Source organism: Falco peregrinus, chromosome 13 (assembly GCF_023634155.1).
Source record: "Falco peregrinus isolate bFalPer1 chromosome 13, bFalPer1.pri, whole genome shotgun sequence".
Lineage (NCBI taxonomy): Eukaryota > Metazoa > Chordata > Aves > Falconiformes > Falconidae > Falco > Falco peregrinus.
This window is the reverse complement of record NC_073733.1, coordinates 2,120,793-2,247,802: the sequence shown is the minus strand read 5'-3', so window position 1 is coordinate 2,247,802 and position 127,010 is coordinate 2,120,793. Positions and strand designations below refer to the sequence as shown.

At 49.5% G+C, this 127,010-nt stretch overlaps 5 protein-coding genes and 1 pseudogene across 12 annotated transcripts in view; 3 read left to right on the top strand and 3 right to left on the bottom strand.

Annotated features, from left to right (window-relative positions):
- Positions 1-11,186: 11,186 nt before the first annotated feature.
- Positions 11,187-15,088, bottom strand: LOC129785578 (BTB/POZ domain-containing protein KCTD12-like). The gene is made up of 2 exons (XM_055818179.1): positions 14,936-15,088; positions 11,187-13,213 (listed from the first exon to the last, which is right to left on the bottom strand). The coding sequence occupies exon 2, from the start codon at positions 13,188-13,190 to the stop codon at positions 12,300-12,302; it is 891 nt and encodes a 296-aa protein (XP_055674154.1). The 5' UTR covers positions 13,191-13,213; positions 14,936-15,088; the 3' UTR covers positions 11,187-12,299.
- A 24,900-nt stretch (positions 15,089-39,988) lies between these two features.
- LOC101922350 (exocyst complex component 1-like) lies at positions 39,989-72,011 on the top strand. 7 transcript variants are annotated; one of them, XM_055818101.1, is made up of 20 exons: positions 39,994-40,146; positions 41,842-41,993; positions 42,859-43,000; positions 43,559-43,690; positions 45,056-45,183; positions 49,321-49,456; positions 50,231-50,424; positions 54,850-55,077; positions 56,635-56,767; positions 57,880-57,989; positions 59,027-59,176; positions 59,461-59,554; positions 65,467-65,585; positions 65,813-65,926; positions 66,284-66,354; positions 66,936-67,176; positions 67,271-67,454; positions 68,674-68,873; positions 70,620-70,814; positions 70,927-72,011. In XM_055818101.1, the coding sequence occupies exons 3-20, from the start codon at positions 42,955-42,957 to the stop codon at positions 71,080-71,082; spliced, it is 2,631 nt and encodes an 876-aa protein (XP_055674076.1). In that variant the 5' UTR covers positions 39,994-40,146; positions 41,842-41,993; positions 42,859-42,954; the 3' UTR covers positions 71,083-72,011. The 7 variants fall into 7 exon arrangements, with proteins under 7 accessions (XP_055674077.1, XP_055674078.1, XP_055674076.1 ...); XM_055818100.1 differs by having other exon boundaries at positions 49,297-49,456; positions 65,816-65,926; XM_055818098.1 differs by having other exon boundaries at positions 49,297-49,456.
- A 135-nt stretch (positions 72,012-72,146) lies between these two features.
- GLOD5 (glyoxalase domain containing 5) lies at positions 72,147-79,226 on the top strand. 2 transcript variants are annotated; one of them, XM_055818106.1, is made up of 5 exons: positions 72,147-72,939; positions 73,477-73,555; positions 75,702-75,851; positions 76,846-77,001; positions 77,213-79,226. In XM_055818106.1, the coding sequence occupies exons 3-5, from the start codon at positions 75,711-75,713 to the stop codon at positions 77,363-77,365; spliced, it is 450 nt and encodes a 149-aa protein (XP_055674081.1). In that variant the 5' UTR covers positions 72,147-72,939; positions 73,477-73,555; positions 75,702-75,710; the 3' UTR covers positions 77,366-79,226. The 2 variants fall into 2 exon arrangements, with proteins under 2 accessions (XP_055674081.1, XP_055674080.1); XM_055818105.1 differs by having other exon boundaries at positions 72,147-73,555.
- A 3,071-nt stretch (positions 79,227-82,297) lies between these two features.
- On the bottom strand, positions 82,298-85,734 carry LOC101922011 (cis-aconitate decarboxylase-like; annotated as a pseudogene).
- Positions 85,735-110,744: 25,010 nt separating this feature from the next.
- On the bottom strand, positions 110,745-122,940 carry LOC101924440 (uncharacterized). The gene is made up of 9 exons (XM_055818384.1): positions 122,834-122,940; positions 121,971-122,084; positions 118,645-120,330; positions 117,974-118,073; positions 117,143-117,291; positions 116,868-116,980; positions 113,687-113,776; positions 112,661-112,783; positions 110,745-112,193 (listed from the first exon to the last, which is right to left on the bottom strand). The coding sequence occupies exons 1-9, from the start codon at positions 122,892-122,894 to the stop codon at positions 111,999-112,001; spliced, it is 2,631 nt and encodes an 876-aa protein (XP_055674359.1). The 5' UTR covers positions 122,895-122,940; the 3' UTR covers positions 110,745-111,998.
- A 3,223-nt stretch (positions 122,941-126,163) lies between these two features.
- The window catches only part of LOC101921841 (glutamine amidotransferase-like class 1 domain-containing protein 3, mitochondrial), a 5,747-nt gene continuing 4,900 nt past the window's right edge, over positions 126,164-127,010 (top strand). Inside the window, exon 1 of the mRNA XM_005235242.4 lies at positions 126,164-126,327. Within this exon, the coding sequence (XP_005235299.1) occupies positions 126,220-126,327 (108 nt within the window). The 5' untranslated portion in view covers positions 126,164-126,219. The remainder of the gene's footprint in view (positions 126,328-127,010) is intronic.

Sequence of the window (127,010 nt, the reverse complement as noted above, 5' to 3'; positions counted from 1 at the left end):
AAAAGGCATCCTTAGGGAAAGAAGGAGCTTAGGTGTCTCTGGGGGCTCCTGTTGGAGCCTGTGGAGACACGTCTACATCTCCAATGCCCTCCAATCCCGCCTGTGTTAGACATCTAGCTGTCATCTCCAGACAGGCACCTGACCGTCCAGCCTGCCTTACTTATCTTGCTGGACTATCAAAGGTGCTGGGGACAACCAGGCTGTGACATCCAAATTGAGGATGGTGAAATCAGAGAAGATCAATCTACTTGATTACATGAATTGCCAGCTTCAAGCGAGTAAATAATCACTTTTGGCAACGGGTCTATTTTGAAGCTGCAACCACAGCTGCAGCCAGCCCCACTACCGACGCTGGCCCTGCATCCATGGTCCGTTTCCTGCTGGGCTGTTGATGTATGGAGAAGGGAGTGACCAAGCTCCTGGGTGACACTGTCTCCTGCTGCTTTCCCACCTCTCCAGGCCAGCTGCTGACTTCCAAGGATGTGGTCCATGCTTTGGTGTCGCAGGACCAGAGCTCAACTTGAGTACACGTTATGATCCAAGTCTTTTATCCAAGACCTTGCCAGTTATCTGAGGGTACACAGACCTGCTGATCTTATCATTGGTGGGATGCACACCTGTGCAGAAGGTCGCAGTGACCACTGCTGGTGGGGGGATATCTGTAATTTTGGCCGTGGGCACACAGGGAAGCCTCCTTTGCCCTGGGTGGGCTGGGCAGCAGCGTGCATCCCTCCTCCAGGAAACCTGCAGCCCCTTCTTGGTGGCTTGCACAAAAAGCCCTCCCTTCTTCATGTTATGTTCCCTCCTGCCTTTTTTATTCAAAGATAATTTGTGGGGAAAAAACTGCTTTTGGTGGAATTTTTAGTGGATTTGAAATAGTTAAGCACACAAAGAAACCCACACAGTTTCTGTAACAAAAAAGTGGGTTGGTTTGAAAAGGGCAGGGCAGGGCAGGGCAGAGCAGGGCAGGGCAGGGCAGGGCAGGGCAGGGCAGGGAAGGGAAGGGAAGGGAAGGGAAGGGAAGGGAAGGGCAGGGAAGGGCAGGGAAGGGAAGGGAAGGGAAGGGAAGGGAAGGGAAGGGAAGGGAAGGGAAGGGAAGGGAAGGGAAGGGAAGGGAAGGGCAGGGAAGGGAAGGGAAGGGAAGGGAAGGGAAGGGAAGGGAAGGGAAGGGAAGGGAAGGGCAGGGAAGGGCAGGGAAGGGAAGGGAAGGGAAGGGCAGGGAAGGGCAGGGAAGGGCAGGGAAGGGAAGGGAAGGGAAGGGAAGGGAAGGGAAGGGAAGGGAAGGGAAGGGAAGGGCAGGGAAGGGAAGGGAAGGGCAGGGAAGGGAAGGGAAGGGAAGGGAAGGGAAGGGAAGGGAAGGGAAGGGAAGGGAAGGGAAGGGAAGGGAAGGGAAGGGAAGGGAAGGGAAGGGAAATCCCAGCTAGAACTGATGGCAAGCATATCAAAGCTTTTCAGTTCACGGAGACTTCCAGTGTCCCTGCATCTCCTGCAGGCTCTGCCTGTTTCCTTAAGTCACCTGAAGCCTCCTTATAGCCTTGGTTCCAGCAAGACCCAGCATTACAGGGGGCCAGGGCTGGGATTTCTGGACCCCAGTAGTGACTGATTAACCTGTGAAACAGGACGGCAGATGTTGGTTAGAGGGTGAGCGTGCCCACGCACCACGGGAGCCTTTGGGGAACTTCTGAAGCAGCTTCAAAGCAGAAGATGCTGCCACAGGACTCAGTGGCCATGGGGAGCACGGCCAGGAAGAGCAGGGGAGGTGCAGGTCAGCCCTAACGGCAGCATCAGACCCCAGGAGGAACCAGCACCGCTGGGGTGTCGGCCAACAAACCTGTGAGCAAGGGGAGGTTTCCCGAGCCCTGCCAAGCCTCTGCTTGACAGGAGACAGGATGGGTTGTCCTTCACTGACATGACACTGACGGATGACCTCAGAGAGAGGGAGGGAGGAGAACTGCCTGCGGTGAAGATCCGTGGTGCCGATACCTCACCGCTCCTGGCAAATACAGATACATCCCGTCACAAGGAAACATCTTTGCTTTCCAGAGTCTGCAAACATACGGTTTGCTGGGAGGTAGAGTCAGCAGCAACACTAAACTGAGGGGGGGAGCGGGGCGAGAGGGACGTGAGCATGGAGGTACTTGGCATAAGGCAACAAGGCTTATCATAACCCCGATGTGCTTGGTACATATTCAGCTTTCCAGCGTGCTGAGAAGTACTTTCCTGGCCTGTTTTGCTAGTGTGACTTCTAGAAGACTGGGAATCCTTCCAAAGTAGGACCTGGGGACTTCAGTTCCCCTGGAGCAAAATGATAGTTAAAAGGCTGCAGCACGGGGCGTTTTGTTGATTTATTTTTTTTGCTCCCCTGGGGTTTTGTGTTAAATTCTCTCCAGGCACGCAAAGAACAATAATATTTTGGGAACGCCCATTGGGAAACACTGGCTGTACCCTCGTTTTCTTCAGGTTTGGAGCTGCTCCATTAAAGTGACTGAAGTCAAACGACACGCTTGCACTTACACAGATGAGAAGCTGGAAACCCAGCTGCGCTGTATGCAAATTTAAAAATGCAACTTCCACAGGGAAAAAGAGAAGTTACAAATGTCAGGACAGCTGTGTCTCTCCGCCTGCTACAAAACCATTGGTAAAGGCAGGAGCTCCTGGGTCGCATGGGAAGCCCTTTGCTGTGCAAAGCTTGCTGTGAAATACCGGGGAGCAAGCTGGCCCCCCCTCATCAGCCCGCAGCCAGCCGAGGTATAGCCCTGCTTTTGGGGGTGCCAGACCGGCTGCCGCAAGGTCCGTGTGAACAGCACATGCAAACCAGTGACCGAGGCAGCCCGGGAGCCAGCCCATCCCTGGGGAGAGCCAGGCAGGGGCAAGCTTTGGTGACGGGAGACTTGCAAAACGGTTTCCTGTTTACTTGCCTCGTACTTTTTTCTCGGTTAAGTGCGGACTCTGCCTACTGAACTGTTGCTTTTACCAGCAATGCAGGGAAAGCCCTGTCCCTGCTGCCCCCATTCCTCCTCCCTCGAACCAGCCCAGCCCCGAGAGGACATGGCTGCACGCACATGCCCGTGCCCTCAGCATCCAGGCACTGTCCGCTCACAGCTGGAAAAGACCATCCTCCTGGGTCCTTAATGGCATTTAATCCTTTGAGTTGATTAAAATAGTATATTAACCAGAAGACTCGGGCATAATGGGAATAATAGAAATATTCAGGGCATAATTGCATGGTGAGTGGGACTTCACTAAACAAGCTGTAATCCGTTGTTCTGCTGTAGAGGGGAAGGATTACAGCTTTATTCTTTTTTGTTGTTGTTGTTGAAAGCCTCAGCTCTGAGGAAGTGATCCCCAGCTGGGGCAAAACTGTAACTTGGTGGGTTTCTTATTTATCCTGCGGGGACTGAAGGCTATTTTAAAACAGGTTGGCGTACAAGGGCCAAGTGCCTTCTCTGCACTTGATAACTTCAGGGTCCTCGGTGGAAAGCAGATATGGACAGGCTGTGCCCTGCATTGCATGGACCAGGCATTTTGTGACAGCAAAGTGCTGGGGTGTCCATTTCATCATCCCCAGGAGAGCCTGGCTTTGCAGACGTTCCCCATAGGGGCCTCAAAGGACTGGTTTGCCTTATGCTGCAGGCTGGGGAAACTGAGGCAGGGCGAGCTGATGGAGCTGTCTGCCCAGGGCCTGTGCCCACCCCTGCAGCATCCCTGTTCCACATAGCGCTGAGCCTCCAGCACTCGCCATGCTGCTGCTCCCGGCACTGGAAGGGAACCATTGCCACCACGGGCGGAGCAGAGCCTGGGGTGGCCGGCAAACACAGACCCACCTGGCTGTGCCGGGACATGAGGATCCTTGCTCCTTCCCCTTGCTCCTGCCACATCTTCCTCTGCGATATGTCCGGTGGATCAGTGAAGAGGCAGAAGCAGGCAGAAGCCCTGCTTTGGGTTCGATAGACCTTGTCTCTTCAGGTGCTCAAGGGCCATGAAAGCCATCACCTTCTCTGGCTGCAAGTATCTGCTAATCTGGTACTGACAAACACTGTCTGGCCAGCCCAGCAGCACAAGGCTGGGTTAAGGAAAACCTGACATATTTTTTTTACGGTTTCCTTTATTTACTTTTTTTGTCTTTGAGCCTTAAACATTCCTGCCTTTGTTTGGTTTTGGGTTCTGCTCCCTCCCTTATCAAGGAAAAGGGCCCCAAACGAAAAGCCAAACAACCTCACAAGCTGAATTGCTAGTGAAATCACAGCTTCCAGCAGAGCCAGGAGGGCTGGGGCAGCCCTGCTGTGGCTAGCAGAGGTCCACGAGCGTGGCCTGCAGAGCGGGCAGTGCTCCGGCTCTAGCAGACCAGTGTTTTTGGGGTTGGTGGGACAGGATCACTTGCTTGTACCAGCACAGAGGCATCCCAAGCTGGGGCACAGCAGCAGCATGGTCTCTGCAGGTGCTGGATAGCAGACCCCTGCCAGCCGGGAGACTGAGCTGCACCCCTGAGCACTGTCCCCTGTTTTGGAGAGTCTCTGTCTTTTGGAACACTGTCAGGGAAAGAGGATCCTGGCTATGCCACCTCTCCTTGTCCCTGCTTCTCAGGGAGAGCTTTGGGGGGGCAGCCACCCCTCCTCAGGGGCCTTGGCAGCAGGAAAAATGAGGGTGCAGGCTGTACAGCTGGGGGAAAAGCTAGCTGCAAGGGGCATTTTGGAGAGGCAATGGTTCCCCTGCTCTCAGTGCCCATTCATGGGATGCAGTAAGGGGAAGGAGGTGGTAGTCCCTGCTAGTACCAACAGGCATCTCTCCCCAGGCACAAGGATGTTCCCTCCTGCCCCTGAAGGGTATAAGCAGCCCTGCAGCACCCAAAAATGCTCCTTCTCAGGTGCCCAGCCTTGATTTTGAGTGGGGATGGAGAATTTTTAAAATGCTGGGGGGTGAAAGAGTGGTGTGGCAGAGATGTCCACCAGCCCCTCCAGGGGAAGGACACCAGCCATGTCCCAGCCACGCTGAGCCCCCCGTGGTCCTGCTCTGGGGCTGCAGCCAGGAGCTGATGCAGGGGAGTGCAGAGGGGGAACAGCAAAGCCTCAAGCCAGTTGCTTTTATTGCTTCTTTATATGGCAATGTTCCCTCATCCTCTGCTGGGAGCTCTGGGGGCTGTTCCTGCCCGTCCCTCCTTCATGTCCTGCTCAGCTAAGAGCACCGAGGCTTTACAGCTTCCTCCACCGAGCACGGAGCACGAGGGCTCCTCCGAAAGCCCCAGATGGGGGCTGACCCCCACTCCCAGGCTCTGGTGGGCTCCAGCATGGTGGCTCTGCGGCTGCGTGCATGGAGCTGAGGCTTTGGGATGGCTCTGCAGCAATGGGATGTGCAGAAATCCCTGGGGCTGCTTGCAAGGCTCCCATGCCCTCCCATTGAGCTTTACTCTGGATTTTATGTTCCCTTTCCTTAAATAAAGAAAAAGCTCTTGTTTTTAGAAACCCACGCATTTGTCCCAGTAACTCTCCTGCTGCCTCTCCATTAGGGATTTTTTCCGTCTGCCAAAGGTACCCCAGCCTCCCTCCAGAGCCAAGTGAAAGGCAGAGACTTGCTGCAGTTTTGGAGATGGAGCAGCTCTTTGCGGTCTCTGGCCAGTTATCCTCCACTAACAACACCCTGTGTTCACGTCTGCCGGTCTGCTGCCTGTCTCAAGGTGCTTCTCTGGCTCAGATGCCCTGCCAAGCTCTAGGGATTAACTTCTCTAATCTCGGGGGCTATTTGACCACACATCTTGGTCAAACTATGCTGGGATGAAGGAAGAGCTGGTACAGGCAAGCTGCCACCCAAGGCAGGGGGGCAATGAATGCCTTGAGCATATGAGCATCCTTGATCTTCCAGCTCTGCTCAGTACCTCGATCTGCCTCCCCAGGGGACCTGTGAATTAAACAGGAACCTGACTCTGGTGCACTCCAGGGCTCAGCAGCTTCTGCACAGGCTCAGCAGGCTGCTCGCCTGTGGAACTTGCAGAGGGCAGGGAGCCCACAAAGTCTTTTTTCTGGTGTGATTTTGCTGCTTTAGGGCTGAGCTCATGCTCTGGGCAGGGGGAGGGGGATCTGAGGAGGTCTGCTCTACCCCAAAACCCATTTTCACACAACTGGCAGGCTCCTGGTAGTTGAAACACCACCAGGTTGGACTGAAATTGACCCCCAGATTCATGTCCTTTAAGAAAAGGGAAGGAACATGCTGTGTGGGGTTACGCAAACCTTTCTCCTTAAGAAATTGAGCTAAAACCATCTAGGCGCTGGGGGCAACTTCCTCAGCGTTGAAGGGACCTGCACTTTTAGAAAGGGCTGAGCACCCTGCCAGCTGGGCTCACTGAAGGCTGGGAAGTGGAGGCTGTGCATCCCAAGTTGCGTCTGACCTTGGTTTCCACTTGCGAAATGGCTCCAAAATCTAAAGCACCCTCCTGCATGCTTCTGGTGGGATGGGGCTGCTCTCCCCACCATGTTCCCTGGGATGGGCACCAAGCTGTCCACCATCAAGCTTTCCAAAAGGCCTTGGGCAGCTGAGCTGCTGTGGTCCAGGCAGGCTGCGCCAGCCTCTGCCCTCTGCTTTGATATGGTTCCTCGCACCACGCACGGGTGGCCTGGCCTCAGCTGTGGCATCGGCTGGGGAGAATGTGCCAAGGACCTCAGGTCCAGAGAAAGAAGATGCAATGTGCTCCTTCTCCCAGCCTTCCCATAAAGGTCCTCTAAACGATGATGGGAGAGCATCACGATGAGGCCAGGCTCCATCTCACCCACTCCAGCGCTCAGGAAGATCGGGTCATCCCTACCTGCTAGCCCCAGTCAGCCTTTGCCAGAGCTCCTAAATTAATCCAGGAAGGCTGGGCTTGTGTAGCTCCTCTGTAACAGCAGCCAGGTAATTTGTGCTTTCCATACCAATGCTTTTCTTCAGGCTGCTGGCAGGAGAGGCTTTTTGTGTCCCTGATTAGAATTATCAGGCAGGATGGCCCTTGACAGCACGCAGGGAAGAGCTGTGTTTATCCTCTATAATTGCTGCATGCTTCTCTGTCTCCTGCTGAAAGCATCATCTCATTTTGGGCTGAGTCTAGGAAACCACAGGGCTGAGCTAAGTTTTCTGTGCTTTAGAGTAGTCTGTGAACAGGAAGAAAATTTATTTCTGATGGCAGATTTGTCCTGCTGCCCTGGGGTGTTGGGGGCTGATGTGCCCTTTGGGGTCACTCTGAAGATGCTGCTGGCAAAGCAGACCCTGCATCACAGGGTAGCTAGCCTGGAGAAGGGTAAGGAGGGAGAGGGAACAGACATCAGGGATGCAGGGGTTGTGCTGTGGACTCAAATATGGTTTAGATGAAATCTGGTTTAGTCTATTTGCAAGAACATATTTCAGTCAGATACTGTACGGCTCTCCTGAAGGGGTGGGGTGCGTGTGATAATTCCCAGCCATCCATCACCTAGAGCTGATCAAAACTTTTTTAACTGTGAGAGCCTTTTAATAAAACCATCTGCACATCACAAAGTCACAAAGTCACAAAGTCTAACCTGCTTTAGCTCAGAACAAGCTGTCAGCACAGGTTGAACAGACTTCATCTGGGAAAGTGCTCCTGCAGCTCTCTGCCAGCTGCCGGAACAGCTGACCCAACCCAAAGCATCTTCTGGCTCTCAGAACTTCCAGCAAATGCAAACACCGGGTGCTCAGCTGCATTTCCTTTCCTGCTCCTCCGGCGGCCCAGAGGCGGGAGGAGGCCCAGAGGTCTCTCCGTGGCTGGCCAGAGCAGAGCAATGCTCTGCGTGTTGTCTCACCTCCTGCACATTGCAGCCAACTTGTGTCAGCTGCTAAACTCAGCCTAAAAGCTTGGGGTTTTTTAAACCCCTTCCTACAGAAAAGCATCCAGGCTGCAGTTTCTGCACCAAGAATTGCAGAATCCCCATCTCTCTGACAGTGTTTCTCAGTGGTGAACACCGGTGCTGTTAAAGGTAGTTCTTTGGGGGTTTTATTTTTTTGAATTAGAAGAGGTTGGTTCCAGCTTCCAGCCACTGCTGCCGCCACCCTTCCTGTGCTTCTTAAGTCCTTCACTACTGCGACACTGCCGTCGCGTCAGTCTCAGTCTTTGTGGTACGCTGTGCAGCCTGGGCTTCTCAGGTCTCCCATGGCAGCACAGCACTTCTAGGCTGGGGACAGGGTTTTCTGTGTCTCCCCTCTAGTCTCTTTAATCTTCTGGACCCCACAGGACCATTTGTCCTCTTCCCAGCCCCCCTGTATTGATCTGCTCTATCCTTATGGTCTCCTGGCTGTGGGCAGGGCGGGGAGAGCCCAGCTTCTCCCACCAAAGGGGGTCTGCTAGGGAGGGGCTGAAGGCAGACCTAGGAGATAAAGTGTTTTCAGATGTTCTCTCCGGGTGGCAGAAGATCCTGATGGGGACGGACGGGGTTTGGCTTTTCTTTCTAGGGAGAGCTCAGTTCCTGCCATTTTTGCGCAGAATGAGACGCCGAGTGAGGAACCAGCAATTTGTGGGCAGGGCGCTCGCCTGGGAACGCAGACCCGGCCCGAGTTCGTGTTCTGCCTCGTTTGGAGGAGGGGTATTATTTTGGGATGGATGATTTTCTGGGGATCTCCAAATGAAAGGGTGAGTTACATTACCCCTCAGAGGGAAAACAAGCGTTGAAAGCTTAAAGCCCTTTATGAAAGCATTCCTTGGTGTCTGGTGAGCACAGCAGCTGCTGAACTTTGCAGTGAGCCCAGATGCCTTCCCAAAGGACGTTCTCCCACACCGTGGTCCACGCTCTTCCATAAGGGATCTGCTGCCACGTGGAGACCCCCTGGGAGCTTGTGGGCTTCCTCTGCTATCCTAAAAACCATCCTCAAGGCCTAGGTGGTAGGTGGCCTGGCATCTGGGAATGGGCCAGCTCTGGCTTAGACACAGTCCCCGCTTCTCACCCGGAGCAGGGCTTCCTTCGGAAAAGCTGACAGCTGCTCAGTGCGGGTCAGATTAAAATAATCACAGGGATCCCTCCTGGCCATGGGCTTTTGCAGGCAACGTGACTAATCCCCCAAGGCACATGCCACCCATTCTTACCACAGGTGTGCCCTGCAGCCTGCCTGCCCACGCACAGCCCACGTGCCATCCTCAGACGTGCCAGCCCCCCTGTGCTGAAGCAAAGCCACCCACGGCTGAGCTGGGGCAGCCAGATCCTCTCCAGAGCTCTGGACCTGCAACGTAAGTGGAAGATCTTTGCTTGTACCTCCTAGATAGGAGCAGGCTGCTGCCAGCAGCACCTCTAACAGGATTTGGTGCTATGCTTCCGTGCTCTCTGCGAAGCACCAGCTTAATCCAGTTGTGCACTGGCAGAAATCAGTGCCTGAAAGGCAGGGTCACGCCACCTTCTTGGGAAGAAAAAATTAATCTCCAAGTCCATCATCCACAAAGGAAGGAAACTGAACAAGACTTGATTTGTCCCTTTAGTCCCTATGGGCATCCTGGGTGGCGGGAGATGCTGAGGGGAGATCACAAGCCCAAGGACAAGCTAAGTAGGTCTAGGTGCTTTGAACAAGCCCGACCCAGGGTCAGACCACTGTGGTCAGCAGTCGGGTTGAGATCTGGAAACACACAGAACTGCAGGTGGATTCCCAGGAAAAGCCAGCAAAACAGGCGACTTCAGGAAAGTGCCCTCTGCACCATCTTGAAGCCCTGGCGACTGAGAGAGCTTCTCAACCTACTCCTGCCATCCCCTGCTTTTTTTTTTTTTTTTTTTTTTTTTCCCCAAGCTCAAGTGACTTGCCATGAGAGGACTTCTTTTCCATGCCTCCAAGCCACCATTTCCCTGCAAATGGACCCATCTAAGGATCGATTAACCACGTTCTCCCCGCCACAGGCAGCAGCAAAAGGACACTCTTTCCATTACTAGATATATGCAAAGAAAAGCAACAACCTCAAATTTGGTGTATTTTTGTTGAGATAGATCTCAACAAAAGTATTTTCTCATGAAGTATCAGTTTTCATGAAAACTGTCAGACTCTAAAGTGATTCAACAGCAAATTCCTCTGCTCCGATCGTATTTCACTGGGGGTATTGGGTTTACCAGCCCAGATCACATAACCTGGCAGATGAAAACCGCCTAAATGTTGACTTTGCCATTATGGTTTCTCCCTCAGGAAAAATGCTTCCCCCTGTGAGATCAATTTTTCAGTCCCGTTCCAGAGGGGAGAAGCAAACATCAAAACACCAGCATTTCTCACAAGGCAGCTTTTTCCAATCAGTTCTAATAATGATCAGAAAAATCTTTAGTTAAAAAAAACCCAAAATACAAGCAAACATGAAGTGTGTATCCCCTCCCCCTTTATGTAAAAGGTTTTAACTTTTTTAGCCTCTCTCTCCACACAGAGCTCCAGTTCCTTTTTTTTTTTTTTTTTTTTTTTTTAAAAGCTGGTTGTCATTTCCTCTTCAAAATGCCGTTGCAACGGGGAACGGGTCCTTATAAAAATGCCATTTTCAGCTTCCCCTTGCTCAGGAGAGAGGTGCTGTCTCCCTGTAAAGTTCTTGGTCACCCTGCATGCCCAAAGACTGCAGCCCACCCGCCTCTTCGGAAACCAGCTGCCAACCTCCTTCCCCAGCCAGCAATGCCCCTTTGGTGGCACCCATCCTTCAGCTCCTGCACCAAGAGCTTCACAGGGGCTGCTGGAGGGCCAGGGATCGGCGGTGGGTGTAAGGGAGCTGGGACCAGGCAGAGCAACAGAGAGGGAGCAGGCAGGCACACGCAGCAGTTGGGTATGTCAGGGCAGCGGGGCCACCTGCGACTGCTCCTGCAGGCTTTGGCACCGAGATCTGCAGGCTGAGCCTTTTGTGCCGGAGCTTGCAAAGCCCTGCTTGAGAGCTGGGGATAAATGCATCACCCAGGGCTGCTCTGCAGGCAGGTGGGGAATTCTGGACCCAACCGCTTGCATCAGCATCCCTGCAGGGATGCACTGCATTGCAATTCAGCCCAGCTGGGATGGGAGTGAGGGCTCAAAGAAGGGGCGTTAGAGCAGGGCAGGAGGTCTCCAGTAAGTTTGCCTTCCTTCTCCTCTTTATTTGAATCCCTATACTAAAGCACATTGCTCCCTGCCCATGTGCCAGAGCTGCCGTCCTGCTCAAGCAGCACCTCTGGGTGCACATAGCACAGAGCCAGCACTACTGCCTTTGCACCTCAGCACACGAAGACGAAGGCGAGTCGCTTTTGTTCCTTTATTACACATTGCCCAGGCGTGGTAAAGCAGCAGCAGCCAGCCCCAGGCCCAAAAAGCAGGCCGTGGAGAGCTGTGATTGGAGAGACCTTCACAAGAGATTGCCAAAATGGCAACGATTTTCATGTTGGGCAAAGATTCCCTTTAATCTGTGAAGTCATGGCTGTGGCTGAGCCCGACTGCCGCTTGCCCGAGCATCCCCACCCCATCCCTCTGAAGCCCACATCGCTATTGTACTCTGAAGGAAAGATGAAGGTACTTTTTTCTGACAGACCAACTAGTCTGAGAGATGCATAAGCATTTTACACCCTACAGCGTGTAAAGCCTTCCCCACTCCCCCCCACCTCCCTCCACATATGCATGAACAGAGCATGTCTATCCACCCCCCCCCCAAAAAAAATAAACCACCCGCCAACCCCAAGGCATCCCAGAGCAGCAGCGATGCTTCGAATCAGAACTGCAAACACAGGGTGCATCTTTATCTAACCTTCCCAAGCACTGACAGTCTAAATGCTAAGCTGCTTACACGGGCTAATGGCAATATATCCGTGCTGCGAGGCTTCATCTTTCCACGCACACCCCCCCCTCCCTCCACTTCCCACCTTTCTCCATGTCCTTAAACCAATGCTTTCTCACTCGAACCCCTTGGCAGATCAAATACAGTGTATGCAGCATGTTCCCAGGGAGCTGCATGGCGCAGAGGGCACGAGAGCGGAGTTCAGTGTCCAACACAGACAAGCTGCTCCAGCTGTAGGAATCCCAGCCCAGAGCAGAGTCCGGTGTGTGTGTCCCTCCCACCCAAAACACGTACATGACAATGTTCAAGTCCACACATCCAGGGAGGGTTGGGAGCTACAGGCGGCTACTGTAGAAGTCGGAGAGAGGGAAGAAGGTTGGTGGTCAGCAGCTGCTACAAGGAAATGCTGAACAGGTTCAACGTGGAAGAAGGAAAAAAATAAACCAGGAACAAACTCAAGAGGAGGCAAAAGGGGGGGTGCTTGGATCTGGGGGTCGGATGTCTACCTTTGAGGCAACAGCCAGCAGAGGAGAGGAAAGGGAGAGTTGGTGCTTGGTTTGTGGGTTTGGGGGTTTTTTTGGTGTCACTCACGATAGAAAACATATTCGGTGTAAGAGGTCCAGATCCTGTCATCTGTCTGGTCATGGGCGAAGGCACAGGTGCCTGTGGAGTTGCAAGCCACCATGTGGAAGCCAGCATCGGCCAGTTTGTCAAAGGCTTGCTCCAGGAAGGTGAATTTGAGGTAGTACCTGGAGGTGTACCTCTCCGGAGGCCTGTCCGGGTCCCTGCTCTCATTCAAGGTATCCCCAAAGACCTCCTTGGCCAGCGATGTCTTGCCGCAGACCATGATCCGTGCCACCCTGCGGAACTTGGCATCCGTCTGGCTGTCCCTGCCTAGGGTGTAGGAGCCCCGGTAGCCAATGGTGATGAAACCTGCCCTGCGGACATCGGTGCTGGCAGCACCTGTACTGGTGGTGACGGGAGCTCCAGGGCCACCAGACACGGTGCTGGGGAGCGTGGCACTGGCAGAGGTCAGGTTGCGGGTGGCATCCGCGTTGGGGGAGAGCTCCTCTGGGTCGCTTTGGCATGGGTCATCTCCCAGCGAGTTCTGCTTGCTGAGCTTGGGGGCCAGCATCTTCACCAGCTCTGGCAGCATGAAGTACTCAGCCTCTCGCTGCAGACGGCTCCTCTCTGGGAAGTGGTCGGGCAGCACCAGCTGCTGGTCCCTCATGTAATCCAAGATGTAGCGGAAGAGGAAGCCATCCCGATCCACAAAGAACCGTCCCTTGCTGTCGCGGGCCAGGGAGCGGACATTCTTCTGGGTGAACATCTCCCAGAGGAGCGAGCCAGGCACACTGACCAGGGTGGGGTGGCGGGTGATGTAGACTTGTCCACCCACGTTAAGTTCAATGATCTCAGGGAAGGGGAAATCCTCGCTGGGTTTGGCACAGCCCGCGTTGTCTGCCAGGGCCATAGTGAGCTACCGCTGCTTCCCACCTGCAACAAAAAGCAGCAATTGCCAACGTTAAGCCTGCCAGCAAACACAGCCCATTGTCCCACTGATCCCAAACCAGAGCTCGCTTGCTTTGGGTCAGCAAGCAGGCAGGATTGGGCCCCTGTCTCTGGGAGTCTGGAAGCCAGCTCTCTTCCCCAATTCCTGGCTCTTGGAATAAGTAGCATTATCTAATGCTGCCTTCCCTTCCATAGCCCGTGGTCTGAACATGCCGTCTCCACCCACAGCCCTCCTGACAGCCAGCTCCCGGGGCTGGGGCTCAGCCCCTCAGCCGAGGAAGGCACAGTGATGCCATACTGATGCTAACAACAGGAAAGGCAGGCCTGTCACACCCTGGGTCTGACCGGCGCCCCGCCTGGCCCAGCATCCTGCCAGGCAGGAGGAGGTGCTGAGCATGCCAAGGCAGGACTGCATTACGGCGCAGCATCTCCTGCCGAGCCGGTGTGCGGGCAGGGAGTTTATGGTCCCACACAAGGAGCACCCACCGCTCTGCCAGAAAAGCAATGCTAGATAACACTGTAAAGGACAGAGTGACGGTGCCTTTTGGCACTCCTGCTCCGTCCTTGCCCCTGGAATGTACTCGATGGAGGCTCGAGGCCAAGCTGGGAGCAGGTGAGAGATCGCAGAGCCTCTCCAAGGCTCTGGGACCAGGACAAACACCAGGCTATTGGCACAGCCTCGGGCCACATGCCATGTATTTATACATTTCCCAGCGGCAAGCTGGTTCTTAGGCATCTCTTGACACTGCAAATCAGCGCTTACATAAACCTGGCTCAGCAGATGGACTCGGGATCCAGCCTGGCCAAGCCACGCTCCCCTGTGCAGGGATTCGGGACACCTCGGGGAGCGGGGGGTTCCCTGCGCAGCCCCTGACTGCCCGGCAGCCTTGGTCCCAGGCTCTGCCCGCGCCCTGCGGGATGGTAGTGCAGCTCTGGGACTGCTCTGAACTTGGCAGGAGCTGCCCGCACCCCCCCCCCCCCCCCGGGATGGTCCCCGCACCCCCCCGGGGACGGGTCCCGCAGCCCCGCAGCAGCACCAGGGCTCGCCCCGTCCCTGCGCCCCACCGGGCGGCGCCGCCGGAGCGGCACGGGGGGAGCCCAGCGCAAACTAACGGGCGAAGAGCAAACTCTGCGGGCACCCCTGGGCGCCGGGGGGCGCCGAGCCTGCGTTCCGCACGCCCCCTCCCAGCTCGCAGGGATGGCTTTCGGGGTTTGACCAAGGAGGGACTTGGGCATGCCTCCGCCAAGGACCAGGCTGCAAGGATCGGGATGAGGATCAGCGCGGTCCACCTGGCTCCCAGCCCCCCCCACCCCCCGCAGCGCCTCGCAGCCCCTTTCCCCGATGATGTGCCCACGCCGCTGTCCCCCCGCCACAGAAGCCCAGGCAGCAGCCTGTGCCCAGCCGGCGGGACCCAGCCCCCTTTGTCACGGGCGGCGGGGGCTGAGGGCTGCGGCTGGGCTGCACACGGCGGGGCTCGGGGCTTCCAGCGCTGGGGGCACGGGGAAAGCCGACCCCCTGCCCGCCCGACGCAGGGAGCGCGGCTGCTGGCAGCTGCGACCCCCCGCCCCGCCCCAGGACCCGGCAAAACCCCAGGGGGACCCCGCCGGGGCCGCTCCGGCTGGGGCTGCGGGAGCCCGAGCCCCCCTCCCCGGCCAGGGGACCCCTGCCCCATCCCGGCGGGGCTGGAACCCCGCCGCTCCCGTTACCTCCGCAGGGCGGCCCGGCCGTGCCGTGCCGTGCCGTGCCGTGCCGTGCCGTGCCGTGCCGTGCCGTGCCGTGCCGCCGCTCCGCTCTGCCCGCTCGGCCCTGGCCCTGCAGTTTTATGGTCGGGAAGGCGGCGAGCGCCATCCCCCGCCGGCCCCGGGCCCGCCTCGCCCCCGCCCTCCCTCCCCGCCTCCCCCACCGCCCGCTCAGCCCCCCTCAATCCCTGCATCCCATCGGGAAGCTCCGTGCCGGGGCCAGGCGAGGCCAGGGTATTCCGGCGGGGCCCCTTTCCATGCCCGGCAAAGCAAGATTTGGATGCCATCCCTCACCCAGCCGGGCAAAAGCACTCCAGCATCCCGTGCCTCCACCGCGGCAGGTCCCGGGGGATACCCGGGGAGCTGCCTGCCCTGCACCCCCAGCCCCGGGCTGGCGATGAGAAGGGGACGGTAGCTCTTCAGATGCTGCACTGCTGTGCACGGGTGCTTTGCCCGCTTGTGGTGGGTGGTGGGACTGGGTGCTGGCCCCCAGTGCCCCGGTGGCAGGCAGCAGGTGTCTGGCAGGGCGGTGTGGCCAGCCGGCAGCCCCCCCTGCAGCTGAGTGGCCGGCTGTGGGGCTATGGGGCTCAGCACGAACCACAGACACGATGGGCTCGGCATGTTTAGGGAACCACGGGCAGATGCAAGACCCTGGGTGCGAGGTGGAAGCGGTCCCCCAAACCAGCTGGTTGCCAGGGCATCCCTCACACCTCTAACCTGGCCTGGCCGGAGCCATCCTCCCACTGTCCCAGCTCGTGCCCCAAATCCCACATCTCCATTGCCACGGGGAGGTGCATTGCCACAGCGCTCGGAGGGGAGAGTGCAGCTCCAACAAGCACATATCCCCTTCTCATTTGGCTGGTGCAGCTCCCTGGGGTGGTAACGACACAGAGCAGGATGCTCAAGGACTGCACACCCTTGTCCAAAGGACCACTGCTTGTTGGAGTCCTTTCTGTTCTGTCTTTACTGAGATTAGCACCTACGCCAGGGTCAGCTTGGGGACACCTTGAGGTCCACATGGCAATGTGTCCCCCAGAGCCCCACAGCTGGCCGGGGCTGTGCAGAGATGGGGAATTAGGGATGGAAAGAAGGATACTTTTCTGTCCCAGACAATTTGCTCAGGGTCTGTTGAAAACATCCACTTGTTTGGTCCATACTGCTGTTCCTGGGATAATTTTCTATTCTTGAGCTGTAGGGACTGAAGTCCCCTTTCCGGAGGTATGAATAACACCCGTGGGATCATACAGAGCTTAGCCTGTTGTGTTTGTTAGTGCTAGTAAAGTGAGGCATGAGAAGAGAGAAAACATCTCTTTTTTGTTTGTTAAAAAGGCAGGTTTTTTATAAAGACAGGAAAATACGACTCCAAACAACATCTCAGTATTTGCCCATTTCCTAAAAGTCAGATTAAGGCAGCCCAAACCCCAGCCTTCTGTGATGGCGCCGCTGACCTGAGTTTGTCGACGAGTTTATTTATGTGTACCTGTCAGATTTTGTAAGGGCAGAAGATATAATTTCTACCCCACCTAAACATCAGATCCCACACTGAATCTGGGAACTTGGGTTCAAGGAACTTTTCTCATTGGATTTCTCACTGCTTTTTTCTTGTACCCCAGAAGTATCACACACAGACATGTGATCCCATCACCAAAAGTACAGTTAGAGATGGGATGTCTCCCAGAATCAACAAGCTGGGATGCTGTTCCCTGGGTCTATCAGTGTTTTGAAAAAATAAATCCGTAGGTACCAGCCTTGCTATAGCGAGCCAAAGGCTACCTGAAGAATGCCCTGACATGGAGAAGCCATCGCAGCATGGCTATGCAAAGAGCAGCCAGCGGAGAGGACAAACTCTGCATGAAAATGAGCTTGTGGATTGGCTTTTGCATATGTCCCGTCAGGGCTGTTTGCCGTTTTTTCTGTAAATTGCAGGGCTGTCTGCCAGCAGCTCTGTTTGCAGGTTAGCAGGTGAGAGCAGTCCCTAAAAAATCCCACATCAGGGGAGGTGTCTTGAATTCAGCAGCATCCTGTGAATTCAGAATTTGTCATTACTAGTGGTGTGGATCAGGGCTGCAAAGGCAAACGTTTCACACATTGAAACCAGAACTTTCCCATGTGCATGTTTTGTGGAATACATTTATAGATGGGGAAAATCAGAAATGGGATAAACTCTTTTGAGATTGTAGAAATGAACAACTAAAAATGTTCCAAACTGAAAAACAGATTTTTTTAAAAAAAAAAGTAAGATGAAATAGGGAACATTTTTAGCATCATAACTTTTTTACCTCTAAATTTTGTTTCACCTGCAAATGCTATAACTTAAGAGAAAAAGACTTGAATTTCCAAATTCCTCCTCACCAGACTGTAAAGTGATTACAGGCTGGGTACTGGACCTAACCAAAATTCTGGTTGGGATGGATGGATGGATGGATGGATGGATGGATGGATGGATGGATGGATGGATGGATGGATGGATGATGGAGATTGCTTTGCTCAACAGGTAGTTGAAGCATCTTCTTTGAAAATGGCCTATGGGCAGATGGAGTCACCATGAGCCTGTCTGATTGTTTGGGTTGGGTCAGGACACAATCCAGTGTATTTCTGTCTTACTTCTGGAGGCCTGATCTAATGTGACTGCAAGTTCACTGCAAAATTCCCATTGAATTTTCAGCTCTGTTGGGCCATGTGACCCCAACCATAATCAAAGTGAATGGCTCAGCACTTCAGACCATCCTCCCTTTCACCCATCCTGGCCCACAAGGGACTTGCAGAGAAGCAAAGGACACAGAAAAAAAGACTCTGTACCAATTTCTGTGCTTCTCCTCAGCCAAAATCCCGGTGGCAGTCTTACAAAACCTTATCAGATGCCAGCACGGACAGATGTGGGATAACAAGCCCTGTTAAAAAGGCTTTTGGACATGAGCAGATGTGAGCAGCCAGCTGAAAAAAGCAGGCTGGCTGTGTGCAGGCAGTTGTGCTTTCCATTAAAACTTCCACTCTGGGCTGTAACTCCATAAAACACCCTGGTGTGCCCAGTGGGAAGGGCTGCCCACTCAACAACCCCCAAGCTTCAAGGACTGGGGGCTGGGGGCTTTGGTTGAAGGATCCCCCGTGGCTTGTGTTTTCCTCCCAGCACCGGTGCAACAAGGGCAAAGGCTCTGAATGCGCAGGAAGGAAAAGCTGGAGGGGGTTGGTCTGGTGCTTATATTAGACTTTATTTGCTGGATGTTATTACATTAAGTTTCTCTCTTCAGTCCACTGTTTTCTCTGAACCCTGTTGGAAAGCAATCTCTTCGAGTCCTTACAGTGCTCCATCAAACTCAGTTGAAATTGCCCAAAGAATTCAAAATATATGGGGGAGGGCAGATGCAGAGGCACACTGTCTCACACTCAGCATGCACACATGTGTGCCTGCGCTGCAATCGTATTAATCTTGTTTCCTTAGGAAATGAACCTAAAAATAACCTGAATTTGATAATGCATTTGGAAGGCTGCAAAAGCAAGGCTGCCCCAGGGGAGTTGGTTGGAGGTTCCCCACAGAAAATGTTCTGCTCAGTGCCGTTGGCAAGGTGGCATCCCTGCCTGGAACGAGAGCTGCGAGGCTGGAGGGATGGGGACCTCATCTGGGGTCAGCAGAGTTATCCTGGAGGCTGTGCACCATCGGGGGCAGGACGTCAGAGTCAAATTCAGTCGCTCTCCTCTGGCATCCCTTTGGACCGTAGTGATGAACATCAGACAGCACTTTCCTCTCCTGTTGGCCTTCAAATGGATCAGACCCGTTCTGCCTGCAAATTCCTGTTCACCACCACCAGAACAACAGGTCAGCCCTCTGCAATTCTCATGCCAATGCCTGTGCTTGTCTTGCCTGAAGTAATTCTGCTGCTTTCCACAGCCCTTCCTGTCTAAGTGAAAATGCACTGAGCTGCTTTGGTGCTTTGTCCTCCACATTACCCAGGCTCAAACTGGGGCAATTACATGAGCTGAGATGGCAAGCATCCAGGCCACTGCTGACATGTCTTGAGGCAACTTGAAGCACGATCTCCAGAGAAGGGGAAGATGTTTGGCACCATGGAAGTGATGAGGGGGTCTGGAAACTCAGAAGAAGATGCCAAGAGGTTTTATAAATGAAACTAGCCTTTCCAACTTCTTCCAAAAAAGAACGAAATAAGAAGTTGGGTCTCACTGTGACTTCTGAAGACTTTTATCAACCGCAACAGTGGAATATGATTCATCCATGTCCCAAGAGAAGGAAGGAATGGGCTTAATGTGCGTATGTTTGTGTCCACTCTGTTATTACACAGAATGTGGTCTGGTGATTGCAAGGAAGGCGCTGGCATAGCTTCCTGGCTGCTATTTCCAGCTTTTTATGTTTTCTGAGCTTGGACACAATTCATTTCACCTCGCGGTGCCTCGACCTCCTCATCCACAGACTGGGGGGTCCTGTCTGCTCTCCAGTCACCATAAGCAATGCTAAAAACCTCTTCATGATGCTCCAAAACTCTTTGATAGGTCTTTAAATAGGTAGTTTTAAGGGCTGAAAGGACTATAAACTGAAAATAAGACAAATTTTTCCATTGCCTCATTTTTTTCTCAGCTAAAAAAGAAAAAAAAAATCAGTTATGTGCCCTGCTCTGATGATGATCTTGTGATACATCACTTTGTAAGGATGTTGTCACAGAGAACTGATGCTGCTACATCTGCCTGATCAGTTTCTTATCTAGAGATAACAAGGAGAAATGCGTGTTGAGGGAGGAATATTTATTAGAGGAAAAAATCTTGTATTTTATGTACATCAGAATGGTACAGCACACAGAAGTTCACATTCCACTCTTCCACAGTTATGATTCACAAATGAGGGCTAAATGCAAGAATCTTCCATCCTTAAACAAAGTGCAGCTAGTCCTAAAAAAGCAGCAGAAGCCCTGAGTGCAAGATGTTACGGGGCACTGCATTATTTTTAATACGTTCAGGGTCTTACAGCTCTATGGCCGCCAGTCAGCGGGAAAATTACCCTTTACAGCACCTCTGTTCCTCCCCCGTACTTCCAGCTCTGCCTGCCTCTTCCCCATCTGCATTTCCTTTTCTTCCTCTGTGCAGTGTTTCTTTCAGCCTTCCTCTTGCCTTTCCCTCTCAATGAGCTAATTAAAAACCCACCCTGGGGTTTTTGAGTGTCTTGAGAAAGGCGAAAAGAGAAAGGGTCAAAGGGGCTCTCCCCCCTGCATCACTGATCCCGCACAGGCCCCGAGGTGCCCATAAATCAGCAGCAAACCCCCACTGGCATCACTGAGACATCTCTTTGGCTCTCTTCCTTCACCTCCCTGCTCCAGGAGCTGTACAGGTCCGCCGGTAGGCACAGAGCACATGCACACGTGAAGTTAAATAGAAGTGACGATGCTTTCGTGGCTTTGCCTGCAACACCCCTCTGCTCTGCCTGCTAAGGACTTGCTGTGTCTGAGTGAGTAGCCTGGAAACTTCAGCCATCACCAGCTTCTATAAAAAGTGGTTAATCTACTTCTGCTGGGTGAGGAGCTCAGGTGGCTTTGCAGCTCTAGGAGCGGGGCGGGTGGGCGGCCACATACATCTGATCCCAGCTGTCGTGGTCCTGTTTGAGACTTCAGGCTGGTATGTCAGTAATTTACTTATGCATCTTATCTTTCCCATTTTTAGCAGCATCTGCCAACTTGCGCTACAGTCGTCGTGTCCTTTCTGTGACAGATAGGTTTGGACAAGGAAAGAAAAAGCTGTGCTTAATGGTGCGCTTTAATTGGCTTTTCGTTCGGAAAGCTTAGATGTCTCTGCAGCGAAGTGCAGTTAGAAATCAGGAGCAGGATGAGGACTGGGCTGCATACTCCTCCCAAAACATGGCTGTTGCTGAGGATCAAGTTTTTGGTTCAGTGTCATCACTACAGGAGGATCCTCTCGGGCAGTGATGAAAAAGGCATCACCCCCACTGACTTCAGGGATGATGGAAATACTGTATCAGAGATCCATCTCCATCCTGTGCAGTATTTGCTAACAGCAACAAGAACACACGTATCCACTGATCTCATTTCACCATCTGGAGTCAGGAACTGGATGGCCACTTTGAAACTACTCATCCCTAAAGCGGATATGTCTCGCGCAGCCTTGCCTTAATAACTTCTTTCAAGCTGATAAATTAAAATCATGACAAAGAACCGCAAAGGCCACTGCATTTCAGGCAAAGCTCAGCAGGGAAGGGTGCTGGAGCAGGCCTGGGAGTCTTTCACCATGTCTTTAGTCCTCAGAGGTTAGGGGGGTTAGGAATGGCCTTAAAAGAAGCATCTTCTGAAAAGCAGCAGAGCACCTCTGAGCAAGTGGGACGTGGGGACCCTAAGCATTCCCAGTGCTTCTCTGCCTTCCATTTGCTGCGGTCACCCTTCGGGACTTTTTCCTCCCGAGTGAATTCCCCAGACTGAATTCTGCCCTCAGTACAAGCTGGTAACCCAGCCAGTTTGACCTTTTGCTGAAGCAACTACCATGGCCTTTGCCTCCTCACTGTGTCACTCTCCTGTAGGTACTTGGGTACTCGCTGCAAAAGCAAACATCCTGCCCGCTGTGTTTCTAGGATGTGGATAATACAGCCAGTGAACTGGAAACAAACTGGGCTGTAAAACTTTCCATGTACACTTAGATTTTCATTCACAGAGGATACAATTAGGTGCTATCCAGTAAGACCCAGGCCTGCATCATACAATAGAGAGATATGATAAGAAGGAGAAGACCTGAAGTCTAAAACCTAGGTGGATGGCAGGCAGGTTGCAGGAGAAACCTATGTCAGCCTGGTTGCAGACAGCCTGTTCCTTGGGCTCTGCCAACGCGGTGCCCCAGGGTGAAGATGCCATCTGGCTCGGCAGAGCAGCCAGCCTGAGGATGGTGCTGGTGCAAGCAGAGGGGAATAGGAGGATCTGCTTCAGCACATGCCTGTTTTAAAGCCAGCATTTCTGCACACCCGACTGGCAGACCACTCATTGCATCCCAGCTGGGGGTTGGGGCTGAATCAGGGTGGGGGAACACGCGGTAGAACAGAAATGCCAGCCCATTTGCTCTTTGAAACCTTGGATCTGCAAACACCACAGCGTTGCCCTTGAAGGGAGTGAGCTGTTGTAAATCTCTCTGGACCATCGAAGAAGCCTGCTGGCCCTCTGCGCTGAGCAGCAAGTCACAGCAGTAAATCCAGGTACCCCAAAGCAAGCTCTTGTGTCTGCCCTCCCCACACTCTCCTGCAAATAGGAAGGCTTTTGACCTCAGAGATTTGCACATTTCCCAGTTCAGACAAGTTTCTACTACTGTATTAATGCTGCAGATGAGAAAAAAACCACCTATACACTCAACTTGATATGAGGACACCCTGCAAATCACAAAAGGATGAAATGAGCATTTTCAGAAGACCAGAAAGCTTGCTTTCAACCTGAAGTACAAGGGAAATGGCTCAAACGCTCCTGACTCAGGAGAAGGGAGGATCAAGCTGTTTCTGAGGTATGCATGGGAGTGCCTGAAGAACTCTTCATCTATGTGCTACAGCCCCTTGCAAACGGGGCTGTAGCATCAGACTCCATAGCTCTGGTTTGTCTCTGCTAGAAACACCACCTCTCACATGCTAACAGCAATGTAGTGTTGTAGATCTGCCAGGACTCTAGAGGAGTCCTCCAAGGTCACCTAGTCCCAACTTGTGCTATCACACCAGCCTCATCCCACAAACAAGCTCTGAATGTATCAAATTCCACTTAGAAAGCAGCCAAGATTTTTACCACCACAACTCTTACTAGAAGAGATCATGCTGAGAGCCTTTTCATCTCCAGCCTAAATGGGCCCATGGCTTGTTTCCACTTCTCATGCCACCATCATCCTCTGGCTTAGACAAGTCTTGTCCCTTCTGCCCCTTCTGCCCCTTCACAAGCAGCCCAAAACCCATGTGCCTGATTCACCACTGCCACAGCAGGTCACAGACAAACCTGAGAGCCCACAGCAACCTACCAGCCATGGGCTAGCACAAACAAGAGCTCAAGGTGTGTTAGAAACATCAGAGGGCTGGATTCCAGCCTCCTCGGCAATGCAGAGGGGATTTAAAGCCCCTTTGTTGCAGATGGAGAGACTGAGGCACAACAGCACCAATGTGACTCTGCCAGCCGTGGGAGCCAAGGATCAGTTTTGGAAAGCACGGTCTTATTCAAGCACTAGGCTGAGGAAACTTGTTGGCCTATTTTTCTGGCGAAGTGCCCGTGTGCCTCATGGCTCTGACTGCACCGGTACTCCAGCGCTCGGCAGAGACAGACAGACTCAGAAAAGAGATTTCCTTGTATTCAAAAGGGTGTTTGCAGCAGCACTGGCTACTGCAGCTCAGCTGCTCAGATCTGACTCCAGTTCGGGAAAGCTCTTCACAGGGGCTGGCTTTGAAGATCAGAGCCTTGCTGAGGACTTGGAGGCTGCCATGCAGGACTCCCAAGCACTCTTCAAGGGGCTGCAGCATGGCATCATCATCTGGAAACCATCAGGAGAAGCAGGGGAGCTTCTGAATAGACAATTTATCTTTTAAAAGTTGCCAGGACAGAGGAAAGATACATAGGTGACAGTGAACAACGTGCGGGGCTGTGCTCAGGTAGCTCAAAGTGCCAGGAGAAGCCCGTGCATTCAGACCCTGCCCTGAGTGACAAAGAGGCATTTTACATGTGCTCGACATTTCCAAGCATGTTTATCTACTGCCAATCGATTGTGAGGGGCAGGAACTGATTAGTCTCTCAAGGAATTGCTTTTACACAGAAAATCTGTCTCTGGCTGATTCCCCTCCAGCTTCTTCCAGGTTCAGCCTGCCCTTCAGCTGTCTGACCCAGACCTGTCCGGCTCCCCCAGCTCCTGTCAGGAGACTTTCAGAGTGGGGAAAGGAATCGTTTTCTCGCGGGGATGCCTTGCAACATCACTCCCTCCTCTTTTCTCCTGTCCCAGGAGGAATCTTGGACAACTGCAGCACAGGGAGCATGGATGTGGGCAGTTGTCTTGGCCGTGGTGGACATGAAGACCTGTGGCTTTCATTCTCTGACAGACATGGGCTTGGGCTTGTCTCTGGATGAGCGTTGTCTGGGGGATCTGCAGCATCTCCCCCAGGCAGACTGTGCTCGCTTCATGCCCCAAGTGATACCTGCCTCTGCTGTTTGCTCTGGTCTCAGCACAGGGGCTTGTCCCACAGCCCACGGGGTGATGGGCAACAGGCAGGAGGAATTCCCGGGAGGGACTGGGGTCCCCACAGCTGGGATCAGGCACCAGCAATGGCCGTGGGCACAGGTAACCAAAGGCACTTGGCTATGGACAACAGCAGCAGCCACAGAGGAGAGTTGGTAAATGGATTCACGTGAATGGAGATGAAACCACTGCGTCCCCAAAGCAGGAGCAAAGCAGATGCTGCCATAATCACTTTTTGCCAGAGTAATTTCTCTTTTCTTCCCTGTTGCAGTAAACTTGTGAAAGGCACCTACTTCCCAAGCAGCCAAAGAGCCACTGCATTCACTGGGGCCGTATTTCCCATTGCTCAGCAACATCAAATGGAGTCAAATTTTCAGCCTGGCTTTTACTTGGGTCCCAGAATAGGAACCTCATTCCCCAAAGTTTCCACAGATCAACATTTCCTTTGATGGCCCAGGCGGCCAGATGGAGATCACCATGCTTGGTGAGAACCCAGATCTCTCTATCATGGGCATTTTAGACTCTGTTTTTTTTGGTTTTGGTGTTTTTTTTTTTTTTGTGGGAGTTAATGCTAGTCCCCTCTGATTTAAAAATCTGCTTATCTCAGTCTCTGAACACCGCGGGTGTGCATGAACAAGTGTGGAGGTAGCTGTAGTCGGGTGCCGGTGTGTTTACATGAGTATGGTGAGCCTCAGCTCTTTGTGGTGGTAGTCTCACAGTGTTTTATCAGGGAGATTAGATGAATAACCCCCATTTTATACAGTGGGAAACTGAGGCATGCAACAGAGACATGACTTGCAACGGGAGCAGATCACACAACAGAACAGGCTGCTGGTAGTGTTTGTGACCCATTAGACCACACAATTTTAAATATGAAAGTCTATAATAAGGCACCTTTTCACCAGTATAATTACAGCAGGGTGTATCTTGTATTCACAGAAGTAGTTTGATTTTTAAGGTAGTCAGAGTGGCACAAAAAATGGATATGCTGCTATTTTCCCAGAAGTTTTTACTGGATGTGATGCTGGGTTTGCTGCAGGAGGCTCTCTTGACCATGCAGTACAGCTTACTGACCTTCCACTTCTGATCCGACTATTTCTGGATGTACACATCCAAGTGGCAGCTGAGATTTTGGTGTTATTTGCAGCAGATGAAGGCTTTGAAAAATCCTAGCCCTGGGTTTCCCATGGTGGTTTGTTTTAAGCAAGGTTTAGGTGAGGTGTGCATTTCAGGAACACATGCACAAGCTTTTCTTAAGCTGGCCCAAGATCTACTTAGCACTGCTTCAGTTACTGCGGGGTTTCCAGGAGGATGCAGAGGAAGAGGATAACAGAGGGTTGGTCCCAGCTCCAGCAGGCTGAGGCTGATGGAGCAGTCATACCAGTCTATCTATACACAGTGGCAGGGAGCAAAACCAGCTGAATTAAAGTGGGCCAGTTCCTGTGTGGTTCCTAGCTGACAGAAAAACTCAAATTTGTATATTCTCAGTTCAGCCTATGTTGAAAATCTATCCCTCTCTCTCCACCCTCCTAGATATCATTTCATCTAATTAATCTGATTATCTGTACAATCTATCAGAAAATGAAATCTTAATAGCTAGTTCAATGTGCTGAATTACTAGATATTTATTAGTATACATATTATTTATCACCATCTCACTGCGCTGGAACTATGAAAGCACATAGGGGAAAAGAGTGAAACCCCTCTTCCCAGTTTATAACTCATGTTGGATCAAACCTTTATCCCATCTCTGCATCTATCATACAAAGTTCCAACTGTTGTGAAATCCAGGTTGGGATGCACACACACACAAAGACCATCAACGGCTGGAGAGAGGCTTTCAGACTGGTGCTGTATGAGCACCGGAGCCAGGGGGACCACGAGCACCCAGCCTGTTTGCACGGCGCTGGCTCTTTGGCAGAAGCGTTAAAAGGAAGAGCTTTTACAAACGTGTTTTGTTGTTGGGTTTGATTTTGACTTTGAATCAGAAAAGAGGGTCGATTTAGATTAGATATTGGGCAGAAATTCCTCACTGTGAGGGTGGTTAGACAACTGGCCCAGGCTGCCCAGAGCAGCTGTGGGTGCCCCATCCCTGGCAGTGTCCAGGGCCAGGCTGGACGGGGCTGGGAGCAGCCTGGGCTGGGGGGAGGGGTCCCTGGCCACGGCAGGGGGCTGGAACTAGATGGGCTTTCAGTCCCTCCCAACCCAAACCATTCTGTGATTCTCTGATAACTGAGATCACTTGTTATGCATTAAACACCGAACTGCAGGTCAAAAACCCAAACCCCTGCAATACATTAGGTGAGCATCTGGTTGGGTCTTTTTCTGTGTTTTCTTCTTTAACACCCTTTTAAAATTATTCTCCCAGTACCATACAGCCAAAGACAGAAGAAAACCCCAAATGTCCCAGCCAATCCAGTCCTGTGCTTCAACCCCTGGACAATGCTTCCTCCTATAGGCTGTTGTGTTAATTTTCAGCATTAGAGATAACGGTGCTGCTTGCAGCATGGCACAGCACAGGCTACTGCAGTCGCAGCCTATTTATATAATGCCCTAAAGGTCAAGGAAAAGGATAAACTTAATGCAATTTTAACAACACAGTCCATCACGGCACAGTTGTACGAGTGCTGTGGTTATGAGGAAATAAATAATGATGGACAGAGCTTGGCTAAATACTCCCTGAGGTGGCCTCAGAAGAGGTTGAGCCCTGCCCTGCGCTCTCCAGGCTTCAGAACCAGGCTAGAGGGTAACTGTGTCACCTGGGACCAGCTGCTCATTTTGCAGCATTTTGCATTTAGACAGCTCCTGGTTTTGGCAGCTGGGGGCGAGCAGGGAACAGGGTCTGGGTGTGATGGGGACATTTCATTCACCGTCTTCTTTGGGAGTGTTCATTATCTCTGTACTGACTATCTACTGAAACAACCCAAGGAGTGAGGTGGGGTTTATTGCCTTTTTTCATCTAGTGGCAGCTCTTTCTCATTGATACGGGTGTCCAAGACAGCAGGGCTCACCTGCAGGACACCCCTCTGTCCCCACTGATGGCAGATGTTTCAGCCACCAGCCCATGCCCACAGGCTCTGCCGTCCAAGCAAGACGTGTTGTCCCCTATGAATCCTCCAGATGTGCAGTTCTCCACCAACAAAGCTCTGAATTGAACCAGGATGGGGCCAAAACATCAGCTTCCCTCCCCTGAGGGACCACGGAGGAACTGTGGTTGCTCTCCTGCCCTCCCACCCCGAGCACAAGCAGAGAGCAAAGGGGGATGCGAGGGTCACAGCTCTGTCCCAGGTGTGGTTTCCACCTGGAAACCTCACAGCATGCTTCAGTGGATGAATCCAAGCGCCTTGTTTTCCACAGAGCAGGTCCTCTCTGCAAGTCTGGGTACAGGAAATGGTAAAGAACATAGAGCCTCACCCACCCAAGCCTGACCTCTGTTTTAATTCACCCTTTTCCCATCCAAACATTAGCTTACCCCTCTTAGTAAAATGCCACTTAAGAGCTGTTTAACAAGTGGATTTAACTATAACTGGGAAAAAGCCAAAGTGATCCACTGGAAGCGTGACAGCATGTGTTCCCTGGCACCTCCTGGCTGCTTGCCGTTGTGTTTCCATAGAGAGCACAGTGACAGCAGCAGTCATGCTACTGCTCGAATAGGTGACTCAGGCTTTGCCCTCACATTACCTGCTTGAAATGCTCACCTGTCATCCCTGCCACATGTTGAGCTGGCGTTATCACCAGGAATGATGCCATGGCAGTGCTAGGCAACCTGCACACTAACAATGCTGGAAAAATCCACTGCAAATAATGACAATATTTAACATCTTCCATCCAAAAAAAAATCCAAAGAGTTTTCCAAGCACAGGTCAGTGATCTCTTTTTCCCTTGCAAACAAGAAAGTGTGGTCACTGTTTACAGACCAAGCAACTCCTCAAAGCCCCCAGAGGCAATCTGCCGGACAGGTGAGAGAGGTCTCAGGAGATGGACACCAAAGCTACCGGCATCTCTCCTGCATCTGCAATGTCCCTGCTCCACGGCTCTGGCCAGAAATAGTATTTTGTCTTTTTCTTTTTACTTCCTTCCTTCTGAGCATCAGAAGTGTCATTCAGGCAGAAGCAAGTTGACACTGGCAATATTTAAGGGAGTTTGAGGAGAAACACACTCGATCTCATCCTCCTCCAGAGGAATGCGTCAGGCACCAGGCCAAAAGCACAACAGCTGTTAAGGCCACAAAACTGAGGAAGCATGAAAAAGTGCTGAATGGACATAAAATCGGAGGCAGGAATGTAGAGAAGCTCACTGTAATTACCCTGCGACACATCTGGCTGTAACATATGGCTTTCCCCTGCATCGTCATTTTGCTAGTGGTCTAACTCCTGACATACCTTCTCTCTGTCCCCGTTCTGTGAACTTTCGTCTGCTCACACCCATCTCAAAGGGGTCTCACCTCCCTCACAAACGCTCATCTCCACTATGGAGTGACTACAGCCCGACTGGACAATCAGGGTCACTGTCTTCATGCTACAAATGGGGACCCAGGTGACGGAGAGATGAGCGCTTTCCCCATGGTCACGCAAGCAGTGGCAATGACAGGAAGGAAATGTCTTGCAAAAGACATAATTCAGGATTCAGAAATATTGCAGTTTGGCACTGAGCAGAAGCCAAGATGTTTTGGAGTTTTTCCACGCACAAAACATAAGACCTTCCCAGCCTGCGTGTTTCAGTCTTTGATGTGAACCAGGCTTGGTGAGGACGTGGACCTGGCTCTTCTACAGGTACGTGAGTCTTTGTCACGTCCAAACTGCTGAGGGACCAGCTGCATACGGGTGGCAGCTGCTGCTCTTGAGCAGTTCTTCCACTCCGAGCCTAAGGCAGCTTCACTGAGGAGATGTCTCTCAAAACTGCTGCTCTAGCAAAAAAGTTTTGGTGTCCATGACTCAGTATTTCCACTTCCTTGTAAAACTCCCCACCACCTCAGAAAATGGACTGGGGCCACCACCTGCACCGCAGGACTGTCCTCCCCCCCTCACCCTTTACCCTTCATTACCTCTCCTCTCACAAAGCTCATCCCTTGCTGCCAATAAAGCCTTGGCATCACATCTGACCCACAGCAATGCCGGTGGCAGCAACTGGATTTGGAAAGCAAGGACAGAGGGGCCATCCCGCTGCAGTGACACAGTTTATTGCCCTCTGGCATCACACAGACCTACTGTCAGCAACTGGCAAGCCAGCTTCTGTCAAAGCTTAATGCTGGCTTAGTGAGCAGAAGAAAAACTCTTTGGATGAAATGCTGAATATTTCTTGTAAATGTTAAGCAATGAAACTCATTTTCCCATTAAGTAGTTTTAAGTTAGATGTGAACTTTTAGTGCAACTGCTGTGGAAAACGAGCGATTGCTTAGCTGGGAAGCACCTTGGGTCATGGCTGGGGTACTTGAACCAGCCCCTGCATATCCAGGCTCTCATCTCGCCCTGTGAAGAAGGGAAGCAGCCATCCATCAAATGCACCAGGAATATGAAAGGGGTTTTGCAACAAGGAGCCAGCAGTGAAGGATGTGTGTAGGGCATGCATGTCCTGCGGGTCCAGAGCAGTCCCTGGGACACCACGACTCACCCCTGCTCTGCTGTTGTCATTAATGTAGCATCGGGCTGGAGCAGGCTGCTTTTGCCTGCAGAAGGCAGCTGACGCTGTGTGGGTAAGATGACGTGTGTTTGCAGACCACTGATGGAAGCATCCTTGAAGCAGAAGCTTCCTGGAAGAATAGAAAGTTCAGCTTTAAATCCACCTTGTTTGTAACAGTGTTTTGAAAGGGCATTCCTGTCAAAGAACTAGTACATATAATTCACCCTCTGTTGCTGCAGGTTTTGCAGATGGGAATTGAGTGCCGATGCGCAGTTTGTCTTCCAAAGAGATAGTGCACAAGTAGGATGTCAGCATCCCACTCTGTGTGTGACCCTGGGCTCTGCCTGGCCATGCACCCAGGCACCCACTCAGGGCACCATCTCCCACCAAGTGTGCTGGGTGCTGCCTCAGGGGAGAGAAGTGCTGCGGGCTGGCAGGAAGGTAGACAGAAGGCAGATTCCCCCACCTCCCCCTGAGGACATCCATTTAGATCTTGGAGGTCATGGGAGACATTTAAGACCTGTGAGTCTGTCTTCTAAGGTGGTCCAGAAATGGGTGAGCGCCTCCTTTTGCTGTTTGGTACTGCTGTGGGTCACGGAGGTGGGGAAGAAACCACTCAGTGCCAGCTGTGTGACAGGCTCTCATTTTGCTGGATGCAGAGAGTTGAGCACGTGGCTGCCCTGCAATCTCCATTCCTCACTTGGGTTTATTGTTTGTGTTTACTCAAGGCTGGGGGGAAAAGAGAAAAATTTGGTCCATAAACTAAAGATGGGCTTATTTGTCCTGCTGCCAGTGACAATCTACAGCAGTGATGCACCGTGCTGGAGATAAATCAGGAGGAAAGGGAAGGCAGCAAGGGCTTGCAAGGGAAATAAGGCACCAAGAGTTAACAGGGGTGTTCGGAGGCCCAGGAGCAGGCGGAGCTTTTTGGTGTTTCCCAGCAGAGCTGGGCAGCAGCCTCTAGTGGGATTTCCACCGTGGCTGGCTCTCCGCAGGCATCCCCTAAAAGCACACATGGATGAGGATGCGCAGCACTTTCACCCACTAGTGACCTGCGGGTCTGCTCACACAGAGAGGTGAAGGTCGCTTCAGCATCAGGACCTTGTCCAGAGAGGTAAGACCTGGCGGTGGAGATGCCAAATGGGCTGGTCTATGAATCACACAGCAAAAATAAGTTCCCTGCCCTGCCTCAGCTGAGTCCCTCAGCCCTCTGCTCTCCCTGAGATGGTCAACAGAGCCAGAGACCAGATCAAAGCACCCTGGGACTACTCTGGGGGTGAAAGAGCCCGCCAAGCACCCAGGATGGGGCCAGGGCTAGTCCTCCAGGCAGAGCAGGGGATTAGCCACGTTGCCTCCAGGATGGAAGGTCCGCAGTTCTGCAGCTTCTCCGCATCCCTGTGTGTGTTTCCTTTCTGGTTGTAAACCAACAAACCTGGAGGAATTAAAAATCATCCTACAGGAATTTGCCATTAAAGTACATGGGGCAACATACATCCCTGCTCCTCCCCATAGCAAACCAGTGCCTGGCTTGGCTTGATTTATTTTCTCCATCAGCGCAAATGCTGGGTGCTGTACTACCACCGTGGTACTCTATTGTCCTGTGCCAGACTGGTACATACATGGATGTGATCTTCCAGAGAAGAGGCTGCCTGTGCTTGGGATCACAGCCACAGATTCCAGCCCTGCTGGGTTACCTTCAGGTACACTCAGGTTGTTTTTTGTAAGCTGTGGAGCCATTTGTCTAACTTAAATCCTGAGGCAGTGAGTTCCCCGGGGAAATTCTATGTGGCCTAAAAAGATGTTGCTTTGTGTCTTTTAATGCTTCGCCTCTTTGTTGGCTGAGTGGCCTTTTGTTCCCAAGCTGCAGTGCTCGGTGTTGCTGCCACATCGACCAACAAATAACTTCTGGAGATTTTACGGGATATAGAACAGAACAAATGGCTTCTCCTAAAGTATTTTCTTGCTTTCATAAATCTTGATTATGCCACTATATCCTTTCCAGACATATGAAACTGCTCTGAACCCAGATAAAAATGCTGGTTTGGTGTGGGCTTGTTGTTTTTTTTTTTCTTTACCTCCGCATGTAATTCCCATCCTGTGGGAAAGATGACAGGGCAAAGCTGCACTAGCGTTGTTTGCAGGGTGTTTGCCAAAAATGACGTGTTTGTAGGGCCAGCCCTGGGCAGAGCAGCTGGCAGTGCAGAAACTCACTTTTCTAGGTCTGGACACCCATATCCCACTCAGACACTGCTACCTGCAGCCAACATCTCAGGGAGCGGAGTCAGAATAAGAGGGAAACATGGCCATGCCTCATTCCTCATCTCCTCCAATGCTGGACTGAGGGAAGCTAATTCGTGACCCGATTTCCCATTTCTAGAAGGCTGAGGGTGTTGCTCCACAGCATGTTGCAGCCTGTGAGGAAGCCACCACGAGTGTGGGCCTCTTTACAGTCCTGGTTCTCATCCAGTGCCTGGAGAGATCAGTGGAAACACGTGGAAAATTTACAGAGTTTGTAAATCTAAGAACATCAGATAAAGTCAATGGGAGCCTTCACACTGACCCCAGTTCGGGCTCTTGGACTAACATTACGTCTCTGAGCTTTCTGCAGTGTGGTTTCACCCAGAAGAGCCTGGGAGAGGTCATTTCTCACTATTTGTTTTACCAGTTTCACCCCAGAAAATGGAGCAGGAGCATTCTTAAGATCCCAAACACAGTTTATTGCCAGCTGTGCACAACCGTGGGGAGGGAAGAGGGGAACAAACCAGCTTGCTTGTTGATCTAGCTCCAGCATAGTGCCTAGATTTATCTTTGTGTTCAGAAAAGCAAATAGAGAGCTAAAGACAAACAGCCACCTTGATTTACCAGTGAGATTAAGAGCACGTTAGCAGAGCAAGAAAGAGTCTTCATAAAAAATGAAAGAAGAGCAGGCGGGTGGAAAGAGCAGTGAAGATGAAACTCAATGAGTTATCTAGGGCATGTAAGAAAACCATCAGCCCAGCAAAAATGTGGGAGGAGAGCACAGGAGGTGAAAACAGTGGGGGAAAAAAAGGCATTATGTTTTATTAATCATGCTATTTTATGTTTAAGCAGCATCACCTTACTAAGAAGACTGATAAACACATGCACGCCTGTCTGTACAGTGCAGTCACCGCAGTCCAGCAGGCCAGGAGCAAAGGCCAGCCAGCAGGTGACAAACAGCTTGTTTCAGGCCATGGAGGTTGCCACATGCTAGGTTTTGTCCATATTCCTAAAAACTGCACGCACATGTACGCATGCACACACTATCCCCAGCAGCTTGCAGCTTCATGGCACAAGGAAGCACTGAAAAATCACGTCCAGAGTCACTCAGAAGGTCTGGGACGTGTTCAGATTCAAAGCTCACCCTCCTGCATGGCAGGACAGGTCCCTCCAGGCTACGTGACGGGAACCAGGGATGCTGAAGCATCACAACTCTCACTGGGACCCTTTAGCTCATTTGTTCCTCTCATCTTCTCCCTCTCACTTCCAAATCTATAGACAAGCATGACAGCCACAGGGTTTAAAAGCGGAGCGCTGCAAAGCCAAGAAAGTCCAGCTCTGCGGCTGCCTCTGCAATATTAATTCCTCCTACACCATGCATGTGTTTTGACAGAGGCTTTGAGAATATCTGTGCTCGGTATTTTGCCATGGACATCTGGCACCTTGCAGAGCCTCAGCCAGGCATGGCCTGGGGCACATCCACAATGCTCTGAGCACTGAGCAGAGGCAGGACCAGCCCTACACTGCTGGTCACCTGCAACTGCAAAAGACTTAGCGGAGAAATTAAGGATGCGAGTCCCTTGAAATGCTTATGGTTTGGTCCTGCAGAGAGGAAAGGAAAAAATGGGAAGTCATGAAATGCATTGTTCAGGTCTCATCTTTCCTCTACATCATAAATCAGCTCGCATCCTTCATCATAACATCAAAGATCATGTTGTAGCACATCATGCTTCCAACTGCTTTCCCTGGGAAGAAGGAAGATGGGCTTTGACCCTGAGGTAAGGGAAATTCTAGATATTCCTACTGAGTTCCCAAACTGCTGAGCAGCATGGGCACAAGAGTGAGGGCAAAGTGAACAAGAGAGAGAAGTCCTGCTGCTGGAGAAATTTGGAAAACCAAAGCAGAAGGGCTGAGGGGGACAGGAGCTGGGAAGCTATGCAGGGCCACTGGAAAGTCCCCTCAGGAGGTCAAAGCAGGAGTCTGCCCGTGCTGGCAACATCACAGGGCCATATCCCCCCTGACCTCGGCAGGAAGGTGAGCTTCAGCAGAGCTGTTACTTGGCACAGGTAACCCGCCCTGTTAGGGACTGCCCAACAGGCACATGCTGCACAGCTTATTCCAGTTTTACACCATTGGTGCCAGCCTAGAAATCAGACCAGTTTGTGGAGGACTGGACACAACTGGCTTGCAAAGCTGTAGCAGTAACATTGATCGAATGGCAATGTCCCCATGACCAGTGCCCATAATAAGAGAGCTGAGCAGTAGGAGATACCAAGTTTTGGACCAGATCATGGCACCATATATCCTCATCTCTCAGGGAGTTTATGAAGCAGCAACAAAAGCAGAACAGGAGATATGAAACCCAGGTAGGAAGGAGATGACCTTGGCCTCCTGCCCATCTCGCTTGTTTTCAGGGAGCAGTTACTGCTCTTGACAAAAGCCACATCCGAGCACGTGGCAGCATGGGGCCACCTTTCTTAGCATCAAAGGTATTTTCACAAGGTTTCTCAGCCCATGGCTCCCTAACTCAATAAAAAGAAGGCATGAGGCAGATATTATCCTGGTTGCAGCAGAGTTTTGGTCCCATGTGCATGGGCTTTCTGTGCACCAGCTGATGGGACAGAACAAAGAAATGTTTGACAAGAGGAAGCCAGGAGACTTTAACCAGAAGTAAACTACGCCAATCCAGTCTGTCCCAATCTCCTTGGGTAGATCAGAGAACAAACTGAAAAAGAAAATCCATACTGAAAAGTCTAGACACTTGACTTTTGCAAAGCTTTTGACAAATCTTTGCATAACCACCAGGCTCAGTCTGCTTTGTGGCACGTCAGCACTGAGAAGCTGCCGGGCAGCATGAAAAGGGAAAGCAGCTGAGGTCTCCATGAGACAAGAAAAATGGAGTGACCCCAGGTGGGGCCAGCATAGCCCCCACTGACACTCAGTCCCTTCCTGCCTGTCACAGCAATCCCAAAACTCACCAGCTGCAACAAGGCCTTTACCATCCCCCACCAGGTTAACTTCAATAAGCAGTTCCCACACCTTGCCCCAGCACAGCCACCGATCCCCACAAGGTCTCAACAGTTCATCTACTGTCCATGCTGTTCCTTCAGCCTCTTCAGGCCAGCCCACCCTGCTTCTTGCCTCTGCTGTGTCCAGATTCTCCCTTCTCCGGGCTCCTCTCCCAGCCAGCCTCTCCTCATCCCAGCCCCTGCTCCTCCCAGGGCCTCTCCTTGTCTTTGCAACATCCAGGGCACTCTCTCTCCTCCCTCTGCTTCTTTGGGGTCTCTCTTCATCCAGAGCTCCCCTTCCATATGGTCCTTAGAGCTATTTAACTACTTAGCAGGAACCAGCCACAGCTGCACATTATCCCCATCAGCCAACCCACCACCCCTGAAGCCAGCCCACAGCTGGATATTATCAATGTTAATTAACCTGCCTTCATTCCTCTATAATTCTCCTACAATTCCCCCCTTTTTTTCTCTTTTTTTAAATTTTCCTTCTTAATATTTCATACCTTCTGTATTTAACAATCGTCACAACCTTTTCACAAATAAACTTCTCATACAGTCCAGACAACTTGTCCCTGAACTCATACACATATTCCTTCTTCACTTTTGTCTTGGGCTTTTCAGCTTCTGGGGGCTGATCACCTTTCTTCTCATTTGTTTTCGTGACATCTGGGATTTTGTTTTCTTCAGAGGGAGGTTCTGATGAGCTTATAGTACCTCGCCCTCTCACCTCCTGGGCCACACTGGACAGTAACCTGAGTGAGCTTTCAGCAGCAGATTTAGAATATAGCACTAATACATTACTCTGTGTCCTAACAAGCTTCTCAACATCCTTGTGGTCGCTCAGTTCTTCTACAACTGGAGACAACTTCAACAAGCACATAAACGCCGGCAAGAATACTGCCAGGCCGAGCAGCGGTGCTGCCCAGTGCCTCTGTCTAAAAATGCATCGGCCATAAGCTGAGGCAGGGGAGCTGGGGACGAGGCCGGGGGAGACCTTGGGAGGGAGAGGGATGTTAACAGTTTCCCCTTTGGTGTGTGCGGAGCTCACGGAGGGGTTGCTGTGGCTCACATAACCTGCAAGTGTCTTTAGGATGCTCTGAGGCATGGCTTTTTCCCCCTCCCTCCTGCTTTGGCTTGCATACAGCCTGGCGCTGAGGACTGAGACGCTACAACCTGGACCAGCCGTTCTCTGCTGCCTGGAACGTCGTGTTTATGGAGGGAAGGATCCAGTCTTCAACTGCCAGCACGATCAGCAGGGTTGGGCAGAGCTGTCCTGCTGGTACGGTTTTCTGGGAAAAGGAGAGGGCAGAAAACAGTGTCCAGTGTGCACCAGCACTGCTGCTTGCCCTTCAGCACGAGTCACACCTGCCTCTGGACATTAAACACGGGCAGCCATGATCAGGACAAGGCAACTCCTTCTTTCTTACATTTTCCTTGCTTGCTCTAATCTATCACTGTTATCCCAGTCTTGACTTACTGGAGAACTTCCAGTTTGCCCATACTAAGCCATTCCCCATTCTTCTGTGGCTAACGGGGCTCCAGCTGCCCCTCCTGTAACCAGGCAGCAGCCGTGTGCCGAGTGGGTACATCCCATGCTGCTGCTGGTGCAAGGCAAAGGGGATTTCTTTCCTCGTGTGAGCAAGGAGGCTGAAGGAAATTCACAGCAGGACCAAGGAGGACTGGGACCCTCTGTTCATTTTTGGAACAGCAGTGCCCACGCATAACTGGTCATCTAATAGTCCAGAGCAAGTCCTTCCTAGGAAGTCCTGGCTGCCACCTCTTTTTTAGGAGCAATGGCAGGAGCCATCCATTAAACACTGAAATGGTTGGGGATTCTGGGAATGCAGGCTGTTTAAGCACTGAAAATAAGATTCGACATCAAATGATGAGTACAAGTCCCTGCAGCAGAAAATTAAATAGCTTAAATTCTCTGCTGTGCCCTGCGGCAAAAGCAGCTTTCTGTTCCCTGTGTTGGGAAGGAAAAGAAAATCAAACTACTGCAAATTGCTAATCTTGATCAGGGAATGGCAACCAGACACTCCAGACTGTGTATGGTTTTCATTCCTTCAGCCTGAATGTTAAAATGATCAACTGCATTTGGAATTGGGTGGAAAAATTAATGCAAGGCACACTGTATTTCCACACTTGTATTTCCCTTTTCTTTATTTGCTCATTTGCACATAAAATTTCCTAATTTCTTTTTGCACCCCTGCATTTTGAAAAGTAACTCGTTAGGACTATGAGTTTGCAGCAAATGAGATTAATTGGTCAGTTGCATCACTTACAGCTGCTTCATTCTGTTTGCCGATGCCGGCAGGGACATGCATGCCAGCCATGGCTGGATTTATCAAGGTTTGTTTGGGTTTTTTTCTTACCCAGCCTTCTGAAGGCTAGACATACCCTCTGCTTAAAATAAAAGCTTTGATTCCTCGGTGTCTACACCAGCCATGAGACTCAAGGGAAATAATCCAGGGGAGTGATCAGTTTGGGCACTGGTGCCTGAGACTGCAGTGCTATAGGGCAGCTTTCTGCGAGCTCCTGGGGCTGCCTGAATAAAGCCAGAAATCCTATAGTAACTCCTTCTTTCCTATTTTATTCCTGAATTTTTCTTTTAGTCAAGCAGAATGGTCTTAAAAATATCTCCCTGCTCCCAGTGGCATCAGGGCTTATGTGCCAGGCTGGCATCTGGGCGAGCTACTCTCCTTAACCATGTTCTTGCAACGGAGACATTTCCCCCTCGCGCTCCCTGTAATGCCCATGAATAATAATGAAGGCATGCGCAGCCAGCTGGAAGAGAAGAAAATCTGCTCCACAAGCAAGAAGAGGTTAAGAAGACCCAGTTTATGGAAATAATATGAAATCATGAATGGAAGCCCTGGCATAACACCTTTAGTGTCTTGCAGTAAATGATACTGTGTTAATGCAGTCCTGCTATCAGGCGTGATCGTATTTTTCTCCTTTCCGTAATGCTTGCCCCATCTAATTTACCCTCCAGAGTGCACACAATGTCCTTGAAGGTCACAAATTAAATAAGTTGTTTTTTCCAAGGCACCAAACACAGCAGGTACATCGATAGAGCTTTACTGGGGCACGCTGGGCACCCAGACATGACACCAGGGCATTGACTTGGAGCATGCACTAGCTTACTGACCTAACCAGCCACGGTCCCACTGTAACATGCTGGAGAAGGAGAAGTGACTGTAGTTCAGTGCAGGCTGTGACTCGCAGTGTCCCCTGTACCCATCAACACCTGGGAAGTGAATATTTCAATTAAACCATTGCCACTTCCCAGTGACTGCAGCTTTTCAAGCCCTTGCTCTGCCAGTTCAGATGGGTGCTGAGGCAGAGAAGTGTGGCATGAGTAGATGTCAATGACATCAAAAAACATAAGCGGGTGCAGAGGTTTGGGATAGAGCTTCTCAGTGAATGATCAGGATTACTCAATGGGAACAGGGCACATCCAGAGCTGCAAAACCTGATTCTGAAGCTAAATATGAAGGCAACGTGCGGGCTGCACCAGAAATGGGTCTGTCTGCCTTCTTCCTGGCTGAGGTCACCCTGTGCAATTCAGCTCCAGCATCCCAGGCCGCTCCTGGCACCAGCTGAATGCCAAAGTACCATCGTTGCCTTTCAAAGGTGTCAATGGTTCAAGCCCCAGATATGTTCAAGGCTCAGATTTCTGCACTGGCAGTTTCTGAAGCCAAGGCTGAAGCCCACGTGAGCTAGGACCAGGGCATTTGCTCCTTGGGTTATGGCCATGGGACTTCCAGAGATTAGGCAAACAGAGAGCTCTCATTTCCTCTAAAATACTTCTACCGAACAAGTGTATCAGGCTTCGTCCCCAGCTGAGGACCACAAAGAACAGATGGAAGGACCAACCCTTCCACCTGGGCCATGAGAGTGATCCTTAAGGTATCATTCACACTGCTGCCCCACAGCTGGAACTTGAGACTGCTTCTCCGTGCCACTCTCCAAGTCCTCATACCTAGCTCCTGGCTCTGGCTCCTCTCTGGATTATTGCTCCAGCAGGCATGTCAGTCATTGTGGGCTAGCACTCACACCAATGCCTGTCCCAAAATGCCTATGGTCACCAAATCCATGGTTGGGATTGGAAGAGACCTTAAAGCCCATCTAGTTCCAACCCCCTGCCGTGGCCAGGGACACCTCCCCCCAGCCCAGGCTGCTCCCAGCCCCGTCCAGCCTGGCCTTGGGCACTGCCGGGGATGGGGCACCCACAGCTGCTCTGGGCAGCCTGGGCCACTGTCTCACCACCCCCACGGTTAAGAATTTCTGCCTTGTATCTAATCCAAACTGACCCTCTTTCAGTTTAAAGCCGTTACCCCTTGTCCTGCCACTACAGGCCCTACTAAAATGTCTGTCCCCATCCTTCTGATAAGCTCCTTTAACTACTGGCAGGCTGCTCTGTGGTCTCCCCAGAGCTTTCTCTTCCCCAGGCTGAACCACCCCAGCCCAGCCTGTTTGCACGGGAGCGGTGCTCCAACCCTCTGAGCATCTTCGTGGCCTCCTCTGGACTCGCTCCAACGCATCCTTTGGTTTCAGCAGGACCTGGCTTTTGGTTAGTACGGAGGTATATCCCAAGGTGTTACCAGGAACCAGCACGAGGTTTCCTTTACGCTTAAAGCTAAATTATACATCATGATTATGTATCCTGCTTAACAAGGGCAGGTGCTGTGCCATTAGAATCCTGTCTGACTCCTCAATGTCTTGCAGTTTCTGAGACCCTTTGTTAAAGGAGGAGGACGAGGAAGACAGCGTCTGACTACAGGCTGAGCCACGGTTGTTCTCTGCTCAGCACTTTGACACTCTTTAACAGAATGAGGAGGAAAGGGAGGGCAGTTTCACCTTGCTTTGCTTTCGGTCTAACCCCACTTCACCCCAGCTGCTCAGCGCCCTGCCCGCCCTGGGCTGCACCTGGGCTCCACAGCGGCTGCGCGAGGGGTTTCCTGCCCCGACCTCAAGCCGGCGGCTCAGGGGCTTCGTTCAGGTTCTTCAGGCTTCCTGTTTTTCTCTGAAAGCTTTCATTTTACCAGCAAACTGTTTCCTGTTCTAAGGCTTCTTGCGACTGAAATCCTACAGTTTATCCCCAGCAAGACGTGGATGGTAAAGTCTTTGAGCGCTCTTCCTTTTGCTCACGCTCTCTCCCTCACTGTCAGCTGTCTGGATGGGTGATGTGCACCTCAGTGAAAATTTCAGGAAGGTTTCACTGAGATCTTTAAGTCTTACGGGCTGTCTACAAAATGGGGGGGTTAACTGGCTTGGCTACAGACAGCTTTTCAATTATATTCATGGAAAGTATTGTGCTTTCTGCATTAGCTTATCAGGGAGCAGGGAGCCCTCTATTACTTTAGCTTTCAATCATTTTCCTGTAGCTGTTGCTAAAGTGCTATTAGAAATGAATTAGTGAGTTCGAAAGCAATAGCGGTATAGACGGCCAGGTCTCCGGGCTGCCAGCCTGCCTGCCTCTGGAGGTGAATGCCATTAGAGAGACTGAAAAGCTGACAGGGATGGAGAAACCAAGATAACCTGGCAAGGGACTGCATTCAGAGAGATGCTATGGTGACAGAATCATTTTAGCAGTAAATGTCTTTTTTTTATATATATCACAGCCACGATGTAAAAAGTTTAAATAATTACGGATGTGATTTCAAGCTCATTAACTGTGTGGCTGAGCTGAAAGCCCTGTCACTAAGGGGAGGGAGCTGTTGAAGGTTTCGTTGTTTCAGTTCATTGCAGAGCAACCAGTAAATTCCAGTAACAATGAATGACTTAGAAAACATTCAGAGTGCGTGTTCTAAATATTATTTTCCTACAGTCTATATTTTTATATATCCCTAATTCTTACCATAATATTTTCATTAAATGTAACCTTCTAGTTGTAGCCACTTTGCTTATTCCCTCGCCACCCAGATCAAAGGCTGCGGTGTAACTGCTGGATGTTTCTGTGTATCTATATGTAAGACACAGGACACCAACTGCCATCTCCTCCCTGATAGTGCTGGGTTTAACTTTCAGTAGAAATACATCAACATGAGGCTTCGATCTGACTGGGAAGTTGTGTGAGAACTTTCCATTAAGAATATCGTGGATTAAAGAAAAGGAGTTTGTGAACAAGCAGCACATTCTTGCTAAAACCGCTGCTTCTGCTAGGATGATTGAAATAAATCCTTTCCTTCTTGCATTGGGCTGACCGGAATCAGTGTATTTCAGTACCTCAAACTGAACCAAGTTGTCTTGGTCCAGCCTAGCACTGAGCTGAGCTTGCAAGAGGTTGCAGTTGGCCACCCCTGTGCCCTCTGTGGGCTGGACTCGGAGGCAGGACTCTCCTGCCGTACCTGTGTCTGAGATCCCCTGCTGCTCTGAGCATGGCTTGTAAGAAGCCAGCCAGGAGACATCCTCTTGATTAGGTTGCTTTCTTACTGCACTTTCCTCATCTGCAAAGTGGCTGTCGTATTACTCTTGCAAAACTTCATGAGCTGCTGCAGTGGTTTAAAGCTGGATGCTGCAGTTTAAGTCATGCATATCGCAGCCATTCGGGGGCTGTGGAGAAGCACGTCCAGCTACGTTAGCAAACTGAGGGGGAGAAGAAGTTGGCGTTTGTTTCCTCTTAGACTATGAAACCAAAAAATTTGCACTTGTTCAGCTGGCTGGAGAACTCAGACGTGTTTCCATGAAGCACTTGCTCGCAGTGCCCAGCCAGGGGATACAGACCTGGCAGGCTGCAGGAGGGGCTCAGCCCCCGTGACAGACCGCACCAGGGCTTCCCATTCCCTCCCTGTTACCCACTTCTCCTTTCAGGTTAATTACCTGATTAACTTGAAGCCAGGGGAGCTCAAAAGAGTGGGGATCTCTGTGGGAGTTTAGCAGCTGCTGGCTCTTAGTATCCATTTGCAAGCATCTGAGCCCTGCGAGCACTTTCAGCTCTGCACAGGACTTTCCCCTTGCTGCTGGTGAGTCCAAGCCCAGGGGCCGAGGCCAGGGGCTCGGGAAGGCAGGGCAGCCACTCTGGGGGGGCATCTGCCCTGGTCTGTGTCATGCAAGGAGAGCAGAGGGGGACCTGTGGGAGGGGAACCGGGGATGGGAGGCAGGAGGGAAGCACCGGTGCCCTGAAGCTCCTCTCCCCCTGCTATTTGTCCAAAAAATGAGTCTTTCAGGGGACTGGGAAAGCAGTGGGGAATCCCAGAGCTGTCAGCCGAGGAGGAAGGAAGAGCAGCTGGAGGTCCACAGTGGTGAGAACTGCTGAGCAGAGCACAGACCGGGGCAGTGAGGGTGAGATTTGGGGAGACAAGGGCACAGCAAGGTGGGTGTGGGATGTGGTGGCAGGATGTGGCCAGGGAGGTGGCAGAGGCTGTGCACTGCCAGCCTCACACCATCTTGGCATGGGAGAGACAGCACAAGCTGCCTGCCTTCCCCTCCATGCCCACAGTGCAACCCTGTGAGCCCCTCTGAGCCCCCTCGCCAGCCAGGGCTCTGCTTTTGCTCCTGCAAGGTGCCTGCATCACCCCAGGTTCCATGAGCTGTGGCTCTGCATGCTCGGGCTGCTCAGCATGGCACAATGGCCTCAAGTTGCAGCAGGGGAGGTTTCAGTTGGGTATTCAGAAAAATGTCTTCACTGACAGGGCTGTCCAGCACTGGGACAGGCTGCCCAGGGAACTGGTGCAGTCACCATCCCTGGGGGTGTTTAAAAAATGCATAGGTGCTGTGCTTGGGGACGTGGTTTAGTGATGGACTTGGCAGTGCTGGGTTAATGGATGGACTTGATGGTTTTAAAGGCCTTTACCAACCTAAATGATTCTGTGATTCTATGATTCTAAGGCTGGCAAGGGAGCTGGACTGGCAAGCTGATCTGCCTTTGGAGGGTTGCTGTGTATTTCTGCTAAGCTAAAGCCCCCAGGATCTCCAAGAGGCAGGATGCCTCAGAGCAAAGCTCCCAACGTAGAGTTGCGGCTTCTTTATGGTTGGTTGTTGGTTTTTTTTTGCTTTTTTTCTTTCTTTTTTTTTTTTTTTTCAGCACTGACTTGCACAGTTAGGTATGCCCATCCCATGCTGATCGCAGGGCACCCCAGCACAGTTTGTGTGACCCAGTAGGGTGATTTCTCGAGCTGAAATAAGTGCTGAAACAACAGGGGCCAACAAAAGTAAGCAGGTGATGGATTGCTTGTAGCTGCTAACCTGTTTCGCCTGCCCGTGGACACGGTTCTGTTGCTCAAGACACTATGCTGGGTCAGAACCAAAAGGGAGTTTTTTTGAAGAAATTAGGGAAGTTTTATTGTGGAATTCAGACCAGCCAATTATAAAAGGCCCTTCTGGCTCCAAATTCACATCCATTAGTTAACACTTGTGCTGTCTGCAAAACAACAGAGGTGAAATTGGTGTGGGGAAGTGGTGTGCCGGGAGCTTGTGTGCAGATCATCTCCCCAGCCTGTCTGTGTGTCCCAGGAGGTGCTGGGCAGCCCACGGTGACCTCAAGCATCAGCGGGAGGCACACACAGCTACCACTTACTGTTGTGTTCAGGTATCGCCATGGCTTCTCTCTGGAGCTCGCTGGAAAAAGATGTGTTCAACCCGCAGAAAAAGAGGCTACTGGAAACCATTCATGTCTGGAAGACAGGGAAGAAGAAGAAGATGTCCATTCTCTGTGTCGTGGGTGAGAACCTCGGGGGCTGGGATGCTGGCTGAGCTGCAAACCCGGGAAGGTTTCTTGCAGCTCTAGTCAGAGAGTTTTGTCTCTCGTGGCTCTTTTCCTAATCTGGGAGAAAAGATAGGACCACTATTTGGAATGCTGTATTTCAGGATTAAATGAGGGAAATACTAATCCAAAGATAGGCACTGTGCCTGTCAGTGTAGTATGTCAAGAACTGGCAACAAAAGCACAAGTTTCCCTCTTGAGTGCCGGGTGATCTTTAGCTGGCTAGAGAGAGCTGGGGTCTGCAGGACTGCTCCCTCCACCAACCTAAGATTTTATTTTTTTTTTTACCATTTGCATCAAACCTGTCATTAGAGGTCAGCAACAAACCATTCTAACATGACACAGCATTACAGCCTCATTCTGTCTCTTCATAGTTTTGGTGAAAGTTTTATTGGTACCCAGACATTACACAGCGATTTGATTAGGATCCAAGGGTACAAGTGCTTTGGGAAATTATCCACCTCCTATGGTATATGCTTTTCTAGTTGCTCCATCACTCCTGAGACATTGTTAGCATAGATTTTTTGACAGACTTACAGGGGAGGGACTTCCCTGCCAATGAGCTTCTAGACAGTGTAGTCACCTGCCGCAGGATTAATTTCTGACAGCCTTAGCCATAGTGTTTGACCTAGATTATGTGCTTCAGCTCCCTCTGTAGTCAGCGGAGGCCAGCAGGGATATCTCCAAGGGTTGATGTAGCCACCCTGTATAACATCTAAAGTACACAAGTTACCCCTGGCGCTGTCCGTGTCAGCTTTCTGGAGGCACCTAGCTCATATGGGGGAATGAAATTGTAATAGCCAGAATGATGTACAGTGAGCGCCTCCCAGATGACCCAAGAGGTGACTGTAAGCTAATTGGCACTGGAACTGATTTTTGATGGGATATGTTAGTGTGGGTATCAGTCAAACAATGCAGTGCTTTTGGACCCTGTTGTAAAGCCAGCAACATGGTATGTAACCGTCATAAATCTCCTCACACCAGGGCGCCCGGTTTGCACCACATTTGGATCTTGCTGAAATACTACTTTTGCCTTGTGTAGAGCACAATGGCCTGGTTTAAAACCCTTTGACATTATTCGGAATCCCTCATTAGACTTCAGAGTACTCTGGATTAGACCCCAGAGAGGACTTCCCATATGTAAATACTCAATGAAAGGAAAGCCAGTAGAAACCCTGTAGTATCTCTCCATACAGCCGCAAGGCAAAATCAGTGTCTGTGTGTCCATCTGTACTTGTCCACCCACACTGAACTGTTGTGTACTGGGCTACCAATAATATTGTGTGTTGTTTGGGTTGTTTGTTTTTTTTTCCTCATCCTCAGTGGACACCTTTATGCCAATGCAGCCGTTTCTGGTGAGGGTCAAGACAGACCGAGGAGAGCAGTACAAGATAGCCTGCCGGTGGCCTTTAGCAGAGCTGAAGCTTGTGGATGGCAAGACCCTCAGTCAGGTAGGATTGATTTTCCTTCTGTGGCAAAAGGCAGAACTGATCTGGGGGAGGGTAAGATATGAGTATAGAGCTAGAGAGACCCAGGCCAGGATCCACAGGGGGATTTGTGTCCTCTGGACCTCGTCCCATATGTTTAGGTGGTGAGAAGAGCAGCAGAGGGGGTGTGTGCATGTGTGTGTGTGTGTGTGATTTCTAATATGAGAATGAACCAGCCCGAACAATGCTAATTTTGGGAAACAGCCACCAGTAAAAAAAATTTACAAGCCTTCTGCCTTCCCTCAGAGCTGCTTCCTAGAGTATGGTGAAGGGAGTTCTCTCCCTGTTTGGTTCCTCCTTCCTACATCAGTGCTTTTGGACTTGTTGCTCTTATGTTTTCCAGGGAGATGCCTGTGCCCAGGGCTGGGGCTGGCATGATTTCCTCCCTCCTAAGTCATCCCTCTCGAAGTTAGGAAATGTCAGGCTGGCCAAATACCTGCCTGGGTGAGCAGTGAGTGGGTGACTGCTGCACGGACACAGCTTCCATCAAAATCAGTGGTCAAACTCCCCTCCTTCCTCAGGCAGAGGACCTCCCGAAGCTCTTTGCAGGAGATGGGCTGCAAAGTACTGCTCTTGTCAGGTCTCCAGGATTTGCAGAGCACATTGTCAGGCCCATCTGTCGATCCATGTTGACAAAGCTTCTTGACAGACATTTGCATAGGGTATTTAAAGATTAAATGGAGGCATTTACTGAAAGAAGGATTATAGAGAGCTGGAGTCAGCGTGATTCTGTGCTTTTAGGGAGACATTAAGGCTTTTGGGAAAGAAAGCATGGACAAGATATTCGCTTTCTGCTGCTGGGGCTGGCAGTGTCATTAAAGTTGTTATAATTAGGGTTTTTTATTAATGTGAATGTTCTAGGGGCTTTGGCAAGGTGCCTGAGTTTTCACAAGCATAGAAACAAATGAGAAAAAGAACAGCTTTCCAGTTCTACATCCAGGGCAAATAAAGTACATCTGCACAGCACGTCAGAAAGGAAAATCACAACTGCAGGTTGGCAGGGCATCTTGATCCTGTGGGTAGAACAGAACTGATAACTCATAGTTTTACATTCTCCTGTAAACAGGGAAATTCATGCTTTCATCCTGCCTGAGCTTTCTTCTCGCAGATGAGCCACCAAGTCTTCTAAAGGCTTTAGCTCTGGAGGAGTTAGGATTAGAAGGTACCTCCAGGATTTTCCGTCCTTTCCCCTTCGTGTGCCATCCCAATGAGATAAACCGATCATATTCTATCTTAAAGTATCGGTGTATATTTGAACCCTCTCCTACTGGGAGTCAAATACAGAACTTGGTTGTCCCGATGGCTAAAGCCTTCTTATGACTCCCAGCCCATATTCCTGCCCACATCGTTCCTGTTTGCCCTTGTGCCGTGGCTGTCCTTTAGGTTAGACAGCTCTTCTCCTTTGCAGATACATTTTTAGATGGTGGTCACCTCCCCTATTAACCTTCCTTCTGGCGGGCTAAGTGGACTGGCCTCCTAGACTCCTCTTCTGTGCTGACTTCTCTCTTCCCTTCATCAGGCCTGGAGCCCTCTTCCTTGCTTCTTCCAGGCTGAATTGGTCTTTCTTGAAACAGAGGCATCCAGAGTTGTCCATATCCTTCCTGAAATGGGTCCTACTCACCAGGTGAAACTGCTGCACAAGGTCCCCAGGCAGAGGAGAGGCTGCACAGGCTGCAGCCAGGACATGTTGGCATCCTTCAGGGTCCCACCATGGAGACCCCAGCACACGGCAAGCACAGTGCAGCCCAGGGCCCAAGTCAGCACAGTTCTGCCCTGTCGCGTGGCTCGGCAGGTCCATGGAAATCAAAATACGAGCTCTCCTCTGCTGCTTAGCAGATAGTATCAACTACAGCCAAACCCTGGCTACTGAGTCAAATTCAGTGCAGACAGCAAGGGCTTGGTTGTCAGGTCTGCTCTGGTGCACTGGGAAGCCCTCTGCACCCTGGCACCAGCAAAGTACTGACACTGCAAGTCCGGCGGTGTTTAAAGCTACAGCTCCCCTGACCGAAACAGTATTAATATTTATGAAGCGATTAACGGATGCCTCCCTGCTTTAATAGCGCCTCATAAGGCATGCTATAAACCACGCACACTGGAAATCCCTTCCTCACACATCGCTGCTCCGTGCCGTTGCAGGGGCTGCTACCGAGCCTGCAGAGCAATGCGGGGGCGTGATGTATTGCTTCAAGGTGTTTAGAAACAACCCTTAAAGCATTGTAGGACTGCGTCAGTCCTCATAAACTCTATGTCTGTTATGATGATTAGTATCAATAATTACAAGTGCGGCTTCTAAGTTCTCCAGAAGGTGAGAGCAGGCTGTGCTGCAGAGCTAATGAGAGGATGCAGGAAGGAGTTTCTCTCTGTGGGATGCTCCTTGTTCAGCAGCCTCCCTTATTCTCCCCACCTAGTACCTCTTACTGGCAAAAACTAAGTCTCCTGTGGCTGTGGTTGCCCCTCCATGGGACTCCATCCTTTGGGCATGGACAGATGTAGAGAGATTGACACTTACACATGAAACAGTGTATGATGGAACATCCCCAAGATGAAAACAACATGGGGAAATGCCAAGAGTGCTTATTTTCCAGTCCATGCTCCTGTTCTTTCAGGTGATTTTCCCCTGCCAGGGAATGGGGCTGCTGGGAGGTGCCAGGTGAAGCACGTGTAATACCGCAGTGCTGCTGGGGGAAGTTCAGGACTGAGCTTGTGGAAGCCCATTTCTGTTTTTTTTTTCTGGGTGTTCCCAATTCTTGAGCAAAGAAAGGTTTGAGATTTCCGGTTGGTTGAGAACTACAGAGGGGAATATCTGCAGTGGGAGGCAGGATGAGTGCTGGGCTTACCCCAAATGCTTAACTCCAGTTGATTCAAGCACATCATTACACTGCAGAGTTTATTGCCACAGGATGCTGTGGATGCCGACGCTATGAATAAGATCAAAAAGCCATCAGAGGAAATCAGGGACAGTAGGTCCTTCAAGGGCTGTTAAACACAGTGCTGTGGATACAACCTTTGGCTCAGTGAGCTGCTAGATCATGGGCTGCTGGAGGCTGGCAGGGAATCCTGAAGGCAATATAACTGTGGACTTACCCTTTGAATGCTTTTTCTCCCAAGCATCTGTCATTGGCCACTGTCAAAATTCATCAGCGTTCGCACCCCCAAAACTGCAGTAAAGGGTGACGGATTTATATAATCTGAAAAGAGATCAGCGTGCTGGAGCAGGACGCTGCTGCTGGTTGATTGCTTGGTCTGACCCACTATGCGTGTCTTGGTGTCTACGTCTAGGGTTAGAATTGCTGTGCATCCTTTTATTTTCAGTGCTTTTATCATGCTTATGATTATTTGCCAAGTGCCATGAATCTACCTCTCAAATCCTGCCCCATTGCTTTGGGATAGCAGCAGAAGTCCAGGGAGAGATGTCTGTATCTTCAGGAATGAAACATGAAGAAGGATATGCTGTTAACGAGAGGAATCGCCTGCTGTCAGCTGGGAGATGGAGAGCTTGTCAGGGGATTCATTGATTGAAAGATTTCACATCAAACTTCTGACAGCAGTTACCCTGGGGACGGTACTCTTGGTGTCCATCATGTTGAGTGCTGCAAGGATCGTGGGGGCAATAGCCTGTTTTTAGCCCTTCATCAGATCTGAGTCTGACTATACCCATGCAGCTCCACCAAAACCAGTCTAGCCATTGGCATGATGTGGCCAGTAGCACCGGTCTCCCTGGGGTCACCTTCCCAGCATGTCCAGCCAGGCGTTTTGCCAGGTGGTCTCTGGGAGCTGTCAGGATCACCCCCCTGGCTGAAGGGACGGAGCTGCTTGTGCAGACAGAGCTCTCTCCTCTAAGCTCTGTGCTCGTCTCCACTCACAATGTGGCTTCCTGGGGCCACCAAAACCCCCAAAGCTTGAAAGTGCAGCGCAGGAGTGTATCTCCCTCCTTCAACTAGGAGGTGTTTCTTCTCCCGGCACACAAGGTGTTCTCACATCAGTACCTGACACTAACATGTGCTGCAAACCTATGCTGAGTGTATGTGGTGCGGCAAGTGTGTCTAATTGTTGTAGTAATTAACTGTTGGCATCTAGGCAAGCCTGGATTTTGATCTGCAGTTTGACAAGGTTTACAAGTGGACAGCTAGCAGCTTTGATGAGAAGAAAACCTTTATCAGATGCTTATGGAAGCTGAACCACCGATTCCTCGCCAGCTCTATCGCATTTGTGAATGTCCCCTCCTGTGTAGCAGAAGGTGATTAGTTCCCTTGTCGCACTCAGTGGTTTGGGATTTTTTTTGCATTATCACTGTTATCGCTTTAGGAACGGGAGGTGAATAAATTGCAAACAGTGCATGCAGGTGATGGGTGAAGCCGGGGTGGGTACCAGGGAGAGCTAAGCAGGAGCATCCATGCTTTGTGTGTCTGGAGGCACAGCCATCCAATTTATCCACTGACCCCTGCCATGGAGACACAGTGAGAGGCTGGGAGGGAAAACAGATGGACAGTTCATTTTATCTCCAGAGATGCTATCTGCACTCTGGGCTGGGGAAGGCAGGTAGTAAAGTGGTGGTAATGTCAGGCCAGGGGGAGACTGGCTGCCTGCCTGGTAACATTACCCCATAAAAAGATATATGGATATAAAAATACATTTTACTTGACAACACGTGACTATCAGTATATTTGATCAGAAGCAGCCTGTTCATCTCTGAAATTTGTCTCAGCTTTGTATAACATATCACCATGCCCCAACACACAGTCCTAGAGAGGTGAACAAGTGAAAACACAACCAAAGCCCAAATTGAATTTCAAATGTCTGTTTTGCTGCTCTTACAAAGCTGGCCCTTTATCCCACACACATCTTTCTTTGGTCCATGCTGTGACCTTATTCTAACTGACCATCAGACTAAGACCCCTGGACTCATGTCACTTGGACTCAGTGGGGGCCTTGGGGCTACCATTAGCAGGGCTAATAAAATGACACAGCTAGAAGGTTTTGGCTACCTCCACATCTCCTCCTGCCCACGCAGGGAGACAAAGGCCCCAAGAAGATAGGAAGGACACTGTGGAGGCTGAGAGCCAGGAGGAGCTCAGTGTGTACCAGGAGATGACACCAAGGGAAGCTGCTGATGTGTTGAAACTGATGGAGGAGTACGAGCCCCTTGTGAACAACTCGGTGGCCTTTGCAGAGCAGCTGACCAATGATCTCCATGTGCTGGATGAGGTAAGGGGGCCAAGGGCTGTGACTCAACTGAAAAAAAGGTGTCTGGCTTTTGGGGGCACTGGGTTAGTCTCTGGGTTTTGCTCTTTCGTTTGCTGTGAGCACTTGATCCGAGCAAAAGTCATCTTGCTGTTGTGCTGCTTCAGCTCAAAAGGCATCTCATGTGCAAGCCCAGAGGATGCTGCTGCTCCTCCCCTCGCGAAGGTAGGTGTTTGTCCCCCTGTGCATGGTGCCAGCGCTGAACAAGGAGCTGCAGCCTGGCAGCCAGGCACCAAATGTCTGTCTCTGCTGAGCTTAACTGCCCCTTGACGTTGGCTTGAGTGGTGCCTCTCCCACGGATGCAGGGGCTGACCAGCTTGGGGCAGGTGAAGCCCACTGCCAGTTTTGCAAAGCAGTAAAACAAACTAGTGGCACAGATCCAGCTGCAGGGAAGGACAGGGAGCCCAGCTGCGTGAGGACGTGGAGCTGTGAGGGGCTGCAATGTCTGGGAGCAGCGCAGGGATGGGTGAGGGTCTGGCTGCGGGGCAAAGTGAAGCTGGGGTGTTCTGGGGCTGGCTGAGGGACATGGATGAGGCTGGGGAGCTCTGGGGTCTCTGCTGCATTGTGCAGAATGTCTCTATGTCCCGTGTAGTGTAGATTAGGACCATCGTTTCTGTAGCCAGCAGCGCAGAAGGAATTTGCTTTTGGGTGTTGCCTTGCTGCTAGGTCTGCAAGCTGTGCCGGAGCCAGGTCAGTGGTCAGCAGCGACCCTGAGCAATCCCAGTCTTAACCTCATCTGGAAATGATTTACAGGACTGTTCCAAAGGGAAAACGCGGTGGCAATGCCCGCACTGTGTCTTCCCCTCCCTGCCTGCATGGGGCTGCGTGTCCCCCAGGGAAGGTTAGCCTGCCAGACACCTCGGGGCACAGAGCGCTCCCAGGTTCCTGCCAAATCCACAGCCAGGTCTGCAGCTCACAGCGTGCTTGGTCCAGCATGGCCATCGGCAAGCAGGACATGCCGAAGCAGTGGGCATGGGTCCTGCCACGTTGCCATGAAGGCTATCACAGAAACATCAAAAATCGTATTATTTCGGGTGGGTTTTTTCTTTCACTTGAGCACAAGCACATTAGTTACCTTGGGAAGGGGAGAACAGAGAAAAGCTGAGTAGGAAGGACAAAGGCTGCTGAGTAGGGAGGGAGGGGATGAAAGTGCATATAAAAAAGCAGGGGGTGATGAAGAGGGATGCCTGGAAGAAAAGGAAAGGGCCAGCAATGATCTCTACAGAAGGAGAAGCAACAGCCAGGGAGAAAAAAAAGGGGGTGGGGGGGTGGAGGGGGAAATGAAACTGAGCTGGAAGAAGATAAAAAGTAAAAGATAAACTGTAGTAGAAAGGGCCAATGGAGAAGGCACACATTATTTTCAGACTATTGAGCTTTATTTAGTTTATTAGAGTTGCTGTATTTTATTGCATTCCTGCAGAGGATAACTTGTTTCTTTGAGTGCTGGAGCAAAATAATGAGATAGTTGCTTTAGCATTTATCTTATGCTAATATAGCTGGTGCTAGAATTTTATGGGTAGGTAACTGAAGAGCAAAGGGAAAGAAATAAGCCAAAGGAAATATCCTAAAACATACAAGAAAACCACAGACCCTAAATCCAACCTTCTTTAGCTCCAGTATTTGCTGTAATCCCAGTTTGTATTGATATATGACTTTGTACACTTGGAAATTCAGTAGTTAATCTGGAAGACCAAACTCCTGAGGTCTGCTCCTGCTTGCTCTTGGCAAGTCATACAGGCACTTTGTGACTCTGTTTCCCAGCTGTAAAATACTCTCTATGAGAGTAACTAATAGATGTCTGTTGAGTTCTTTGATATGAAAGGTGCTGTCAAATACATTATTTTAATACCCTCTAATGAATGTCACTTATTTCTAATACACATCGATTAATGAGATGTTTATATTTCTAAAGCTTAATGTATGGTATTAAGTGCTAATAATACCAGCAAGTTAGACTAGCACATGCATATATTTAAATGTTTTTCCCCACATCCCAGTGATAACACCTTGTCCTCCTCTTATAATACTAATCACCGTCTCCTCACCCATCTTCTGGGGATGCAGAACACTGCACCAACAGTGAGAAAGCTGCTTTGGAGGAAAGTAAAGCACAGCCAGGGCACCTGGGAGGTTGGCAGCTCTGATTTTTACATTGGTATTCCTCAGTACTTGCAGGGTTCCAGCACCTGCTGAAACACAGGCAGCTCCCGGCAGCTTTGTGCTGCCTTCAGCAGGAGAGCGATTACCCTCAGCTGAGTGGACGCTCCGGAGAGCCCGTCCTGCCAGCAGCTGCCCTGCCAGTGTCACCAGTGATGCTCTGCTCTAGGCAAACCCCCGCGGGTCTGTTAAGCCCTAATCAGACGATCTGAAGGCGCAGCGGTGCCAGGCTTGCGGGAGGTTTATGGCTGTAATTTAGGAACATTTAATAAAATGTGAAGCTCCGGGCAGAGCCTGTGGCCACAGGCCAGAGTCCCTGGTGTGCGGCTGGAAAGCAGCATCAGGAGCGGGGCTGTTTGCTCCTTCCCAGGTCACTCGTGCCAGCCTGCGCAGGCTGGTTGGGCTCCGGGCAAAAGGAGCATTCGCTGAGCATCGGTGGTGCTTTCAGATGACTATCTGCGCGCATTAGCAAGCCCTGCTTCAAATCCGACTGCTGAGCCTGCCGGCACGTGAACCCTCAGCCTGCGCTGCCACCGCCGGGCTCCCCGAGGGAAAGCTGTGTCACTCTGCAGTGGGGTTGGTCCATCCCTACCCTTCGATGGAGGTGCTTTGCTGGCTTTGCTACGGCAACAGGCTTTTCCTTGCTACAGAATTCCTCTGACCTTTCCCACAGCCTTTGTGAATCTGCCTGCCTCCGAAGCCATTCCCCACAGTCCTTGCTCCCACGCTTCCCTAAAACGGCACCACGTGTGTCACAGGAGAGTGTAGTCCATGCTGTGGCAGTGAGGCCGAAGCCACTCGCTCCAGGTGTGTGCTCAGAGTGGCTCTCACATGCTTCAGGAGCACCTCCGTGCTGCTCTAGCATCATGCCCTGCAGGTGGCACCTGAGCTGCCAGCTCGTTTTTATCCTGATGATAGCCATGCAGGTGGAGCTTGCAGAAGAGAAAGTCCTTTACACAGGGACTGTAGGTGCCCAGCAACTACAGGGCTTTCAGACATGTTCCTAATTCGGACCACAGGGCAGGTCCAAGCTACACTAACCTGACTTGGGTTGACAAGACTTTGCTTCTCTTCCTCCTATCTAGTGATGAATTTGGCAGTGCAGGGTTAACAGTTGGGCTGGATCATCTCAGAGGTCTTTTCCAGCCCTCTATGATTCCATCATTTCCCACCTGCAAGCCGAGTCTGGGGTGTACTGAGGGTGCCGATGCTTCCATTGTTTGTTTTCAGAAGGCATCAAATAATTGAAATATCAGAAAAGACAAACTTTAAAATCTTTATTAACAGAGAAAAATAGCAGCCTGGAAGCCTCCCGCCCATGTCTATTGATTGTTTTCTTTGATATCCTGCATGGTACATAGGCCCTGAAAATGATACAATTAACATTTGGAAGCAGTTAATCTCTAGCGGAGCCTGTCAGCAGCGATTAACGTGCCGTTGTATCTCTACCACCCATCAAAACAAACGCCTGACACCTCCCTAGGCAAACTGTGCCTTCAGTTTCCGTATTGGAGACATATATATGTGCATGTCTCATGCATGATTTAGCTGTTTATTAATTCCAGTGCCAGAGCAGCTCAGCTGGGTAACACCCTGGCAGCAGTGGCAATGCCCAGAGCTGTGCTAAATGTGCTGTGACAGGCACTTGGCATGGCCATGGTCTGCATAAATGCATTAGAGCCAGACAGAAATGGCCAGTGCCTCAAAGCTGGCATGTTTTCTTACAAATATTGTAGGATGGACATGCAGGTCCTCAGGGGACTGTACCAGTTGTGGAGATTGAGGGTTGGAGAGTCCGTGCAGTGTCCACGTGGGACTTCCCTAGCGTACAGAGGGAAAAGTGGGGTGCAGAAGCCAGCAGGGCTTGGTGCCCTCTCCAGACCTACAGAGGCTGTGTTCTGCTTGTGGTTGGATTGGCCCAGCAGCTCCACAGTAAGCTCTTTGCCGTGGCAGATGAAAGTCCTCTGAGCCTACACCTTGCTTGGGGAAGGGTTTTGTTCTGCCCTGCACTTGGGACTTGCAGGTGGTTGCTGATGTAGAGTTTAGCCAAGTGCGAAGGTAAGACACTGGCCTCGTGCAGGTAGTGATGCAGGACAGCTGCAAGCATCTTGCACCTTACAGTGACAGGGTCTCTTCTTTGGCTTGGGAGGGTGAAGGTCAGGATATTTGACTCCGAGATGGTGGTGATCAGTCCCTGCTGCAGCGCTGAAGCCCTCTCTCTCCATTTCACAGGCCAACCTTAGAGCCATTATCTCTTCTGAGAAGCAGGTGACACAGCTGATGAGCTCCATCGATGAGGCCCTCGCAGAGGTGGCCCGAGTGGAGGAGACCTTGCAGATCTATGATGAGTTACTGGGAAGTGTGAAGCAGCAGATGGACCACATCCACCAGGAAAACTCCTTGCTCCATCACATCGTTGCCAACAAGACAAGGCTGATGGACAAGATCCTTTTCCTCACGGTATGTGGATTTGCAGACATAAATCTTCAGCCTGTTGAATTTATTGGAAAAAACTTCCAGCAAGCCTCAACTGCTGAAAACTATTATCTGTCTGCGAAGGCTACAGAGCTTCTCTGGCCTAGAAATGGGGACTTTGTTGTCTTGATAATGTGAGGATGGTCACGCAGCTGGGATGTACTACAGGTAGACGAGCAACAGACATGATGTGCACTGTGATCCAAGGCTGTAAGAGGGGTCTCTGGAAGTCCTCCTAGGCAAGGTTAGCCTCATATGATGTAATGTGAAGGACCTTCCAGACACAGCTCTGCAACCTTTCGCTTGAGATGCTGTGGTCTGCCTGTCAGTGTCAGGTTTGGGACCTTCTTACGCGCTCAGAGGCTGCTGGGGCAGTGTTTTTACCCTTGCAATCAAAGCACCAAGATCCTCCCAGCCTTGGGCCTTCAAATTCCAGGCATACCTATGTCTGTTTGTGGGGTTCTTGTGGAAGCCATTGCCACTGAGGGTAGCTGCCTCCCTCCTCCCTTCACTTGGTAGCTTTCAGTTTATATCTTTGTGCTATGGAAAACCAGCTTTTATTAGCAGCTAATAGTAATTTCAATAGGCAATAATCATTACCCAGGACTATGCAAGCCCAATACTTAATGAGCAATTAGAGCCAGAGTATGCAACACTCACCCCTGGCCAAAGCCTGTTCCCATCAGCACTCATAACCTCACATGCAGAGAAATTGCTGGGGGCTCTGCAGGGGTCCCAAGGCAAAGTGTGCATCTACTGTGGGAACAGCGTTCTGGGGGCTCCCTCTTGCCCTGGAGAGGCTGTTTGTCCAGGGACCCTGTTGCTTCTCATCCCACTTCCTCCTGATGGGAGTTTCCCCATTCCTTTTCTCTCCTTTCCTTTCTTTTTTTTTTTTTTTTTTTCTTCCCCCACCCACCCTCAAAGGTAACTTAACCGTTAAGTCAGTGTCTGTTATCAGCTGTGGACTGTGCAGGTCAGCCTGTCTCAGCATCCTTTGTGGGGAAAGGAGCTTTCCTCTGCAGTACCTCACAGCCACAGAGATGCTGGTGCAGGGGACAGCACAGCCAGTGGAAAGACTTTGGATCAGCTCTGGGAATAAGGGAAAGCAAGTTATTTACAAGCGTAACATGCCATAAATGCTAGAATAGTGCTGTAGCAGCACAACTAATCCTCACTTCCACTGCTTACAGTGACCTCTGTGCCACTGACCTCTTCCTTTCTGAGTAACTCAGGCTGCACTTTCCTTAGCTTTTCCTTTCTCCTTCCCACCACTTTGCTGCCAGCAGTGATCCCAGAGGTGCCAGACCTTTGGAAACTCCTGCTGAGGTTTGCCAGGGCTTCCCTGCTGACCGCTGCCCTTGTCACTGTGCAGACCGCAGGTTTTGGTGGGGGTAGAGCAGCACGGTCTTCCTGACAGACACGTGCAGCCTGGCAGCTGAAGGTAGCACTTGGCTATTTCAAGCCAGCAGCCTCGTGGGTGGGATGGGAAGGGATGAGAAGCTGGCTGTGCTTGTACCTGCTGTCTTCTGGCTTTGTTTTCAGACCCACCTTGACCTCAGCAGGGACCACTGTGATGCTCTGAGCCGGGGAGACCTTTCCAGCCCCAGCAGAGTGAAAGCCTGCATTGCTGCAGCGGAGGCTTTATCTGGCTGCATGAGCATCGAGATACAGCCCAGTGAGTAGAAAGCAGAGACTTGTATCTGCAGACAGCAGAGCCACCGGCTCATCCACAGCCTGTGCTGCACACCCAGCACTATTCCACGCCAGCCTGAACCACTGAAGAGGGTATTCCCGGGGATTAGCTCACATGCTTGCCAGGCAGCCCTGCTTGGGCAAAGTAGAAAAGAAATAGAAGGCAGGCTTGTATTTGGGAAGGTGAACAGCAGCACTGACCTGGGGGTACCTGGAGTGTAAGGTGCAGAGCTACAAACAGTATTTCCCTGCAGTGCACACCCGGAGCTGCGAGCTGGGGAAACAGTCTTGCAGGGCTGGCTTTCTTCTGGAAATTTGCTGAAGCTTTCAAGGTCTTCAGCAGCTTCACCTGGGAGCACAGCCAAGCAGGGCTGGAAAAGCCAATGCAACATCTGAACGTCCATGAAGAGAAGTAGCTGGTGGGTAGATTGGATCCATTCTTAGAGAAATAAAATTTGCGCTGCAAATAGCCAAGCTGGGGCATCCACGCACCACAGGCAGGTCTGCAGGCACCTCCCCCTGGATGTAGGCACTGGCTGATCCAGTTTACATTAGAATTCAGGCAAACATCTATAGAGTTCTTCTAAATACCTGGACGTAAGGCATTGTTGTCTGCCATCTGTGTACAACACTTCCCGTAGTTCAGAAAGGAGGTGGTGGAAAGACATGTTCGGAAATTGTGGTCTCTTGGGGCAACCTAACTGTCTGTACTTGAGCATGGAAAAATGGTAATTCATCGTAGTAGTGTCCACTGTGGGTGTTGTTGGAGACATGCCTGTGTACAGGGACTTCATCCATCCTGGCATGAAACGCCATGCTTTCCTTGTGAAGAGGCTGGGCGTTTGTCCTTGGCCATGGTAGGACTGATGGATGTTTCGCAATTTTATTTTATTTTTTCACTTTATACTCCCTCCCTGTCTGTATTTGCTTGGTACTACAGCAAATCTTTCTCCCCTTGTTGGATTTTGGACAGTAGTATTTATCTCAGAACTTACTCCTGGCAGATTTGTCTTATTTGCCAGTGTGCTGAGCGATGCTGGGCTGCAGCCACAGCAGCTCAGTACCACGACACCCTCTCTTTTTTTTTCCCTCAAGGTTACCGGAAACTGCAGTCTGTGGCTGAGCAGCTGATCATGTTTGAAACACTCAAGCAGAACTTCGAAAACTCTTTCATCAGCCACATTACAAGCATCTTTGAGCTGCAGGTGGGCTTCACTCTTCACATGGCAGCTCAAAATCTGGAGAGATTTGAATATTCTAATTGAAGAGCACCAGTGGTATAGGGGATGCTGCGGTAATAGAATTTTCCAATTATCAGGCTATCAGGTTCCCACCCATGACAGTCGTTAACCCTCTGGTCATGTTAAGAAGTGCTTCAGGACATCAGGCCTGAAGATTTTTGCTTTAGATTTTCTTTGTGGGAGGAGGGGCATGGGTGGGTGGTAACATAACATGGTGTAACATAAAATCCCAGGGTAAAATCCGGTCCCTCGATCCTTTGGTTAGCACTTTCAAGCACTCATCTTGCAGTTGGAAAGGTACAGTGGACAACATCTCTGTGGGCAGAAATTTGAAAGGAAAATTACACTCTTCTGGATTTCATTTCATGAGGAGTGACTCCCAAATCCTTAGTGTTATTTACTGTCAAGCATTGACTCTGGGAAGGGATGTTGCCTGGCAGAGAACTGGGATGGAACTGTGGGATCTCCATCCTTGGAGATTTTCAGACCTTGATTGGACACATCCCTGAGCTAGCTGCTCCACCTGGACCTGCTCTGAGCCTGCTGAGCTCCCATCCCACCTACCTGACTCTGAGCCTGTAGGAGCGGTGTCCCAGCACTGCCAGACCCTGGAAGATGGGCTGCATCAACCGTGCAGCATCCTTCCATCTCCACTGCATCCCACCTGCTGAGCCATACCCACCTCCTGGTGCTCGGAGGGACGATTTCCAGCCTGCTCCTGAGCAGTGAGCTTTTCTCCTGTGTCTTGTCCTGACCACTGTGCTTAGCTGGAGTATCCCACATCTTACTGATGGGCCAGCTCATTGCTCTGCACTCAGTTGTTCCCAGGACATGACGTTAAAACTAGAGTCCAAAATGATTATGCATGCTCTGCCTCAGCCTTTAAATTTGCTTCTCAAACACACTCAGAACTGAAAATTCAAAGGCACTTACAAAGCAATTATTTTACAGAACTTTTCAAGGCTATGTTTTATTTGACTCTGCCATTTCTGTTGCTTTAGGGTAATGCTCAGGTCCTTGCTCTCGGCCAGCCCATTGAGAAGCTATCTGCACCAAGCCACAGACTCCACCACGAGGAACTGGTGCCCTACACCCCGCTCATGGCCTGGCTGAGGAACGCCAACCCAGTTCTGTTCTGCGATCTCCCCAAGGTAAAGCTGAAATCCTGAAACAATATCGCAAATCATCCACCAGGAACAGATTAGTCAAAGTGGTTAATTCATGATGAAAGCCTGGTTTCACCAAACCCATGCCCCCCACCAGCATTCACTTTTTCCAGGAGAGTGCCTGGCCAACTTGGCCATGTGATGTTGGACCTCTGCACCTGACAGAAAGCAGTCTGGGACTCAGTGGCAGACACTGTGTTGGAGGACAAGGTCTGAAATGCTAGAATTTGGTCTTTTTGCTTTCATCTGGCCATTTCTCTACTTTCCAGGTCTATGCCCAGAACCTCAGCAGACTCTATGAGCGGGAAATCAAAGCCTTTTTTGAACCAGCCAAAACCTTCTTGTTAGGAAGAAGAAAAGGAAGTGAGTGATTTGCAAATGAGACCTTTGTGCTGCTGGGCGGTGATTTATCTGCAAGTAGGGAACACGGCAATTATCCTCCATCACAGGTGTCTTCCTCACATTCTGTGCCATGAATTTACTTTCTCCTCCAGGGGCTGGGTCTGCGGTGGGCAGCAGGTGCCAGCGCTGATGCTGCTTCATGCCAGGCAGCCTTGGCTCCGTGCTTACCCAGGTGTGTCTAGCTGCTTCGCAGAGCTGGAGCTTTTGTTCACCTTCCCTTTGCAGGGCTCAGAAATGATGCCTGGGTGGCTGAGACCCTGCCCTGAGGGGCCGTGAGGGGGGCGGCAGGCTGTATTTCATGCAAGCACAGCTGGTCACGGACCCCTCAGACACACTTTTCCCTGTAAAGAGATGGCATCAAGCCTGTCCCTGAAGACACAAGCATATTCATAGCAATATTTGTGAGAGCAGAATGATTTCATAGTGAGCTGACTGTGGGGCTGTGCTCTCCCAGGGTGATCATTACAAGAGAAATCACTGCATCTGACTCAAAATATTCCAGTCAGGTGTTTGTGGAGATAAAAAGAGAAACTGATCTGTCTCCTCTGGAAGTTTTCTATTGCGCAGAAGTTGCATTTTCCTTCAGGAAAACAAAGCACTGTAATGGAAAGTTCCATGCCAGCTTGGCCCAAGTTGAATGTCAAAACCCACTTTGCGTGGTGTGTTTAGTCTATCAGAGCACCAGCCCGGCTCCTTCCAGCTCTGCACCTACTTCATCACTTGTGTCCAGACCCAGGAGCCAGAGGATGAAGCTTACGGAAGGAAATGGGGCTGGTGGCTGACGGATCCTGGCAAAGGGCTCTGCCTTTCTGCTTTTGCTGTGCTGACCCCAAGCAGCAATTGTACTGACAGCCCCTGTCCAGCTGACCCTACTGCCCTGATATCTGCTCATCCTTTGTCTTCTGGGTGAAGCCCCTGCCTTCTCCTGAGGTACAAGGGACAGCTAGGGAGCCTGGGCCATGGGCATCTGGAGGGAGCTACCCTGAACCTCACCAGGCTGCAGGATCTGACCATTGTACGCAATTTCCACTTCTGTAGTGCTCCAGGGCCCGTTCCCTCAGTTTCAGAACCACCTATAAAAGGAAAGGAGAATATCTGAGTGTTTTGCTGTAATCTCCTCCCTGCTCTGTGGATCAGGTTGCCCAGAGCAGCTGTGGGTGCCCCATCCCTGGCAGTGCCCAAGGCCAGGCTGGACGGGGCTGGGAGCAACCTGGTCCAGGGAAAGGTGTCCCTGTCCACGGCAGGGGGCTGGAACTAGATGGGCTTTAAGGTCCCTTCCAACCCAAACCATTCTACCATTCCATGATCTGCTCTGTGAAGAACCTGGTGAGTCTCAAGCAGGGACAGAGAGAGCCTGTGTTAGCAGCAACTTGCACATGAGCTTCTGCTGGCAGCGTTTCCCATGCCAGGGTGACAGAAGAAGCTCCCACATCCCAGGTTTTGTGCTGCCGACTGGCCCTGCATCCCTCTGGGTGGGAGCATTTGGCATCGCTTTGTTTGGCATGACGGCAGCTCAGCAGTTCCCACCTTGCAGAGGCACAGCACCAAGAAGAACCAGTGAAAAGTGCTAGGTCTGCTCACCCCCTTGCTGCACTCCCAGTACTGCCCCAGTCAGTTCCAGTCCAGGGTGGGACAACAGCAGCAGATAACTCCCAGAGGCTGGTGGCTGTGTCAGAAGAGAGGGACACAGAGCACTTCTCAGCTCCCCATTTTCAGGTGTCCATCACAGCCGTATCACAACATACCCACCACCACCCCCAGCTCCTCCCCACCTGGTGCCACTTCCCCTGGGAAGACACTCAGCTGCACATACCAGGAAAAGGGGGGACCTCAAGACCATGGGACCAAGCCAGGATGGGCAGTGCTGGCAGTGTACATGTACCCGCAGCGGACTCCTGAAAATAAAGAAGGAAAATATCACCCAAGAAGTCTTGCCATTGGAAAGAAGAGGAAGGGAAAAGGAAAAACACGTGTGCTTTTTCTCCTCACTGCTTTTCATGTTCAAAGATTCATCCCCTTTAGAGGAAGAAAGAGGCAGTAGAAGCCCAGATACTAATTCTTAATTAAAATGTTCCTTTTTGTAATTTTGCTAGAAATGGAGAGAGTGAACACCTCCAGGAAATATTTTTATAGTGACCGGGAACTAGTTTTTCCATGCCAGAATGATCTGCCAAACGATGGAGCCAAGAGAGGGAAAAAATGGGGATCAAAATCTCTGCTAGTTCCAGCAAAGCAGTGATGCGATGAAAAGGACCAAAAGACAAGTGGTGTAGGGAAAGTTAGCAGGACATTTTTATTCTCCTTGTAATTTAAAGACAAGGTAACAGGCAATTATATCAAAGAGACATGCTGAAAAGTGATGGTAGGAAATTAGTTGTGCATAATGCCATTAACCTGCTGTACTTGTTGCTACAAGCTGTCACTGATGCTGGAGGACTCAGGAAAGCCTATAGCAAGCAGACAACAGGAAAATAAGATGAGGTGGTCATAATATTCCCAGGATGATGCTGAGATACGGACTTTCTGAAAAAGGATTGCATTTTGTAAGAACTGTAAAGGCACACACTTCTCCCACGGGGTTGTTACAAGACACATTGTCACCCTGAATGTCCTTCTCCCTTCTCGGAGGTGCCAGGGACCCAGCAGTGCAGGAGCACTGGATGCATCACTTGTTGGAGCTGGGATGCCCACCCTTCGAACACTTTGGCAGTCCCTGCAGCTGCGATCTGGACACCTTCAAGCAGACACAGATGGGCTGGTGGTGACAACCATGAGGATGTATTGGCCCAGGTGGAGGTCCCTGAGCAGTACAGAGCACCGTTCTTGTGCTCCCTTTCCAGCTCATCAGAGATGCAGTGCCTGGGGCCAGCTCTCCCCGAGGTGGCTGGCAGTGCTGGCAGCGGAGTACTGGGACACGACACGGCCAATTCGTGTGGCTCTCCATGGCTCACTTGTTTTTGTTGTCCCCATGTTGCCACACAGCATGTGTCCTTACAGATATAAGCATATGTCCTTATTATTCTTGTCTTTATGGCTGTCCAGCACTGCCCATCCTACTTGGCAGAAGGGTTTGTGCACCAGTAAAGGACCAATTTGCTTCCAGCCCTTTTACGCCTCACTCACATGGGGCCGGGCTCACCTGCACTCAGCCTGGCAGAGAGGGGCATGTGCTTTGCCTCATCTGCCACACCAGGTAAAACAAATAGTTAAAAAAGATGATGTTCCTCTCACCCACCCCTTTCCTCCATGCCTGGATGCAGCTTTTCCTTGGGAAATGTGCTCTTTCTCGCTTAAAAATAGGAATTCCTGATAAGAGGTAATGAACGTACTGGCAGCAAGCAAGGCTGGGGAATTAGCAAGTGGGGAAGAAAACTCTGATCTGTGGCTTGAGAGATAATGTGATCAAACACCATTTCCTGAAGAAGGGCAATTGCTTTTATTTAAACAGAAGGAAATAACAAAGATTATGCATAGGGTAAAGAGGCCCTGGTTTCTATTTGCAAAGTGATTGATGGGCTCCAAGCAAGGGAATTGAGGTGACAGAAAATAAAAGCACCCAAGTTTTTCTCCTCCCAGAGCACAGCTAGGTCTGCTCATAAAGCCATTAAAATGGGCAACATTGCAGGGACAGAGATGACTATTAAAGAGGCTCTTTACAAAAACAGACTTGTTAAAAAAAAAGTGTAGTGCATGTGTTGCAGTCAGTCCACCTGACCTCCTTTTGGTAAATGTTAAACCAGTGATTTCCTTTCAATACTTTGTCTACCTTTAATGCCTATGTGAGTCCCATAAAATGGGAGTAATTACAATCCCAGGAGAAAATCCAGCATCTCTGAAGCCCGTTGCAGTGACAGAAGAACACCTTGATGGTTACAAGCCTGTTACTGCACTGTTATAGATCACCCAAAGGTGCCTGCCTGTTGCCAGCGTGGCCGCCGCGGCCAGGGCAAGATGAGCTGAGCTTTGCCGGCACCATGCTTTGCTCCCCGGGGTGAGAAGGGGTCTGGGACAGGTAGGAAGCCCCAGGCTTGCGTGGGAATGCTCATCCCATCATTAATGTGAGCAGCACATTGAAACTACAGCCACCATGTCACTGCAGAGCATGGTTATTGATAGAGGGAATTTTTACAAAGTTGTATTGGCAGAGCTTCTGCCAGCCAAACCGGGGAAAGGCACCTTCCCTGGGCTTGCGGTCCTACCAGTGGAGATGTGCCTGCCCACCTCTGGAGACACCGGGGACAAAGTAGGAGGGAGAGCATCACATCTCCTCCCACATCACCTCCCTCTGAAGATGAAGTTGACCTCTTCTGGGCTCGAGGACATACTGGGAGACGAGCAGCATGCTGGCAAGGCACGCATGGGTCCTTCGGCTGGAGGAGCTTGGCAGCAGCAGGCACTGAAAGCGAGCACGATCTCTCCCAGCTCCCAGAGACCTTCAGAGACTCCTGCTGAAATATTTTCTGCGAAATTGGTTGGTCTCAGGCCGTTTTGCAGGGAAGGTCTGGCTTTGATGAAGCTCTGCGGGAACCTCATCCAAGGTCTTCCCCGATGTTTCACCTGCTCGCTGGGGCGAGTCCTGCATGGAGGAAAGCCCAGGCTGTGAGGACACTTGCCTGATAACATCCCTCATCCCTGCTTTAAAACACCCCAGGCTCGCTCCAGCTCTCCATGCCTCTTTCTTTCTGTGGCAGCAAATTTTTAGGGTTGATTCCCTGCCCCCATAAAGGATTATTTATGTTGATTGCTTCTAAATATATCACCTGATCATTTATTACCTTGCTTCAGTATTATGGGAGAGTTTAGAAGGCAAACCCCAAGCTGTTTATAATTGTGAGCCATAATTAAGTCTTTTTTTTTTCCTCATTTTCCCATTCCCTTTTCCACACTAAAATTTACAGGCTCATAAAATTCTTTCCTGTTTCCTGTGGGGAGATATTTTTTCCCTAGTTTTGCTACTTCCCAGCAAGTGAAATTATCATCACCCATTGCATAAGGGTGGGAAAGAGATTATGAAGCAGCTCATTAATTTTCTCCGTGGTTTTAGCAAGGTTGAGGTCGCGAGCAGGGCTGTCCATCATCCCTCATCCCTGCTTAGCACGGAGGGCATCTGACAAATCCTTTCCAAAGGTAAAAGCCCTGCAGGTAGTGGCTCGAATAAAGATATTTCAGATGTTATGAGAAATGGAGAGCTGGCCTGACACACCAGGAAACCTCTGGGTTAGTGGGATGATACCAGTTTTTAGAAATAATTAGAAAATAATATGGATGTTTCCCCACAGATTTCTCTTAGTGATTATAATAATATTCTATTAATGCTCATTTCAAAAAAATATTTTGGCTTTTCCACTTAAATCAAGCACCCAGTGAAAACACTGTGGTAAAACTAGTAATGTTTGAAAAGCATATTAATATCCAGATGAATGTTTATAATTTTAAAAGGCCATTTTTTACAAAAAAGCCAACGCTCCCCCCCTGCCTGGATAATGTTTTATGGCAATTTACCATCAAAACTAAGCAGCAAGTGTTTTCCCTGAAACTCTTGCAGGCATTTCTGCTATTTATGCTCTTATCACCTAGGATTTTTTACTCCCCAGTCCTCAAGAGTTAGTACTAAGCACTAAACAGCAAAAGGGTAAGCGTCACAGACAGTGAAATAAAAGCATCATGAAAAAGAAACAGTTGAGAAGGCAGAGAAAAAAAAATGAGAGCAAAACCTGCGTCCCCCGTGTATCAGGATCCAATAGGAAAAGGCCAATTCACACATAAGATCAGACATAAAAAGGGACATTTAAACTTGTTAATAAAATGATCAAAGGAGCTGGAGAGGCCAAGAGGGATGGAGATGTCTAACTGCTCACCAACACACCATGCAGGTCTTCAGGAAAGCTTAGAGAAGCCAATGGTGATGGGGAGCAGGCAGCAGTCTCGATGGAGCCTCCCAGGGAGCAGAGAAGACCAGGAGCACACGCTGGACAAGAGCAATGTCATCAAGGTAAGGCGCTGAGGTTTTCTAAAGGGCTCCTGTGTTGCCCAGGGGCTGTGCCAGTGCTGCAGCCCATCCTGTATTCCTTTCTCTAGGGCTGTCTACCTGGAGCAGAAGTAGACATGTTCTGTACTGCTGACCTGGCTTAGATGTTACTTCAGGTGGACATGGACATCTACTGCAGTGTCCTCAGCGTGTGCTAGAAGGGTTTTCTAATGTGTCTGATGATTTCTAAGCAGATGCTGGAACAGGTGCTGAGAGAGCTGCAACCCCTTTGCACCGCGGAGCAGCAGTTCATTGAGAAGTTCTTCCAGCTAAGCCACGGTGCTGCAGAGCTGCAGGTGCCGGAGGTAAGTGCGAGGACTATGTCCTCTCCTGTCCCATCAGCCAGTCCTCCCTCCAGCTTGATAGAAGCCTCAGCAGGCACAGTGGGGTGGCCACTTACCTCTATCAGATACCTGAGCTCTCCTGGGCTTTTGTCCTCTGGTAACTGTTGGTGCTATCAGTAGTGGGGAAGCTTAAGACCTCCTGATGACAGAGGAGAATGCAACTGGACTTGATTGATAGCTCCAGCAAAATCACATTATGTCTAAGCATTAAACACAAGACTCCAACATGAAGCAGCAGAAATAAAACCCACATCTCAAGTTTTCCTCTCTAAGGGCAGGCAGAAAAAATCATAATTCCCATGCCATTCTTCCTTTCAGGCATCTGCCACTAAGGGAGGAGAGAGCATGGCATCCCCAGAGGACCCTCCTTGCACCAAGCCTCGGAACCAGTATGTGGGTGATGGGATACAGCTGGCTGCTCTGACAGGGGCATGGTCTGGGCTGTCCTGCCTGAGGAACTGGTAGAAGGGATTTTTTTTCACTCCCGATGTCTACTAATGGTGTCAGGTTTGCACCCTGGATAGCAAAAAACCAGGAGGCATTGTGGCTGCGCATGCAGAGAGGCTGAGCAGAGCCTGCTGGTTCTGCCTGTCCCCAGTGCAGTGGCTCTGCTCCAGGGTGGATCAGGAGGCAAGGTTTGTGTGTCACGGAAAATCCTGTGTTTTCATCAAGTTTATTTCCTTATTAGTAATGTCATAAAGTGAAAATACACTATGGAATAGAAGTCTTATAAAAAACATCAGCATAAAAACACTGACATTTTTCATTTGGCTGGTGAAACAGGACATTTCAGCATCCTCCCACAAGCCAAGACAGTGAAGAGTTGAAGGATGACCCAAGCATAAACAGGCTTAACTGCAATACAGGAGGCTTTAATTATTTCTTTAGATTTGCCCTTGCTTCTGCAGCTGGCCACAGGGCTGGTGCTCCCCTCCATTTCATTGCCTTTTTTATTATTTTTTTTTTTAAGACTAGAAGAACCTATGACCCAGCTGCTGAGTGAGATCTTCAGTTGCCTGGAACCAGAGCTGAGAGGATTTCTAGATGTCTGCAATAAGGTCCACCCACTTGGCTGCTTGCAGGTCCTGGTTACCTTGAATGACTCCATCTTTGAGATGTGGGGCTCTTCTTCAGCTCTCCCTTCGTCCTTCCTCAACACTGTCCTGGGCAACATGCTGCTCCTGGCCAAGGGCAGCTTCAACAAGTGCATTGTGAGTGTCAGTAGACCAAGTAGACCTGAGTGAATCTTCTAGTATGGTCTTCACGGAGGGCAGTACTGGTTTATGCATTGTGTGTTGTTGCCAGGGGGCCTTGTGCAAAGAGGCTGAGGAGGCAAAGATGCCCAGCAAGATGAAAGGTGGGATCCTGCCCTCCGTGACCCTCTTTGAGGAGTTTGTGAACTTCTCAGAGAAGGTGTTCAGGACAGCTCGGCGGAGAGGGGAGCTGGACAAAGCATATCTTAGACTGGCCGGCAGCATCTTCAGCAGCAGTGAGTACTGAGCCTAGCGGCTGGATGTGTCAGTCAGGCAAACGTGGCACTGCAGCTTCAGGAGTTACTAGCAATCAGCTGAGCCACCTGAGCAGAGTATGTGCAGGCTGCCTGCCTCCCGGGCACAGCCTGGAGCTGGAACTGCCCTCACCGAGCAACGGCCTGGGAGCATCAGACTAATTCAGAGCTCCTGGCATGCCATGTGCACAGTGTCTGCCACACCGGGACGGTCCCTGTTGTGACAGGGCTGAGACACATGTGCTTAGCTTTGAATCCAAGTCATCCTCTCCTTTCCTGCTATGGAGGGAGCAGTTTATTACAACAGACCAGGCTGCTTACAAGGTCTTGGGAGCAGCAGCAACCAAAGAGCAACTTCCCCCAGAACAACACAGCATGTTGGTAGGGAGAGAGGGCTTGGGAGAACAAGGCAGGTAGCTTTCAGTAGGTCCCTGTGTTGTCCCAGCCAGTGCCCAGTGCTGTTAGTCAGTAGCGATACCCTTCTCCCCAGTTGGGAGAGGATCTGAGGGGCTGCAGAAGTAACAGCTCCAACCCTCCAAACCACAGATCACAAGGTGGTGTCAAAAGGCAGCTCCCACCTGCAGATGAGCCTGGGGTGACCCACTGAATAGCAGCTCATAAATCCCTCACCATAGCCCCTTCCAGGCTCCAGCAGTGTGCACAGCAAGGCAGGTGAGACGGGGAAACCAGCTCATGAACAGGGACCAGTATTGTGTTATGAATAGTTACTGCCTCCAGTACTGGATGAAGTCAGACGGTTCAAATGACACAGCCTAATGACACATCTACTGCCGTGAGCGAGAAGGGCCCCCTCTGCTCTGCATGCACAATGCGCTACCCATGCTCTTGCCCTCTCCAGACCAGCCAGCACATGGCTGGCAGCGTGGTGAGCTGTGCCCCCTGCCCAGCAGGCTGAGCATCTGCCATGCTGCTCCAGACCCAGATCAGAAACAGATTTGGTCAGGGCTGGACTGTCCCTGCACTCTTTTAGGTAAACACTTAAACATCATGACCCCAGCAATCTGCAAGGCAAGGTGGTTGAAGACCTGAACAATGCTCACCTGAGCTTTTGGTTAAGCTGTCCACTAGTGGCCAAAGCCTAAGAGCATCTGCATCTTATGTCCCTCCTAACCCAGCCTGTGGGGTCTTCTCTCCATACCTGGTTTATTTCCCTTTTTTTTTTTTTTAAAAAAAAAAAAAGTCAACAGTCTGTCCTCAGCAAACCTGAAGGTAAATGCAGATATGATCATGATGGAAAATTTCCACCACATTCACTGCTTCCTGTGCCAAAAGAAGATCCACTGCTTGGAGGGCAAGAAGAGAGAAGCCAAGGAGAGGTATAGTGAGCATATGGAGAAATATGTCATCAGGTACCTGGGCCAGCCACTGGAGAAGCTCAATGTGAGTACAGGGTAAACTGACCTTTGCCTGGGTCCCAAAGGGCAACTGCACTTCCCAAAATTATGAATTAACTGGTGCCAAATCACCCCTCCCCAAGTCCAGCCTGGGACTGTATTAGTTTGTTGTCACCTCCCCGATGCTCCCATGCTCTCTCTGACCACTGACTGGTGGGTGTCACCACGCAGCGCAGCCCCAGCAAGAACAAGGCTCAGCAGCATCAGGCGCGGGGACCAGCCCTGCACCTCGGCCTCCGCACAGCAGCATGAGGACCCGCTCATGCCCCCGCTCTGGGTTGCGTGCCTGCCTCTGGCAGATGCTAGTTCCCTTTTTGCACGGCTGCCTGGGCTAGCAAGTCTAAAGCAGCTTCACGCTTCCGAAGCGGCTGCTTTGTTAAATGAGCTGAGAGCATCTGGCTTTGCTAGCGCAGACATTACCCTCCCTCCCAGACACACGGCTACTCCCGAGACCCCTCCTTGCTCCGCTCCTTCTCTCTGCTCACCAGCCTAAAACATCTCACAGACTGAGGTCGGCTTGAATTATTTATAGGGCCTGTTGGTTTCAATTAATTTCCAGTCTTTGCTGTCAAACATCATGTAAGTTTGATGGGAAAATCAGCTCAGGGTCTCATGTTACCTGCGGCCCTGCTGCATTCAGGGTCTCAGACCCTTCCTCTGCAAGAGAAAGTGCAATTCCATTTCTCACAACAAAGCAAAGTGAGTGGCTTACGAGGGTGCTCGGACTGTGTCCTGCTCAGGGATTTCCAGAGCCCTGGCACAGCCATCTCCATAGCTCTGCAGGTGTGAGCACAATCCACTAGTGTCAAGAGAAGTTGCAAAGGGACCTGGGTAACATGGGAGCCCATGTTTTTGAAAACATTTAGAAACCTCTTTCTCTCCGAAAATACTTAGGATTTAGGGTATTTCTCCACAACAAAATTGCACTGGAAATACCCAAGTCAGCAAACAGATTGCTGGGCTGTAGGAACAGGAAGGCAGACAGTAGGATGAAAGTAGTGACTATTGCCTTTTATCTGCCTTCATTAGACCAGATGTGGAATACCACATCCAGCTGTGGCAGGGAGATGTAAGTCACATCCACCCATGACAAGAGGTGTTGCTAAGCTGGAGTAAGGCCAGTGGAGGGTCACCAGCATGGTGAGGAGAGGCTGAAGGAGCTGGGCTTGGAGAAGAAAGTTTCAGAGTTACCTAGTAGCTACCTTCCCTAGAGTATTACTGAGGGTGGTAAAAGACAACAGCCAGAAAATGTAAAAAGGAAGGTTCCAGCTGGGTAGAAGGAAAAAATGAATACAAGGATAATAAAGCACTGAAACAGTCTGTTCAGAGAGGCTGCACAGTCTCTACCCTTCAGGTTCCTGGAAGAACTGAGAAAACCTGAGTTTTGCTTTACACTTTTTCAGATTCTGGGATCCCCCAACCCCACCTCTGGCTCCAACCCTTTGTAGTGAGCCAAGCTGTATGAAGCACCAAGGAACATGAGTAATGTCTCCAGCAGTCCCATTGCTCTATGATACTGCAACGCTTAGAGAGGCTGCTGGCCAAGTAGGGAGGGAAGAGAACTGATGAACTTCCCCATGCCCTGCTTTTCTGAAGGATAAACTACCTTTAGTACTTCATTTCCACTTAATTAGGCATGGGAAGGGAACTGAGGAAAGTGGTCAGGTTTCAGCCCTCACGTGGGAGTCTGCCTTAGGGCAGCTCATCAGTGAATGTCTCCTTGCCTTCCCAGCACTTCTTCGAAGGGGTGAAAGCCCGTGTGGCTCAAGGGGTAAAAGAAGAAGAAGTCAGCTTTCAGCTGGCCTACAGCAAGCAAGAGCTGAGGAAGGTCATCGAGAAATACCCTGGCAAAGAAGTAAAAAAAGCCCTTGAGACCCTCTACAGGAAAATCCACAAGTATCTCTCCCCAGAGGAAAATCTTTTGCCGGTAATTGGAGTGTGACCTGGTTGTAATGCTGTGATTTTGGGGGGGTTCAGGGCTGCTAAGCACATTCAGCTGTCACAGGCTGATGACAGGAGCTGACAGTGTTCTTCCCTAGGTGGTGTGGCACGCCATGGAGCAGGAGTTCATACGTCAGTACCAGGAGTTTGAGGAGCTGATCCAACGCTGTTATGCAGGGTCAGGGATTGTCATGGACTTCACCACGGAGGACTTGCTGAACTACTTCAAGTCCATCACGCTGTCCAACATGTAGAGACAACCCCCTCTAGATGTCTGCTGGGAGCAGCTCAGGAACCCTCATCTGCAGCTGCACCTTTAAGGAGCTAAACTCAAAACCCTGCTCAAGCTTGATAATGTGGGGGTCCCACCCTGACCTTAATGTCAAAGTGTCTCTGTCTTCTTGGGCTAAGGCTAGATCTCCCTTGGAGAAGCAGGGTTCTCAGACAAAAGCCACAGCTTCCCTGCTCCAAGAAACCATTATGCAGCTAGTAAAAAAACCCCACAAACACACACCTTTCTCCCCCCCCCAAAAAAAAACAACAACCAGAAACAAACCCCAACCCTCCCCAAACTCACATCTCTGCCAAAGGGAGTGCCAGTTCAGCTTATAAACTGAAGCCCAGACCAGCAGGATCATTGACCAGGTAGAGGCACATCTGGAGCTAGGCTAGGAACCAGCACCTATCCACCAAACCTCAGACATAGAGTGGGAGCCCTGAGAAGAGCTTAAATATGCCTCAGGTCCCATGGATGTGCGTGGAAGCCTCCAGATGAGGCTGGTCAGGGCTATTAAGGCCAATTAGTGCCCTCAAAGCCTTGTCAGGGATCAGTGCCACTGGTCCTTTTACTAGCATCTGTGGGAATAACTTCAGGAGTTCTAGTAAAGAAAAGAGACTAGGATTTTTTCCAAGAAAATGGGGTTTGGGAGGTCTACCCACTGCTTACCACTCTGTCCCTCTTGATCTGGACTGGAAAGGACAGTAGAAATCACCAAGATAGCCCGCTCATTCACATGTTGTGGAAATCAGGAGTGGACAGAAGGAAGAGTTGCTGCAGCCTCCTTCAGGCAGGGCTGCAGCGCGAGACAAGTGGCACTGTCCTGCTTGCCCCACTTGTGGCCAGCTGGCACAGGAGTGGGCTCTCACCTGTGTTTCGAAAATAAATGTGGTCTGTTTTCTGTAATTACCCTCAGGGACGATTTATGAGCCTCTTGCCGCATTCAGAGCATTGCCATCCTTTTCTGTTGTTTGGTGTGGAGACCGGTGGCAGTCCCCCCCACTGGAGGACTCTTAGGGGACACCACCATGCTGGGGAGGAACAGCCTTTTGCTGAGCTCCAGCTATGGGATTTCCACCTTGATTCTGCCTTCTCCATTGCCTTCTCCAGCTTGAGGAAACCCACAGTGACCTTCAAGGCAAGGAAGGCACGAGGGTGGTGTTGCATGTCCCAGGATTATCTTGTCTAACCTACTCAACCTCACCATTTCTAGCTGACAGTAGATGATAACCCATGAAGTATATTTAGGAGCAATTCTGTGGGCCAACTAGGATAATTATGGGAGAAAAATCCCAAAAGGATGCAGGCACTTTGAGTGCTCCCTCCCACAGCAGCCCACAGATGTCCTTTCCGTTGAGGCAGAAAAGAAAAGAAAAGGAAAAAAAAGAAAAGAAAAGAAAAGAAAAGAAAAGAAAAGAAAAGAAAAGAAAAGAAAAGAAAAGAAAAGAAAAGAAAAGAAAAGAAAAGAAAAGAAAAGAAAAGAAAAGAAAAGAAAAGAAAAGAGAAAAATTTTCAGCTATTTCCACGTCTTGGGAATTATGGTTTTATTTGGTGTTTTGCTGTACACATTCAAGCATGGGCAGCTTGGGTGGAGAAGGTCTAGGCAGGATGATTTTAACACAGAATGTCGTGTGCCTTGAACCACTTGCGTGGCAGCTTTTCCACAGCCAGAACTACTCGCTCCTTTGGAGCCAACGGCCCAAGAGCCTCACAACTTTCAAAACTCCATTTTATTTTTTACAGGTTTGGGTTCTGTAGAGGAAGAAAAAGAAAACCTCAGGCCACAGAGAACCCCTTTGGACATGTCTGTTTGCAAAAAGGGGCGTTCAAAAAGGTGCTCAAAACTGTGCACATCACCCTGAGGCTCTTCCTGTTGCTCCTTGCTACACATTGGCTGTTAGCATGGCACCTACAGCTCACACATCTTTTACTAGTGGGAGCTTGCAGTGCTCCCAGGGGCAGCAGGGCAGTAAGACCTCAGCATGCTGCATGGCAGAAAATAATCTTGGAGGCAAAGAGGTGAACAGGCGCGTTGCCTGCTGCTGGGGGGCGGGGGGAGCGGGGAGCCTGCTGCAGCCTTCTCCAGGGATATCCTTACTTCTTCCTAACAATAAGCCACCCCAGTCTGAGCACCAAACTCAGCTGTGCGCTTTAATATAGCACATTAACACACCTTTCCCTTGCAAAGGGGCCAATAGGTGGCTAAAATATCCAGCCTCTTTTTCCGGGATTTTTCAAGCAACTCTCTGTAGTTGGACTTTCAGGTCCTTTGGGTCAAGGTACACCTCTGCGGGGAGCACTGCTCGGAGCTCCTCTTTCTAATCTCGCCATTCCCCCACTTCTTTCCACTGCGACATTGCCGCTCACACAGCTCGGCGCCGGGCAGCAGGAAGACGACGGTCAGGAGGGAAGGGGCACCGGCTTGCCCGGCTGCTTGTCCCCTCTCACAGGTACTCACTCACCCTGTTTCTGCAGTGTGATTTCCTTGTGGTTGTTTGTGAGGGGCTGCCGTGGGAGGGGAGGGCTGTGTTTGCAAGGCTGGCTCAGCAGGAGGTGGGAGCTGCAGGCTGTGACAGGGGGGCCCTGCAACTTGGGAGCACCCAGGAAAGCTGGCAGGGCGGACAGGACTTCGCGAGGGGCTGAGCCCAGGCTGCTCGGAGGTGAGGCTGTTGGACACCAAACGCTGGCAGCAAGGAGGAGCAGTGACTTCCCGCTGTCTCTGCCCACAGCTGCCCCTGTAACTGGTGCCAGCACTGGCCATGCCGCAGCTGGGCTTGTGGGCGTCTGGCTCCTGCTCCAAGGGAGCCCCCCACAACTGCAGTGAGCAGATGCCCGGGTGAAACTGGCTTTATGCTGACCTTGCTTCTGTGTCAGCGGGGCTTTGAGATCCTTCCTTGCGAGGTGTTTCCCACACAAGAGAAAGCACCAAGAACCCCCGTAAGCTCAGACTGTTGATTACCCTCATGCTGCATCTCCTTGAATCTCCAGCATCAGCCTCACCCTCTGCCAGCTGATGACACCTAGCAGTCTGAAGGCAAATGGCAAGGCCAAAAAGGGGTTGGTGTAGTCGGCTGTCTTCCTGATTTGTGCCACTTAATGCTGCGTTAGTGTCAAGAGGCTTTATTTTCCATCTGTTTCCTCCCCCAAGAGGCAGCAGGAGTGTCAAGCTTCCCTTGCACAGGGGTGTCAGTGGAGAAATTGTTGAGGGTCTCAGAAGTGTGAATTGTCATTTGTGTCAGGATTTGGGGCTTTTTAAGAGTTAGAAGTAAATGTAGAGAGCTGTTACTGATTTGAAGGAAACTGGACTCCACTTGTCATTGAGGGGCACGTCACAGCCTTCCTAGTTTCCACACCCAGGTTTTCTGAAGGTAAAACCAACCAAACCCAAAAAGAAATTAAAACTTCAGGGCCAAATCCATTTCCTTTTCACAGCTTAGTGCAAAGGTGCTCCCAGGCTCTGGGGAACAGCAGAAGACCTGCTGCCATGGAGCAACACAGCCCGAGCCTGCTTTAAATGTGTGTTGATGATCAGAGATTCAGGGATCATCAGTGGGTCATTGGAGTCATCAGAGCAGGAGCATCAGGGATCCTGCTCTGGTGTGGATGGGGCTGCAGTGAAGCAGAGATGTGACAAGTAGGTCACTGAAATATTTCCAGCATTCTTTATTTTCCTAAACATGATTTTCTCCTGCCAAGCCACTCACCCATTTGCCCCTTGGGCTCGGTTCCACAGTGCAGTTGTGTTGGTGGCAAGTTTCCATCCTCTTGGTGCTGGTCAGGGCCACAGTCCCTATCTTATGATCCCATGATTTACATCTACATTACATAGGCACCAGAAGGGATTCTGTTCCCTTCCTGCAAGATGACGACACAGCGCCTTCCCATGGGGACACCAGGCAGCTACTTCAGCCCTGGTGCTCTCTTCTCACAGGAATGTTCTTCCCCTAGAGACATCCTGATGGGTCACTTCCAGCTCAAGAGGATTCTGTGATTTCCTATCACACTGCCAGGGCCCAGCTTGTCTTCACTCTCTGTCTTTGCTCCACTTGGATGAGTGTCTGCACCTGGACATGAAAGAGGTTGGGAGGACACCAGAGAGAGTTGGAAGGAAGGATCCCATACATGGTCCATCCTTGGTGCACACAGGTTTTTGTGCACTGTGAGCTCAGCATCTCGGTGACATCAGCATCCAGCGAGGTCACCCAGCTGGTTCTTCAGATCTGGCCCCAGGCAGGGGCTCTGGCATGCTCAGGTGCCCCATCAGAGCAAAGTAGGGGTCTGAGGGCCTTCCAGGGAGGAGAATTTATTGCTTCTGTACTTGTGCCACCTACAGGTCAAAAGAAGACCTGTTTGATCTCTATTCATGGTTCAGTTCATAGAATAATAGAATGGTTTGGGTTGGAAGGGACCTTAAAAATCATTTAGCTCTAATCTCCTGCCATGGGCAGGGACACCTTCCATTAGCCCAGGTTGCTCCAAGCCCAGTCCAACCTGGCCTTGGAGACTGCCAGGGATCACAACTGCCTGGACCATTTCCCTGAGTACCTGGATGCTCCTAATTTTCATGTTTTGTGATTTTGCATGGTGGTTTCCCAGTCCTGAGATATGTCCTGGAAGGAAGAGTGTATGAGTCCACCCTCATGTTTCATCCAGCGTCTGGACCACCTTGTGTTGACTGTGAAGAACATTGAGGATGCTGTGGCCTTTTATTCCAAAGTCCTGGGCATGGAGGTGAAGACTTTCAAGGTAACATGGGGCATAGGCTCGGCTCAGGCCTAGGGGATCTGGAGCTGCAGTTCTGGCCAGTGGCTGGGCCTTGTGGATCTCTAATAGGTTCTCTGGGGCACCTCCTTGGGGTCAGGATGGTAGGACTAGCACAAGCTGCAGGCCATCAAGCTCCGAATTTCAACAGACTCAAGCTGAGTCAGAAGAAAGTCCAAACCTCGCTGCAGAAGGAGACAACGTGACAAAAAAAGAAAGCTTCTTTGAAAAACAATACCTAGGACTGAAGGAGGAGAATCCTCAAAGCCACGCATCTTCTGAAAATGTCTGACAGGCTCTTGTTTTGGTATTTCCATTGGCAAAGAGAGGAAAAGTTGGTTAACACTTTCAGAACAGCCCCAACTCATCTCCTGCCCAAGCGTCAGGCCACTTGGCCTGTTTTGGACATACACTGCACTTTTTTAACTTCCAAACTTATGTCCTTTTCTCCTGCCCCATCAGTCCTCTTCAAAGCAGTTGCACTCACATCCCAAGGCTATGGTGAGCTTCAGGGTCTTCTTCAGGTGGACACAACTGGCAGGGCAGTCTCCTGGATATCCATGGGGTTTCAGGACTCAGCTGCCATATGAGCCTGCAGAAATCTCCTTGAGAGTCTGCAAAAAAAAGAGATGCCAAAAACTCCTTCATCACCTTCTGTCTGTTGCCTCACCTTTGTTCCCACTGCAGCATCAGCCTGCGCATTATTTGTGCGACTGCTGCCCAGGCAGGCTGGAGAGTGCCCCAAACGCAAAACTACATCACTGGGTTTGGAAGTAGCTGCATGTGGCTGTAGGACTTTCCTGGGTGACTCATGGGAGCTTTGCAGCGGTCAGTTCTTGTCTTGGGTTGCCACAGCAAGAGCCCAGAGCTAGCAGGACTACAGCCAGGTCCCCAGGACTTTTAGGACTACCCAGGTGAGTGGATGTTGAAGGCTTCCAGCCCAGTAAGTCTCATTGCACTTTCTTTTCTTTGGGGACAGGAAAATCGCAAAGCTTTACATTTTGGTAACCAGAAGTTTAACCTGCATGAGGCTGGGAAGGAGTTTGAACCCAAGGCTCGGTGCCCAGTCCCTGGCTCTGCAGACATCTGCCTTATCACACAGGTGCCCCTGGACCAGCTGCTGGATCATCTCAAGGTAAGGAAGGCATAGAGTGTCCACAGGGCAGTGTGACACCAAGAGGCATGAAGCCAGAGCATCCGAAGCAACACTTTCAGGGTCTGTGTCTCGGGGAATGTCAGAACTGTCTCATCCAGCAGCTCAGGTTTTCAAGGCAGGGGAAAGAGTACCCAGTGCCCTGATAAGACTACCTTAAGCACTGAACCTCTGCTCTTATGTCTCTTCCTAGGCCTGTGGGGTGATTATTGAAGAGGGTCCCGTGGCCAGAACTGGTGCTATGGGTCCAATAACATCCATCTACTTCCGAGATCCTGATGAGAACCTGATCGAGGTTTCCAGATACTGCACAGAAGCAGCTGCAGTCAACGGAGGGGAACCCTAACCACAACCCATACTCTGCTCGTGTCCCAGCAGGAGACAGGATGCAGAGGCCAGGCTTTTGATGGCCACTTTACAGGTTCAAGATTTTATTTTGCAAACCTGGGACAAGTCTCAGATCTCAGCCGTAAAAATAGGGCTGCATGAACCTCGAGAGTTTTCCCAAGGCAACCTGCTCAGCTCTCACCCCTGATTGTGAATCCTACTTTTATAAATCACCATCAATGGAGACTTCATGACAGATTCTTGCAAGATCTGTCCTGCTGCTGCTGCACTACACTTGTTGAGACATTTTTCCTGAAGCCTGACACCCCTTTTGCTGCAGTTGAAGCCCCTCATTTCTACACTGTCCACCATGAACACAAAAGAATTTGCCATTGCTCTCCTCTTTATAGTCACTTTTACACAGCTGAAGATTTCCGTCTCTCTTCCTCTCCATCTGCCTGCTTGCTTTGACTCAGGCTGGCTGGCATTGGTGGCTCTCACACCAAACCAGTGGTGTAATTCCAGCTGTGACTGTTGAAACCCAGTTCCTGCCTGGAAACCAGGAACGTGGCCTCAGTGCCTGACACAGTGCTCCTGAGGCCGAACCTCTGTGCCTCATACTCAGCTCTGCATAAATAGTTACAAGGTTCCTGTCACCTGGGATGGGAAAAAGCAGAGATGAGATGGCTGCATGGAGGGAACAGTGTCTAAATTTGGGGAGTTCACCCAGATTTATGAAGGGGTGGGAGGGAAATAAGGTGCTGAGAAGATGCTGGCATCAGCCAGAAAACATCAGTTCCCCCTTGCAGTCCAGCCTAGTTGCCCTGTTTCCGCAGTAAGGCAGCAACAGGGCTTTGCTCTGGCCCCTGCACCAGCTGTGTGTGTCTGGCCTGCATATCCCGCTGCCAAGGGAAGGATGCAACCTTGCACGGCAGCTTGGGGGTAGGGTGGGGGATTTGGTCCTCCTTTCCATCCCCATGCACAACACATTCCTGTGGACTGTTTCTCTCAGTACTTCATCTTGGGAATAGCAGCCTCCTTGCAAAACTTGACCCCCTGTGGCAACATGCCCAGAGCCTGGGAGAGCCTCTGGACCAGGGAGAGGAAGGCCAATGCTCTTGTCTTCCTCTGTCCAGAAGAGGCACCCATGGTTGCTCCAGGATCTCTGGCATCGAGCTGCCTGCATGGCATGGAGGGAGGCAGGGCTCACCGCGGTGAGGAGGAGGAAGGTGCTCCGGCAGGGCTGGGGCAAGGGGCTGCTGCAGCACAGTCCACTCTGACCGATGGCACTCAGGTGCTTGTGGGACTGTCCTAAGGTTTTTTCTTTCTTTAATTATTTAAAAAGCAATTCCTCAATTATTTAGAAAGCATAAAGCAATCAAGAATGACTTGGGGTTTTTCAAGGAGAGCAGTTCCCTAGCTGGCCACACTGCGGTAGCAATGTTATCATCACGGAAACGGTGTTGGAAGGCAGAGAGGACTCTTCTGACCTCTACAGTCAAAATCCTCCCTAAAATTGAAGTAATTCCTGAACTGTCCTATGGTTTTTTTTCTGGCGTTTCGGGAGAATTTTGCACCAAAATTCTCCATGGTGCAAAAAAATGCAAAGCCCTAAAAACCTGAGTGCTTCAGGTGCTCACAAGCTTGTGCCGGCGGTGGCCCAAGGGATGAAAGCTGCTCGAGTTGAACCAGTTGTGGCAACTAAAGACGAGAGTCGCCGTGGGAGAAAGCAGCCACCGGCATCTCATGAGCTTTACCCAGTGCATGGAGCCACGGTGGGGCCCTCCGGAGGGACCCCCGGGAGGGACCCCGGGAGCGGGGCCCGCGGCCCCGGCGGCGGCTGCTCTCCAGGGTGCTGAGGGCCGAGGCCGTGTCCTGCCCACGGGGGGGTCCTGCCCGAGGGGAGGGGGACCATGCCCACGGGAGGGAGACCTTGCCCACGAGGTGGGGCATACCCACGGGAGGGACCTTGCCCACGGGAGGGCCCTTGCCCAAGGCAGGGGGCATGCCCACAGGAGGGGGGGCATGCCCACGGGGGGTGGGGCTGGCCCACGGGAGGGGGCCATGCCCACGGGGGGTGGGGCTGGCCCACGGGAGGGGGACCTTGCCCATGGGAGGGGGCTGATCCTGCTCCCACCAGCCCTGCCTCGCATTCCCCCACTTTCGGCTGCTCAGGGCTTCTCCCTGGCCAAGTGCTTGTGCCAGCTGAGCCCTGGTAATTCCTGGCGTGGGACTGTAGTTATGGATTGATCACCAACACGGATCCTGGCTGGCTCTGCACAGCAAGTCTCCTTTCATTCACTGAGCTTCCTACCATAAATATGTTTGCAGGGAAGTGCTTCCTTTTCTTAATTTTAAGTGTCAATTATCTTGGAACAGCAGTAGAAAGGACAATGGCTCTTTTCTTATTCAGCCTGAGAGAGGAAGTTGGGGACTTTGGTGGCACCATATTAATGACTGAATACCCTCAGTGTCACACAAGCTGGTCTGTAATTTTCGCAGGCCATTTTTTCCGTTGGCTTTTTTAAGGCTTTGCTTCCCTGGCTAGGGGTTTGGGCCTCCTAATTACTTAAGGATATGAAACATTTGCTGTTTGAAACCAGAAAAAACAAGTGAGACACTTCCCTGGGCTGGGATACTGAAGGTGTTTTCAGGGTCCTAGGCTTTTAGAGGAACTACCATGAATGAAAAAAATCTCAGGAATGCTTTTAGCTCCTGGATGCTCTGGAAAAGCCACTTGCTACTTCAACCAATCAGGGGCCCAAGGAAAGGAAAGCTGGACCCTGCCAGCCTTCCCGTGCCTTCCTTTCCTAATTTTACATGTCATCTGTCGAAAGGTGCCACGATTGCACCTGATGGGACAGCCAAGACAAGAATGAGGTCTGGAAGGGTTTCTGGATTTCAGGGACAAAATGTAGCCTGAAACCCAACTGAAAAGTTCTTTATTTCTGCTCCAGTACCAACAGTAAAAGGTGCTAGTTCTCTCCTCCCATGCTCAGCTTCACTGCTACACGGCATCACTGCAGCATAGTGCAGAAGGCATGGGAATGAGAACATTGGAACAAATATTAGGACATTGAAACCACTGATAATGCAGAGATGTGTTGTTCCCTCCACTGAAGCCCACCTCAGTTCCGTCACTCGTATTGATTCCCTTGACAAATGTTGAGCTAATGGCTGACTTGGAAGGCACTGGCTCTGTGGGCTTCCAGCTCACTGGGCTGTGAAACATGGAATGACATTTTTGGTGATCTCACACCTGAGTCGAACCAAGGGAAACCAGAAGCTTGTCATGGAAACTTAGCAAGTATTTGAAAACCATTGCTTAATGGAGAAACACTGGGGAACTTCTCCTTGTTGAGAGATTGTGTTTAATGACAGCCAGGCTTTGCTGGTTCATAGCTATTGTTCTCACCAGGAAAAATGGCCTGCAGGGCTCCATGTAAATATATGACTCTGGAAAATCACTGGCCACAGGCCAGCCTTCTAGCTGTCCTGGCCTCTGCTGGGTTCCCCATCTATTGGATAAGCCTCTCTATTGGATATGTTCAGATTAAAACTGAAAACCTGATGATCTACATGATGTAGCATTAAATCTTTATGCAGAAAATTGTTTTACTTCAGTTCTTTATTCAGAAAGATTCAGTGTGAATATGCTAGACAGTAGGAGAGAGTGGATTAACAGGTGGGCAAACAGTTTTGCTCTGGCTGGAAAGTTCTCTGCATTGACCACTACCAGCAAGCTAAAAAGGAACCAGCCCACATTCCTTCTTGCCTGTCTAGTCCCATCTCGGTCCCCCTTGCAGAAGGCAACCCTCACTTCTGCAACAGATTCTGTACCTATATCATGATTGTATTGGAAACAAGTCCTTTGGATCAGCAATCACAATATCTGTTTAATGTACAGAGGAATATTGCATAGTTCTCCGTCTCACCGTTGAGAAAGGATGCAGGGTAAGAAAGCCTTTCAGTGAATGGCTACTCAGCACAAGTACTGATTTCATCCCAGCTGGGAAGATGGGTTAAGAACTGAGTCTCAGTTAGCTTTCCCTCCTCTCGTGGGAGAGAAACAGGAACTTCCCAATGTGAGTCACAGCGTGTATGTGCCCAGGTCACCATCCAGAGGTGCCCATCTCTGCAGAGACTATAGATACCACCTCTGGTGAGCCAGCTCTGAGTAGGTGCCTGGGCGACCGGCTCAAAGCCAGGAGGGATGATGTGGCACAGCCCTAGAACCAGCAGGGATCACCTCACAGGGGTCACAGGATGCAGGGTTCCTCACCTACCAGTTGCCTTTCACTCAGAAAAGACATACAGGTTTTAAGGGTCCTTGAACCATCCCTTGTACACAGAGAAGTGGCAAACACTTCCCAAGTGCTGGAGAAATGGGGGGAGTTTACTGGAAAAGACAAAAACAATCCTCTGTCTGAGAATTTTGCAGGCAGGGCTCTTTACAGTAACTGATAGATTTTTCATCTGGCCAGCATGACTAACTCACCATGATCCAAAAGGTGTCCAGAAGAGCATTAAGGAAAACATACATTTTGCAGCTGAACTTCGTCGTCCCAGACTCAGAAGTCAGGCATTCTGCACAGACAAAAACTTTGAATGTAGCTTTAAAAAATATCTAGACACAATTCCTTCTGGGGAACCGGCTTCCAGATGATATCCCAGGATTCTCATAGATTTCCATGGGATTTTTTAAAATGTACTTTATAAATAACCTTTCAGCTACTCAGACAACATCAACCATGCGTTGAAATTTAATCTGTGTTCTAACTACCGACACAGACACACCTCCTGCCTCGTGGGCTCCTTTGGTATTAAAGCGTCTACTTTGACTTCAAGGGGTGGGAACTTTCCTGTCTTTGGAAATCAATAGTAAAGCACCAATGAAGAAAGGAATCAAGAGTTACACCAGGACAAGTGCCTAATCAAAATTGCTGCTCCCTCACAGGCTGCAGGCCAGCTGGGAACTATCTGACAGATTCTCCAGGTTGTCCACCATAGTGATGATGGTTTCTATTTTTTCTTCTTGAAGCACATGAGAAGCGTTGGATCGAAACTTTTTCAGGAGCGATTCTTTGCTCAGAGGCTTCCTCCAGTGCCCATAGAAGGTGTCACATTTGCCTGTCAGGACATCCCCGCTGTGCAGAAGCAGTGCCACCTCTCCGTACATCTTGTCAAAGTTGGCCACATTATCTTCAGGGTGCTCCACCACCACTTTGTCCAGCAGCTCCCTTAGCTCCTGCCGGTGGATGCTGCTCTCTGTGAAGGAGCTGAGACCTACTTCGCCATCCAATAGGGCAGTACAGGCGTTGAACTGGAAGGAGTGTCTAGCCTGGTGTTCAGAGCTGGGGAAAGGCCGATTGATGTACTTCGACACTGGGATCTTCAGCACAATGGTGCGGATCAAAGAAGGAGAGAAGGACCCTGCATAGTTGATGAAGAGATTCCGGACAGACAAGGCAGCATCCACCACCCAGTGCATCCCCAAGTGGGCTGGGAATCGCTTGAAAGCAATATCCTGCTTCTCCAAGAGGAACTCATGGTGATCGCTTGGTGTGGACAGTGGTTTGGGTTGATAGACACTGTAGAAAGCACTGAACCCAGAGCAACCAGGGATATCATCCAGAATTAAGGGGTTAGCCTCCATCCCTCGAGCGGCCAGCAGTGCTGCTTCGAAGCCCAGGCGGGTGGCATTTCCGATATGTAATGGCTTGGCTTGGGTGGCAGCGTTTGCCATGGGCGCCCCGGCAAGCGATGCAGCAATGCCCAAAGCATGTGCGCACTGGGCTGTGCTGAGGGCGAGCAGTTTTGCAGTGGCCGCAGCACTGCCCAAGGTACCGACCACTGAGGGAGGGTGGAACCTAAAGGGGAAATTGCAGATATTATCATCTCTGCCTCCTTGGCACGGGAAGCAGCCAAGCTCCTCGCCTGCCAGACCTGCCTATGGAACTGGAAATGAACATGTAAGTTCCATAGGCAGGAACAAGCCAGCCAATGGAAATCCCTTGAGACTCACCTAATTCACCTAATTCAAAGTTTAGCTATCTAAAAACTAAGCATCTATGTGAAACTTCATTGGAGACCGAGTAAGTTCAGCATCTCCAGAAAGCAATTTTTAATTTTCCCTAAGAGTAGGTGGCATGGCTTGTGTCCATAAAACCAAAATTTCTCCCCCCCCCCCTCCCGACAAATAAGGTGGCTTCATCCAACATGCCCAAGAGTAACAGCTGCTGGCTGGTGCCACCCATTGCTCAACACCAGGGCACTGCCTGGTGAATGGCAGTTGTCACAGGCAGAAATCATGCCAGGCACTGTGCCCATAGTTAAGCTGTCTGCACGGCTGTGGGCTGCTGCCTGTCCTGTGCTCTTGCCTTGGTTAGTTTAGATGATGACAGTGCAGACCCAGTGGTAGTCCTCTTGAAGGTTATTTTTCAGGCAAGATCACTGGAGGCAACCAAATGAATGTGTGGTACCTCATCAGCTCACCAATCCTCTTCCTAGTCAGTGAAGAAAAGGAGGTTTACCTTTTTGGGATGTTGTGAGCCTCAGTGGAGAAATGCATGAGCCTTCCTTGCACTTCCAGGCCCACATTAAATGCCAGCAGGAAATCCATGCCATTGGGTTTGGTGCTTGGAGGTAGCATCTGGGAAGCTGCCAGAAGAGCCGGCAGAACAGCCCCTGATGGGTGAGTAGCAGGGTGCCAGGTGTCATCGAAGTCCATGGAGTGAGTCTGCCAGAGAAATAGGGATAAGGATGTGCCAGTGCAGGGGGCTGGAAGCTGAGGGACCTAGGGGTCCTTGTTGATATTGCTGAGGCTACCTCTGCAACAACATCCACCCAGTCCCCTGGTGGCCCCTGTGGTGGCTGTTTGGTCCCTCTAAAAGCAGTGTGCAAGACTGCAGAGGAGCCCGTGACTTCCTGTCCCCCACTGTCCCTCCCAATGACCAGTCTGCTTCCCCTAATACTAACTAGTGTCCTTGAAGGCACCGCAAAGCAGACCCTCTCCTGGAAGAGCCTGCCTTACCGCAACTCCATTGGTGAACGCAGCCAGCGTGGGAGAGAGCTTTACGCCTGGCTTGCCATAGACAGAGCTCACGGCAACTGAAGAGTACAGCTCCTGTGAAAGGGAAGGAAGTTCAGGTGAGGACCTTGAGTGAAGCAGTGGCCGCGTGATACCAGAAGACCTCTCTACTGCAAGGCCAAAGCTCTACATCAGCCATGAAATAAGGCCTTGTTGGTGGTGCCTGGGTGGGGACCACGTAAGTACTTGGTAGTATGGGGCCGTTCCTACCCGGCAGTACTGCAGAGCGATATCAAACACATGCGTCGTGCTGCCCACAAGGCCAACCCCAATGCTATCAAGGATCATCCTCTTGCTCCGGTGACGGACAGTCTTAGACAAGTGCTCAGGTCGAACTGCATGGATGAAGGAGGCAAAGCTGCTGGTCACGGTCTCCTCTGGAGCACTCCTGGCCACCACTGCAGCAGCGAGAGAGAGAGGGGAGGGGGTAAAGACACGTGTGGGCCATGTGCTGACAGCTCGCAGGTCTTCACTCTCTGGTCTCACTGAACTTACTGAGGAGCAATATCCAGTTTGGGACCATTGCACTTTTTAATTGCAGTGACAAATTGCTTTGTTTTGATGCATTTATAATTCATAGAATTATAATTATTATGACCCATTATAATTTACAATATAATTTTGAGAGTGCATATGAGAGTAGGAAAGCTATAAAATTAAATATAGCTAACATTTGTGTGATTGCAAGTCCATATATATGTATATATGTATGCAGGGGCTACACGCGCACATGCACATGGATAAAAGATGGTATTAACATTCAAATGAAACCAACCACATGAAAAATCAGATGACCGAAGCAAGAAAATAAAAATACTTTGTTTCAACATCTTACAGGAAACCTCATCAAAATTAGCAGGTACATACAACACTTCTTTTCAACAGAAAATATCCCAATTAACAAAATGGCCATTCCCTAATTTCACTAGCTTGTATTCATTTTTAAATGTCATGCTTAGTGACTCACAGTTTGCCTGCAAATGTATTTGGACTCACCTAGAGCCTAGGAGTCTAAAAACCACTTGTAAACACAGCTGAGAATGTCATCATTGCTGTGACTCACTGAAATAAAATTCACCCCTTGCAGCGGCTTGATGAAATATATTGCTATAGGAATCTGTAACACTCAGCAGCTTGGAAACCTTCTGCTGACAAAAATCTGTATCCTCTCTGTGTGCTCTGAGAGCATCTTCAGTAGACCGCAAACGAAAGCACCAACGCCCTCAAGAAGGGAACAGTGAAGTCAAGCTAGGTTGGAGAGGCTTCAGGAAAAACTGCTCAAATCACACTGCACCCATAAAATTCTGATTGCTTCCTTCCTGTCATCAAATGCCCTTTGTCACTTCAGTAGGCAGCGATATTTTTTTAACCCTTCAGTCAGAAGCATTTTGAGACCGCAATGTTTTTATCCTGGTATGGCAGATGTGCTGCAGAACTTAATAAATAAAATAATAATTAAAAAAAGACTCTGACCAAGACCAAATAGATCTGCATGGATTATTATTGTTATTTCTCTTGTTCTCAAGTGTATTTTAAGTAACATTAATTGCATTTATTCTATAGTCCTGGGTTAACAGATGGACTTGATCTCAAAGGTCTTTTCCAATCTAAATGATCCTATGATTCTATTAATAACATGTTCTAAAATGAGTTGACAAACTTATAATAGACCAAGTGGCCACAAGCAAAGTTCTGTGCAGTTTGTTCGAGCAGGGAAGCTGTGGAGGTACAGCACTGCCGAAGCCGGCGCAGCGGCTGCGGGGCACGGAGGGCAGCCCGCCAGCCACCTCGAGCAATGCTGACAGCAAGATCAGGTGTAATAAAGAAGTAACGACAAACCAAGGAGTTAAGGATCAGAGCAACCTGATGACAGCTGCAATTTAAATATCTTACATTTATGGTCAAAGAGTAAGAATTTGGAAAGTCTGGTTCTAAATCAGTTAAAAATTCTGTCTGAGCGCAGGGCTAGCTGTCAACATTTTTACCACTTGTTACTTTTCTCCTGGTTCTTAAGCAACCGAGGGCAATAACCATCGCAAGACCCCCCTGGCATGCTTTGACTTCCAAGAATTTGAGTAGTTTATCTCAGTGCACTTAGCCCAGCACTTTTTTTTTTTTTTTAAAGTAATTACATGATTATTTTGGGATGCTTTTTAAAAAAAGGGTACGGAATGCTGTTCTGCAGAGAGATACAAACCGTGAGCAGCAGTTTTGTGAACTTGCCGGGAGCTTGCCAAGAACTTCTGGGTTTTCTAGAGTAAAGAGAGAGAAAGAGCATTTCTCACCTAAGCTGCTTCATCTTTTTCAGAGCCGTTTTAGTGGCTGTGCCTCTAACATGGCATTGTAGGACACTTACAGATCAAACAAGCGGATAAAACTAACTACATATTTAAAGGAGAAAAAAAAAATATTTTCCAAAGCTCAGTCCAGCAGGCGTGCCAAGAACAGCCAGGGAAATAAAGCAGTACAGTAGAAGGGGCAGCACAGCCTTTTCAAATCTACCATGAAATCCTCTTACGGCTGTGAGCAGGACCAGCTCAGAGTGGACACCAGGAGAAAAAAACCCACAGAACACGTCCCAACAACAACACCCTCCCCGCCATGGCACCGTACAAAACACGTCTGGGACACATAAAAGGGACAGGCATGGAAGGAACAGGTTAGTAACTATGAATAAAGTGTCTGTGAAAGCCATCTGATTTTGTTAGTATTGGGGCAGGTTTGCATTTAATGTCACGACTGTTTCGATCAGTTGAGGAACCACCCGCGAAATGACATTACCTCCTTAAAGTGAAAAAGGAAGGATCAAAGACGGAGAGGTTTCGCACACAAAAAAGTAGTTACCTGTAAGGTTAAGTAGACCATGCTGGTGGCTGTTACCACTGCTTGATGCCCAGCTCTGCACTGCTCTATTCGAGGGATGGGCGAGGTGTCTCTCCGAAAGGTGCTTTGGTGTCAGGGTTTATATATGCTTCTGAAAGGCAATTTGCTTTTTGTTTTTTTGCAACTGAATCTCAAGTGTGATGACATCATCCTCTGGGGACTGAGAGGGTGGGGGGAATAGATGAGGAGGGGTGTTTTTTCTCCACTGAACAGAAGGGAAACCCCCCTGGTTTCAGGAAATAAAAAAAGATTTAGGACAATAACTGACAAAGTTCAAGGAAATTCCTGTCTCCAAAATGCCACAGGTGCCAATGGGTGAAGCAACTGCCCCCAGGCTCCTCCTACAGAGGACGACTATAAAACTGGTATTTACCAGGAAATGAGAAGGACAAGAGCATCTTCACATTGAGCTGAAGTGTCACCAAACCAGGTAATCCAAGATGCAGAGCGAGAAGCATGGCATTGGTGGTTTTCTTTGATGCTTTTCTTGAATACATTCAGTGTTTTGTCATTTGGCTGGATCTTTTCATAGCTCTCCTTCTTCTAAATATTCAGATCTGTGCTGTTGCCTGCCATGTGCTGCCGGTTCATTGAAATGTTAGTGCAGACATGAACTCTGTAGCTTCCAGGAGACATTGGGACCCTTCGTTTGTTTGGACTTCGGGGGAATGCCATGGCTCTTTGCTTTGTCCAGTGGTGAAACCCGGGGACATTTAACGTGCTGCATGTTATTTTGTGTAGAATATCAGCCTGGCTGCATTTAAAACCAATCTGAATTTTCTACCGAATGCTAGGCAGACCCTCGATCACTCTGAATGCAGCAATGCATCTCGGGCAGCTTCATGCTGTTTTTCACCAGAAGACAGTCAGGGTTGTGCTATTTAATCTGTCTGTGTAGCGTTGTCGTGCACTGTTAATCTTGCTGTGTGCTTATGCAGAAAGAATTGCATTTTATTCTCTTAACATGTTTATCTTGAGAGACGCAGTATTTTCTCAGAGCTATATAAACATTTGTTATCATTAATAAGGTGGGATGGGAAACTAATTGCAAAATGCCACGGGGGAGTAAGTGTCTGAAAACTGAACATTGTGGTGTTTATATATGTGTCCCATGGCATGCTAAAGCCTTGCTCCAGCCTCCTGTGGAGGCAATGTCCATACCCCAGCATATTCCCATGAATATTTATCCAGGTGAAGCAGCACGGGCAGCAGATGCCGATGCCAATGCCAAGCAGATGCACATGGTGATGTCTGCAAAGCCCAGGTATAACAGCAAGGTGGAAAGGGCATGCAGAGGGGAGTCACCTTTCCTGGAGGGGGGTGAAGGGGAGTTATTGTGAGCAAAGCTGCAAGGAAAAGAAAAGGTGTTCAGAGGCTTCAGCCCAGCTGGCATGCCGGCCACATGGGCATGTCACAGAGGTCATGCTGAGGGGAGAAGAGCCAGAGGGGAGGCAGGACCTCACAAGCTGGTTCTGCAAACGCCAGGCTGAAGAATGCCAGAGGCAAGCAGGAAAAGGAAAGAATACGGAGGCAGCTGCATGAGTGAGGGGCTGGCTTTGGCTTTGCCCTTGCTGCACAAGGGATTGTGCAAGGGAAGCATCACCCCCGGCTGCCCCATCTGCTCGGTACAGCCCGCTCTCTGAAGGGCCTGGCAGCAGCCCAGGTCTCCAGGTGCCTCCTCACTGTGGGGTGGTCTCCACCCTCGCCGTTTCCCAGACAGTGGCTGTGCTGGCTGGTACCCTGTGTACTGTGGCTGACCCCACAGGATAGAAAGGGACTTCCCGCTTGCTCCTCTGCCTGTGCACTGCCCTGTGTCCCCTGCATCATCCCTACTCAAAGAGTTACTTTGCACCAGTCCCAGCTGAAGATGCCCAGCTTGCAGGCTTCAGCACAAAGGAAGGGCTTGGTGGGAGATCCCTCCTCACTGTGTTGCGTGGAGCGGGGAGCAGCGGTGTCACATCATCAGAGTTCTGGGGTGCATGCAGACAAACGGGTCCTTATAACGTGCCAAAGGCAGCAGCTGAACAAAATGGACAGTGACAGCAGCGATGAGTGGTTTTATCCTGGGGACAAACAAGGCTTGGGCATACTTTGAACAGAAACCACCTCTGTTTCCATGCAGACCTTCATTTCTCCAGGTCTTGGTGCAGCCCACAGAGTTGCTGGTGCTAAGTACCTGAGACAACAAGGGGAGGGGATTAATTATTTGATGTATCCTTATGTTGCATGAAAGAGATGAGGGAAGACATGCATAGATGTTGAAACAGTCTTAGGACAGGGAGCGCAAGCCAATGTTTGCAGTGTGTGGGGAGATGCCATGGGGAGGTGTGAGCAGTGGGTAGGTCTGCAGCTGTTTCCAACCCCAAAACCTTGTCCTCCTAAGAGATGCTCCTTCACCCTCCTCCTTTTCCATATCTTGGTCTAAATCCTCTCGCATCCTTTCCCTTTACACCTCCGTAGCCCAATATGTCATAGTCTAGTATTTCTTTCCCCGCGTTCTCAGATGTCCTGTGTAGGCTTTCATGGTGAGCAGAGGGGAAGATCCCTGCTAGTTGTGCCTGTACACCCTTCACAAAACCAAGCTGCGTGTCACAGGCACTAAAACTGCTCACACGGCTAGTCACACAGGAACGGCCAACACAGTGAGCCTTGGCGAACTGAAACCCACTTCTGCGAGCCAAGGAGTCACCTGGCCAGCACATCTTTCTCCAGAAAACCTATCCCATCCTCTTCCAGAGACCGACTCTAAACAGGGGCTTGTTGCAGTGTGCCTAGAAAGCTGCTGTCTGAGTTATTTCAGAGCTAAACATCTGGAGGAACTTAATATTGTGGCCTGCCTCCAAGCGTAACCATTTAAACCAAACCACTTATTTCTATCTGAATGTCATTTAAAATAATAATAAAAAAAGACAGTGTCATGGACTCCACAGGTAGCTGCTCGGCTCTTCCTAAGGGCACACCATTTTTGAGGGCCTCCTTCAATACAAATGATTGATGTTACAAGGGAGTGTTCCTCCCACAGAACTGTGAATTGGTGCATCTCTCTTTCTGAACCCAAAAACCTGACCTTTAGCTCAACCAGATAAGTGAATGAATTAACTGTCCCCCCAAATTTCACTTGAAAGTTTTTATCCTTTCCACATTTCATGAGAGTTTTAAGCTGCTGAATATGCTCAAAGCTGTTAGGAGTAAATTTAACCTTCCCCTGTTTCTGTGAAAATTATGTCCTTTAGATTAAATGGAGAGAAGGAAAAATGGGTGTTTTAGTGGAACAAAAGAGTACAGAGGCCATTGATGTCTGCAAAACGTGTATGCCTGCTGAGGAATACTGTGTGTTTAAAAGCAGTCACTGGGATTTAGGTTCATTAATATTCACAAAAGTATTTCTGCTTTGGGTGGTGCTCCTTCACTCCTCCTCCCTTCCCGTATCAATGGTAGTGCCACATGCTTTCCTTTCTTTCCAAAAAGCTTTTTGGAATGGCTGAGAAGAGAATACATCACTTTCTGCTTTTCCAGCTCCTTTAGGTCATAACATGTTCTAAAAATATTGCTGTTTTATTTTCACCTTTGTTTCCTAACAAAAACCTCCAGAGAGAAAACTCCAGCTCATGGTACCCAGGAGTGCAGAGGAATGGAAATGTGGGGGCTGCCTGCAAACAGACGAGTTAATGGTAGAAATATGAAGGGTTTGAAAATAGACTATTTAGTCACCAGGGTTTCAAGAAAGGGATGGAGCTGGAAAATTCCATCTGGAAGGGAGACTGCGTATGTGTGCGTCGTGCCTGTCTGTTTGTCTGTAACAGTGGATAAGACACGTCCTGGAATGGCTCAAAAATACCTTGTGGGTTTCGTCTGAATGTTTGTTCGTTTGTGTTAGGCTATTCATTCCTCTCCATCTCCAGCAGCCTGGAGAAGAGGGGATGGGAACCATCGCCACCACCTGCAGCGCTTTGGGGCACCTAAACATGTTTTTGCCAGAAATCCTTGTAGCCTAAATAGGTTGTGTGTGTTTTTTCTGGATAGGACTCTGGAAATTAGGCACCTAAAGGTCTGCTTTGAATTGAGCCTTTGTCTGGAGCAACGAGTGGGGAGGCACTATGGAAACACCTGAGCCTGTCACCAGTTTCTCCCTCCTCGGAGCAGGGGCACGGCTCTGAAGGCTGGCTGAGCGCCCAAGCCAAAGCAGCACTGGTCTAGACACCAACAACGGTGAGGTTGTGGGGGCAACCGCCGACGCTCTTGTTTTGTCTGGAAGGGCCATGGCGAGCACGGTGGGGTTCGCGGCCGTCTTCTACAGCGAGCCAGCGGTGCTGGGGCTCCTCGCGAATGTGGTCAGCGCCTTCCTCCTCTGCCTGCAGAACTTCACCGTGGCGCACACTGGCCTCAGGCCACAGGGCACGGAGGACATCCTCGCAGGTGGGTGATGCTGCTCGTGGGGGGCACTGGCGCTGCTGGTCAGGGGTGAACTTTCCTTGGGAGCGCCAGGCAGGATACACTTTCTGAGAGTCATCCTCATGGGCCAATGGACAGTGCTGGTGGGACAGGTGGGGAAAGGTGGGCTTTCTCCAATGCACATAAGGTCTGTGCACTCCCAAGGATGGATGCTCCTCCTTCCCCAGCAACTGCCAGGAATCTGGTCCCAACCATATGCCATTTCCATATCTTCATAGATCCAAACCACTCCTGGACCTGCTCACCGTACCAAGGGGCTCAGTGGGCACACACCAAGGCTCAGCACAGACATTTATCATAAAGGTGGAAAGAGAGGGGAAGACAGAGGCCATAGGGCTGGTCACAAGAAGGCTGTGGGACCTGCCATGGGGTGTCCCCCAGAGTTTGGAGATACAGCACTGCTTCCAGAAGCTCTAACCTTTTTGTGGCTTGCTTCCTACCTGATCTCCTTCATGTGTCTCTCAGGTGTCCACCTCATCCTGATTGGAGGCTTTGTCCAGCTCCTGGCAGGATTCCTTGCCTTCCGGAAATACGACCACCTTGGAGGTGCAGCCTTTCTTACCTTCTCCGCTCTGTGGAGCAGCTATGGGGCTACGCGCATCATTGCAGCCGGTGACCCCTCCATGCAGAACATAACACTGCCCTCGGGGAATGCCAGTCACCTCCTGCCCACAGGCATGGCCCACCTCTCTGCCAGCCAAAGTGCGGTGGCTGGGCTGGTGGCCTACATTTCCATCTCCTTTATCCTCTCCTTCTGTTCAGCCACAGTGAACTACATCATGCCCTTCATATTCGGGGCCATCGCGCTTGCCCTGATCTTTGAAGCAGTCGCACTGTTTGGCCAGTGGGCCCTGATTGTGTCAGGTGTCATCGAGCTTGTCATTGTCATCTGCGGGCTGTATGGAGCAGTAGCTCTCCTGTTCAAGGGCATCACACAACGGTACGTCCTTCCGGGCTTTGGGCATCCTCTCTTCAATGTCTTGCTACTGGGGTCAGCACAGAAGAGCTCTTCCAAGGCCATTGGGGAAGAAAAGAAAAAGAACACGAAGTATGCTGAGCCGATGGCCCTGGGCAACATCTGTGATACTGTCTCTTCCTTTATATTTGCCTTTTACTTCTTTGGGTACATGAAGACCTTCTGTGTTGGAGCAGCATGGATATCCATCATCTCCAGCTGTCAGCTGCTGTCCAGCTTCTACAGCTATCTGAGAGGTGATGTCTACTACACTACCAAGTTTGGTGTCCACAGCCTCTACTGGCTGGTGATGTCTTGGGAAGAGATTATACTCACCACCTTCCTTGGGCTGCCCCAGGCTCAGGAAAGCAGGCTGGGAATGTTTGGAGGGTGGTTCTTCCTGGCCATTGCCTGCGTGCTGTTTCTGCTGTCGACCCACAAAGATACCCTGGAGATGCTGCAAAATGCCTCGTTCATCATCCTCACAACTGCCTTCATCCATCAGATCCCAGTGGGAGGTGCTTACCCATTCCTCGGGGCTGCCTGCAGCCTTTGCACCGCTCTCTCAATGTACGCCACTTTTGCCACCCTTATCAACTCCATCGGGGAGAAGGCTTTGATTCCAGTTGGCGTCCAGGCTATCTCCAGCTCAGCTCTTCAAACCACACTGACAGCTGTCAAAACCTACTTCACAAGGTCAAATAATGTCCCAAGTGGCACCAGTGCTGAAGTGCCAGATGCCTTGTTCTACATCTGCAATGGCCTGGCTGCAGTCTCTGCCATCCAGGGTAGTTTCAGTGACTCCAGCAGACAGCAACTCTCCATACCCTCTGTGCTCATCCCAGGAGCCATAATGCAGCTGTACGTCTGCAGGATCCAGGTTCAAGGAGGGAGAAGGTTTGGTTGCATTCTTCCATTCTGTTATGCTGCCTTCTGGGGAGCGTGGACCTGGCTTCGGTTTGCAGGTAATGCAATGTGAGGGTTCCTAGTTTGCTTACTCACCAAAAAATAAAGAAAAAAAAAAAAAGAAAAGGGATGCTTTTAGGAAATTTCAGTTTGCTTTCTTCAACTTAATTCCTTCTCCCAGGAGATTCAAAGACACCGGGTTTACCAATATTCCTCCTTGTAAAAAGATAATGACCAAACAGCCCACCTTGCATGCATGTAATTGGTTGCCATTGCTGCAGTCAGTCACTTGGTACCCTCCCAGCTACAGGGGTCTGAGCTGTGTCTTTGAGTCCAGTAGAGGTCCAGATTTCCCTGCTAAAATATTGTGAGACAGCACTCAGGCTGTCTCTGGGCTGTCATCTCAGAATAACAGTTCAGGAGATGCTTTTGGGCAATGAAAGACTCCAGGTTCTGAATTTATTCTTCAGAAGCCTGGAGCAATTGACCTTGGTTGGTCATAACCATGAAAGAAGCCCTCAGGATGATGAGCCTGGGCTTTAAAAAGCCTTATTCAGCTCCAGGTGGGCAGCATGTTCCTACAGCCTCCATGCCAGGCCCTATTAAAATGAGCACCTGTGGGGAAAGTTAAAGCTGTTACTGAAAAGACATGGCAAGAAGCTATTCATGTTTCCAGCCAGACCCTGTTTGTCAGAAGTAAAATCATCAGCTTTTTTGGATAACCATCACTGGTTCTTCAGTTAATACCTCAAATACTTTGCATTGTAGAAGCAACGGGTTTCATTGCGGTAGATTTTCTTTATAGCAGCCACCAGCAGTTAGTTTGAACTGCGAACTGCAGATATGTTGGCCTTCTGTCACACTGCACTTACTGGTTTGCTCACAACTGAATCTGCTGGTCCCATTTCAGGCCACTTGGTGAACATCGGTGCGGGGAACAGCGAGGGATTCTCTGCGGGTTCTATTGCCTTTCTGGTGCTCAATGTTTTCTTAATTATTTTAGGTAAGTCTCAGTACCGTATGTGATTGTTTATTGAGGGGTATTTGGGATCAGATCTTTAATCGTATCTGTGGTCAGTCTGTGCTGGAGGTGCACAAGTGAGGGACTCTCAGCTCTCTCTGTCACCCTGATTAAGCAAGAACTGAAATGTTTTGCCCGCAGCCAGTAACAGAAGCTGAGTTGGGCTTAGAAGAAACAGTCATAAGGGAATGGAAGAACGTTTCAAAGAAAATAAAAGGTTCAAATAAGGTGAAAGTGTTAGATGGACTGGGCCACTGGCATGTATCCACAGTCACCCTCCAGCCCAGCTGCTGTAAATCAGAATCTTCTTGGCTGCCTAAGAAGTGTTTTCCATGTGAGCATGGTGTACTGGCAGATGAAGGGTTTGGCAGCTTGTCTCTTGAAAGCTGAGGGCTGAACAACATAGCCGTACCTCTCTGCTCCTCCATGAGCAGGGAAGCCAGATCATGGACTGCTCCGTTTAATCAAATAAGATTAAGTTGATTTAGGAGCTCTTCTGCTGTTTTACACATGTTTTTATGGGCCATTCTCTGATGTGGGTCCCTCTTGTTTCTATTTCTTTTCACAGCCTCCTCTTTTAACATGGTGCTTCTCTGCATGACCGTTGCAATGGAGCTCTTGACCATTTGTTTTCTGCTCTTTACGTTGGACAATCTTGCTTTGCCATTTGAAAGTGAGTTTTAGGTGAACTTGGCCATCAAACCTTCACCCACAGAGCGCAGTGAGTGGGTGTCTTGTTGGGGAGCAATGCTCTGCACAAGCTCTATACAGACAAAAGCAAGCAGGAGAGTGTGTCATCTTTCCCTACAAGACTGGTGTGCGTGCAAGCTACAGGTGCCTGAGCCTTCTGGCTCCATGACCGGAGGAGAAAACCTTACCTTGTATCGTAGAATCATAGAATCGTTTAGGTTGGAAAAGGCCTTTAAGATCATCGAGTCCAACCATAAACCTAGCACTGCCAAGTCTGTCACTAAACCATGTCCCTAACCAGGTCCTTGACCTTTCTAATAAACATTTAGGTGTGGCTGATACTGCTGGATCAAGACAACCCCCTGAGGTTCTGTACAGTTCAGTGAGCTAAGATTTGGGATGAACCAAATGTGCCACTGGTGTGAATGGCTGTAGTTCTGTGGAAGCTTTGGCTTTGCTGCAAGTGACAATTTTATTAGCAATTACATACAGTGCTTTAGCCAAATGCTTCATAGGAGCTTTTCTGCCAGGACAAAAAAAAAAAAAAAAAAAAAAAAAGAAAGGGCATATGGCTGAAGATGCACAGGTAGGCAAGCCTGGAAATGCCTTAAATTTTTAGACCCACAAATATGCTGGACTGCAAATGTTGCATGACAGGAAAGCCTGAAATAAGTTGGTAATGTTGGGAAGTCATGAGACGTAGAAGAAAATAAAACTTTGTCATCACCCTTCCTGCCTTTGACTCTCTGGGCTTTTTTTTCCAGTTGTGATGCTAAGCATCTTCAGCATCATCTGCTTCTACGGAGCAACAGCATCGCTTACAAACAGCATCTTTGGGAAGGATCTCATGATGATGGGAACCCCTCTGTTCACAGTAAGAGTTTTTTTGCATGATGGTATAACTTTCCTAGTCAGGGGGGATATCCTGGGGTCTTCAGTCTTACCTAGAGGAGTTCAGATTTCCATTGGATTTCCCTTCTTTGAATCCCTCAGTGCTATTCAAAATCCAAGTTGCAGCATTTCTGTAGGAAGCGATGAGCTGAAAACAAGCTCTCTTCCTTTATGAACAAGGAAACCCAGAGGAAGGGCAGGGACATTTACAAAACTCTTCCCTTGCTCCAAAATGCCTGTCTCCATGGTTCTGTGGAATTAGCCATCTCCAATCCAAGAACTGCTGACAGACGGAGTTTTAAAGGGCATAACCTTGGGAGCAGGGGAGTAGGGAATTAGAAGCTTCCCAGGCTGGACAGCAGGAGTTCCCCACTGTCTCTGTTAACTTCAAACTCTTTCTGCTGTCCTGTAATGTCTGACCAAGGCAGTTCCACTCACCTGGGTTGACTGACCTGACAGCTCTAATTCCTGCTGCAGGGAAACAGTTTCATTAAATCAGCACTTCTAACCATGCGAGAAAGCATTTGAAACTTCATCTTATTCAAGTTCCTCTGGATTTAGGATTCCCTAGCAGCTTCCTCAGGTCACTTTGGAAAGCAGTTACTCCTCCAGGAAGCAGTCACTGTGCTGTGTGGGATTCACCTCCTGTCAGAGCAGGCAGTTCAGGTGTCCGCACCTCAGCTAGTCTCGTTGATTTTGTCACTGGGACAGAAGCAATCCTTTCCGCCTTGTAATTAACCTCACCTACTTTAGGTGAAGCACCCCTAGAAGCACTGCCTCTTCCCTTTGCCAAGGGAGCATGGCACAGTGAGATACCTGCATTTGGGTGGACTGCGTCCTACCTTGTGTTTCATATGTTTGCTTATTTCCACCGTAATGGATTTATTGTCTCCTGATTATTGCCAGGTTGAGAGCTCTAAGAAGGACACCGAAGATCCTCCACCTTGCATCTGCCCCAGGTCCCACTGTACAAGTGGCTTGAGGACTATTGCTGCTTTGCTGAACACTGGGGCGGTGTGCGGTGTCCCAACAGACACTGTGTATGCTTTGGCAGCCTCTTGCAAGCACCCTCAAGCCATCGAGAAGGTCTACAGAATCAAGGTGTGAATACAAGGCAGTCTTCTTGTTACTTGGATTCTGTTTATGTCCTATAGATGAGTTTTGTGCAGAGGCAGAAATGGGAGCCCCTTGTTTCAAGTTGTCCTAAAGCTCAGATTCTGACTGTGGATAGACTTTATGAGCAGCCACACCAAAACGTCACGGACCTTTTCCTGAGCTGAGCAGCCTGGGGTGAAGCTCTGGGTGTGGGGCACTGGGAATGAGACAGCTACATCCTGCAACGCACAAACCCAAACTGGAACGGCCCCAACACTTGTCACAAGTGGGTCTGAACCTGCATTTGTCCCCTCTGCCTCACAAAGTGCTGAATCAGAACCCCAGGTCTAAATTTCCCCAGACTTTTGGAGACATTCAGTGCTGGAATCAGACCCAAAGTTTGCACCTTCAATACAACTTTTGCAGCCTGGCCCCATCTACTCTCCATGAGGCAATTTCCTGGCTAGCCTGGAGAAATAAGCATAACAGACTATCTCAGCTGGCACTTAGCATGAACATCAGCAACAAAGGCAGTCTTTTCTGTCCTGCTTTGGTGCCAATGCTAACCTTCCTTGTCGATGAGATAATATAAACAGAATGTAAATACATGCCCAGTTCCTTAGTCACTTGGCCCCACTGAAACTGATGTCAGCTGAGGACTGAAATGACACTGCTTTGTGAGCTCTTTTTATTTTCCCTCCATATCACTGTTCAATTTACAGCAAGCTTATTTCAAAGCACTGAAGAACTGAAGAAGTGGTAGATATTGGTTTGCAAGGGTTTGGGCTCTCCTTTCCATTATCCTGTTGTGAATTGGTGGGTTTGACCTTGATTCATACCAGCATAGGTTAGAAGAAAATCAGACCCCTGATGTATAAGATGTTAAAAGCACTGATAACAAGCCAAGTGTCGTCCCCCCTGTGCTGGTTATGTCTAAAGCATGGGAATTGGATGCATCCCACCAGGATCCCAAGAGCAGACTGCTGTTCTCTCTCTTCTTCAATTTGCACATGCAGACCTGAGCTGGAGCATCAATCACAGCGTGCAGTCGTCTGTCCCCCCCCCCCCCCCCCCCCGTGCTCAGGACTTTGTCCAGAGGCAGCATCTTGCTTGCTTGGAGGTCCTGGTCCCTGGGAAGCAGGCAGACTAGGATTCCAGTGTGCTTCGATCTTCCCAACACAAACTTTCTCTCTTCATTTATTTTTTCCCCTCCTTCCCTGCCTGTTTTGCAGGACAGGCCTCAAGAGAAGCCCATCTGCATCTTTATTTCAAACCTGGACCAGCTGCGAGCAGCTGCTCCCCCCATCAGCCCACTGCTTTGGGAATTCATGGAAAATGTTTACCCAGGTGGCGTTGGCTGCATTATCAAGAAAGGAGAGTGGCTGAAGAAGCTAGGTGAGATGAACAGGACAGCTCCACTCCCCCTCTTTCATGTTTTCAACACGGCAGGTCTGCAATCTGCATACCCTTTGGGATGTCAGTGGGGAGAGATTCTGTTCTTTTTATCCTGAGAAAACATCTCTGGAGCTTGTACATGCCTTGGTAAATGTTTAGCAGAGGGTGTTAATGAGCTGGCATGACTCATTAAGTGTGAGGCATTACGATGATTTCTTTAACCCACTCCAGCCTGAAGCAAGAGAGGCTCATTGCCCTGGGATGGTCACCTCTTTCAAGCCCATAGCTGGTAGCTAGGAATGAGAAACCCTGAGTGGAGGATCACAAACAGACGAGAGGTCCTGGGGAGGGAGGAGATGGCGTTCTGATGGGCATCCCTTCTCCTCGCCTCTTCCTTCCTACCATACGGGCACAGTCAAAACGCTGTGAGCAGCAGAGTATGATTCACGCTCAAACGTGGCTTCTGGGAATCAACAGAAATGTTACAGACTGGAGAAACAGTAGGAGTTAGGCATGCTTAACAGGCAGAGGTGTGTGACAGAGGGTGGGAAGGTAGGCAATGATCACAAGAAGTTATAGTCTGTAATATAGGCAGATCCTATGTCCATGAAAACAGCTATGCTGATCTCCAGACCCTTTTCCTTTTTACCCAGTTAGTCCCAAAATCTTACCATTGCTCTCATGGATTTCTGATTGAAAATAATGCTTTTTCTGAACATACACAAAGAGATTTACAGTGTTTTTTGGGGTACGGAGTGGAGTGACTTGCAAAGAAAGCCGGTCTCCTGATGCCATGCCAGGTATTGTGCCAATGCCCTCGCTCTGTCTTTCAAGGTGTCGGAGCAGGCTACAGCAGAGTGGGAACTCAAGACAGCATCATGATCAGAGTGCCTGACCTGACTGTCCTGGTGCACCTCATCGACATGACGGGACCCCTGGCAATCACATCTGCTAATCCTAGTGGAGAGGTTGACAGCACACACCATGACATGGTCATCTCGTGAGTACCCTGTCTGCTGGCACTACTATCGCAGAGCAAACTGCCTCTCAGGTGGGCGGCCAGCAAGTTTGAGTGGTGTATAGCCCATGATTTGATGCCCTGCACTGAGGGGAACTTCAGCACGATATAATATGTTGCTTCTTTTTTCCTTTTTTTCTTTTTTTCTTTCCCCCTACAGGCGGCTTGGCCACAAGCTGGAGGGTGTTCTCTGTGATGGAGAATCTGATGAGGTGGTGGCATCCACTGTGGTCAACTGCACAAAGATTGATGAAAGTGAGTGTAAGAACCACCCTCTCTATGTCAGCAATTGCTTTTTCCTGGGATGTTTCCATCCCTTTCAATAGTATCAATCTGGCAGCATAGTGTGCTCCAAGAGTAACAGTTCTTGAGTGCCTGGACATTTGCAAACATGTTGATGAAAAGGAACAAACAAAAGATGTCCTTGGAGGAACTCTGTGTTGACAGAGAACAAGACAGTAAGGAGAAACACGGTTGTGCAAGCAAAATTTGCCTTATAAGAGCAAAAATGCTTCAAGTGAGAGGGTGGATGTGTCTGACAGGAAGGGTGTATGCTCCTTGTAGACCACCAGAACGAAGGTGTTACAGGAGCTTGTCCGCAATGATGTAACAGCAGAAGCTGAGGTGTCACTGGCTGGATCTGGGCTGTCACTTGAGTGGGATTCACTAGTGGAAAACTAAACTATTGAACAAGGTGTGAGGACGGTGTTACTAGATGTTTTTGCTTTCTGACAAAGCTTCTGGTCTTCTTGCCACACAACTTTATTATATTTAGTTGTCCTGAGCATTTGGATGGCTTTACTGATCCAAGATACTCCTTTATATCCCCATCCCTTTCTTCCACCCTTTGGGATTATCCTAACTTTTTCATTCTTCCTGTGGGAAGGTGGCATCACCATTGTGAGAGAAGGCTGCATACCAGCAGGCAAAGTGATGCAGATATTTGAAAGAGTGAAGAACAGACTGGTCTGTACCCAAGGGAAGTTTCCCTGAGCCAAAGGAACAGTGTCTGGTCTCTCTTGCTGGAGCACATGGCCTTGTGAAAGCCATACCTTCTCTAATCAAACACTTACCTCCTTGGGAAACGGCAGCACTTCCCCAGCCAGTGTCCCTCCTGGGAGATGTCTGCGGCTATTTATTGTTTATCTCCAGTAAGTGCCTGAAACCGCCGGGAGACCTGCCCACGAAGTGCCAGCAGGATCGGGAGCTGATGCTTTATTGCAGGAATTCCCAGAGTGCCTGTGTTTCCTTAATGCCTTGAACTGTGAAAGTCACGCCTGCTTGTATATCCCCTTCCACGACACTCAGATCTGTCTATTTTAAACTGCTAAAATCCACTAAATAAATCTTTTTGGACCATAAGGAAAAGGCTTTGAGTTTCATTTGATTTCGACCAAGCTATTCGTCCTCCAAAAATTGCAAGGCTGCATGGCTAAACACTAGAGGAAAGAATAAATACCGGAAGGTGCGATTCTGACAGAGGGCTTACAGCAGAGACCTGACCTCACCCCCTGTCCTTCTCTGGCATCTCCACAGCCATCCTCTGCTTGGCCCAGGTGGGTCCCCAGCTGGTCCCAGGGCTCCCAGCTCCTGGCAGAGGCTGGTGTGGGGCCATGGCCAAGCTGGGAGCTGCGGGGGGTCGGGTGGCCCCTGGCTGCGCTGCCTCCGTGTCTGCACTAGTCCCCAGGCACAGGGACCCGCACCAGGCAGCGCAGAGGGGAGGGAGTCTGCTGCAAGAGCAGAGAACAGAACTTTCCTCTCCCACAAAGCAAATAAGACCCAGGGGGAGTCAGGGATGAGGGAAATTCTTAATAATGGCACAGCTCAACCAAGGAAACAATGAGTTAGGACCCAAAGGCGAGAGGCTGGCTTCAAAACATGGAGATTTGCATTACAGATTTGGAGGGTTTCTGTAATGTTTTTTCCTGTACCGGAGGCAGCGTCCAAGGGGCAGATCTCTGCCAGTCCCCTACAGTTGTTCCTCCTCCTCGCTTGGGCTCCTCACTTGGGAGGGAGACTGCTCCCTCGGCACGGCCACAGTGCCACCTCCCACCACCTGAGGGACAAGCCCCTTCCCTTCTCTTCTTCCTTATCGTTGTTTTGGAACATCTTTTTGTCTTGCTTACAGACTTCTCCCCCAGGCCACATCCCCTCTGCACCTCGGGCAGGAGCTCGCTCCCTCCCTGCTTACCCGGCACTGCCCTGGGACCCGAGCAGCCAGACCCGGGAGCTGCCGGGGCTGGATTCCTCCCACGCTTCCTAACATGTAAACAGTAACTCCAGTTTTAACTGTGCTCAGCTTGCTTTGGCGCTGGCGTTGTTGTCCATCTGATCCTTCACAAGGTGCAACCTGCCAGTCCGTTTGCACTCAGAAGTCACCATAAATAACAGCTATGATTCTGGCTCCAGGCGACGGATGTTGTTTCACTCAAGCAGCTCCCCAAACTGCTGATTACAAATCCTTGGCAGCTGTTCCCCAGGGATGAACACAGGCTCCCCCTCACCCCGCAGCCTCCTGACCCCCCAAGCCCACTTGCCCCCTCCACTCCTGGGCTGAGGGCAGTCACTGTTTGCTCCGCTCGGGCACAGCCGGGTATTCCCAGCCACCTGTGGTTTCCCAGCTGGTGCCAGCATCTGTAAGTGGAATTAAGTCATGCTCTCCTCCCTGCACATACCTTCTGGACAGCTACACAACCAGGTCTAGTGGAAGGTGTCCCTGTCTGTGGCAGGGTGGTTGGGACTAGATGATCTTTAAGGTCGCTTCCAACCCAAACCGCTCTGTGATTCTACGATAAGCACTTATTCAATAAATGCATTGAAGTGCCAGCTGAGGTCTACCACCACCCAGCAAAGGCTTAAAGTTAAGTATGTGGTGAAGTTGCACAGCGTGGGACTTCTCTCATGTTGTAATACTTTAATACTTGAAAAACTACTTGACCTTTCCAAACAAATATGTTTTTTTTAATATTGGCTGGAACAACAGCAACAAAAAAAAAGCAGAAAGTTCCTTCTTGACTTGTGACCTCTGTGACATGGGTCTGCATTAGAGCGTCTCCGTGGCAGTGGGACAGGACATTTCAGCTCAAGGGAAGGATGCGGAGTTCCCCATCTGCCACCATCAGTGCACACACAAACAGCCCAGGATTTGGTCAATTGAGGCAAGTTTTGGCCCGGCTAGGAACATTACACATGGGGGCTGTGGGCTCCTGGGACACTGCACGGTGAGCATTGTGGTAGCAGTAGCAGCTCTCGCCTTGCACTGCTGCTATCTGGCAGGTAGATCAAGACTGGGATGTCTCAGCCCTTGAGGAAAGCACTTGAGAGCATTGTGGTGATAGGAAAATCAGGGGTTAAAATAGAAACTATTTTGCAGCTTCAAAGCTATGGACACATCTGTAATTTATGTTATAAATGGAGCAAGATAAGAAAATTACAGGAGCCTCTTGGTTTCAGACAATGGCTTTGTTCCAGGGAGAACCATGAACGGTATTTCCTTTGACAACATGCTTATGCAAGGAATTACCTAACGGCAGAGCACAATTAAATCAATAAACTGTCTGTACTTATGGGCAGGGTGAAAGTCACAGATGTAAAGATAGGGAGTCTTTTATGCATTAATGAATTCTTTATGTTTTACTGAATGAGAAAGCAAGCAGATGATGTTACAGAAAGAAGACTTTCACCATACTCTGGGCTTCTTACCTGGACACTTACTGTCTCATAAATATTCTGTTGACTCATGATAAATTATGGGAGAGGTGTTTGCACTGTACCTGTTTCCCAGCATCAGGTGTGGCAGGATAAAAAGCAAATAGATGTTTTTATTTAACACAATAAACCACAAAATCTTTTTCATCTTCCCCCAGTTTGTGCTGGAAACCAGCATGCATCTCTGCTGCCATCAAGGAAATAAATTAGATTACTCAGTGTTATCTTAGTGCTGCTAAATAAAGTGGAATATTTCCTCTATAAAACATGTCAGGGTAAATCCTCATGATATTACCATGACAAAGCCTTTTCTAAGAAATGCTGTGAATTACAATATTTTACAATAACACTAATTTTTCTGCTGTTTTAGCTGAGATTTATCATGATTCTCCTCTTGACAAGCAAACTTGTTCCACAACCTCCAGTGAAGTTGGTCAGAAATGCCCAACTGCACATGCAAGACCACGGGAATAGAGGAACTGTAAAACTTAAACTGACTGACGACGTGTCTGGCTTGGGAGCTCACACCCAGCAGATATTCTCAACAAATCCCAGAGAAAAGTCCAGATTTTTCAAGGTGGTCACCCATGTCTGCCTTCAGAAGGGTTTAATTTAATTGTATTCCCAACAGCAACAATTCTAAATCCTGAGCAGGAGTGATGAGGTCCTTCAGCCATCGGATCTCCAGAGTTCCTTCGTGATTTTGGCCTGCACATCAGGTTGTTCTGTCCTGTCATTTTGCCACTGAACTTTCTGAAGAACTGTCAGTTCTGCCACTTTAGCCAAATATAAGACAGAATTTGTTACTGGGCTCTGAACAGTTACCGTGACAAGTTAACCTGGAAAATGGATTGGTCCCCAACCCCTACACAAGTGAGTGGCACCATGATGGGTTTCCATGAAGATAACAGGTCTCTCTTTCCTGTAAATTCAGCAGAAGAGGGTGGGGAGCCAGAGCAACAGCCATGTGGTCACGTACACACAATTCTTCCCAGGGACTCAAAGGAAACTCCCCAGGTGTGAACCCTCTTGCCAGCGTTTCTGCAAGGTTACAGGGAAAGAAACACACCTCCCTTAGACCAACAACGGGAGCCCTGGATTCCTCTATTCCCGCTCCCTAAACACAGCCTCCTTTCATTAGGGCTGTTGGTAATATTCAACACTTCCTGCTGTGTTTTCTGTTACAAGGCGCTATATATCGCTGAAGGCTCATTTCCAAACGTGAACCAGAGATGAGCAACCGGACCCTTTGGTTTCTAACAGAGCTAGGGGTAAAGGATGTAAACCATGTCATATTTGTCCCCGAATCTCCCCTGTGGACAGCTTCTTCATTTTGCCCACCTTCTCAATCCTAGCGTTCCCTCAGAATTGAGCTGAGCTCTAGTGAAATCTTTTTCAGGGAGGGAGCACCAGGTGTGGCAGAGACAAACAGCCCGCTTGTGTGCGCAATCGGATGGGAGAGGGAGAGAGGCGTACCAGTAGGGATGGGACAGGGAGGTTTAGGGAAGGGGACAGAAAGTCAGTATTTTATTAAAAGAAACACTGGTGCAAAATGTTGTTGCAAAACTGAATGTCTGCTCACATCATCAAGGAAGTAAATTGCACTAAACCTAGCTGGTGGTGAAGGGCAGTATACCTCTGTTCCAGGAGAGATGCTGGAGCCTGGTGAGAGGAACATTAGGGCATGACCACCCAGCCCTCCGTGGGCAGGCTCGTTCTGTGACCGAGAGACCAACACCTGCAGGGTGACAGCACATGTGCATGCACCACCAAATCTCCAAGGCCTCTGCAGTGCCTCCTTTCTGAGGAAAGCAAGATTTGGTGGGTTCAGCTTCCCAGAGCACTGATTTCCATTTTGGTCTCGGCACAGAAAACCAGCTTGTCCACCTTCCTGGACTCTCAGCTGGCTGCTTTCAGCCATGGGTGTGCTGGTTTTGATGGGATAGAGTTAACTTTTTACACAGTAGCTGGTATGGGACAATGGTTTGGATTCCTGCTTTCGTTATTGCAGAGCAGTGCTCACAGGGAGCCAAGGCCTTTTCTGTCTCTCACACCACCCTGCCAAGAAATAGGCTGGGGGGGCACAAGGAGCTGGCAGGGGGCACAGCTGGGACAGCTGACCCCAACTGGCCAAAGACACAGCCCACCACAGCTTTTTATTGCTGAGCATGACGCCGTATGGGGAAGAAGGAGGAGGGGGGGACGTTCGGAGCGATGGTGTTTGTCTTCCCAATTCCCGGTTGTGCAGATGCAGCCCTGCTCTCCTGGGGGGGCTGAGACCTGCCCATGGGACGCGGTGAATGAATTCCCTGTTCTGCTTTACTTGCGTGCCCGACTCTTGGTTTACCTATTAAACTGCCTTTATCTCACCCCGTGAGTTTTCTCACTTTTACCCTTCCAATTCTTTCCCCCATCCCACGTGGGGGAGTGAGTGAGGGACTGGGAGGGATGCTGAGTTTCCAGCACAACAATGGTTTAATGTGACAATAAAACCCAGTCATTCCTAAGACAGGACAGCAGGTCCCATGAGTTGGTTGTTGCCTTCTTGGAGCTGACCCGTGTCCACAGTTGTGCTGTCTGGTTTCAGTTCTGCTCTGTCCATATCTATCTCCTTCCTTCTTGTTGTTTTTTCACTCATTTATTACTTCATTTTATCTGCCAGTTAACTGTATGAGTCAGGAAAAGGCATCTTCCTGGACACAGTGAGGTCAAAAATCCATGAATTTGCATTTTATCAATGCACATTTTAAACACAGTTCTGTGCAGAGTAGCAGGAAAAAATAATTTATCTCTGGTGTTTGTTGTGCATATGCATGCACCCTTTCCCACCGGACTCCTACCCTTCCGCCAGAGATATGGTGGGACTCCTTCCTCAACAGATGGAATGAATTGTACTGTTCTGGGCAAAGCACGTCCAAAAAGTAAAAAAAAATCACCAAAACCTGTAGCATCACAGACAAGGTGACCTCAAGGGACCCAAAAGCTGCTGTGTAGAGCTGGTTCTCAGTTATGAACGCCCCCAAAGCTGCCTGGTTTCGCATTGGAGGTTTAGCTATGAAGAGACGTGGACAAGGCCTTTAGCTTCCTTTGATCGGACTTTGTTGTGACTCTGGAGAGCCAGAGCTTGGAAGCCAGATAGAGAACAATCAACATTAATTATGTCTGTGGAAACTCCATCTCAGATCTTTCTGTGGCCAAGGAGGAGCAAGCCTGTGTCCCAGCAGTCATGGTCATTGCTTTCTGCTGGATTTGATCTCTTCTTCAGGCCTGGAACTGTAGCAAGCTGCTGTGCCTGCTCCTCCTTCGCCTCCACCTCTACTGCCATTTCTACTTCCCACAAGAGACTCTCACATTACCATTAGGACTTGGTTTATGTTGCAAGTGAGCGCAGCTGCAGGCAAGGAGGGCCTGGAGCAATTGTAAGGGGTAGTGAGAAGGAGGACAGGCTGTGGTACCCCTTTGGGCATGTAAGATCTGATAACCCAGTGTGGGAGCACAGGGTCCTTAGCCAGGCTGCAGGGGAAAGGATGCCAGAAGCGGTTAGGGGACTGCCGGGAACTCTGAGGCACTAAGGTGACTTGGTCAGGGGCAGAGTCAGTGCTGCTCGTGCATGCGTGTCCTCCAGGTTCTTAAGAACAGTGCAGTGAAAGGAAATCTGGGCCCATCCTGCCAAGTTAGGGTGCTGGCACTGACTGCACAAGGCCACGGTGGAAGCCCTGACAGTGAGAGAGACTGGTTATGGGCGTCTGTCATTAGTTCAGCAGACGAGAGGGCAATTGCTTGGGGTGAACGAGCAGTCAGGTCAGAGGAGGAAGGTTTCTGTAGTACCTCTGTAATTGGCATTACATCAGAGAAGGAGTTCAGAACTGGCTATTTACTGAAACTGGGCAATAACCACCTTGTTATGAAAGGCCCACAACACTTCCTGCTGCATGTAAATACAAAAAACAGGGTCCGAAAAGGGAGGTGCTAAGGTACAGAATGCCTCTAAACTCAGGGTGTGATCCTCCAACCCTCGTTCCTCCGAGGCTGCCTTGCGAGATGTTTGAAGAGTTTTCTGTTTCTGCAGCAGAAAGTGGAGGATGTGATGTTCCTCCAAGGCTCCTAGGCTTGGCTGGTGCTGCAGCATCTCTGTTCCACGGCTGCTGGGACAGGTGTGTCTATCTCAGGATAACTGCCTGAACCCTGACATCTGTCTCAAGCCAGAGCAAAATAAGTTGTTGAAAATCCTGCTTTTTTGGTATCTAGGAAGAGATAATAACACAAGCAAGATCTTTTTCTGTTGTCCAGGAAGGAATGAAAAGGTGATTCTCACAAGAACTGACACTTCTGAGCCTCTTAACAGGGGCTCTGCAGTTGAGGTATTTATTACAGCCTCTGAGCCATGGCTAGAGGCCGTGCTGAACTGGATGTACAGGACAGACCTCCCCATCCAGCCCCGCAGCATGACCCCTTGCACCGCCTGCTCTGCAGAGCTCTCTGCCTATCTTCCTCCATCCAGCGCAGGGGGCTGAGGAGTTGGGGACCCGCAGCAGCACTGATGCGGGATCCCTTGAGTTCTGTGCCAGGAACCAGTGCAGAGGGCTGGATCCTGTGCCTGGCTGTGCCCCACCGACGCATGCCGGATCTGAACAGTGAGCTGCTGGGTTAGGCATCTACACCGGCAGAGCTGGAGGTGCAGGATCGCCTCCATCAGAGGCCACACAAAACCACCATGGAGCCACCGAGCTGAGCACAAGCCCTCACACACAAGGTCGGATATTAACTGAGCTCTATTGGCAGTGAGATGCCAGCAACCGTGGAAATGGAGCAGGAGAATACAGGGATCTGGTAAACCCACCGGTCCCTGCCCGAAATGTAACTACAGAGGCTTTCCCTCCTCGACCCCAGCCCTGGCAGTGCTGTGCATAAAGAGGAGATGAAAGTCTTGCAGCCATCAGATGCTTTTCTGGTTGGGGCAGAAAGGAAGAATACAACAGAGTCACAACTGGAAGTTAATCACTTTAATTCTTGTTCTGACTCAAGAAGCTCGGTTTCCAGACCGTTGCTTTTCCCCACAAGATTTTTTACACAATCGATTTATTCACCAGGCAGATAAATTCTCTACTGCTGTTCCACACTGAACAACTCCAGGTGCACTGTGAATTACAACGAGGGAGACGGGCAGCAGAAGACAACTTTAACAGAGTTATTTTCTGCTTTGGTTAAGTGCCCAGATGCTGTCACCCAGCTACCTCTGCTCTCACTCCGAGCCGCAGCTCAGAGCTGCTCTGTAAGTTCAGTATTGCAGCTGGCACGAGCAACGGTGACTCCCATGTGGCTCTGGACCGTTACGGGTTGGCTGGCTCTTGGCTGGGCACTGCAGCTCCTATCAGGTACGTAAATCTGAGCTGCGTATCGTGGAGCAGCTGAAGATCTGGCCCAGGATTCTGAAATATGCTGTTACTTTGTTGTTCTCATTATTTCCCCCAAAAGCAAACCAGATTATCTGGTCATGTTGCAGCAATGACCCTAGGCCCTTGATGCTACAGGGAGGAGTACCAGGAAGAATGCAGCAAGGTGAGTATGACATAAAATCACTGTGGGTTGTGTGTTCAGATGTTGTGCCCTCAACAGTGCCAGGATCAAAGGGTCTTGCTTTCATTATCACTTTGCTTCTGCCTTTCCCTCCACCTCATGTCCCATCCCAAGCTATAGGCAGACTTTGACTTTCGTATTTCAGGAGCAGGAGCCAAGGAGAAGAGGGCTCTGCCTCTACAGGGCTCCCAGTTCCTGGGGTTTCTCGAAGCTGGGGATGGTCAAGCCCATGTCTCAGGGCTTCTGCGTGGCTGGTTTCACTCAAGAGGTGGTTGATGCCGCCCTTCCTCTGTGAACCACTCTGCCCACTCTAGTATCAGGTCCACCCACTATACCAACATGCATCCTTGAGGATGACGTTGAGTCAGTTCCTGTTCCTATGGCACAGCTCTATTCTCAGAAGGGTGAGCTGTTTTTTTCCTGCAACTGGAAAATACACTTCTTTATTTTTCATTCTTTTTTTTAAATTTTGTTTCCATTGACACGGATGTCTGGACTCCACAAAGAGAAAAATCAAGGTGGGACAGCCCTTCTTCCTGGGCTGTTTCCAACCCCAGTGGGAATAAAGTGTTGGCTATTTCACAAAGAGGCCCATTCATGGGATTATTTTGTCTCCCAGGGTGACCTTTCAGGCCCAAGGGCCTCTGAGCCATTGACAATGCAACCAAAATTGGACTTTCTCATGGGCCTCTGGTTTTCCTCAGTCACTTCAAACTCTTCCTGCGGTGGAGGTCTGAGGACCCCAGGTCCCCTCCTGTACCTCTCACCGGGATGTTGATACCTCAAAACAGATCTCATCTGTGATTTTTCAGCAAATATACGGAAATGTTTAAATGTTTATCTCAACATTTTCTGACTGAAGTGGTTTGGATTTGCCACTGAAAACAGCGGCTTTTTTTGTCTCTCCATTTCTCTTTGCTTTGCCTTGAATGCTGGGAAAACTCTGGAAATATTAGAATTTTTTTTGCCTTGATTTAACTGAAATATCCCATTTAAATCTCCACCGCCCTAAACTATTTCTTGCCAGTTTGCTTGTACCCAGGAGAGCTGTGGGTGGGGTAAAATAAGGACTGAACTTAAATGAAACATCTCCCTGTCTTGCACCTCGCTCTGCAAAGTGAGAAGTGGCTCCCCGACACATTCTCCCAGTGTCCTGACACTCCGATCAAAACTTTCTGTAAGAAGCAAGCACCATATAGAGAGAGTGAAAGAGGAAAATTGGCCCCAGACGAGGCATCTGGTGAAGAATCCAGCTTTTTAAACCACTTTTAATTTGCAGCACACTAAACCATAACATTACTTGCAGCACAGGGCAGCAGCATCCCTGGTATACTTAAGCCAGGACTGTTTTCTCCCAGCAAAAGGCTTTGTGATGCTTCAGCACCTCTCCAGATTAATGCTTCTCACCACACTCCCTCAGATTTCAGTGCGTATGGGTTTTTATAAGCGAGTTAAGGAAAGAAGCAAAATTCAGCCCTGGTGTTTATGTGCTCATTAGTACTCCTCAGCAAGGGAGCTGGCACCAGGGGGTTGATGTTAAGAGTTATCTTCCCTTTCCCTCCTCTTCCCCAATTTGATTCCCTCTTAAGACCCTTTGTGCATGGCTAGGAATCCTCACATGCTGAAATCTATAATTATATATAATCATTCCAGGTACTTGCCGCAGATGATAGCACAGTCCTGTGTGACATATGACTGTTGATTGAAAATATTTTATTGCTTTCTAAAAATCAGTTTTAATTAACTCCAAAGAGATACAGTAAGTAGACCAGCAAAACTATTCAACAAACTCAACTATCTGACATTTTCTTTCTCTGCAGGAGGAGAGATGGTTCTGCAAAAACAAACTGAGAATACCTGGTTTTGCTGTAGTTCGTAGAGGTTGAGCTCCTCTGCATAGAATTTATGCTTAAGTTCCAGCAGAACTTCAGGTGAAATCAATGAATCAATTCATTGGTTTCAGCTGGAGTTTGATTAGCACCTTGCACCTGAGTCAGGTAAGAATAAGATCAACAGTTTTCAGAGGCTAAACATGCCACCAACTGCACAGCCACGCAGTCCTTGCCAAGGAAAACTTCTCGTATTGGTTTGAGACTTCATTTCACCTCCTCCCGGTCAGCAGCTACCACGCTGCACTAACTCTGCACTCTGGAGGAAACATACCATGAGATGTGTACAGTTATGCTGCGAGGCAGGAGACTTCCAGCATCCTTAGATGCAGTGCAGATAATTCTCCTGAAATTCCTACTCTGCATAAGACAACATGGGAAGGGAGGGTCCTTCATAATGCTCCAGCACTTCTAAGGAAATATTATTGGACTCATCAAAGTAGTAATTCCACTCTCACACTGACTATGAAATAAAGAAAATGGCACCTCAGATAACGGCATTTCTTTTTAGCATTGGCTTCTGTGACCTCTACTTTGAGAGGACGTATCAGGAGATAGCCCCAGCTCCCAAGGCCGTGCCTCGCCTCACCTATTCTAGAAAGTCCACTGCACTCACCAGCACAGTACCTGAATACATCTTCTTCCCTCTCCCACTTCGAGTTCCATGCAGTGTTTTCCCCAAAGCACAATCACAAAACACTTCGCCTTACCCTGTGCCCCAAACCAAAGGCATTACCTCCCAGTGGTAGGAATAAAGCTCTGTTACTCTGGGGACAGCCTGTCACCCGTATCACGCCTCCTGTGATGTGTGTGATCCAGTGATGCTCCTGTGATCACTGAAGATCAGATTTACGTCTGATCTTCAGTGAAAGCTGGCAGTCTCCATAAATGAAAAATTTACTTCTGGATGACCCTGGTTTGTACATCAGCTTTGCACTGGGATATTTTAGCAGTACCCATAGAAAGATGAATAAGTCACCCCTGCAGCTGGGAAACCTCTCCCATTCCCCAATTTGACCTATATGTCATTTTCCAGCAAACAATTTCCTCGCGAGCAGATAACTGCTTGGCTTGCGCAGGAGTCAGAGGCGAGTGTGGTTCTCACAGCCATCACCAGGGCACTGCACTGGCACCGTCTCTTCCGAGGTGGCCTTGCCCACCCCGTTGTGCACAGCACGGCTGTGATCCAGCTGTTCTTTCTGGCCTTTTGTGGTGCAAGTGCCACCGCTAGGAACCAATGCGTGTTTCTTCTGCACCTGCTCTAGTATCTGCAGCACCTGAAATTAGTAAACACAGCTGTGAGTGGGTTAGTAATTAGGGGAGAGCACTAATTTCTTCTCCTGCTATTGAAATAATGTCCTATTCTCTTCCAAGCTACATGTCTGGGCTCAGCCTTGTGATTACCCTAAGGTCTCTGGGACAGGTGTAAATGGAGAGCCGGCCCATGGAGGTCCGTGACCTTGGATCTCAAAGCTCTTTCCGTGAATGAATCAGTCTCACCTTGCACGTTCCCCAGTCATGTGCTCAGCACAGAGAGGAGCAGTGGTGGTCCAGAGGCAGGATCAGGACACAAGCAACATGGAGCTCTGGTTTTCTGCTCTTTCATAGAGGGTGGTTCCTATGACAACTCCTCATGCTACCACAAATTTCTTCACTTCCTTATGGAATAGGGAAACCCCTGGTCTGAAACCCACTTAATGGAGATGAAGAAATGGAGCAGAATTAAAATCAAGGTTAATTTTACCTGAGACTTGGGGATGATACCAACTCTGAAGAATCCTATGTTTCCACTGTCAATTTTGGTGCAGTCCACAACAGTGGAGGCAATGTTCTCTGGAGAAGGCCCATCACAAAGGACTGCATCCACCTAAGAGCAAGAGATGTTCACACCAAGTTCCCCTCAGGCATTTGGGAAAAGAGAGGGCAGTTTCCCCCTCTCGACAGCAGGTAATTATTATCAAAGGCAACTCTGCTCCTTCCTACTTCATTGTATTGACACTAACTAAGGGTTGAATTTGGAATGAATGAGGAATGAGTTGAATAAAAGCAAAGAGAGAGCTCTATGGGGTGTAGGTCAGCAGTACAGCAAAGACAGGTTTATATCAGCTGAGGAGCTTTGAAGAAGTCCCATCCACAAAGCAAATGTGCAGAAAACCAAATTTTTGAGGAGTTAGAGGTGGAAGATCTGTACCACCTTTTGCTGAAAACTTCCCTCACACGAGCTGCCACGAACATGCCAGATGTAGTATGCTCAGGATTTAGCAGTGAAACAAAACAGCCATTTGAGTGGCCATGACCATTGTACTTCCAGAACTTATGAAAGTTTTAAACTCCAGGAATATTTCAGACCTTTGGCACCAGTTTTAGTGCAGCTTCAGCTTTAGATGGGAATCCCCTGTGTTCTGACAGCACAACGCCAGCTGGAGCCCTGGTGCATTCAGGCATCAGTGGTTTTATTGCTTGTAAGCAAAGAAGCATTTTTTTGTTGCTCATATCATTGTGTTACAGATGAACTCACTCTCATTGCCAACCCATAACTACACTGTATAAATCATAAGACTTTTGGTCTCCCACCAAGCTCTGTATTTTACACTGTTCTTTCACTATGACACCAACACAAGGCGTGTCCATGAGACTTTTTTAATGAGATGCTTTCCCAGATTCTTGAGATCATCTATGGATTGGCCTACTGGAAACAAAGTGGTTGTGTTTTTCCATCCCCACATCTTTTGGGGCCAGCCAGAATGAAAAGACACAGAGCCCCAGTTACCTTATCTCCCAGCTTAGCATACACTTGGTTGTGGTGTGTTGTGTCTGCCTCTCCCGTTGGGTTAGCTGACGTGACTGCAATGGGGCCAACCTGGTGACAGAAGAATGGGAATGAAAGCTCTGAGCAGGTTTTGCTGTACAAAACAGATGACTTGAACTCCGAGTCTCTGTGACTTTAAAGAAAACTCAGTGTGACTCACCCAGGTAGAGACACCTAATTTGTAGGCAACTACAGTCCCACCAAATCTGTGTACAAGTGACTAACACCCTGCTAAATTGCGGTTTACTGATGTTGATCAGGAAAGAACATTTTGTTTTCCAGCAACAGCAATTGCCAAGGACCTACAATGCCTGTCCTAGAAATGAGTAGAACGTGCATGGTATCACAGTTCCTCTGGCCACATTCTGGACCTTCTGAAGTTATTCTGGCTTCAGGTAAGCCCACACTTGCAGCAGAAGTGTTCTATGTAGGAAATCAGACAAGTGTCTGTTAATTGCATCTTTTCTGGATTTCTGACAAGGTGGTTTGTTGGGGCTCTTGCTGTATTGAATGATTATACTGAACTCTGAAGCAAGTGGAAAAATACTGAAGAAATAAGACGAGGTTACGGCCAGAACAGTGGGATGAAGAAAAAGGAGCAAATTGCAGATGTTTGCTCAAAACCAAGGCCAACGGGACGTGATAAGAGGAGCTGGGAAACCGCAGAAAGGAGCCTACATGCCAGAACAAGCAGAAACAGAAATCTTCCCAGTAAACAATTGTTAACCAATCATATTATTATACGCTTGTAAAATAGCCAACCACATTATTGCACGCTTATAGAATGCCTTATAAAAGTCTACCTGGTTTGTACAATAAACGGATCAGATCTTGAACTCTGTGAGTATTTGAATCTGACTCCCGCTCGCCCGAAATGCCCGCAGCATCTGGTGACCCCCGACGTGATCCGGTGAGGGTCGACAGGATCGGTTAAAAGGTCAGGAGGATTCATTAAGGATCGTGTTACGAGCTGCGGAGCCGGCGAGGATCCTGCTGCCAGCGGAGAGAGAGCTGGGCGCCCGAAGAAAGGCGGAACGTGCACGGCTGACCGGTGAGTCAGGAAACTTAAGCAGGATGGGAATCACTGCATCAGTGGTGGAAAAAGCAATCGTAGACAGTTTGATGAAACTGGCAGAAAAAACTGAAACGCCAGTCTCACGGTAGGCAGTAGTTGATCTGCTATGTTGGAGTCGCCGCCGTGGTTACCTTGCTTCTACGCAAGATGTATATAATAATGAAACATGGAAGAAAGTAGGAGAGGACTTATGGGAATCTGTGCAAGTTGGGACTAAGGGGGGTAAAGACTTTGGCTCGCACGTATCGAGCTGTACGGGGTATGGTCGCGCAATTACCACCCTGGTGTCCTGAAAAGGAACAAGCGGCGAGCGGCGGCGTGCGGCCCGGCAGGCCCCGTCCCGGCCGCGGTTTCTCTCCAAGGCGGCACCCCCACCTCCACACCCCCCCCCCCTCCGATCGGCGCCATGGCGATGCAAGCGGCCAAGCGAGCTAACATCTGGCTGCCCCCAGAGGTCAATGGGATCCTTTATATTCGGAACCTGCCGTATAAAATCACAGCGGAGGAAATGTATGATATCTTTGGGAAATACGGACCTATTCGACAAATCAGAGTTGGAAACTCTCCTGAAACTAGAGGAACAGCTTAAGCTTCTCAAGGAAAAATACGGACTTGATTACAAACCCCCCCCCCCCCCCCAAAAAAAAAAAAAAAAAAAAAAAAAAAGGAAAAAAAAAAAGAGAGAGAAAAAAAAAAAAAAGAAAGAAAAAAAAAAGAAAGAAAAAAAAAAAGGAAAAAAAAAGAAAAAAGAAAAAAAAAGAAAAAAAAAGAAAGAAAAAAAAGAAAAAAAAAGAAAAAAGAAAAAAAGAAAAAAGAAAAAAAAGAAAGAAAAAAAAAAGAAAGAAAAAAAAAAGGAAAAAAAAGAAAAAAGAAAAAAAAAGAAAGAAAAAAAAAAAGAAAAAAAAAGAAAAAAAAAAAAAAAAAAAAGGAAAAAAAGGTGCTTCAGATGTCACCTACAAGAAATGTGTTTCTGCTTTGAACTAGCTTTTGAGCCTTTGGGAGTAAACTATACGGCTATAAATCAATCATATTGGGGTTGGTTAGATAAGAAGTATAATGACACGAATTTTGGCTTTAGTGATAACTGTACCTGGTGGAATACTACACTTGTTAAAAATATGTACAGTTGATTTACCGTTTAAATGTATCAATTTATTTACCTCAACAAGAATTGAGGGTGGTTGAGGGATTTATTGAAACAAGGTCTGTCTATATTGTTGTTTGTTATTCTTTTGTTACTTTTAGTGCCTTGCCTTTTACAATGTTTTCAGAGCTGTGTGGAACGCAGTATTAATGCTGTATTTAAAAAGAAAGGGGGAGGTGTTGGGGCTCTTGCTGTATTGAATGATTATACTGAACTCTGAAGCAAGTGGAAAAATACTGAAGAAATAAGACGAGGTTACGGCCAGAACAGTGGGATGAAGAAAAAGGAGCAAATTGCAGATGTTTGCTCAAAACCAAGGCCAACGGGACGTGATAAGAGGAGCTGGGAAACCGCAGAAAGGAGCCTACATGCCAGAACAAGCAGAAACAGAAATCTTCCCAGTAAACAATTGTTAACCAATCATATTATTATACGCTTGTAAAATAGCCAACCACATTATTGCACGCTTATAGAATGCCTTATAAAAGTCTACCTGGTTTGTACAATAAACGGATCAGATCTTGAACTCTGTGAGTATTTGAATCTGACTCCCGCTCGCCCGAAATGCCCGCAGCAGTGGTTGTTCTTGTCACCCTCTTTTGTGAAATAAAATCAGCTGACTGCATACTCCAGTACTTCTTAATGATATTTTTCTTGCGGGAGTTACTCACGTTAACAGTTTTCACTCCCCAGACCTGTCTGAACGTGCTAGGATTCTCACTTCACTGAGAAAAGAAAAAAGAGAGGAGTAGTGACATACCGAGAGGGCTGGAAGGGTGCTCCAGCCTCTCACTATCTTTCTCCCCTCCAGCAGGCCAGAGGACCTGGGCACTAGTGACTGACACCAAACCTGCTTCCTAGACAGGGGAACAGCCAGGTCCGGCTGGCAGCACTGATGGGATGAGCGTGCTTTGGCCACTCACCAGGTCGATGAGGTGTGTGGTGACAGAGCAGTCGGGGATGCGGATGGCAATGCTCTGAGGGGTACCAACGTATTTAGCAGAGTCTTTCATTCCCAGGAAGTCCACCCATTCACCTGCACAAGGAAGAGTCACATGGCACTTAGGGATGTACATCAGTCCAAACAATGATCATACCGGAAACATCACATGGAGCATGTGGTGTTGCAGGGATGCATGACTTAAAGTTTCAGGGTCAAAGCTCTCCAGAGAACCTGGAAGTAACAGCATTTCCTCACCTCTGGGAACCACCAAGCTAATAGGAGATGGCCATGCAGCCTCCATGAAGTCCCAGAGGAGGGGAGTGAACAAATGCTTTGCAGGTTCCAGTTGCTTTAAGCTAGAAATCCAGAGTGACATGGGGCGATCCTGAGCCTGGCGCTTAGATCTGGAAAAGAGTGAAGAAAAATGAGCCTGGAAGTAAAATGGGAATTTAGTTTCAAGCTGAAATGGAAATTGTGTTAGCGAGACCTAGAGTTAAGACAAGGTGTGTAGGCTCTGCCCCAGATCACTGGTCTGTAGTAAAAGTAGAACTGTTCAACAGATGACCTGACAGAAAGGGACATTAATGACTACTCCCAGTCCGGAATGCCTACTCCAAATCAAGGTTTTAGCTTCTTGTATAGTGATGGGTCAAAGTCCCAGCTGCCCAAGTTCTGAGGAAACCCCACCAGTATGAGTGGTCCCAGCTGCTTACAAAAGCACAGCTAGAGGCATTGTTAAACATGAGAGGGGTTTTGGTTGTGACAATATATACCTACAAATGTGTATAATGATCCCCTGCCCCATCTGTCTCTTTGGGTTTCCTTATGATATCCAAGTGCCTGGCTCCATCTCTTGCCAGGAGACCTCAATATTCTACAAGACTATTACAGCTCAACTGTCTCTTTTCCTTAAGTGGATCTCCTCGCCCAGACTCATCACTTTGTTGCTCCCATGAAGGCTGAGCTATGCGTCCCATCGCTCTCGATGGCTGCTGTAGTCAGTACTCAGCAGCAGCTCTAAATCCTAGAGGCTCCTTTAGACCAGCCGAGGAAGCCTCCACCGGGGCAGAAAAGACAAATACTTACCGGTGAGCCTTCTCCACAGCATCAGGCCGATTACAGGCTGCCACAAGCACATACACAGTATCTGTGGGGATGCCACAAGTCCCTCCGTTCTTCAGGATATCTGTTTGCATGTGAACAGGGAAGAACCCCTTGAGTGACTAGAAGTGAGGGGCTGTAACTCAATGGAAGAGCTGTCACAGACAAAACAGCCAATTTGGTGCTCTTATCTCCTTTTCCCAACTAACAAAGCATTTCCTCTGACAGTGCATTTGCTAGCATTCATCCAAGAGGAGATCTGGCACTTAGCGGAGCTCTGGGCCACGCTCATCAGGGCCAGAAGTCACTCAGCCCTGTGGAGACAGCAAGCACCCTGCATTTGCCCTTTCTCTGTACAAAGCTTTCAGTGGTAGTTCTAGCCTGAAGGATCCATGTATCTTAGATTGGATGAGCAGACAGGGGTATGATACAGGAGAGACTGCAGCAAACTCACTGCTAAACCCAGCTCCTCTTTCCCCCCTGGTGTATTTAGCTTCTAATAACTTTTGTAACTTCACCCACTTGATCAAAAAGTCATCAGATTATCACGATTTCCAAATCTGCATTGGAACAATGTGCTTTTAATAGTGTTCTGCTATGAAAACTCCCAGCATTTACCCTCCACCCCCACATTATGCCCTATGCATTTCCCTTACCTGCAATTCTCTTGACTGAGGAAGCTTTCCTGGCAGGCAGGTGAAGGCACTTGGTCATTCCTCCCCCCACACCACCAAGCTGCACAATGGGCCTACCCATTGGTAAGCAGGAGCCCTCAAAGGTGCTGTTGCAAAGGGCAGACAGGAAGCAGTAAAAGCTGACCAGACCAAAGATGAGAGTGGCAGCAATGTCATAGCCAGCGGGAAGAGCGTGGATGGAATCCAGCAAAAAGCTGACAGCGATGAGCAAGAAAGTGATGGAGTAAAAGAACCAGGCGATGTTTAAGAAGATCGTGCAGAAGACAATGAAGACATTGAAAAGCATGAAAGCAATGATGCCTACTGCTGCATGGAAGCTTCTGGTGGTGCCATAGAGGCCACCATATCTTGTCAGGCCCCATATGATCCACATGACAGCATAGAGAATGAAGGCACTGCTCTCCAGGGTTTTACCCCGGGCAAAGGCCACTGAGCCACCTAGAAGCTTAAGGATCCCACCAGCTACCACTACCCACGGAATTACAACAGTAGCAAGTGGAGCCTGTGGGTCCCCTGTCATTGTTATAGTAAAAGAAGCGAGGACACTGCATGCATAGCCAAGCACTTCTGCATCTGCATACCTGGAATACCCAAGGTAGGGAGCATGAAGGTCTGCCCCTTCACGAAGCTTCAGAAGACTGCTGTGATCAAGTAGGGCCTTCACAGCACCCTTCCCTGTTGGGATTTTGGCACTTGCTTTCACATTGTACAGGTGAATTAGAGTCATCAAGGCTGAGGACACAAATATGGCCACATCCACGCCTTGGGGTCCACCTTCAAAAAATCCCTTGGGAGAGCAAGCTAATGCAATGCAGTAGGCCACATAAAAGAGCAAATACAGGCCATCGGCTGGGCTCTTAAGAGTGAGGAAAAGGGCCAAGACAGCAAAAAGGATTGAGAAAACCACCAGGAATGGAGTAGGGAAGGATGGCTCCTCTGGTTGCCAGACTGGGTACAGAAGGCAATAGCCTCCAGCAAATTTCAGGATGGAAGTAAAACCAAAGAATGTAGCCATTAGTACGTCCATTGCACGGTATGATAAAATGCAGATGCCAATCTGGTAGATCCCAGCTGCCCACAGCCAGGGCACTTGACCGATAAATAGTTTGCCAGTGATGCCCAGGAGCCTACAGCCAAAGACACTGGCAGACAGCATGTTCAGGATCAGACCGGTGACTGCAAAACAATTAATGCCACCACTGGTGGATTGGATCTGTTCATGGGTCTTTTTCTTGGCCAGATCTGTGCCAGGGAGGGCAATTTTCTCTTTGGTTAGGAAATAGAGAATCCTTCCCAGAGCAAAATAACCACCAACCAAGCAGACGATCATATAGTTGCAAGCCACAGCAGAGGAACCAAAAGCTGTGCTATAATGCATGGCAACTTCATGAGCACTGGCGAGTGAGACAGCAGAAGCAATCAGAGCTAGGATGACCTCTCTGCAAAGGAAGCCCACCACTGCAATAATGAGTAGTGCCAAAGTAAATGTGACCAGGCCAGGCACCAAGGCATTGCGGAAATCACCAGTGTCGTTCAAAAGTCCTTGCCCTCCCAGGATGAAGACCACTCCATAGCCGCACCAGAACACTGAGATGGTCAGGCAGAGAGACAGGAACAGGGAGGCATTTCTTAGGCTTCTCCGAATTCCTGTGAAACAAATGACAACGGAAACAGAACGGTGGTTTCAGGACAGTAGGCTATGGAAAGCGGTAGTTAGGACAGGCGGCTGTGCTACGGCACATGGTGTGTTGGAAGCATGATCACTGTGCTAGCATGGAGCTGCACAGGTCCTGCGTGATGCTAGACAGAGCCATCACGAGTTGGGGTAGGTCTGCACCATACCCCATTATGCTGTGTAGTCATGACCATACAGACTCCATCAGCACAACACCATGTTCACCAGAATGCCTGAGGTGAGCTCAAAGCACTTGAGCTCCTTCAACTAAGTACTGTGCCAGGCCTGGCGGGCAGTTTGCACTAATGAAGTTGAGGTTCAGCAAGCCATTGTCTTATCCTCCTCATGATGCCTACGAGACTCAGTAACAAGACCATACTATACTAATACAGATCAAGTCCTGACACCGTTTTCCTTTGGGTTGCCTGGTGGTTTGTTTTGTTCCTGCTGTAAGCTGTCAGCTGTTTGAACCACAACTGTCATACAACCTGCTGCATCCCATAAATAATTGGACCTTTTCAGAAGACAGAAGCATAGGTATTGCAAGATTGATTCCTTCTCAAGAACTATCCTGCTTGGTATCCTGATCCCCAAGATGACAAAGACCTTGATTTAAAATACTTCAAGGTGAATGGAACCCACCTACTACCCTCAAACAATTATCACAAAGTACCTTATTTTTACTGCTATGCTTTCTTACTTTACAATGTGAGGACACTGATCAGCACGGATAGAGCTGAAAGCTTCCTTGCAAAGCTGGAGCTTTGTAATGGACCTGTGCTTCATTTCTTCCTCAAACTGATACAGCCTCGTGAGCCAGACTCATGTTGGGGAGGGAAGCAAGAGCTCAGCTGAAAGAGTCCCCAAGCTACAGAGGACTGTAATCACACAAGTATGCATCTCTTGGAACAAGGGAGCCTAGAAATTCCTGCCTTTGGTAGGAGCTGTTGTTTCCCACCAACTGTGAAACATCACCTGCCCACTGGTCCATTTCATATGGCTCCATCAATACAGCTGCTTCTAAGTGTTTTCTACTAATGCTTTGTGCCACCGCTGACTGAGAGAAGAGGTGGACCTATGTTTTCTGGATTAAAATATGTAGTGTGTCCCCCAAGCTGTCTGCTTTGTAGAGGAAAAAATACCAGTATCAGATCTTGGATTTTCACGTCCTCATCACTCTGAGCTGAAAAGGAGAAATAACTCAGCATTCATTCTCAAAAGTGTGGACTTTGTTATAGCCAGTGATTTTTTTCTCTCAGGTAAGTAGATCTCTTGGCATTTATGCATCAACATGCCACTTCAATGCATGGATGCCTAAAGTACTCTCAGAAAGCCTGGGAACCATCTTTAGAGAAATCATGTGTTCAGTCTGTTAAAACTCTGAGAGAGCCTGGTAAAGCATTTGTTCAAAACTAACATTAATTTCTTTAGTTGCCTATATAGGAAAAATTTGCTGCGCTGACACACTCCTCTAGGAGAATGAATCAGTGGTCTGGCAAGGCTGCCACGGTTTGTGTAAACCTGTTGGCAAAGCCCACCATGTACGAAAAAATACAAGTACGCAAAGCTATCGAAGGGGGAGGCCTTGAGGCTGGCCACCTCCGAGTCTTACCTGCATATGCCAAAAGAGACGATAAAACCAACAGAAGGACCCCAAGAGCTGTGCTGGGGATCAGAGGGGCTGCTCTGGGTGAACTGTAGAAATTCACTGCCAGTAAGAGTGATCCTGTGTGTGACAAGGAGGTGGAAAACAAGAAAGAGCTTGTAAACTTTGCCCCAAAAAGCAGGAGAGAACCAGAGTGGCAAGAGCAGGGAGTAGAGAAAAAAACCAACAGTACAAGACATGCAAACAGTGAAGTCTAAGGGGCGGGGGGGCTATGCTGTAACCTGGTTTGTGTCCAAGGCTTCACCTTTTCTGGGTGCCTGGCTTTAAGAAACTTGAACTTAATCATGTTTGAAAATGCTCCCCTGTTGCCAGATAAAAGCAAAAATCAGCTCTCCGATTCAAATTACACAAAAGGCAACCGGATGCAAACACACTCCACAGATGATCACATAAGCCTTGTGCCTACAGAAAACCAGGCAAAAAACGCAAAGGGGCAGCACTCAGAAAGATGAAACACAAAGAAGGAGCAAATGAAAGGGAGTGAACACAGAAAACAGAGCTGCAGGGAAAATGCAAAGGGAGGAAAGTGCATCCAAATAAAGATCACTTATGAAAATGACTACCAAAAAGTTTTGATTTGCTTCCTACCCAGGATGGATTGGGTACAAAAGTTCAGGCCAGCACTTTAAAGCCAAGACAAATATTTTGTTGGCTGCTGAGATAGGTGCAGGGATCTCTGGATCTAAAAGTTTTACCCAGGGAGCGAAGATGCAGAATAAACAGACTCGTTAGCCCCCTTTGCAAAGGGGGGTGTCCATGAAAGCTAGTCCCAACCCCATCTTCCCGTGCCAAGAAGACTTGACCCCTACCTGCGGAAATGCCCAGGAGCCCTATGGAGGAATGCAGTGACTCAGCCTTTCTGTCTGCCATCGCAGAGCCTGCTGAAGACCCAGATGCGGGCTGAAGTGCTGCCTCTCTTTCCTCCCTAGCTCTTTATAACCAAACCAACTCCGCTGGCCTGCGTTCCTCCCCGCTCTCCACCCCTTTTCCCTACAAACATCTTCTGTTAGTGTTCCTTTCTGCATGCGGGAGGAAATGTAAATGAGTTGCTTGCTGCAATAAATTTGAGTCTGTGAGTCAGCAAGGACTGCTGGTAGCTCCCTCCAGGGGCCTGTTAATTTTACTGTTGATTAACCCTTGTTAAAAAAGACACTTGAAAAATAACACTGAGGGTTTATTACTATTACTGCCTTTTTGCTACTGCCAGTGAGGAAATTACACTGGTTAAATTAAAGCTTTTTTAAATAATCCATCTTGCTGGAGCAAACAAGTACGTTGCAAGCCCAGGAGCTCCTTGGGGACCAGTTATTTCTCCTAACACTGGCCACGGTCCTGCTGTTGTGCCTGTCACAGCTATGAATGCCTGGCACCGCTGGTCCTGTGCAGGGCAAACCCAGGGCAGATTCAGTGCCATTCCCTTAAAGGTGGCTTCTGTTCCTGTGCCACCCCACATCTCTCCAGTCCGGCCTCCCTGCGCACACTCCCAGGTTGCTCCTCCCGAGTGGTGTTCACAAGGGAGGTGTCAACGCGAACATGCAGCCTGGAGACCGTCAGTGTAAGGATAAATCTGGAGGAGCCTTGCTGGCTGTCCAGGAGAACTATGCAGGCAGCATCAGTCATTGCCGTGATTGCTGCTGTATCCTAAAGGCGACATGAGAACCTATTCACAGCTTCCTACTGCTTCCCACGGAGGATATGTGGTCAGCACATAAAGGTGTTCACCAGTGCAGGAGAGGCTGCAGAAAGCAGCAGAGACTGGCATCGGGATCACATTGGGTCACACATTAAGTGGAAATTAGGCAGAGAACTGTTCTGGGAGAGCTAGCAGAGCTTTGGTAGAAAACAGGGGCAACACTTGCCTGCACCTATGTACATTCCTCCATCATTTTGTTTGTGTGCAATGGACCAGTGTAGGTTCTATTCCCATTAAGGACTCGGCTCCTGTTCCCATCAGCCCCAGTTAAAGCAAATTCCACTCTCAGCCTCTTGACAAGACCAAAGATGCAGAACAGTGGAAAGAGCTTCACACTGATATTACTAGGCTGATCAAGGATGACTCTGTAGAGGCCCTACAGCAGCAAGCTGTGATACTCCTCATGGCAGATCCTGCTCGATGCTCCCCCATAAGTCATGCTGCACAGCCAGGGCTGGAGGACAGAAGAGCTGCTGGAAATGAGACTTCTGGCTGCACAGAGTGGAGCTCAAAGACAGGCCTCCAGGATCATCCAAGGCATCGGATCTGTAGCAGCACCCAGAACAACCCCAGACTGTCAGAGCCAACAGATAATGTCAAAGGAGCTTGCTCCTCCTGCTCCCTCAGCCAGCTGGAGCATGGTGGCACGCTTCTATTGCACAGATGCATCACTATAATGGCTCCCAAACTTTCCTGGTTTCTTCAGTGCTTTGGAGGACAGTTATCTTTGTGTTCACCCTTCAAGAAGAGCTTTGAGGCAACAGGGTTCCTTCATACACATCTTCACCAGAATATTAATGCAGATTAAAGCAAGGTGTTAATATTAAAAGCCCAATGTCTCTACTGTACCAAATGTGTGCAGGCATTCCCACACAGAATGGAATAACTCAGCTGAAAAGTATTGTTCATCAAGAGTATGCTTACTGCCGATAGATCTTTAGGTTCTGTACAACTATTGAGATAGCTCTTATTACATGAGGAAGCAAGCACTGGAACAAGCCTGGTCTGTCCAGTTACACCTAACCAATTATATCAGTAAGAGGAACGGGCTCTGTCACTTTGCAACAGGCAGAGCTAAATTATATGGTCTGCAGCAAGCAGTAAGTTTATTTAAATCATCAGCCCCTGGCTATCTTTGTTCCATCATTAACGGGACTCCTAACCAGATGAAGGTGGAAGAAATTGTTCAAGTCACAGCATGATTCAGCTGTTTTTTCATGCAAGATGAAATAATACATTTCTAAACTAGTTAGAATACCTTAGATAGCAAAACAAACATTAGTGGAAAGGCTTTTGGTGTTTTCCACACACATCTCACAGTTCAATTCCTGTTCTGGGTAATAAAAGTAACTGTAAGAAAAGCCTTTGTTAAATTAGCTGGACTGCAAGTTCTTCCTCATGTGCTTTTTGTTCCTGCTTGTACAGGTTGAGCTAGGAATATGTGGTGCCTGATATCACTAGTTTTAAGAGATGCATGCAATAAATGAAGTCACATGCATTAGCAATAAGTATCTTCCTCATGCCTGCTATGTCTAACGAACTTGCCAAAACACCATTACACACAGAATACACTTCATGTGTCTACAATACATGATAGAGACCCGAGCAAAATTTCGTATAAATATCCCCTGAAAAACATCCTTCAGCCATGTTGAAGTATTTTGCTCTCTGAAGAATGGCAAGACAGTCTCAACAGGCCACAGTTATTTCAAGAGTGCAAAGCTGAAACAGAGAGGTACATAATCATCTCAGGTGTGAGCATATCAGGGACAAGGAAGAACAAGTCTCTGCAGGAGCAAGGGAGTTTCCCCACCACATGCTGTGAATTTACTGCCCTGTGCCCCTCTGTGGTCAGAGATCTGCCAATTCCTGGCACCACTTTCCCAGCAAATGGAGAGATGGTGCTGTTGATGAAGAATCAAATTATTAATTCTTACCCTCAGGACCAAAAGTCCAGGAAACAATTACAGCTGAGTGCAAAATGGTCTGCCTTTGGGAGGTGGGATATGAGGATGACATTTAAAGTCCAAAAAGGAAATCTTGGTGTTCAAAGACTTTTTAAAAACACTTAGGTTTCAAAAAGTGGGGCACAGAGAGGAAGGCACTGGCTGGAATACTTGCTCTGGGCGGGCTCCCTTTGATACCATCTTATGGCCAAAGGCTTTGGTACTTTAGTCTGAAATAGAATGGAAAATCAACAGCTGAGAAGGAAAAATACAGCTGCTCTGTTGAACAGGTCACGTCAGCTGGGGATGCTTTGGAGACAACGTGCTGGGAAGGAGACCTGCGAGAGAGCAGTCATTTGGGGAAACAAATAATATTTACATGCCCTGCCTGTGGCACTGGAAATAAAACCTTCTTGCCAGTAAGAAATTCAGCCCAGCCCTCCTGGCCCCACCTGCTCCTGGGGGAGGGATCGCACTATAAAAGACTCCAGGCAGTGAACTGAGATGCACAGCACCTTGGGGCTCTCCAGGGAATCCTCCTGCTCTGGTTGTGACCATGGGAAAGAGAGTGGCGGTTGTGCTGGCCGGCTGTGGGGTGTATGACGGGAGCGAGATCCACGAGTCTTCTGCCGTGCTGGTGCACCTCAGCAGGGAGGGGGCACAGGTAAGGGGCACGCTGGCAATCTCCTGTCCCATCTCTGCATTTGTCCTGCTCTGCCTTTCGATCTCTCCCTCTTGTAGATGGTACTTGCATTTAAGGAGCTTTGCAGCTTGCCGGACAAATCATAAGCTCCCCATTGCTGCTAGAGTAGTTGCAAAGCGTAAGTGACTGGAGTGAAAGCAAACAGCACAGTGTAGGAGCTACTACAGCGAGCGTGGAGAACCCCCTCGTCTCTGCTTTGCCCTCACAGCTTTGCTGTGCGAGAGGTTTGGCTCGGTGCTCTGTGTTGGGTGTACCTAAACTCTGGAACAAACGCACTCTCTGTTCTTTTTGGCTTGCGCTTCCTCTTTTCTGCTTTGGTATTTCTGTTTAAAAGACTACTGTTGGGTTTTGGCTGTTTGAAATTAATCTTTTTAAAACCCCAAATATTAGAACTGAATATAGACAAGTTCTTGTGAGTTGAACTTGAACGGGAGTAAAAAAGGCGAACATCAAGCAGTTGTTCTAATATGCCATTAGCCACCCTGCGAGACTGGGAGATGAGGGAGAGCCGCCCTATGTAACGTTACCCTCAGCTGGGAGACAGGCACCCACAGACCCCAGTCAGAGCCGCTCCCCTCGGGAATCGGAATCTCTAGTAAATACAAAGGCACAGCAGCGATGAACGGCTGCGGAGCCAGCCCATC

Bases quoted from the DNA above. Each gene is read 5' to 3' on its own strand.
- LOC129785578 (XM_055818179.1), bottom strand. From the start codon at position 13,190: ATGGCCCTGGCAGACAACGCGGGCTGTGCCAAACCCAGCGAGGATTTC.
- LOC101922350 (XM_055818098.1), top strand. From the start codon at position 42,955: ATGCCTCAGAGCAAAGCTCCCAACGTAGAGTTGCGGCTTCTTTATG. The intron at 59,555-65,466 runs GTGAGTGATTTG...CACACCATGCAG, and splicing joins GTTAGGAAGAAGAAAAGGAA to GTCTTCAGGAAAGCTTAGAG. The intron at 67,455-68,673 runs GTGAGTACTGAG...AAAAAAAAAAAG, and splicing joins CGGCAGCATCTTCAGCAGCA to TCAACAGTCTGTCCTCAGCA.
- GLOD5 (XM_055818106.1), top strand. From the start codon at position 75,711: ATGTCCTGGAAGGAAGAGTGTATGAGTCCACCCTCATGTTTCATCCAG. The intron at 75,852-76,845 runs GTAACATGGGGC...CTTTGGGGACAG, and splicing joins TGGAGGTGAAGACTTTCAAG to GAAAATCGCAAAGCTTTACA. The intron at 77,002-77,212 runs GTAAGGAAGGCA...GTCTCTTCCTAG, and splicing joins AGCTGCTGGATCATCTCAAG to GCCTGTGGGGTGATTATTGA.
- LOC101924440 (XM_055818384.1), bottom strand. From the start codon at position 122,894: ATGGCAGACAGAAAGGCTGAGTCACTGCATTCCTCCATAGGGCTCCTG. The intron at 117,292-117,973 runs GTAAGTATTTGT...ACTCTTTTCCAG, and splicing joins GCTGTGGAGAAGGCTCACCG to ATCTAAGCGCCAGGCTCAGG. The intron at 116,981-117,142 runs GTGAGGAAATGC...TTCCTTGTGCAG, and splicing joins TAGCTTGGTGGTTCCCAGAG to GTGAATGGGTGGACTTCCTG.